Below are 144,179 nucleotides of genomic sequence, written 5' to 3'. Positions count from 1 at the left end.
GGCTTACATATCTGCTGCCCCTCCCAGAGTAGGATATTTTTTATTTTTTAAAAAAATAAAACCTACCCCAGAATTGGAGCTCTTGATTTTTTCAAGCTTATATTATAAATGTAAGATTTTTTTTTTTTACACGTTGCAGAATTTAAATGAAGTAATACATAGCAAGAAATTACTTGTCTTGGTGTTTTTGGTCAAAAAATGTATTTTCCTGCCAACTCATTTTCCTCTATAAGTTCTCAGTTTTTTTTTTTTTTTTAATACAAAATGCAGTAAAAACTCACTTTACTGTTTACATGAAATTAAACTGCTTCATTTCATGTTAAATGTATTTAGTCGTTGTAATAAGCCTAGCTGTAAATACATGTTATTTGCCAAAATAAGCCTTGCATGTACTCCCACTTTCCAGAGCGTGTGGCCAATGCTCCTGCAAATGATGAATTGATCAACAGCAGACCACCTAGCACGGAATCTTTCTTAACTGAACTTGAAAGCCGTAACTCAGACCCCTTTCTGCTCGTCGAGCTGCTCTAGAAATATCTCTGTGGAGGATGACATACATACCAAAGTTGCGACAGGTGAGTTTTTGACATGTTATTTTATAATACCCATGTAAGAAAATGCCGAGTAAGAAGAAAAGAAAGAAAGTAGTAATATTTTATTAGTACTTAACTAAAATAAAATAATTGTTGAACAAGGCAATACTTTTATGTAAACGAAATATTCAATTTAATGTTCCACGATCAGGCACTGAGGCTAAGGGAGTCGGTGATGATGGGAAGTGAATTAAATGGTGGAATGAAGAATGTGGGAAAAAAATTGGAGAACTCCAAGAAAAGCCGCTTGAAGTGAGCTGGGATCGAACCAGGGACCCCAGGCACCAGAGGTGAACGCTCTATCACCGAGCCACAGCTGCGCCAATTTTATTTAAATGTAACTGTTTCAGCAACTACCCTTGTCTTCTTCACATACACTCTATTTATTTATTTATTTATTATTTTAGATTTTTAAAGATTTCCTTGTTTATTAATTTTTATTCCTTCAGCAATTATTTTATTTGGCTTATTTATATATAAGCAAAGCTTTAATATGGAATGTATCACATGTTATAGTGTTCGCGCTTTTTTTTTTTTTTTTTGAATGGGTAAAAGTACTGCTCCCGAAAATATTTTTCTCAACAGAGGGGTAAAATATAATTTTCACCAAAGAGAAGTTTTATTATTATTATTATTATTATTATTATTAATAATAATAATAATAATAACTGCCGCAACTTCTAACCCTGGTCAGAACAAATAATGTGACGATTTTCACCCTACTGTTTGTGACAGAATTCTGGTTCTAGAAGTCTTATTTTTTTAAAATACTCCAGTAACAAGTGAGGGGGCGTTTGCTCACAATTTTTTATTTTTCGGAATACATAAGTTATACACCATTTTGTTTGTAATTTTCACTTTATTTTTTGTCATATTTTGAAATGCTAATATATGTTTCGTCTTGCATCATAAATTTAACTTACCAAATCGTATCCAATCAGGATAAAATTTCTTATCACAGTAGAAGGATACCTTTTCTGGTTAGTTCCACCTGTGTACAGCTTGTCAGATTGCTGCATCCGATAGCGCAGTTCTGTCACGATATGTAAATGCGGAATTTTGACTTCATTTTGGGGGTTACATAGCAGTAGTGAAAGATAATACATGTAATTTCTATCGTTGTCTAGTTGTGTTTGATAAATGAGTAGCTATATTATTTTATTATTAGAAAGTTATTTGTTTCATACCATAAAAACTATTCTTACTGCATGAGTCTGCATCAGTTATGATCCCAGTCCCAGCAAAGTGAACTTTGTGGTGGACAAACACAGTGTGCGTGGGTTTACTCGAGGTTCTCCCACTTTCTTCATTTCACCATTTCATTCAGTCTTCATCATCACCGTCTCCTTTAGCCTAGCTGACATAACTGTAGGACGTAAAACTCAAAGTTTTTTTTTTTTTTTTTTTTTTTTTTTTTGCATCAGTTGTAGTATCGTATCAATATACTTGATCGTCACTTTTAGTCACATCCTAAAGTTGGTCTTAGAGTGGCATTTTATATTATGAGATCATACGTAATGTAAGCTTCTATGAGTGTTTCAGAATTATTTGTCATGTATCTGTATATATAAAGTTTTATATCCCCCAACTTGTTTGATCCTCCTGAACAATCAGAGTTAACAGCTGCAATAAAATCAAAAGTTAAGCTATTACAGAATAACTAAAATTAATGGTAGCTTAATTTCGCTGTATGGAAGGCCGTTAAAAGTGGATTTTTGAGAATAAGTGACTTCATGCAAGCGAGTGCAGTAACTAATCGTTTTATTGCGTATTGATTGTAGTTGCACATGACGTATTGTAATTTTTTTTTAATTTTCTCCGCACCTAAAAAATTGCACTATGATTGTTCATGATTTTTTTTTTCTGTTTCAGTGTTCCTATTTGTCATCGTTGGGAGGAAAAGGGACCTTTCTCTGATGCTTGGTTTCCAAAGAGCTGGCGATGAAATTTAACTCCCGCGGAAACAAGAGCAAAGTTCACGTTGTGCAAACTAGCCTTAAAGACACTTATTATTCGTGAGTAAAAATAAAGATTTTCAAATGAACCATTGCCACAAATCTTCAAAACGTTAGTAGAAAGATATTCACTTCCATCTGCCTTGTTGTTTGAGGATGAAAAGGATTCGGCATGCTTGAAACATGTTGACCTGTTCCTCCTCGCTTTGTTGGAAATCAAGGTAAAGGCATCTCTTTCGAAAACTAAAAGATGGAAGAAACTGCTACTGATATAATAGACGAAGAAGTGGGATACTTACCGCAGTCCCCATTTTTAACCTACTTAAGCACGTGAGGCTTTTTTGATATGATGCTGTATTTCTGTACTTTCAATAACTATGAAAGGTGTTTTCCTTCATACGAAATTTATAGGAAAATTTAATTCTTTTTATTTTATATTATTAAAAGATCTCTGTAAGTTGTAGATTATAACCAACAGATATGCATTGTCTACATATTTCTTGTTTGTATTACAAATAATATAGAAAATCAGTGTTTCTTGTTGCATTACAAACAGTATGAATATTATTTTATACGACAAAACGTGCACATTGTACATATAACTAATAAATGTAGAATTCAAATTAATGGTTATGTGTTTTCGCTTTCATCCCTCAGAGATTAATTAATTTTAATATGTACTTTCTTTTTCGATTTTTCACCTCCAAAATAAAGGTGTCTTAAATTAGAGTTATAAAAGTTTAGTCCTAAATTTTGCACTGTCAATAAAACCCATTGTTCTTGTGTGTGTGTGAGTGTGTGTTGGATGTGGGCGGTTGTGCTTGTGTGTATGTGTGCGCATACTAGCGTAATAATGGATAGCTATAAAATTTAAGGAAGCACGTGTTGTACCGTAATTTCATTAAGAAGAAGGTACTAGTAAATGCACATGAATAAATTCCAGTGACGAAATGAGTGGATTCTTCTTAGTACTAAGGGCCGCGGTGGCTCAGTGGTAGAGCGTTCACCTCTTTTGCTTGGGGTTCCGGGCTCGATCCCAGCCCCCGCCAAGTGAACTTTGTAGTGGACAAACACCGTGTGCGGGGTTTTCTCGGGGTTCTCCCGTTTCCTCCCACTTTCTTCATTCCACCATATCATTCATTTCTCATTATCACCGTTTCCTTTAGCCTAACCGGTATAAGCGTGGGACGTAAAACTCAAAGATTTCATTTCATTTCATTTTCTTAGGACTGTAAGTACAATGTTCCTTTATTTTTCCATTTCATTCTTTGTTTTTACCATGTTTATTCGTCTTTTCTCATTCTTAATTTATGTACGGTTTTTTTCGCCAAGGGTGAGTCTTACATTCGAGGGTTTTTTTAATGTTTTTCAAGTCGATCCAATGCGTCTCGGTTTTCTTTTTAATGTATGGCTTTAAATTTATCCTTTCGTGGAGCAAGCGCTGCCGTTTCTTTCCTGTTGCATTAGGTATATAATTATTCCTCGACAGCTATTGTATATTCGTTTCTTAATGTGTAGGTAAATATACCACACATTAAGAGGCGAATATGTACTATTCAATAGGCTAGTACCCAAATACTAAAAAATAGAAATCAACAACACTAGAGGTGGTCAATTGGATATGGAAATCCCCAATCCATAGATAATACGAACCTTCGGAGAAGCGAAATTTACAAAATCATGGTACAGACCAATCAAATAGACCACAATACTTTGACGTTCCCCAATGTGTGCTTCCGAAAGAGGGTGGTGATGCATTTCGCTGTGGCAAGATCTAGGGTTCTTAGGGTCTATCCTGATCTGTTATTTATTACATAATCCAGTGGTCTTGCTTATCTGGTATAGGAGCTTGTAAATTATTATGCAAATTACAACACAATGGTGAAAAATCAAGCAGCAGCCACGAGGCTAAATTTATTTTCATTATTGTTTTTACTTATAATAAACGTTGTCCAGTTATTATTCGTAGACTTTTTATTTAACCCAAGAAAAGTGTTGCGGCCAGAGATCAGTTCAGAACTGTCAAAAAAAAAAAAACGCAGTTAAGAAGAAAGAAAAAGTATGATATTTTCTTTTTTATCATTTTTTTAAAAAATGTGTTGTAAGCTGTGTGTTTTAGAGTAGATATTATTATTATAATTATTATTATTATTATTATTATTATTATTATTATTATTATTATTATTATTATTATTATTATTATTATTATTCAGTTCCATATGTCCAAATAATCATAAATTGATGTGTATCCAGTGTTGACATTAGGAATCTCAATCTATGTATAGTAGAATCTCGATTATCCGACACAGTTTCAGGGTTATTTGTTTCAACCACTATTCAACCGATCTATTTCAAAATTTACGGGGCCAAAACTAGGTACCGTAGCCCTAGTAGCCTAACCTCTAACTTTGGTGCAAAACGGTTGAATAGGGGCTGATAAATAGCCTCAAAAGTGTGGCGAATAATCGAGGTAGTACATGGGATTGAAATTCCTAATGTCAAAACTGCGGATGCACATCAATTTCTAATGGTTTTGACATTTGGAACTGAACAATCCTGTCAGACTTCCATGACATTTGAGGCAGCGAGAAGCAAAGGGGTGTAAGTGACATTTTCAATAGAGTATGTATGTATCTAAAATGGATTCTGCACAGCAAAATATACAAACTGTATAATGAAGTTCGGCGTAGAGCATTCATGGGTAGACTTTCCATTGGACTGCGACGAGCTTCACCATCCAGTTTATATATTTAGCTGTGCAGAATCCATTTTTGAGACATCCATACTTTATTGCAAATGTCACTTACACCCCTTTGCTTCTCGCCGCCTCATTTTGAGAACGCCTCCCCCCCCAACTCACATGAAGGGTGTGAAAAAGACGTGATTTACACGTGAAAATCACGTAAAAAAGACGTGATTTACACGTCATTTCTATGACGTGTAAAAGACGTCATAGAAATCACGTCATATTATATGACGTGTAAAAGACGTCATAAAAACCACGCCATATTCCCGGACATTTCCACGTGGGAAAAGACGTGTAAATCACGTCATGTTCGGTGTATTTTACGGTGTTTTACACCAAAAAACCACGTCTTTTCGACGTCGGTGTGCCGCTTGGGAACTTCTATGACCAACAAATTCCTTCAAGTCGCATTGAAAATCATGAATCGGAATACGGTTTTCCGCGTTCATTATTTCTAGAGTTCTTAATTTCTTACTCGTATTATCGTAATTCCTGCCATCTAAACAGCGTTTCTTAAAAATCGTATTATTTTTGCTGTAATTAGATTGCTTTATGTTACTAGTCCGATTAGGTTCCGTTCTTCTCCGTTTCACTGGAGGTGAAATATGGTATCTCCTAATGGATCTGTATTTGTCCTTTATGTGACATCCACGTTAGTCTGTCCGGCCATGGTTTCTGTTTCTTCTGTAATTAAGGCTCGGTTACATTAGTTGTACATATGTATTTAACATAACCTTTTACATTGAGATCACACTTTAATCTCACATGGACACTTCGAACTCGGTTTCGATTAAGGTTAGTTTGATTCAAGCTAGTACTGTATTGAACCATTGATGGATTTTCAAAACTTTGCAATATCATACTTAGATTATTAAGGTCAATGCACTGCATCACGTTCTGTGAAAACATCATCGGATTGTTTACTAACTTCGTTTTTGTCTTTTCGTTGAAGTTAATGCACTGTATCACGTTCTGTGAAAACATCATCGGATTATTTACCAACGTCACTTTGGTCTTTTTGTTGAATGAACAATTCAACAGATTCAATTCAATCGACCAATCAACACAAGCACTAATAGGAACACACGTTTTCTTTCTACATTTCACGAATATTGGAATCAACTTACCTCTTGTTACATGAACCATAGAATTAATATCATGTTGAATATACGGCAGTATACTTTTGTGAAAACCCCGTGCATCTCACCAATGTACATTCAAAAGATTCGAAAGAAGAGGGATTTTGGTGGCATTTGTTCGGATATTCTTCTCTTTCGAAATGAAGACAAGAATAAAAGGAATACGCAAAGACAAAAGCTATTATCAATACTAAACATTACCAATAATAGTTGCTACGAAAGACTAAATACGACCTCTTTATTATCTCTCATGAGCTGTATGTATTATTAACAAAAATTTTTAAAAATGTTCTTGCCGAGGATTCGAACTAGCATCCTTTGCATTTGTAAGCCAGCACCTTAACCACTACAGCAAGATCATGGCGTGGTGAACGTTTAGTTGTCGGCGTATTTATTGTATTTGTGTTTTATATTCCCACTTCGACAATTTTTACTCTTTTTCTCCGTTTAGCAGCTGTTTCTGGCTTTCTCTTTCGGTGTCGTCCTTTATTTACACTATGCACTATTCGTATTCATAGTTTGTGCCCCTTTGCAATGTCTTATTCAGATTAGACTTTTCTTCTTGCTCCTCAGTAAACATTTGATTGATTTAATTCTCATACTCTTTACGGATGGAGCGCATGAATGCCAGACTTAAAAAATAGGCGTACATTTACTTTCCTGACAGACTATACAAGGGTATATATTGATGGGTTTTTATTTTCGGGTCCGTTTGCACCACATTATGTTTTAGCTTTCTTAATTCTTTTCATTCCTGTTTGCCTAAAATTCGGTCTGTTTATTTTAGGTTTTACATGATGTTTTGCCTTTCTAAATTTAAGGGATGGCCTCCCATATTCTCCAACCTTAGGGTTAATTCCCGAACAGTACTAAGTGCTCCTAATTTGAATATTTTTCTTCTTCTGCCGGCAAGCAGTCAAGGATTAAGCCTTACAGCTCCTCAGTAAGTACGCCAGAAATTTTTACTTAGGGGGGTGTTCAAAATAAAAGGGGGGTGTGCTCTTCGAATAGTGATATAATTTTTAAATAAACTCAAACAAGAAAACAGTATATTTTGTTACGCAACTATGGCAATACTATTATTATTATTATTATTATTATTATTATTATTATTATTAATAATAATAATAATAATAATAATAATAATAATAATAATAATAATATCAACTCTTTGCAGTGGTAGGTTCAATAAAGTAAGTTCACACATTTGAGCATTTATTATTATTATTAAACTAAGTAATACAGTGAAACCTCTCAAAACGGACATCGATGGAACCGATCATTTGTCCGTAAATGAGAGGTGTCCCTAAAAGGAAGGGTTCTCTCTCATAACACCACATCACACATATTTATGGCATGGAAAAATAAGAAAGTTTGTCCTCTTACGAAGATGTCCACTATTGAGAGATGCTCGTTAAGAGAGGTTTCACTGTATTAGGAATTAACCTCCACTATTTTACCTGGTAATTACATGTGAATTGATTACATACGAATTATTGTCGTCTAATTATTTCGCAAAATTCTGCCATTATTTCAATTTATTCACCCCACAAGTTTTAGTGGGTAATTTTTTTTTCAAAATATTATTTGGGAAAAAATCCTTCGTCCCACGCTGAAATCACATTCGTTTAGTAATTAATATTGTACATAGTTCCAATTTCATTTCATTTAATATTCTAACCCTGTTGTTAACGTTAATTGTTGTGATATTATTTGATCTCTTAATATTCCTTCCTGCCCCATCCTGGCTACGTTATTGGCTCTGAAAATCTTTCATAAGAAAATTATTCATTGATTTAGTTGTTTTCCAGAAATCCAGTTTTCCAATTTACAAATATGTTGTATCTTTCTGTTTTGTCTTCTTTAATATACCCTAATTTTAATAATCCCAGGGCTCATAGTGGTCTGATCTCTTGTTAATAGTAGAAAAGTGACCAAAAAATGGCCAAAAGCACACAAAAAAGTGACCAAAATCTCATCATGCCCCCTTTTTCCTTTGTCAATTTCTCCATCACCTCTTTGTTTGTTCTTTTGTTTCTTCTTTACTTCGTTTTGAGCTTCCTCTTTTCTTAGGTTTTCAAAGTATGCTTTGTAGTTACGGTAAACAGACTTAGCAGATGTAAACAGCTTCTGAGTAAGTGGAACCAGTTCTGGCCTATTTCCGATTTTTTTTATCCCACACATTATATTTAACTTCGCATTAAGAGTACTCAAAAACGTGAAATATTTAAATTCATCACCTACTCTTAAGGAGAACATACAAGAAGCATAACACAAGACAAACATGATGAACCACACAAACACACACGCGCACAACGTTGAGCGGAGCGTTAACTATTACGTGAGAAAACTAAAAGACTATTATGATAAAAGAAAGAATAGACACAGAAGGGTTCTCAACCCCACCTTAAGAGCTTAAGCATCCACCAACCGTCTACTGTGCTTTAGAAAGAATAAAAGCTGAAGTGAGAATAAAGCTGACTGTTTCACATGTAGGAGCAAGTTCTGAAGCTTTCAGAAGAGTAATGAGTAACAAATTTCTGCCTTTTTCCATTTGTTTTTGTATTTTTCTTAGAAAACTGCCAATGCAAAACATAAATCACACGAAAAAGTCACTTTACCTCTCAAAAAAGTAACTTTTAGTGACAAATTTGAAAAAAAGGTAACTTTTAGTGACCAACTTAAAAAAAAGAAAATTTTAGTTAAAAAAGTGACTCGCTATGAGCCCTGTTCCGCTCAATGAATTTACGTGAATAAAAATACACTTTACAAAAATTAAGCTAGCGCCAAATGCATTAGACTCAGTCTAAAAAACATATAATTCTTACTTCGACCGATCTCTTCATTTCTAAAAACGTCTTGACTACACCCTTGTAACATCCGTCCGTTGATACACCACTTGCAGAGCAGGCTCGAAGCCAGCCACAGAGCTTTGGGGTCCATGCATATATTAGGAGGGGTCAAGTTATTAAAAATTCTCTTATAAATATCTAAATTGTGCATTTTGTACTAAGCTCTGGACTGGACATGAAAAATTTAGGGAGGGCCAGGCCCTTCTTAGCCCCCTTCTGGTTGCGAGCCTGTTCTAGAGTAGCACTTACCAACTGAATATGGTGTAGACATTATTATATTGTCACACTTTTCCTTATTGAGGAGGAGGTAGGTGAATAACAGCTCAAGACGTTGCCAATTTCAGTAATCTGCATCTGTCCATCAATCTCTTTTCTCGGAAACGACCGCGGAGCCCAGGAGGGTAGGTATCAGCGGTCTGTTTTGTCAATTGTTTCGATCGAAACACTGCCCGAAACAATGAGGTCATGTGGTTTTCGAAGCCGTACATGAGAACGAGGTCGCTTCGTATTTTGAAGCGAAATAAATAAATAAGAATACTGCCTTCTTTCCTAAACGCTAAACCTTTTTTAACTTGATGTAATAAATAACCTATATGATACTGATTGATACAATTGGATTTGGGGGAGTATTCCTTTTCCATCTAGGGGTGTGTGTAAAGAAATTTGGAGGGGTGTTAGGGGGGTGTTGGGGGGTGTAGTTTACTCCCTGCAGCTCCTGGTCTGAAAGTGAACTCATTATGGAATGATAATTGCCAATAATGAGCCATACGAACTCCGAAAGAGATGTGAACTTAGATTTGTCATATGTCAGCGAGTAGAGGTGGCGTGTCTGAGCTCTCTCCACCTGCGGAGATATGTATTGTATCCTAAAGAGCTTTAGGAAATCTTTGAATGTGCTTATTTTAGATTCGACTCTTCGATACCCGGTTTTAGCGACCCGCTCCAAACACCAAGATAGTATATATTTCTTGTCTCTCCCACGAAGGCGGTGCATACTCATTGTTTTTAACAAGCCATCAAGACATATTCTAGCCGTTCCGGTTATTTTTCCATAAACTTTAGGAAAATGATGCAAGTTCCATAAATATTCGCCCGATCTTACAACCGACACAGTATCAGATGAATTACTCCCGTCCGGAATATCTTCTTCACTTCCACGGATGCAATTTCCATTAACCCTCGCACACTGATTCACTATTACTTCTCACTTCCGGTTAGACCTTCTACTTCGACCATCATGAATTGGAATTTTATCACAGTCAACTGTATTCCCATCCTATTTAGAACTTACTACCAACGTCTTAGTACTTCTTCCACTACTACTCTCATCATCCGTAAAATCTTTTAACTGAGTCTCTTATTCATTTTCCTTTACTTTCGTTTTTACCGGTGTACTATTTTTACACACAAGTTTAGAATTTACCTTTTGACTTTTCGGTGAGGCATGGAGATTATTATTCGATCCCTCATTTCGCTACTCCTGTCTATCCAACCGATATGAGTGATTATCAATTCTTTCACCTAACTAACTAATGACTCCCTTAATGAAATTTTCAAATTTCTCGTTTATCTCATGAAGCCTCTGGCTTACTAAATTATCCAATTTCATTTTTTCTTTTTTTCTACATCTTTCCGATCTTTTTTCGAAACGCAGCAGCTGTATCTCGTTCTAACGCTTTCACTTGACTCAACATTTTCTCATTTGAATCTTAACTTTTTACACTGCTCTTTCGTATAGTTCTGGCGCGGGAGACCCGGGTTCGATTCCCGGCAGGAGCTCATGTCGTTCGGATTCCACGTTAATCAGTAGGTCCATGTCCCATATAGCCTCGCTGCTGAACGGGACGTTAAATTCAAAATCAACTCATTCGTAAAGGCTAAATAATTTTACAATTTTCTTTAATACTATCTACTTCTACCCTTAGTTTCGAAAAATCCTCTCCTATCCTAGTTTTGATACTTTCGGTTATAGATAGAATACTCTTATAAAAGTTTCTTTCTACATTTACTATATTTTCCTTTATCTTCTCTACATCTGTTACAACAATATCTCCGAACATTTAGGTTTTACGTCGTTCAAATTTTCAGTCAATTGCGTTGTAACTAATTAGATTTCACAGAATTAATGTCCACCTTAACCAAGTTAATATCCATCGACAACTTTTGTTGAAACCCTTCCATTATATTTTTCAAACTCTCTAGTAGTGGCCCCTCTCCAATACCAATCCCCGGTATTAGTTTTCGTAAACTCATTTTAGAAATTTGAGCGATTCCAGTACCACTTCTTTCTCCTTCGGCAAAAGCAACCACTTCTGATTCATTTCGTCCGAAAACAATAACACCTTCTTGGGTCTTAGAACCTGTTCCGTTACTTCGCTCATTTTCACTTGGGTTGTCAACAACATCAATTTCCAATAAGCATGTTTGACACTTCCAAACATAAAGTCAAATTAATACATCCTACTTAGGAAGTATGTTCGTTTAAAATACATTAGAGATTTGATGAGGAAATCCATTTTGAAAAGGTTTATCTAAATAAGCAAATTGAAATTCCCGAATTAGACAATGTGAATTGCAAGTGCAACAGTTTGGATATAAATGAATTGTATGAGAGAATATTTTGAGAATTATAAACTGAGTGAAGCTTTACTTTGTCATGCCTGCACTTTGCGAAAGATAGATGAAAATATGCATCAATGTTTGTTAATTAACAATAATTGAAACAAACTGTGGGAATTTCTAATGAAGAAACAACTCTAACATAGTATTTGAACTCAGTGGCGGCTAATGTTAGTGTTGCAGCGTTGCGCAACGACCAAAGTATTTCAAGAAAAAAATATTATTATCAATAGTAGTAAAGAACAGAAAAAATACTTTTTAATACTTGCATATATACACTTTAAATAACATATTTTTTACTTCTGTAACTGTCTGTTCCGTTAATCCGTTTTAAAAGCGGATCCGTTTTAAAAAGCGAAAAATAATCCGTCACAGATCCTCTAATTTACATTGTGTTGCAGCGAGCATGCAACGACCAGATTCCTTCAGCGCGACAATTGGAGCAAATGTTAAGTCTCCTTTCCCCTATCTCAGAAGTTAAAGGGACTGGTCGCTGCAGTGCTTCTGCAACACAGCACGGTTTTCAGTGAACGAGAAGGTTTTTCACGCTAAATAAGATTTCTGAATTTTCTTTCACTAGCAATTAACAAATGGAATTTGTTTTTATGCATTCATATTTTTAAATTACAGGACCATACTGAAGCAAATCAATATAATGACAATTTTAAAAAAAAGTGATTGCAAAATTACAAAATAAGAAAGAAAATATCTAGTAGACGAGAAAACAAATGAAAGTAGACCCGCATTTACAAGTTAATTCTTAGCTTATATTGATAATGAAGGCTTCTTCTACAGTAATTTGTGAATAAAATATTAATAAGTCTGTATGTAGAATCACTCCCCTCCCCCCGCTGTGGATAGTATTTTAGTATAAACATATTTCTTTTATAAAATAAGTATATTTTATACTCTTGATAATTTCCACATAAAACTGTATGATGGGGAACGCCACATTGAATTTGGGACTAGTTAGCAATGCTCAGGTTCGTAGCTACGAGGGGGTCTACCGGGTCCGGATCTCCCAAAATTTTCGAAACTTGACCAACATTTGTAGACTTTCTTAGTATACTATACTTTTTAACACAGAAACGATTGATGTATGCTAAATAACTTATTATTTTATTTTACGCCTCATCATGTACTCTTCTTTTCTTATAAAAATAATCGTTCTGTCATTTCTTCTAAAAATATAGGTGACAGTAAGTAAGAATTAGTTATTGTCTTTTCGGGTGCAGTATAAGACAGGTTACATATTATGTAGACGTATTGGACCTCCCTCAAATACTTTGGACCCCTCCCAGTTAACATTTCCGGGTGTAGAACTGGCAGTGCTGTTTGTTTTGATGTTCTTTGATTTTTTGGGCTTCTGTTACATGCTGATCCTTCATCTGGCGTGTTTCGAGGTTTCCTTTTCAGAACATATCACATTGGTAAGCATTGTTTCGCCACATGTGGAAGTATATTGTGTTCATCGTGCATTGCGTAACAAGCAAGACGGATGATTTGGAATGTAGTTTTTTCTTTTACGCACATGTGTGTGTGTTGATGTATGACTATGTGACATTCGGAATTCATATACCAGTACCTATTTTGTATCAGCTGGTTTGGTTTTTAATTATTAGGTTTAATTTTATTGTGTGTGCTTTAATTCTGTAAATAACCTAAAAATTCTGAATGAATTGTATACCATGACTTCTGTAAATAACTTACAGAAAACATTGACCAGCTTTCAACTGAGAAAAAATTTGCAATTAAGGCTTAGACAAAACAAGCAAAGGGCAATTGAGGAGAGTGTTCGAAAATAAAAATTACAATTTAAGTTTACATGGTATCTTATGCAGTAGTGTTGTTTGCACCAGATACATTTCCTTAATTTAGTTTACATTTTTCTGGATAAACTGTGAATAAAGTGTGTTCAATGTACATTTTTTATAACACTAATCTCTGCTACGAACTCTCTTCAGTCAACGCTGAAGAAGAATTCGGATCACTGTCAAGGACTGAGTTTGCTAGAATGAATCGTTCGCAATAATCTAGAAGCTTTGAAATTAATATTAACAGTACCTATGGCGTCAGCAAAAGACGAAAAGTTTTTTTTCCACATGAGAAAGAATTGACACTTTCAAGGAATTGAATGTCCCAAGAAAGGTTATCACCATCGGTTATGCTTTGCATCGAAAAATATCTTACACTAAGAATACCAGAGTTCAACCAGCATGTAAGTTATTAGACAGATTGCTCCAATCAAAGAGAAGATAATGAACTTACTAATTAATTAAGGTAATTAATCGGATAAAATGTTCTGCATTTTTTATTTTTTAAAAACAGAATTTTATTTAATTTAACATGTCACATAGCATTTGCATCTAAAGTTATGTTGATTAGTCATATATATCAACTTTATATCTTCTGTCTCTTATCGTTCATACTGCAACACCTAGGGATGCGCTCGAGTCGAGACATGTCGCGAATCTCGACTCGAATTCGAGTCGAGACACACTTTGTAAAATTCGAGACGAGTCGAGACAAACGTATATGTCGACTCGAATTTTCGAGTCGAGACACGAGTCGAGTCGAGACGGCTCTTAAAAATCTCGTCTCGACTCGAATGTCTCGAAAATCTTTCTATAATTTTTAATATTATTTTGAAGAAAGTATTCACTGAGAAACAGCCTTGAAACCAATTCCAGCTTTTATTCCTTCAGAAAGGTACAGAACGCATAAAATTAATAGTTAATCTTTAAAGATCAAGATTTAATTTTCAGCTCAATTCAGTTAATTAGAACTAATAGTTAATGTCGTTGTATTTGGTTGTACTGCAAATATAATGATAATAATAATAATAATTGATTATCTAGTTTGTATAAAACTATTATCCGTAGTCTAAATCTAGTTTGTATAAAACTATTGCGATAAAGTGAACTTCATAAATTCTCTGAATGAGCAGTTGGTAATCTATAGTAATTTAGCATAGTTATAATTATTGTGTTTTCATTCCCATGAACGCAATAGGGTTACGTAACTTCTGGATTATTCGCTTGCCCAACTATTCTGAGGCTTTAATATGTTGCAGCATATCACGAGCTACGGATAATATATAATGTAACATTTGTTGTAAATCACATATTATGATACGAGACTATTTTATATAGTATATCTTATCTAATATAAATAAAATAAAGAGTTTGTTTGTGTGTTTGTCTGTCTGTTTTTGTGCGACCTGGGGAGCAGACGAGTGGACCGAGAGTTCCCAAAATTTGGTCACGGGTACCTTAGTCCAGGCCCCAGATCAAGACGAAGCGATTTTTTAAATTTCGAACCAGGGGGGTCTCGGGGGGGACGTTTACTGGGACCGACCTGGGGACCAGACAAGTTGACCGAGAGTTACCAAATCTTGGTCACGGATACCTTGGTCCAGGTCCCAGTCTAAGGCGAAGCGTTTTTGTCAAAATTGGAACCAGGGGGTCTCAGGGGGGCGTTTAGCGAGACATGTAGTAAAAGTAATCCAAATTGATCGACATTAGTGTCAAATCCATAGTTTTCACGGTCGCTGAGATCAATGGTGACACTTCCATCAGCGATGACTTGCAAATTCAGCTACTACTGTATGCGGGTCGGGTGTCAGCGGGGGGATACGGACAAAATTTCGCGGCCGAAACATCGCCGCCCAAAATCTCGCCGGCCAAAACCTCGCGGGACAAAATCTCGCCAGGCCAAAACCTCGCGTGGCCAAAACCTCGCCGCCCAAAACCTCGCGGGACAAAATCTAGCCGGGCCAAAACCTCGCGTGGCCAAAAACCTCGCCGCCCAAAACCTCGCGGGACAAAATCTCGCCGGGCCAAAACCTCGCGTTGCCAAAACCTCGCCGCCCAAAATCTCGCCGGGCCAAAACCTCGTCACCCAAAACATCGCGTGGCCAAAACCTCGCCGCGAATGAAACTTTTCTTTAAAATTTACCCAATGAGTTTCTTAATATGCAATTCCACATTACAAATAATAATAATAATAATAATAATAATAATAATAATAATAATAATAATAATAATAATAATAAGAAGAAGAAGAAGAAGAAGAAGATACAAAACATCGTGTGCGTGGGCTTTCTCGGGTTATTCCCGTTTCCTCCCACTTTCTTTATTCGATCATTTCCTTCATCCTGGTCATCTACGACTCCTTTAACCTACAGGACATAATCAAGGGACGTCGTAAAAACTCATATATTATTTCATACTTTCACAAATATTATTAGATTTTTGTTGAAATTTTAAGATTTGGATGTTCCAAAGTTCACGAAACTAACCCCGTTAGTTGCCATTACTTTCCTTATGCAGGCTTTCTTTCCCTATAACCAGTTTAAAAACACCCTGTCGCCCTACCTTCACATTAAAATCCTCTAATACAGAAATATAATTTTCATATGGTATCGCGGGACTTGGTCAAATACCCGTGATACTTTTTCTGAAGCAGCGTATTTTATACCGTCATCCTTATCATCTGTTGGAACATTTACATTTTGGTCAGGCGAGATTTTGGGTATGGCGATATTTTGGGACGCGAGGTTTTGGCAAGGCGAGGTTTTGGCCCGGCGAGATTTTGGCCCGCGAGGTTTTGGCCAGACGAGGTTTTGGTCCCGCGAGATTTTGGCCCGCGACGTTTTGGGCGGCGAGGTTTTGGCCAGGCGGGGTTTTGGCCCGGCGAGATTTTGTCCTGCGAGGTTTTGGCCAGGCGAGGTTTCGGCCCGGCGAGATTTTGGGCCGCGAGGTTTTGGGAGGCGAGGTTTCGGCCAGGCGAGGTTTTGGTCTGCGGGGTTGTCGCCGCGAGGTTCTGGCCGCGAGGTTTTGTACCCAAACCGTCAGCGGTTGAGGAATACCGAGACATGTATAAATAGCCCATATTGATTGATACTAGTGTCAAATCCATAGTTTTCGCGGTCACTGAAATGAATGGTGATACTTCCACAGGTGTTGACTTCCAAATACAGCCCCCATGCGAAGAATGGGTATATTAAGCTAGTATTACAATAAATGGACTGCTTGGATGCCAAGAACTAGTACAGATAAGTACCATTCACTTCTATGAATAGGTATTTTTTAAAAGGATTTTTGTAAACACTAAGTTATAAAAAATGAACTACACACAGTAGTTATGGTTTTGGTTCCCAACATAAAAGAAATATGGATTGTTCATGAGATATTGAACTTCAACTTTCACTCCTGGAAAATTTCAATTTTGGAGTTAGGCCACTTGGCATCAAAGCAGTTCACTGTAAGATAAATACATTCCGCACATTAGTAACATAGTTGTTCAGGGGCCTTCGATTTCCATCCTCTCAAATGAAAGCTGAACGATTGCTTGATACATGCTGACTATATAGGAGAAATAGTGTATTAAGTTTTCGAGCTTTGGTGCGTATCCGTATTTACACTCTGATATAACTTTAAGTTCACACTCAAATCGAGCTAATTGTTTAATGCATTTCGAAAGCTTTTGTTTTTGTGCAGCTCATTAAGGAAAATCTATTTCATAATCGTAACATTTATGTACTAAGAAACTATGAACGTAAAGTGGACTCGACCTAGCCCCATGGCCGCTGTGACTCAGTGGCACAGCTCTCACCCTTGGTGTGTGAGGACTCTGATTCTGTGTGTGTGTGTGAACTCCGCGGCTAGTGTACGCGTCTTTGCCGTGGAAGACTCGGGTTCAATTCCCGGCGCGAGCTCATGTAGTTCGGATTCCACGTTAATCAGTAGGTCTACATTTCATATATCCTCGCTGCTGAAAGAGACGGTAAAGTCAGAATCAACTCAACAATATATATATGTGTGTGTGCTTATGTGAATTTCCTCGTGGCTGTATGGTTAACACATACGCCTTGATCGCGGGAGACTCTGGTTCGATTTACGGTGGAAGCTCATGAAGTTGTTACCGGTATCCCACTTTAAACTCTAGATCCATGCCTCATATAACCATAGATATAATATATATGGCTTTGATACACTTATTTTCCGACTTGGAAGCCATCGAAAATTTCCGGACACAGAGTCCCGTAGACCGAAAATGAGAAACATGGGTACAGAGTAAAACAGCCATAGAAATTTAAGCTTTTTAGGCTAACTTAATCCTTACATATAATGCAACTAGCTTGGCTAAGTTATAATGGAGGAAATGCTATCATTGCAACACTCTGAGAATAGAAAATGTTCGTCAGGTATTACTATCCCTCCCTCTCCTGCAGAATGAAAACCCTGACTAAAACTCAATATTATATATATATAAAACTATTTTGTGTAATGTAACAAAAAGTGGCGGATAGTATTCATGTTTCCTTGCAGAGGTCCTTACGAGGGTTCGCTTCCATCTTCCTCTCCCCAAGAACTAAAATAAATTAAAAAATTGCTATTACTTGTTAATCTTGTACAAAGGACGCAATTAAAGTCCCAGTGTAACACCCCATCACATTTAAATTTTTCCCCTGGAAGAAAACCAGTTATTATTGTTTCTTGATTTCTCAGTCTCACCTACATAAACATACGAATAGAATTATAGGATAGGACATGTTTAGATTGCTTGCACGTGGCATCTAACTATGTCTCTCATCAAATGTGTCACAGATGAAAATTTCCGTTTGTACTGCCTCTATTTTCTGGTACATATGTTTCATTTATGTTGTGTTGCTAAAATTCGTTAGGAAACAAGTACAGACTGCGCCTGTGTGCCTGACAAAACATAAATGTACTGGATAACTATTTCTTCACTTTCTTCCAGAAAAAAAGTAACCCATCTCATGTCGGCTAACAAAAGGAGGTAGCGGATCAAAGATAGCCGTTGTTTACCTAAGGTCGTTACACAGCAGGGGTTTCATTCAGTCAGAGGGAAAAGAAAAAATAATTTAAGGTTTCTACATTTGTTTTGAACTGCAATATACTTCTTCCTTTTATTTTAGGAACCATTTCCTTCTCATTTGTCTGCATCAGAAAAAAATGCAAAAAATCACTAGAATGTGCCTATTTAACCAAAGTACGTACTAGATCACTAGTTCAATAGTAAAATCACTAAATCTAGTACGAAATCATAAATGTGGCATCCCTGGGTTGGAGCGAAAGTAATGGTTGGAGTAAAAACTATTCCGTATTTCTACTGCGTTCTGTTGTTGAATTCACAGAAATGTTCAAAAATAAATTCAAGAAGTAAAACACGATCCTACAAAAGACTGTTTACTTGCTCACTGGTTTTCGTATTGTGAACTGAAACTCAAGGCGCAGTCATGTTGAATACTTCTGTCCCTTTCTACTTTACAACTTGAGGTGGGATGAGGGTCAGGATAGATCTAGTGATATACCGCTAATGGAAGTGCTTCAGTACAGAGTCGGAAGCGGTATGTATTGTTTATACTACTTACAACGTTACCCCCACATAAAATATAAATTCACCCTTTCTCCCTTCCCTTTTTCGAATACAATGAACCGACTCTTTTGCTGAAGAAAGATGCTAAAAGAAAATTGAAACATCTGTGTCTAAACTTTCTTTGAAGCGCAGTCTTTTGTATTTGTAAGGTTTTGCGAGTGTTTTCGAGATAGCCAAATCTTTTACCATGGACTCCTGCTGCGAACTGACCGTGAGTAAACACCCGATCTCGCTGTGCTCAATTTCTCTCGCACACGTGAAATGGGTTTGTTGTTTCCAAAACAAATAGGAAGTTACCTTGTGCTTTTGCATTTCTGCACGCACACAGGTACCATTGTTGTTTTAATGATCAGAAGAAATATCAAAACCATCCGATATATATGATACGAAACAGCTAACAGAGGGAGGCAAAGATAAAAGTACGCCTATACCAAGTTTTCCGCGTGGTACCATTACGGAGAATAAATATTTGATAAAGTCACGTAGATGCGCTTAAACCTATTCCATCTGTCCTTATAACTTTTCTGGTCTCATCAATTTCTCAGGAGAATACGTACAACATATGTCCAAATTCCATATATACTCTTTCTAAACTAATGAGTAAACTCATTAAGAACACCAACTGATATCAATAAACAGGAAAGAAAACAATACTTTATACTTCTATCATTTGGTACACATCTCTATGAAGCACAGCTTGTTTCTTTTCGAAATAGCTCCTTCGTGTCACAGCTGTGGTTAGTTTTGTTTTGTGTTAGGATGAAAGAGAGAAATGCAACATTTGCTTCGCGGTGAAGTTATATATATTATTAAGATGAGCGGTGATAAGCGAGGTTTAACAAAGAGTGCCTTTCGGATGCACAATTTAACGGGTAGTTGCAGTCCGTGTTGAGAATCGAACCAAAGCTATGTAAGACATGTTATGACAAATCCAAAAGGTGTGTTGTATCGGTGCAGTACCAGTTTTTCACGTTTTTCAAAATGTTCCAAAACCCAAAGAATAATCTTTAATTTCTGATATTTTAGTCGTCACAAATTACAATTTTATAATGTAGTCAATGTTTATAATTACTGGGCAGTTGGGCGTTTAAACTAATGACATCATAATAAAGTCAAAACCATAATTTTGAGTTGAATTGATTCTGAGTTTAACGTCCCGTTCAGCAGCGAGGCTATGTGAGACGTGGACCTACTGATTAACGTGGAATCCGAACCACATGAACTCCCACCGGGAATCAAGCCCAGGTTTCCACGCCAAAGGCAAGTATGCTAACCGTTAGCCACGAAGGAGCTCCACCATAATTTTAGTGGGCGTTAAGAAATATCTCGCCAGTGCTTTTACAATAAATAAAATTTTATAAGTATTAAAGAATAGTGGTAAGAGATTTTATAATAGCTCTTTTATTTATGAGATATGAGTATTTTGAAAAAAAAACAACTAAAGAATAGGTTGGCGGAACCACAAAAGACTTTCTTATAAATACATACGCACCTTACTCACCTTTTATAATTGCCATGCTTACGTTCTCCATAAAACAGAAATTCTCTTTTAGTGATACTTTACACAAGATCATGAAGTGGGTTCAAATTTAATTAAAGGCAAAATACAATACAATAATCCACAAATATTGCCTCAAGTGAGTTTAAAGATTTCTAAACACTAGTGCGAAACCGGGCTCTGCCGTTGCGATCGATTTACAGGTCTTGAGACGAAAGTAAAAAGGGACTTACGCACACAGTAAGTAAAAACAATTAATATTAATATCTTAAAACTAACCTCACCATTATTTTTCTAAATAAATTCTAGCCCGAAATTATGTATCATATTACCCTATTCCCATTTTGAAAACTTGACCTTAATTCAAAATGGTGGATTTCAAGATGGCTGCCATCAAGGTCATATCTACCATACGACTTCCCCCCAGGACTTATGTGTATCCACATGGTTGTTCTTCACTTTTCTTCATTAACGCTCCGTTTAAAAAGGGTAGTAAGGGACTTCTGTAGTAATCTCTAATAACCACATCACAACTCTTAAAAGTTATTTTTTAAAAAATAGAAAACATGCACCATGGCAAAAATTTGTCATCACAAGTAATGATGCATACATGCCTTCTATCTGCAAAAAAAGTTTCATTGAAATTGGAGCCGGACATTTGAGTGATGTCCCTTGTGGAATGTGATTGAACGTGACGTCAGAGCACATCGCCCCCCTTCCCGGGATTTACGGGAATTAGGTGAGCTGAGTGAGCACATGTGGTGCCAGCTCTCTCCAGCGACCTATCAAGGATCATTGCGTGTGTGCCAAGACGTGTCGCCGTTTTTATCCATGCCAAAAGTCGACATACTGACAATTAGGTAGGTAGTCATGATGGTCTGGCTGATGTGTGCGTATATTTTAACTTGTACATTTTGTCTCGACTCGAATTTCGAGACGTCTCGACTCGAAGTCGAGTCGAGTCGAGACAGATATTGTCGAGTCGAGACAGAAACATATATTCGAGTCGAGACAACATTTTCTCGAGACGAGTCGAGACAGGCTTAAATCTCGACTCGACTCGACTCGAATGCATCCCTAGCAACACCCGAAACCATAATCCACCGGCCGCCACTGTTTGAACTTCATTTAAAGAATCATTTTAAATCATCGGACAATGTTTATAGAAAACAAAACTCTTTTAAACAGATTGTATTTATCATACGAATCACTCACATTTTCTGATACTTATATTTGCAGTTTAATTCGATTCATTTTGTACAAAGTTAAAAGTATTTATGCAAAACAACCAGTGTGTTCATCATTGTTCCTTATTTCATGTATATGAACAGTGTGTGTTAAACTGTGTTTTTAAGGTGGACACCAAATATCTTCTTTAATGTAATGCTTGTTTTTCAAATCCAAGTATTGCGAGTCAGCATGAGTGTATTGTTTTTGAATATGGCATATTTGTTCTACAATATATGGCGAATTATATACGAGCAGAAACGTTTGATGAACTGTACACTGACACAACATGATATTGAAATAGATCACTTTACATTTACATATACATTATATAATAATTCGCTAAAATGAAAAACATTAATTTTATTACCGAATACTTAGAAAAAGTCTTATAATTTTTAATTGTTGACATCAAGTAATTTCATTTGAATATAATGTATCACAAAAGATAAAACACTGTAAATAGTTATTGTATCATATAATGCTTGCTGGAAATCCACACATACAAAAATTTTATTTCGGTAAAATTCTACACATTAAAAGTTTCAACGGATAGATCTGCGTGGATTCTAATAAGCAGGTTACAATATTTCTTTAGATAGAATATAACATTGGATTTTCATAACATATAATTTTAAGTTTATTACAATACTATCGTTGATATATTTTGCTTTATATACTTATTAGTTTCGTTTAGTGATTGAACTTGTTTTCCTGTTATAATATGTAAAGTGAAAAGTTTGAGAGATATAAACTGTAAATACTGACTTAAGTATACAAGAATTTCTTAGTTATATTTATGCGAGAAAATTTTGTACAAATATTCGTATGAAAATGTTTGTTTTGTTATTATAATTTACTGAAACTTACTTTACGTATGAAAGTTTACAATTCATCATGAACATTAAAAATTTTATTCATTTACAATCATTTTTATTTTTATATCTACATAGTATTTATTTATCATTCTGCTTTTATTTATTACCATATTTCTTACATATTTATGATTATTATTTCTTGACTAGTAGCTATGTCTACTTATCATCTTCAATTTCCCATAATGATTTTAGTTTGCTGATATTCTTAGAGATTTTCTTTTGTTGTCATCAGTTGTCTTATCATTTTTCTTGTATTGCTTTCATTCATTAATATGGTTTGTTTTACTTATTATTTTCCTTTGTTGATATTAGTTATCAACTTTTTATTTTCATTCTGCTTTTATTTTCGTGATATAGTTTGTCTTATTTTTTTGCTGACATTAGTTGTTTTATCAACTTTTTTCTGCTGATATTGTTTATTTTTTCTACTTATTTCTTACCAACTAGTTTTGTATACTTATTATGCTTTGTTAACACGTAACTACCCAGGTGCAGTATGTGATACCGCTGCTACATTTTGAAGTGGCGCCTTTCAGTAACTAATTGTTTGTGGGTTTCGTCCGCCTTAGTACCTTTCATTCACCACCAACAATGCTCACAACCGCGCTTAGTGAGTGTGTACCTGCCGTGAGGAGAGCATTGTTTGAATAAGCGGTATCAGATACCGGACCTCATAGTTCACGTGACACTTTTTTCATAACTTCTGATTCCTATTTATATTGTTGTTATGACCTCGGTTACCAGTGTGAGTACTGCGGACCCGCAGTATGAGTCTGTTGTTAGTGAGTGGCTAGATGAAGATCTCAGTGACATTGAAGATCCAGAAATAAACGATTGGTTTGCTATTGAAAGTGAACACGACACAGAATCAGATCAGATTGAAGAGATTTCAGAAGAGGAAGTATCAGATAATGAAAGAAACAGTAGTGGTCAATTTTACTTCGTAAAAATGGATTTAGATGTTCAGTCAAGCCAATTCACAGTACAAACACTCGAACCCAACGACACAACATTATAGTTCAACTGCCAGATTTAACAAAGCGTGCTCGTGCTCTTGGTACAAAAGTAGAACCGATAGAGTGCTGCTGGGGACTACTATGTGATGATGACATCCTGAAACGAATTATTGAATTTATTAACCTTAAGCTACGAAGGGAAAGGGGGAGATACAAAAGCCCAGACTCAACCGACATGTGTGATGTTGATTTAATAGAAATGAAGGCTTTCATTGGTTTACTTACAGTATTTACTCATCCGTCTTCAAGTCCAACCACGAGGATACAAGAACAATATGGGCAACAGACGGAACAGGTTGCGACATTTTGCGTTGTGTCATGAATAGAAATCGTTTTGAAAATTTACTTTCCAATCTACGCTTTAATAACCGATCAGACCAACCTCAGCGTATTCACGAAAATCTAGCAGCAGCTATATCTGAAATTTTCGAAAAAATTGTAAGAAAAACTGTCAGGAAGTGTACACAATTGGTGGGCCAGCTACAGTGGATGAGATGATGGTGGGGTTCAGAGGCAGATGTAAATTTAAGGTTTACATGTCGAAGACGCCCTGCAAATACGGTCTGAAACTTCAGGCTCTTGTCGACTCGAAAACTCATTACTTATACGATGGATATATTTATGTTGGTAAAAGCAGTGATGGAGCCACACTTCCACCAGCTGAAAAACAATACTCTCTTGCAACCCAGTCTGTCATCCGTCTCACAAGGAAAATAGTGGACACAAACAGGAACATTACGACCGATATTTGGTATATTAAATTGAAGTTGCTGATGTCTTAGTTAACCGAGGACTTACGTTTGTTGGTACAATGCGTCAATCGAAGCGTGAAATTTCTTCACAGTTTAAACCTGATAGGCGACGTCCAGTAGGAAGCTCAATCTATGGGTTCACCCACGATAAGACTCTTGTATCATATGTGCATAAGAAAGGAAAGAGTGTTTTCCTAGTGTCGACAATTCTTAATACACCCAAGACCTGTGCTGTGGCAGGAAAACCTGAAATAAACATATTTTACAACAAAAACAAAGGGGGTGTTGATAGTCTAGATGAAAAATGTGCCAATTTCTGTAGCAGCAGAAGAACCCTACAGTTATCGCGACAATGAAGCATTAATAAGATCTACTTTCATGATGAAACTGGCGAAATCTCTCGTTAAACCTTATATGGAAAGACGAATTGAAGATTTTCACTTAACAACTGAACTACGAGCTTGCATATGAAGAGTCCTTCAGGTTAGAGCTCCTGTTGCTTCCGTAACAGATCTAGGAGAGAGACTCGAGCAGAAGACTTGCCATTTGTATGATCGAAAAAAGAAACGTAGGACATTCTATGTGTGTTTTCAGTTCAAGAAGCCAGTGTGTCTCGAATGCACGAAGAAAATTTGCAGCAAATGCATGCAGGAAAGAAATGACTGAGTCGTGTACGCCTACAGTAAAAAAGAAAAAGCTGCCCCTACGGCATATTAGTGATAAGAGATTGTGTTTTATATAGGCATATGTTTTGTTTTCTTACAATTGTCTCCTATTATTATTTTCGTTATTCGTGGAACCAAATTTCTTTCTTTATATGTATACTTCCCATCAAACGTAGACATTAAAAAAATTGTACTTTCATGAGCTCCTGGATCCTGTATTTTCGAAGCATCTTTTGTAAAATCATATAAATATATCATGTTACAATCGTACTCTTAAATAAAGGTCTAATAGAGAAGAAGAAAGTTGATTTTCCCTATTATTGTAATGATTAGATAAGTACATGTAAAATGTTACTATTTTACCGCCATTAATCTTAAATACTATTTAGAGGCCTTGAGTTATAAATTTCTGCTAATCTAGCTCCTACAGAAGTTCGGCAAGGCAGTATTTATGAAGTAAAAGGGTCCACATAAGAATTTAGTAAGAAAATAATGGAAATACAAACACAGAGGTATCACATATCGGACCTCGGGTAGTATGTCATATGTTTTGTACCTTGGTGGTTAAGGGCTAACATCAGTCATCTTATCACGTTAATTTTCATATTGCTTTTTTATTGGGATGGGTTGTCTTACTTTTGATGTTATTGTTTCTTTCGTACATATTACATTCTTTGGAGATATAGTTAGTTATGAACTTATTATTCGTTTCCTTGGTAACACCTCTTATTCATCACATTGCCTTTCTGTTTACTTATTATTTTTATTGCTATTACAATGTTTCTTATGTCTTGTCATACATGTTTAGTAACGAAAATAGGACAAATAGATGCTTTGCTACTAAGTACTATCATGTATGTTTCTATTTTATTTATTTACATTTGTTATTCTACTATTAGTATTAGCTTAGTATTTCTTAATTTTGTAAATGCAGTCAAAAACTTTTTAAATTTTTGTTCCTTGAATATTTTTATTTCAGACGATTTATCGAATACTGACTTGTGTTACACAGTCAAGGTTTTTGCTTACTTAAACTGACCGTGTACGTTATTCTAGATGAACACTACATTTATTTACATAAGCTATGTTACGTATGAAATTTATTTTCTTTGTACAAAATATAATACACATACTAGATCAATTTTCCTTTGTAAGCACCATACTTGAGTAAAGTTTGAGCATAGAGCTTTGAAGAGAAAGTGTAGATTCTCCCGCCCTAGTGTGCAATGAGTGGTAGTTTTATGTTTATATTTTTTAAGGGAAGTGAAGGGTTTAATTCTAAAGAAAATTGAAGATGCTGTGTTGAGTTGTTCCTAGGTGTAAATCAGGGTACAAGACTTCCAACGAGGCAAGACATTTATTTTTACTCCCGAAAAACAAAGACATTTTCTAGAAATGGTGCAGAGCTATTCCTAGAAAGGACATTCAACTCAGTGCTCGCTCCTATGTGTGTGACGCTGATTTTTCTAACAATCTTATTGTAAATGTAGACACATTTGTGATAAATGGCAAGAAAACCGAGTTACCGCGTTTGAACTGGCGATTGACAGCTGATGCGGTACCACACACTTTTCTCAACCTCCTACAGTTCCTCTCCAAAACTCCCAAGAAAACTAAATCTCCAACAAAAGAACACACAACCCCCATCTAGTGTTGTGACATCCCTTGTAACAAATGATATTTCCACGTATTCATCAATATCGGATTTAAATAGTGATCGTACGAACACGCGCGCTTGTGACAATTGTAATTTTAAACCAAATAAACTTGTGTTTTGACTCGTAAGTTAAGGCAAGCCAACACAAATCTAATGAGATTATAAAATAAATTTTCTGCGGCTAAGGCTAGGATCATCTTATTCGAAAAATCTGAGTGATATGAAAGTCGCAAGGGAGACCTCTTTGAATAAAGTTAAATTTTTAAGTAAAAAGCAGAAATTGATGATAGATGCAATGGTTAAGTGTAACGTAGAGGGACCAAGGGGGATGCGTTATAACAGTGAATTTCTTCTAGACAGTTTATTACTAAAAATAAAATCACCAAAGGGTAACAGCATTGTTTGAAACAATTTATTACCACTTCCCACAGAACCTCATTTACGGCGTCTCCTGAAAGGCGTGAAATATTGGTATGGAATTAATATGGAAGCAGTAAATGCTCTGATACATATCTTTGAATGAGATAGTGATGCGAACAAGCGAATGGGTATTCTGATATAGGATGAAGTAAAATTAAGGGAGGAGATAAGGTTCGATGGTATTTCTCTTAAAGTAAATGGCTTCGTGGATCTAGGAGATATGACACCTGAAAATCAGAAGAGGTGTTGGCAAATTACGCATTAGTTTTTTATGTTTGTGCCATTACTTCATAATTGGATACAGCCTGTTACGTTTTATGCCAGTAGTTCAACATCAGGTTAGGTTTTGGACAAACTTTTAATCCAAGCCATCGTACAATTAGAACAAGCAGGTGTAAATATTGTTGGACTTACATCTGATGAAAGTCAACCAAATAAAGCCGCGAAGAAACACTTAGGCATATCGGGAAAACTAGAAAAGCGAATTGCACTATCCCAATTATCTAAACAAAGAGAAAGATATGGGCTTTTTCTGATGCAGTTCATATTATAAAATGTATCAGAAACCATTTTCATAAACCATTGGCAGTCTTTCCAGATAAGGAATAAATTTCTAATTTCACAGAAAATTTTTCCACACAAAAACATCCATTGAACTTGCAGGAATTAGGTCATGTCCGAATATTACGTCCAGTCACATTGACACCACCTCCTTTCAGCGGATGAATTTCCATCTGGCTTTCCAACTTTTCACTCGGAGCGTGACTAGAGCCATAAATTATTTTAGAACCATAAACTTTAGGGTCTCTTTTATCACTTGACAGGTTACATAGTAAATCGTCAAAATTCACTATTGTACATGCTGTATAAGCACACTACGAAGAACATTTTCAAAAGAAAATAACGTTGCAGTCTTCACCCAATTAAAAGACATTGGAAATTCTTTTTTTAACGTACCGAACTCAAGAAGGGCTTAGTGTGCTATTAAAGGCAGAAAAAGTATTTACCGCTAACATTGCATCTAATAAAAGCATGTGCGGTGACTTGATACTTTGGACAGCTTGAATGAAAGTTGAGGCCACAGCGCTGGGATGTAGTTAAGAACATTTCATGGAACTAATTCTTAAATTGATTTTACATTATATCAAGTGTCGTTTCTATTTTCGCGCAAAGGAAATTCTAAATTTAGCGTCATCAAAAATCGCAAAATCATCACGCAAGTCTTCAGAAGTTGTTAGTGTCTAGTGTCTCAGGACTCAACGAAGAAATCTTTCAGAAATCAGAAACAGTTACAGGTAAGATTACATTTTCTAATTATAATATTATCTATGTTATCAAGTTATTTTTACAATGAAATTTGCGTAAAGCGCGAAAAGCAATGGCTCCGACATTTTCTTCCGTTTTGGACAGATTTCCGTTTTATGTAAGTTTGAAAAGCAATATAAAGAAACACTGGGACTTTGAAAAGTTTCCGTTACAGACAGATTTCAACTTTATTGAAGTTCTGGTTTATACATGTTTCATTACATTTTAAAATTTAACTTCGGTTTTGTCTCAATGTCAAGTACAAAGACTTTATTACGAGATGGAAAAATATTATAACGAAATTTCAGAGCTTGAAAATTGTGGATGAAGTAGTTGTTTATAACTAACTAACTAACTAACTAACTAACTCTATGGCCTATGGAACCCGGAGGTTCAGTGCCGCCTTCACAAAAGCTCTCCACTGACTCCTATCCTTAGCTAATTGCATCCAGTTCCTACTTTGTATTCCTATCTCTGCGAGATCCATCTTAATATTATCCTCCCATCTGCGCCTAGGTCTTCCTAATGGTCGTTTTCCTATGGGTCTTCCAGTCAAGACTTTGAAAGCGTTTCTACTTTCTTCCATTCTAGCTACATGACCTGCCCACCTAAGCCTCCTAGACTTGACGACCCTAACAATGTTGGGTAAACCGTATAAACTATGTAGTTCCTCGTTATGGAGTTTCCGCCATTCCCCATTCTCGTTCCTCTTGGGTCCGAATATTCGTCTCAGGATCCTATTCTCAAATACTTTCAGTCTATGTTCTTCCCTCAGAGTGAGAGACCATGTTTCGCAACCATACAGAACAACAGGCATGATTATCGTTTTATATATTTTAAGTAGTTCTTTATTTTTTAAAAAAATATATTTATCTACAAATTACTGCTACATATGAATTAAGTATACAATTTTATGCTGAAATGGATTGAGTACACGCTACATTTCTGTAGGTGAATTTGTGAACTATTAAAAAGTATGAAATTTACATTTGTTTCTGTAGCGTTTCATTCAATGTAGGATCGTAAAACTATGACAGCGCCTCTCTGTGGTGAACCACTCCAACTAACTGAGTGTTTTCGTTTCCTCTTCAATGCGCTCTGGTTTGAGTTAAAGAATGTTAAGACGGTAGTGGTAGAAATGAAAGAAATATAGCAACAATAAAAATAATTTCTCAGTATTGATAAAATAATGTTAATACAGTAGGAAAAGAAGCCAAAGAAATACCGCAAGAGTAAAAATAAGATGCCTATTTCATGAAACAAAACAATAGGACAGCACGGGAGGATTTCAAGGCGGTGCCCCAAGCAAAAGAATATCGCAAACAACGAACATTCATCTCAGCGTCAGTAAAAAGAATACTAAGATACTTTGCTGAAAAGATCAAAGGAATTCTGCAAAAACGAAAAATGTACCAATCCTTATTGAACGAATGCTAAAACAAATGCAAAATAAAACAAAGGAATACCCAAAAAAAAACAGCATTCCTCTCGGTGTAAGTGAAGAAAAATACTAAGGTACTTTCCTGGAAGACATCAAAGGCATACCGCAAAAGCAAAAAAAAAAAAAAAAAAAAAAAGACTGATCTTCATGAAACAAACACTAAGACTATGGGGAAACGATAAAATTTTAATTGTAGCGGGGAAGTTTGACATTTAGTTAACGGCTAAGGACAGCGATACTTGTCAAAATTTATACACTGAATTCCCGTTAAAGCATTACGACTTTGCTTTCATATGATGAAAAGATAAGTGTTTTGTAAGTACTGCTAGTAGTATTGCCTACTACATATGCATTCAATTATAACGGTATATCTTATATGCATTCGGATATATTTAGTCATAGCCCGAAAACATATACTTGTCGATGAATATAATCCGCCATATTTTTTATCAATAGTTAACAAATACGGTATAATCTTTTTATACTGCAAAAGATCTCGACAACAACTAATACATGCCGTGTATGTTAAGCAAAAATCATATCTTTTGGTTGTTTATACCAATAGCAGTTGTGGAAATCGCTATATTTGTAAATAACACTATCCACTGTATGTAATAACGTATGTGTGCTGCGAAATGTAACGAAAGTAATTCAGATAAATTGGAAATCGTCATATTTGTCATCCACTGTATATATGTATTATGTACGCACATTCACGTATTACATTACATAAATAAAATATCAAGTAATGGCTGCTAATATGTGTACTGCGTAACCACCCCGCGTAAAAGAAAAATGTACACGAACGCGTGCGGAAAATGGTGGTCGCTTCGCGCCTGTCCCGTGCTCCGCAACGAACCTCGCGACTAAACCTTCCGCTTACGCGGCGGCCATATTTTATTTTGAACACCTTACCTCACTGCATATTTGTGAAAACTACAATCTACTAACACTGATGCTAATTCACATCTATCGAGTTTATCGAATGCTGCGGATGTGTTTTGCAAATAGATAGGTATTATTCTATGCTATGTTGGAGGTAATATGCGTTAACTCTGATCCTAAGAATCAGTTGGCATTTCTCCTGTACATATACACTACGCACAAGAGGGGTACACTCCTGCGTTGATAATCGACATGTTTGTTTTCAATCCGCGCAATCATGTGCAATCTTTTAGGATTCGCGCTTGAGCAACAGTGTATTAAGCCGTAGATAGTTCCGTGTTTCCGGTGTTATTCTTACGCTTTAGTTGACATGTACACCGCAAAAATGTTTACGAGGGTTAGGCAACCGAAAAATATTTCACCTGAATTTTATTTATTTGTTCGTCAACTTTTTCCCGTAATAGTTTGAGGTGAGAACAATTCATGATGAAGGCCATCACGTTTTTCAGTACCAATTTATGCATGTATAGAAAAACCCATTGTGCATATTTCTTACCCATGTAAACTCGACGTCTAGGTCTTTTCCCGGAAGTGAACTTTTATTCGGAAACAGCTCTTATGCTCACCGTTGATAACAATGTGTTTTCCGATTAGGTACGTGAATTAGAGTGCCACACATATATGCTATATTAGATATTGTTAAACATAATCCTCGAGATTTACGAATCTTTATTACTTTCGTTTATTAATTATGTCAAGCAATGTTTACGTCATTCTTCTACTCGTTTTGAAAATTAAGTGTGTTTTGTAGTTATTGAATACAGTGGCGGCTAATGTTAGTGTTGCAGCGTTGCGCAACGACCAAAGTATTTCAAGAAAAAATATTATCATCAATAATAGTAAAGAACAGAAATAAGTACTTTTTAATACTCGCTTATATACACCTTAAGTAACATATTTTTTACTTCTGTAACTATCCGTTTCGTTAATCTGTTTTAAAAAGGGAAAAATAATCCGTCACAGAGTCTCTAATTTATATTGTGTTGCAGCGTGCATACAACGACCAGATTCCTTCAGCGCGGCAATTGGAGCGAATGTTAAATCTCCTTTTCCCTATCTCAGAGGTTAAAGGGACTGGTCGTTGCAGTGCTTCTGCAACACAGCACGGTTTCCAGTGAACGAGAAGGTTTTTCGTGCTAAATAAGATTTCTGAATTTTATTTCACTAGCAATCAACAAATGGAATTTGTTTTTATGCATTCGTATTTTTAAATTACAGGACCATACTGAAGCAAATCAATAAATTAAAAAAAGTGATGGCAGAATCACAAAATAAGAAAGAAAGTATCTAATAGAGCAGAAAACAAATCAAAGTAGACCTGCATTTACAAGTTAATTCTTAGCTTATATTGATAATGAAGGCTTCTTCTACAGTAGTTCATGAATCAAATATTAGTAAGTCAATATGTACAATCCCACCGCCCCCCTTGTTGATAGTATTTTAGTATATACATATTTCTTTTATAAAATAAGTATATTTTATACTCTCTATAATTTCCACATAAAACTGTATGATGGGGAATGTCACATTGAATTTGAGTCTAGTTAGCAATGCTCAGGGGCGTAGCCACGAGGGGAGGGCACCGGGTTCGGACTTCCCAAAAATTTTGAAACTCGGCTAACTTTTGTAGACTTTCCTAACGAACTAAACTTGTTTAACAGAGAAACGATTGATGTAGACTAAATATTTTATTTTACGCCTCATCATGTCCTCTCTTTCATAAAACAATCGTTCTATCATTTTTTTTTTTCTAAGAATATAGGTGACAGTAAGTAAGAATTACTTATCGTCTTTTCGGATGCAGAATAAGAAAGGTATATATTGCATAGACGTATCGAACCCCTCCCAACACACATTTCTGGGTGTAGAACTGGCAGTACTGTTTGTTTTCATGTTCTTTGACTTTTACCTTCTCTTATGTATACATGCTGATCCTACATCTGGCGAGTTCCGAGGTTTCCTTTCCAGAACATGACATTGATAAGCATTGTTTCGCCTCATGTGGAAGTATATTGTGTTCATCATGCATTGCGTAACAAGGCGGATGATTTGGAATGTGTTTTTTTCCTTTTACGCACATGTGTGTGTGTGTTGATGTATGAATATGTGACATTCGGAATTCATATACCAGTACCTCTTTTATATCAACTGTTTTGGTTTTTAATTATTAGATTTAATTTTGTTGTGTGTGCTTTAATTCTGTAAATAACCTACACATTCTGAATGAATTGTATACCGTGACTTTTGTAAATAACTTACAAAAAACATTGACTGGCTTTCAACTGAGGAAAACTTGCAATTAAGGCTTAGACGAAACAAGCAAAGAACAATTCAGGAGAGTATTCAAAAAAATCCAGTTTAAATTTACAGGATGTTTTATGGCAGTAATGTTGCTTGCACTAGATACATTTCGTCAATTTATTTTAAATTTTTCTGGATAAACTGTGAATAAAGTGTGTTCAATGGACATTTTTTATAACACTAATCTCCGTTACGAACTCTCTTCAGTCAACGCTGAAGAGGAATTCGGATCACTGTCAGGGACTGAGTTTGCTAGAATGAATCGTTTTCAATAATCTAGAAAAAAAATTTAGTGAATTTACAAAGCTTCTGAAATTAATATTAACTGTACCTATGCTGTCAGCAAAAGACAAAAAGTATTTCTCTACATGAAAAAGAATTGACACTTTCAAGGAATTGAATGTCCCAAGAAAGGTTATCAACGTTGGTTATGTTTTCCATCGAAAAAGACCTGACGATAAGAATACGAGTTCAACCAGCATGTATTAGACAGATTTGCTCCAATCAAAGAGAGGAGAATTGACTTGCTAATTAATTGGTTAATCGGATAAAATGTTCTGCATTTTTTATTTTTTTAAAAATAGAATTTTATTTAATTTCACGTAGCATTTGCATCTAAAGATATGCTGATTAGTCAATGAGTCCACTTTATATCTTCTGTCTCTTATCTTTCGTACTGCAACACCCGAAACCAGAATCCACCGGCCACCACTGATTGAATATACTTACTACTTTTGTGAACTATCTCTACTGAGATCAGCTTTTTATCTTACAGGCAATATGAAATGTATTACTGCTTCCTTTCAACCGATAGTTATATATATACTGTTTTCCTTCAAGTGCAGGAAGAGTCGCAAATTATTTAATTCTACTATTGTCCTGAATTAGTTTATGTTATGTGATCTGTGTTCGAATCTGCTAATACCATGAAGGATTCAGTATTGCAATCATGAACAGCGAACTTCAAAGTAAAACGGCTCATTGTGCGACAAGACATTACAGTTTTTGTAAATCAGCTATTAGCTAAGGTTGAATTTCGTTCACAAAAAAAAATGAAATAGCCATATTCATTCGTTGTTCGCTATCCTGTATAAAACAGAATCTACATTATTTTGATTGTTTCCCATCGAAACGCATAATCATATCCATATATGAAATACATTCATCATTAACTATATAATAACTTGACTTGGACTTCATTATTAACACAATTTCCCTGTATATCTTTGATTACTTTCGATACATTTCTTACACAAATGTATATCATCTAAATGATTATCTATGTACTTTATCTGAATATACACTCTGGCACATCTTCATTTTAACATTACGTTTTACCTTTAATGTCATTATTTCTTTTCTTTTCACCGAGCAGTACTAATTTACTGTTTTGCTAGAGAATCAACTTGCATTTTTCATGAAATCTTCCATTGCAAAAATATATCTCAAGAAGCGACACAATTGTAAGAAGATATATCATAAAATATTTTTTTTCATGAAGTTACACTTTACCTGCAATACAGCTGTTAGCTGAGCCTTGGCTTCCATAATGATCTGCTTTCATAGTAATCTACCGCTAAAGATTTTCAAGTTCCCTACTATTTTCTAATACTGATTCGCACCATTTGCCCTTAAATATTATTTAGCGATTCTTTCTGCTGACAATCTATATAAGTGTACCATGCATCTTATCCTGTTTACAGAAGTATAGCTTTATTCTTGTTGAATTTGTACTGTTCATGAGTGTATTTACATCTATACTCATTATATACAAATATTCTTCCCGTAAAATTCTTCTTTTTAAAGAGTCATAATACCTGCTTATCTTCTCAGATCCGTATATTACCAATGCTCTTGTAAATTACTGTTTTGATCATTCTGGATATGTTTTTTGCATCGACGTAAGACTCAATAAACTCTGTTTGTTGCCATGATTTTGAATTTTGATATTATTCTTATTCATGTAATTACTTGGTTCACAACAGTTTCGTGCAAATAACATTAGAAATAAATGTAATGTTATTTGCACGAGTAACACGATATCTTACTTTAGACATGATTCAGTTCTACCAAAGAAGTTATTTTCCAGCTTGAAGTACAATTCTTCATTATACGTATGGACAGCAATGGTTCAGTTACAAAATTTTATGCAAGAACAAAAATGACTTGAAATTCACAGATAATTTTGCTGGATAAACCGTGTTCGTGGGTTTTTTCTCAAGGTTACCTCTCACTTTATTCATTGCTACATCACCAGTGATTTGTCTTAAACAGTGAACTGCTAACCTATCCTCATAATCGTACGACATAAAACTTAGATTTAATTTTCTTGTTTAAGTAAGTAGTACTGATATATATTGATATTAGTTAGCTGATATCAACTGTTAGTTGATATCCAAACTATGTTATGTATGTAATATACCGTACATTTCTGAAATATTATAGACAGTCACATGATGACAAAATTATGAAGTCGCTCTAAGTACGGCGAGTAACACTTATCGTTCTACACTGAACTAATTTTCAGTTTTGTCATTAAAAATCACAGTTTGTTTTTAATGTTTGTATGAGAAATCTCCGTTCTTCTTCACACTCACAATTACTCAATTGGATAGATTCTACCATTCAAAGAATATTTTTTTTTCATAATTTTTAGTTAAATCATTTGAAGTAAAAATTCTTTTTCGTTTTCCCATTGCTCCCAATTAACAAAGTTTATGATTTACTTTGGATTATAATTCCAAGCAAATGATTTGTTCACCATACCGTTTGATGCTAGGCAATACTTTTGCAAGTATAGAATACTCTTAACTTCAAAAGGATATGTTATCGACAGATGAAACTATATATAGCGTACCGACAAACACATGGTCAGCACACTGTGTTAACCTACCTGTATGTAATTTTCTGACTCCCAGCTTACCTCACTACGCTAAGTAAAGGTCAAACCCAAATTCAATTCAACGGTCTTATTATTATTATTATTAAAGTTAATTCTTAAAGTGTAGTCTGTTTTCTTTTTCCTTTCGAAGGGCACGGATTTCAAAACTACAATGTGTTATCTATGGATTTTCTCCTTGCAATTTCAAGCAAAGTCGTACAAGGAATGAGCCGCAACCACAGAATACTTACTTTTATTGTTGGATTTACGAAAACTAATAACACAAAAAAACTGTTATATCGGAATCCACGATATTTTGCTTACTTACTAAAGAAAGAGAAAAAAGCTTGGCATCAGATATCCAAATGTCTGGGTCCATCTTGCGCTAAGCAAACTTTGTGTTGCACAAACACCGAGCGTTTGGGTTTTTCTTCGTGTTCCTTTCATCATTTACTTACCTCCGTTTCCCTTAACGTAAAAGATTCGTGAAACTTTAAACGAAAATATTTCATAAGGAAGTCATTTTAATAACGAAACAAGTGTGACCAGACACCCTAGAACTTTGAGTTGCACGTGTTTTATCTAGAACGTAATATTATACTTACAAGTAGCTATGTTTATCCAACATTTCAACTGAAAAATATGAATTTTCCATACTAGCTCAAAGTCAAAATTCGGTAAGCCCCTGACAGAATTTTTGCCAACATATTATTTTGTAAAAACAATATATCGGAAATCAAAGACGAAAACGTTTTTCTTTTAGCTTAAAGAACATATTTCTTGTATGTTATAAAACACGCTTCGAATTTTAAAAGAAGCAAATTTATTTCTGTATAAAATCTTTTTAATTCTACTAAGAACCCATGTCAGATATGTTTGAAAGATTTGACTTTCTCCCATACAATATTCTGAGTTATTATAAGAATATACGTAGTCGCAAGTATTTCAGAAAAAAAATAAAGTAAACGCTGTCTGATAATCAAATTCTTTTACTTTAAAAATTGCACTGAGATTTTCATATAGAGTCGCTGCTGAAAGGTATATTCAACTGAAGTCCAGTATTCCCTAGAATGATTGTAATACCCAATTTTAGTCAATTAGCCGACTAAAAAGAATAAACATTGCTTGAAAATTACAAATATTCTCCGAAAGTTTTTCACTCAGGTTACGTCCTCCTCCTCCAGAAAAGAACAAGACAATAGTGTAGGTGCTGGAAATGCGAAGTCTTATAATTCTGTTCCCTAAAGCACAACCAACAGTGAGAAAGGAATCAAAGATGCTTAAAAATGACCACTCTTTGTACTACAGCTCGCAATGACACTCTCAACCTGAAAAACAAACATTCAAAAACTTTTACCCTTCAGGTTAAAAATTAGAAACGATTGTCAAACATAACAAAAATTTTCACTATCTCCACTTCTGGGAAAACCAGAAGCCATCACTTTTTTCTTTTTCCCTCCTACAAATACTAATAGAAAACACAGTGAATGTTCATGGAATAAAACAAGCAATTTCTGTAACTAATTAACTAATTCCCTATTATAATCCTTTATTTATTTATTAATATATACATTTCTTCTCTTACACCATCTTTTACATCCATACAACATCAGCTGCTGGTAAATGAAAGTGTGAATAATCATAAAATCTATTTGTCGCATCTACAAATATTCTTAATAACGTGCTTTCGGCTTCTATACCAGTCAAATAAATATCTAAAGTATTCATTAAAAAGTTCTGTACCTAGCGTAATATCAAGTTAAAGTAATGATTTCTCCTATCTCATTCTTGTTTTTCTTCTTCTATGAGTGAAATTTCTCTTTGCTCCCACATGACGCTTAAATAAAAATTAGGAAACTAAGTTTCCAACTGCAAAAATACATTCTAAGAGACCAATTCCATTAATAACAAATTAAGAGTAATAGAGCAAGCGTAAGATGTAAACCTTCATTTCCTCTATATAGAAGAAGCTACGAAAGAATTCTTTAATAAAGTTTTCATAGCATGGATGTCATCCAACAAATGAAGATGCAGGAAACACTTGAAACTTGAACGATCAATTGTAGAGAAAAAAAATGTAAAAATACAAACTGTAGGACAGTTACTGGAGCAAACATGTCTAGCGAGCACCCTTATTTAGGAAGTCCTCGAACGGAAAGTCCCAAAATAACGTAGGACATCATGCAATGTATCGTTCATAAACAATTTGTTAAGTCCCTAGTATGGATGATTGAGAAAACCATTTGAAATGGTTCAAAATGTTGCACATAACATGGTCCAACCAGATCATCGTACCGATAGAGGGAAACCCGGAAGGAAAAACAGGAAAAGAAAGACCGAAGGATAAAATATATAAACGTAGGTACCAAGACGAGAATTTTATCAAACAGTTCTCTCAAGAGTAATAAAGGTTTTCAAAATTTATATGATCCCTGACAGTGTTGAACAGAGAAGATTAGGGGAAACAACAATCGTTCTCCTGAAAAACCAATTCCAAACCATTGGCCCTGAAGAAATTATTGATACTATTCTTCATACACACATTTCCTTAAAGTTACTTTCCAGGTTACGACGCATTATGACTAGCGTGTAGCGTGTACATCAAATTCGCAATCAAGAAACCATATTCTTCCCTATACCAACATTTTTAATTAAGTTCTTATACTTGAAATTTTATATACATTATTTGATCTTCCTTACACACACACACACACACACACACACACACACACAAACCTTACACTTCAAGCAAATTTTAAGAGATGAACTAAACGAAAGGAATACAAGATGCATCCAACATTAACAAAGTATTTTAAATAAAAAGTAATATGACTGACAAATCACAGTCCGTCATAAATGAGTATACTTTTTGTTCACGATTAAAGCCAAACAGATTTTTTTTCTTTAAAGGCGAAACATTACTTTCTGTACCTTCTAGCTCTAAGTGAAAAATTACTGTTTCAGTCATAGAATTCTCTACTGTAAGTTGTCTCTCCTTCAATTCCAGTCAAGTAAATTTTTATCTTACATTCTCAATTCACAGAATTGGTCTTACAGTGCCGTAACAATGAGCGGTGCAAGCGGTGCGATTCACCGGGGCCACAGACCTAGGAGGCCCCGTCGAGCTCGTTAATTACTCAGTATGATATTGAATACTTATATTTTATTATTCACTTTTTATTTGCGAAAGAAAAACATCGTCAATTTTAAAATTGCCAGCAATTTTAGTAATATTTTTTTTCTGTTTATGGGGCCCCCAAGCCTAGAGGCCTCGCCGAAATCATTTATTACTCAGTACTGAATACTGATATTGTTATTCACTTCTGATGTGTGGGGGGGAAAATGATTGATAATGTTAAAATTACCAGCAATTTTAATACCTTTGTTTTTTGTTTTGGGGCCCCACGCCTATGGAGCTATTTGTTATGTATAAGAATAATTGTGTGGAAATTCTAGAATACTAGTAATTTTCGTAACTTTTTTTCGTTTTTGAGGGCCCCGCTAAACCTGTTTATTTCTCGGTACTGAATATGTGTGTTCTGTTACTTATTTCTTATGTAGAAAAAGTAATCTTCGTGAAATTTTAGATTATGAGTAATTTTGATAACATTTTTTGGCCCCCTAAGCCACCCGTTTATTACAGAGTATTGAATAGGTATGTATATTATGTGAGAAATAATCATTATGAAATTCTAGATTACCAGCAATTTTGGTAACTTTCTTTTCTGTTTTTGGGGTCCCCAAGTCCAATGGCCCTTGCTAACCCGTTTATTACTGAAAACTTATATTTTATTATTCATTTCCTATTGGAAGAAATAATCATTGTAAAATTTTAGATTACTATTGTAACTTTGACATAACAGTCTTTTTGCGTGGGGGGGGATTTCCTTTCTATGTCAGATTGCAAGTGAAACTGTTGGAAAGTAAAACTGATTTTGCTTATTTGCATTGTGTTCATGATAAAGTGGAAAAGAAAGTAACAGCAGATTGTAAACACTGACTGAAATCTCTTTTTCCTTCCACCCACCCCTTCTCCTTTTTCTTACAGGTTTGGATCTTACCTTTGAATAACCAAGAGATAGAGGGCACTTCAGAGAAACGTTTCCGACAGATTGAAGTGGTGAGTATTTTCTCATGGGCCCTTCGACAATACATTAACATTTCTGTCAATGAAATTACAAAATGTAAGTTTTCTGAAGATCATAACTTTCTACAAACAAAATCAGCGACTAAAATTCCTCGACTGTGGTGGAGTTATTCTCCCCTCATGGATAAAGTGTATTGGGGCCATCTTTCGCAGAAAAAATGTTCATGCATGATTCACAAGCATGCTATGAAGGCCAGAGTTAGTTGGATGATAAATGAAACAATTGATAAGGGTTTCGAGCATCAAATTTCATAAGGAAGTTCATTTTGGTGCGTGTCATTAAATACTTTCTTTAACGTTTGGAAACTGTTTTTAGAGGAAATGAAGGTTTAAAAAATGTGATGACGGTTTACAGAATGAAATTTTATACGAACAGTGAAGTTAGTCGCAGAGTTTGATCCGGTTTGCAATACGCTGCTTTAAAACATAGTAGAGTTAAATATCTGAGTCCCGCAATTCGAAACGAACTCATTAACATTCTGTTTAACAATTTGAGAAATATTATTTTTGAAGACGTTTGAATATCTGTTATTTTATAATCGTGGATTCAACATTAATCAGGTTAGTGTCATTTTTCGCTACGTTGTTGTGAACTATGAAGAAGCGACAGAAATCAAAGGAAGTTTCGTAGGACTTTATGCATGAAATTAGATAAGCATTGTGCCTAGAACTATGAACATCTCGTTCGTGAAATTTTACTCAGCAACCAAATCGACATACAGCGGCGCAGAGGGCAAGGATGTGTCGGAGCATCAGTATTAAGTGGAGTTTATAATGGTTTACAAGCAAGAATTAGCACTCCAAACGGTCCGTACGTTCATTGCTGTGCGCCTAATCTGAATATTATTATTGTCGATGCTGCAAAAGTTTCCACATACGTTTCCAACTTTTTTTTTTATCTACTTCAAGATAATTTCCTTCTCTTTCGTTCTAGTACTCCTAGATGGTAAGTTTTAGCTCTTGATGATGAAATAGCTTAAAAATAAAGAAGAAAACTTAAAAAATGTATAACTAGGTGGGAAACAAAACATACTGCTATTAGCTGCATGGAAGAGAGAATTGCTGTTGTTGAAAAGTTCCTTACTGGGATTTGTTTGACAAGTAAGAGACCAGATGAGTTGAGAGTAGCTGAGGCAATAAAGAAGGTAGAGACATTTGAATTTGTGTTGATATTAGTCATTTGTGAAAAGATACTAATGTCCATGTATGTAACTTCCAAACGTTTGCAGCCTTCTTATAATGATCTGCAAATAGCAGAGAAAAATTTGATGAAATCACTTCAGCAAATGAAAGGTCTTCGAGGAAAGTATGACGAGTTTGTAAAATCCACCCAAGACCTGTGCTCAAAATTGAGTATTACAAAAACATTTCAAAAGGAACGCAAAAGATTTGCAAAGAAATATTTTGATAAACTGGCTACGGATAGTAAACTAGGTGTATCGGACGATATCTTTCATGTTATTATATTTTATCCTGTTCTGAATTGTAATGCGTCACAACTAAGCACCTGTTTCCACGGAATGACTGAAGTGCTCAATAACTTTCTTTACCCCAGCAAGATTGTTGTTTGCATCTGAAGAAAACGTTCAGAAATCTGGATATGATTTTGTTACAAAGTACAGTAGTGATGTAAGCTGAGATTTTCCACTGCACATATTAGTATTCAGAGATTATAATAGGCCTGAAATAGGTAACCTTCGACCAATTCTGGAAATAGCTTTGTTCTTAGTGGAAAATGGGTATTCTACGCCTTCTCGAAATTAAAGCTCGTAAAGAACTACTTGAGAAGTAGCACCTCACAACAGAGGTTAAGAAACAATGCTATATTAAACGTAGAACGAAAACATACTTCAAGAAATTAAAGACAGACAAAATTATCTCAGATTTTGCTGATGTTAAAGCTAGGATGAAAAGCTTTTTGAAACGAATTTAAATTTTTGTTACATTGTATGGTACTTTGCTTATTTGAATATTTGAATCCACTACAATAACTTTATTTTGAAACTGTTTCAGTAGTTGTGCAACATCCATGATATTTTTCTATTCTTTTTTATTTCTTAGTCGTGATGATATTATCTGAAAATAACACGTGTATAGATATGGTACACTATCAGTAACATAATTTCTTATATTTTTGTTTTCTGTTTAAATATGTATGTGATTAATACTTTTTTTATTTTGATTAATACTGAAATGAGATTTTACAATGCGTGTGATACTGTACTTTATAAAAGCTCTGTAAAATTATTGTAAATTGTGAAACGCTGTAGTATGCAAATATATCCTGTGTTATTCAATTACTTAAGATTATTTTGGAGGAAAAGTATATATATATATATATATATATATATATATGTGTGTGTGTGTGTGTGTGTGTCAAATGAGTTTGCTCCTTTTACTATTATTACGTTCCCTTGAATCCCCCAAATGTCCTCTTGCACCGTGGCCCCGAAGAGTTTTGATACGGCACTTGGTTCTTGTATGTTCTCTTCTATACAACATATTGAACAAATACACGGTATAACTTGGGACAAGTCAGTAACCTTCTGACGTAAGAGGCTTTACCACTTACAGGGCAAATTAATATAAAAATTTAATGTACTAACACTTTCGTCTTCGGTGCAAGCATTTCCGTGTTCAATTCCCGGTCGTTAAAGTGTAACAGATTTTGCAGTCCAGCCATCCTGTGTGAAATTTTTCAACGTTCATACCACTCAAGTGTCGCGATGATACTTAACATGTACCTTTCCCACTTCCTTTCTTCATTTCCCATACCTTTGGACACTGAAATCAATGTCGGAATACCTGATGCGATAAATGATCGTTGATGGGCAAAGCTCACAAACCTAAATCCTGTAATACTCAGTCCTCAACATTAAATTTCATCGGTCCCTTCCATCAATACGATTTAGGTAAAAGAGGTTAACAACTAATTTATATAACAGAAGAGTCCATGCTTCTATCCTAGCCTGCGTCACAAGGAATTATAGTAGCACAACATCGTAGGAACGGGTCGTATTTACTTCTGTTCTCTAACATTTGTAGTCTCTTTGTAGAATATCGGAGTCAATATTGTTTCAATATATGCGCTTTAGGTCTTCATACTGGTCATTTTCGATTAAAATTTTTAAAAAGCGGGTTTCCGTGTATTCTAAACCGGTTCCAACATACACAAACTTCTACCACCCCATAAACTTTAAAAATGAAAACCAGATATTTCTAACTTAACAAGTGTTGGAAGACTGTTGAGCATGCATTTCCTTCAGATTTAAAAAACGAAACTTATTTCAAACTATATTGGAGAGAAATATATATTGTCTGAATATTTTCTATGTACAGAAAATAATCTTAAGTATTTTCTGTAATGCACAGAAAGTATTTTTTAAATATTATCTGTGATGCACAGAAAATGTTCTCTAAATATTTTTTTGTGATGCACAGAAAATATTTCTAATTATTTTTTCTCATATACAGAAAATATTTTGTCATATACAGGAAACTATTGTTTAAAAACTATTGTTTAAAAACAATGTATAAGTATGTCGTTCCTTAAATCGCTTTTAGCAATAAATGTTTTCCTACAGTGAAACCTAGAATACGATCTGTGCCAATAGACGTGAGACTTATACTATTCTGAACTACTTTAGGGTATTTGGAACATGAGATATTTAAACAGTAAATTTATAAAAGAAAATATTTAAAAATATGTATTTTATATTCTTACTTCAGTTTGCTTAGTATACTGAAAACAAAATATTGTTTGGTCTTATATAGAAAAAGTTCTTTAACAATGGGTTCGTTAAAGAACTCCCATGGTTACAAATTATATGTTTCTTCTATACAAACGAGCAAAATTATTATTTACATAACAGTAGATTTCGGATTGCTAATGTACATCACAATTATTTCATTAGTAACATAATAAAGAAAGTCTGAGTGTAGTAAGATAAAATGTCCTCAGGAATTACCCTGAATTATTGGTGACGTTCTTTCTTCACCGACAGTTTGAAATAAAAAAATGTAATTTTTTGAATTGATTGTAATTTTGGGAAAGAAAGTGGATAGTTTCGAAGGGATACAGAACGTTATTTCAAACAAGATTTACAAGATGACATTTGTAGTAAAACCTTAGACATATTATGCGCAACTGTTTCATCTTCTCCTATATGAAAAAAACTAAGTTCCTTTATATCACTTCTCTGTTACCTCTTCGCTAAACTTGAAAGCATGGTGACTTTTACATGCTTGAGCAAGGTGTTCCATTAAATAAGCATTTTGCCACAATTAGTGTAAGCATGTCACCAATCACCTGTATGAATAAGCAGGTGAACTTTAAGTTTCTTTTTTAAGCAATCGCCTTCTAAGAATAAACAGAGCAACGTGTCTTTTCCGAATAATAGCCATGCCGGAATAACTAAAAAGATGGAAAATTTTAACTGTATGAGTAACAATGCAGACTATCACATTACCTTTGTAATTGAAAGGCATGCCACAATAAGGGTTAGATTTGGACTTCACCTATATCAATGAACATCTTAAACTTTAAGCAAGTTTTGGTTGAAATCCATTTTCTGCTTACAGTGCAGCTAATGGTCATTCAATTAATTGTAGAAGTATTTATAACACGTTTTACAGTGAACAACATGCTGTACTCGGTGCTAGCGTTTGCTTTTCACGCCCATTAGTACGCATTCGGACACCTTAACAACCTTTCTGATTTCAGACCTAGTCTCATTGTGTTACAATGTGGTTTTTAATCCTATGAGTAAACATGTGAATCTTCAAACGAGTTTTCGTTGAAATCCGTTTGCCACATTGCGTACAAGTAAATGGAACTACACCTGTATGAGTAATGACATGATCCTTCAAATCATATTTTCTAGTAAATGCTTGTCGCAATGAGGGCAAACATGTGGTTGTGCGCCTGTATAAGTAATAGTGTGTTTCTTTAAAGCCGACATTCTAGAATTTTTTTTGAAACACAGAGTGCAAGCATGCGTTCTTTCCCCTGTATGAGTAAGCAAGTGACATTTCAAATTACCTTTTTTTTACTAAAACCCTCGCCACAATAGCTGGAGGTATGCGGTCTTTCTCCTGTATGAGTAAGCAAGTGACATTTTAAAGTATATTTCCTACCAAAAGCCTTGTCACAATAGGTGCAGGCATGTGATCTTTCCCCTGTATGAGTAATAATGTGTTTCTTTAAAAAAGATTTTGTAGTACTTCTTTTTCCACACACAGTGCAAGCATGTGGTTTCTCAGCTGTATGAGTAAATGTGTGACATTTCAAATTACCTTTCGTACTAAAACCCTTTCCACAATAGGTGCAGGTATACGATCGTTTCCCTGTGTGAGTAAGTAAGTGACATTTCAAGCTACCTTTCGCACTAAAACCCTTTCCACAATAGGTGCAGCTATGCGTTCCTTCCCCTGTATGAGTAAGCAAGTGACATTTCGAATTACTTTTTTTTTTCTACTAAAACCCTCGCCACAATAGCTGGAGGTATGCAGTCTTTCTTCTGTATGAGTAAGCAAGTGACATTTTAAAGCATAATTCCTACCAAAAGCCTTGTCACAATAGGTGCAGGCATGTGATTTCCCCTGTATGAGTAATAATGTGTTTCTTTAAATTAGATTTTGTAGTACTTCTTTTTCCACACACAGTGCAAGCATGTGCTTTCTCACCTGTATGAGTAAATATGTGACATTTCAAATTACCTTTCGTAATAAAACCCTTTCCACAATAGGTGCAGATATACGATCGTTTCCCTGTGTGAGTAAGTAAGTGACATATCAAGCTACCTTTCGCACTAAAACCCTTTCCACAATATGCGCAGATATGCGGTCTTTCCCCTGTATGAATAAGCATGTGGGTCTTCAAGTAAGTTTTAGAAATAAACGTTTTGGAACACTGTGGGCAACTAGTTGGACTTGTACCTTTATGTGTAACACTATGGTTCTTTAATACACGTTTTCTAGTACACGTCTTTCCACATATAATAGAAGTTCCGGTTGTTTCGACTGTTTGTGTTACGCCTTTATTTAAAAATATAGATTCTACAGTGTGCTCTGTCCTATCAATAGGATATTCGCGTAAGGAACATCTGGTACCATTTCGCATCTGAATTAATGAAGGGGACCATTGGCTATCAACTTCTACATTCATATGATTTACTGAAGTATGTAATGTCAATTCGAAATTTTTCTCAAGAGATTGTGTATTTTTGTACCCATTCGAAGCCGCGCTATGCGATCTGAAAAATTTAAATATACTTTTACGTGACAGAGAAATCAATTACTGAGTAGGAGACAACGACTGGACACCATTCTTCGTAACAAAAAACGAAAAAAGAATGGTGTTACAGCGATGGTAAGGAAATTAGACTCACTGCTTGTTAATAAATTGAGTAATAACAATTACACGCTGATATCGAAATAATATACTGTGCCGTAATTACTAAGGTGATCAGGGGAAATTAACTATGAAAGGAAACCAAACTATCACTGTGAGATTATTAGTTCGATACGTGCGGTAAAAGTACCTTTTCGCTTTATCATGCTACCCTTACGAAACAGTATATCAATTTCAGTAATGACAATAAATGAACGTAACGATTTTCATTCTATCATTATTACCCTGATTTCTGATGTAATCAAATGGTGTGAGAGTTTTTTTTCCTTGACCGATTACAATTTGCTAGATAAACCTTTCCAGCAGCAAACTGCGTTTAGTTTCCAAACTCTCTGAACTAAGAATGTGGAAGACACTTAACAGTACCACTGCTTATAAGGCTAAAATTTGCAAGTACGATAGTACTCAACAGATAACTGGCTTCATTAAGGAAATGCTGAAGTTAATTTTTAACGACGACGCAATTTCTCATTGGTAAATATTTCAAGAACATAAAGATGTTCATCCTCGTAATGAAACCACCACGAGTAATCATGCATCTATTTTTGAGAGAATTGATATAGATGCTGCCTGTTGTTCCACCTCAGAATATGGTGGAGCCTGTAAAAGACAGCTAATCACTGGATCTCGTGTTGTTTCCAATTATCACCTTCACGGTCTTTGCTGTGTTCTGATCACGTTTGTCGGGAGATAAAGGTCCGAATTATTAATTGATTTCCGAATGAGAGAGCAAAATTGCAATAAATGTTAGAAGGCGTAAAGCTAGAAATAACTGTTACTTTCAAAGAGTCTGACAATTGCAACTGACATTTGACATCTGCGTCATTAATTGACCAATGCTGAAATGACATGTCCATTTTTAAAAAATAAACGGAGGTCTTGCTGAGTAATTGATCCGGAAGAAGCCTATAATTGTAGCAGACACAATTATAATACTTTTGATACTCTTTCATGAGTATGTCCATTTTCGTTACATTACTGTGTCTAGTTTGACGTGAATGATAGAGTATTAATCACATTGCAGAACTTCTCTCGTGATGGTAAGCTTGGACTACTGCAACCCCTTAATCCTAGATGGGCAAAAACTTTTTAACCTTAATGAATTTAGGCTCGGATCGTTCCAATCCAAAAGTCACAAGTCGTACTACGAGCCACACATCCATTGAGGCAAGAATTGTGGCTAAGTAATTTAAAATGAATGAAATCTAAAGTTTTACGTCCCACTGAAACGCCCGCTATGTTAAAGGAGATGCTGATTTTGAAAAACGAATGTTTGTGTGTGTGTGTGTGTGTGTGTGTAATATGAGTATAGATATTTAAGAACAACTGGATGTGAAACTAGCAACAAGTGAAATCATACTTTCTATACATTATTATGTTTCGAAACATCACAAACTATTGCAGCAATTTTTTTTACGACCTATATCACTTAACAGTTTGTGTTTTCTGTGATGATTGTCTTCGTATTTTGGGTTACTCACCAGTTTCCCACCTTGATTCTTTTTAGAATATGTTGTCTGATTTCCTGTGCTCCATGTTTTACATTCTCATTTTACATCGTAGAATCTCAAATATGAATGAAAACGAAAATGAAAAAATACATACATACGTACTTATATGGCTATTTATTCAAAATCAAACTCAATCCTTGTTGCTCGCAGGTGTGCCTTCAGGAGAGAAAAGACTTCCCGGCGATGCTTTTCTGCTTCGTTCAGACATGGCCTGTCGGAAGGTGGAAGTTAGGGGACCAGGTATCACAAACAGTCCGAACATATCATTTTCCATTGCCTCTTCTTTGGAGCACTTACGTGGGTAATTCTCGCGGTACTGTTTAATGTGCTCTTGGTACTGCTGTGTTACCGGGCCTCTTCGAACACTTATCCTATTGAAAGCAAAGCATGGACGGCGATAGATTGGTCATGAGAGAGAATCTTCTGAACTGATTATGCATTCAGAAAAACGGGTTATTTGCAACATACAATTCCGGGATATCATTTGCACAATTTTTAAATGGGTCTCCCTCGATATCCAGTCCTGAAGATAACGCTTGCAGTAACACAGAGTACTTTTCGATGAATTTCGTGTGGAGCCCTATTATCGTAGCTACTATTTCCGCATTGCGAAAAAAACCTTCAAGCCATGTTTCGTTCTTTTCATGTGCCGCTGCCGCCCGGCTTTGGCTAATCAAGTATAAGACCTAACTTAGCTTTCAATTTCTTTTATATGTCTGACTTCCTTTCCTTCATGCTATCTGATTTTCTTTCCCAACTAGCCATTTCTTTATATCTAGTCTTCAGGCCACATGAAGAAGCCACCCCAGAAACGTAATAAATACATATAATGTAAAACGACTAAATCTAAAGGAGTCGGGATTTTTAGGCTTGCTGATGGAGGCCTTCTAACTGTCCATATCTTTAGGTTTTGTGCCGCATAGATAAGAAGTTTGTGTAGTGGTAATACCGTTGCTGATTTGCCACCTAGCACCGTCAAATGGATCCGTGTTGGAGTTGAATCGCCATATCTTCAACGTCAGACTTTTACCTGAATCGTACGACGTTGCAGTGTGTCTTTCAGATTGTGTCCAGAACTTACTAATCTCGTTCACTGAAGTTGAAATTGCTAGATTTCTTGTAGTAGATTTCTTCGCTCTACTGCTCTGCATTTACTGTGAACTTTCTGTGGTTATATTTTTTTGTGGACTTTCTGAACTTTAATACAAGTTCTTGTGAATACTTCGTGTGTGTCTCAGTAGAAACTGGAACCTCAGTTTGCACGTTAAGTGCTTAAATTGTGATTTATTTCCATGTATTTGCAAGTGCATAACATTTGTGTGTTTACACTTTTCTTTATTAAGTTATATTCTACTCTTGAACTGGCGATCGATTAATATATTTTCATTGAGTGCGACATTACTTAGAAAGGAGTTTATAAATGTTTCGTTTATTTATTTGATCAGAATTCATTTTCAAACACTTACAGTCAGTGGCGTATTTAAGGGGGGGCTTCCGGGCTTAAGCCCCCCAGAAATCTTACTTACTATAGTAAAGTATATGAAATATCTTGCAGAATTTTCACATTTTCAGGCAAAGCCCCCCCGAAAGTTAACAAAGCCCTCCCCGAAACAAAATCGTAAATACGCCACTGCTTACAGTAAATATTCTATTATAATCATGGCCATCTTGCTAACCTCATGGAGATTTGTACGGGGTCTACACACGGAGTACAAAACTCAGGGTTGGAAACTCATTTCTCAAAGAGTGTTCGTATTGTAATTGATCAATCAAAAGTTTTGCCAGGTTTAATCCCGAAACTTATTGATGTTACTTGTATTTGTGATTTGTTTACATTATATGGTAAATATGAAGTCATTTAAATCTCTTTCTGACTACAATTATGACTTTCACAATTCTTACTGCAATATTGGCTTACGTACTTTGTATTAATACGCTGCTACGCTGGAAAATACTCGCATATGAAAATCGCTTCAACGAGAGACAAACTTACAGTGATTCTGAGATTGTTTTTTGTCCATTTCCTGTTTCGTCAGGCGCTTGTACTTCAGTCTTCAGGTTTGTAACCTACATCTCAGAAGAGACCTGTGTTCGAAAAAGTGCTAGTAAAAATATACATTTCTTAATACTAACAACTTCACTGTGGGGTGATATTCAGTTAAATCCTGGTCCAACTTGCAATGAGCATCCAAACGATATTACTTTTAAATGCTACTACCAAAATGTGCAATCTCTTAAGAATAAACTGTTCGACTGTGCACTTGATATACCAGAATTTCTGACCTACGATTGTGTTATTCTCAGTGAAACGTGGTTAAGCGAAAATGTATCGAGTGCTGAAATTCCTCTATTTCAATACTTTAATATCTATAGGAGCGATCGAGGAACACATGCAGGTGGATTGTCCGTGTGTGTTCATTCTAAGTGGCCCAGTAGACTGAGGGAAGATTTTAAAACGACATGTGAAATAGTATGGGCTGAGGTGCGTATTAATCCACGTAAAAAAAACTGCTAATTGGCTGCTTTTAACGTCCGCACAAAGGTAGTCCTATGGCCCTTCTGGAAGCCTGCCAGGAGTCTACACTAGCTCCACTTTCGGAAGGAGATGTTTTACTTTTTGGTGACTTCAACATGCACATCATGTGCTCCGATGAACGAGCAGCTATTCCCACTGACCTACAAGAGACTTGGTTCCTGGAAAATTTTATTCATGGACTGAGACTCGCCGCAACACAATATGTACAATACAAGATGAAATAGGATACTAGACTATATGTTATCTTCGCTCGATAAATGTGATATCACTCCATCACTTAATCTGTTCTCTTCTGGTCATGAAAGCTTGGAGGCCTATTCCACATAAAAAAAAAGCTCACGGAATAAAGAAATCTTACTCATCCAGTAACCATCGAGCTTCCCTGTGGAGGAAAGCCCCTTGGGTTGACATTAATCGTGCCCTATCTCTTATTCCATGGAACATTCTTGAAGTGGATTCTGTCAACGAAGGCCTGGATTTTCTCAATGATATTCTACATGAAGCATGTAAAGACTTTGATCCTAAAAAGCAATGTTAGTCTAGTAGGTACCCTCCATGGTTTGATTCGGAGGCGCGATCTGTTATAAAAAATAAAAAACTGTCATGGTCTCTGTGAAAGCAACATCCAAATGAGAATACGTATAAGAAATTTTCTGAGATAAGGCGTTACTCAAAACAGTTGCTTAAAATAAAATATAAAAACTATATTCCCAGTCTAACATCTGATATTTCTACAAATCCAAATAGATTTTGTTCCCTCATACATTCAAGAAGAAGTGCTCCCCGCATTCCTGAAGAAATTTTTCTCGACTCGATAGCAGCAACTGATGAAAATAGAGTTCATATTTTAAGTGATAATTTCTACAAGTATATTTGTATTCAAACTACTCCTACGCCGCTTCCTCCTGTTCAGCAAGTTTGTTCACCCTCGTTGTCTTCACTCACTACTTCTCCTGACGAGGTAATGCATCTTCTTTCTTCTTTACCTTTGAATCGTTCTCAAGTCCTGACAATATCAGTTCAATCTTCTTACGTAATACTGCAGAATCACTGGCCAACCTTTTATCACCATTTTTAAATAGATGCTTTAGTGAAGGGGTTTTCCCTAGATTGTGGAAACAGGCTAATATTGTTCCTATTTTGAAATCTGGCAGCGCGAACAATGTTTCATCATACAGACCCATTTCTCTCTTGCCCATCCTTTCTGTGGTGTGCGAGAAAATAATCAAAGATAGATTGCATAAATTTGTTTTACCCTACTAAGATCCTGGTCAACATGGCTTTCTTCCTGGCAGTTCTACTCTCACAAATTTATCTTTATTACTTTCGGAAGCAATTCAATCTCTGTCCAATAGTACATAACTTGATGTGATCTATCTAGACCTAACTAAAGCTTTTGATCACATTGACACTAAGCTTCTTTTTCATAAACTAGCACACAGATTTAATATTAACGGCAACTTCTTCTCATTGTTACGAGACTGTATCACTGAACGTGAACAACGTGTTGTTCTCTCTGGATCTCCTCCGACTTTTGTTACTGTTCTCTCTGGTGTTCTCTAGGGTAGTGTTCCGGGCCCACTTCTTTTTCTTCTCTTCATAGATGATCTTCCGTCTTATCTCAAGTTACCTGACACCAAAATTCTTCTTTTTGCTGACGACTGCAAATTATTTCGAGAAATTAGGACAACCCAGGATGTGATTGAAATGCAAAGAAACCTCTCAGATCTTCCGGACTGGTGTAGCACGTGGAATCTAAAAGTAAATCCCTTAAAATCTTCTATTATTACATTTTGATTAAAGAAAAACTAAATCTCTTCTACCAACTTCATTGGAGATGATCTTATTGCTAATGTCTCATCTCAGACGGATCTCGGAGTTGTATTCGACGAAAGACTTCTCTTTGCTGATCACATTGCTGCCATGACAAAGAGTGCTATGCGATTATTAGGTCTGCTGTACAGGTTTAGAGATTAGGGATATTACAGCCTTAGGTATATTCTAAAAAACGTTTATTTCAACCAAAATAGAGTACTGTTTCACCATTTGGAGTATGGCTAGCGTATCAAATCTCTCTCGCATTAACTCAGTTCTAAACTTCTTTCTTGCCATTGTCAGGAAAAGAATAACTTCTGTACACTGTTTAAGTAAACCTGAATTGATGACTGTTCTTGGCATCCGTACACCTTCAACTCGTCGCATGCTACTTGATATGATGTTTCTTCATAGAATTCTAAATGGAAAACTTAGAACTGAAGAACTAATCTCTAAATTTAATATTCGGGTACCTGCAAGAAGAACTAGAAATAGTGAACTACTTCATTGCAACAAGCCTCGATTATCAATTATTCAACGTTCTTTGTTCCATAGACTGGCTTCTGAATTTAACTCCATTGCTACTGAATTTGACTTCATTGTAAATATTTTTAAAACTGAGAATGTATTAGGATGTGAAATTATTGCTACACTTATAGAACCTTAGTTTTCTTTTAATTTGTTGTTGCTACACTTATGTGCCTTTATATAGATTTTTCTTTACACTTGTTATTGTTAATTTTATATTCTATGTTACATAGTTTCAGTGTAAAATTGCTACCTTGCTGTATCTGGAACTTTGGTAAATAGATAAATAAATAAAAATAAATAGTACTTTTGACTTGCCAAATTCTCTTTGCACTCTGCACTTTATCGCGGCTGTGTAAACAAGAGTGTTTTCACTCTTGGCTTACTGAATTGCCAGTCCTTCTCTGTAATCTTTCACTTTTTTCTACTAAGTCTGCTTTGGGAGTCTGACTTTTGCCGAAGTAGATGGCTATGGTTCACAGTCACCCAGATGAATACCAGTACTCAGACAGTTTGCATAATTTCTCTACCTTATCCTACTCGCGATTCCATTTGTCGAAGTTATGGAACATCGGATAGGAAAACGTGGCTACTGCTGTTTGGTCATCACTACATTACATCCCTCTACCTAATATTTAATCTCCCACGAAGCTCAGAAGCTCCTGTTTCTTGGCTTCTCTGTTCTCTTCTGCATTCCTCAAAAAGTCAAATTGCTTTCCATTCGTTTTTGTATGTAGTGTTGCTTTGAAAAGAGATCAAACTTGGTATTAATATGGTGTATTTTGGTTACAAAATTTCACACACCATCCACAGTAAGTATGCGCTTACAATCTAAACAGACAAAAACAGGCAGAAACGGGTCGTTGCTTCTGAAACACAAATAATTACTCTGCCAAATTCCCCATCTTCTATCCGCTTTTCCCGGATTAAAGACCTACGAAACCATAAAAATTGTATTTTTCTTCGTGACTGACAACCTTCTTCTCCATAAGCATCCATATAATCGACAAATTACATATAATATCAAAACTAGATATGTATCATTGAATTAAAATATACACATATGGATAAACAATAGTTACTGATCCGTGGATATGACGCTAATGTCAGTAAAAATATCGCGAAATTAACCTTTTCTAACATAGAAAATACATACAACGTTTACAAATTTTCGTTTTGGCTTTCTCTCCTGACCAAAACAGTGAACATATGTCAGTAACACTGACACCTGTATACGTTTGAGAACTTCTGGATGGTATGCGTTAGGTGATAGACCATTTGGCGAACTTTCATTTTTGAGGTTTTCATCATGTTTTCGGGGTTCTTGGCCTACTGTGCAGTGCCAGCGAAACTTCAATGTGAAAAACATGCCTATTAGACGTTTCTTTCGGATAAACCTGATATATAGATCAGTGTCTGGAAAAATAAAAATTTATTAAGTTTTATATAGAAGAAATAAATGTTAATACTTTACAATATATATATATATATATATATATATATATATATATATATATATATATATAATATTTTCAGGATTTTCAAATTCTATATATTACAAAATTACCTTTGACTATAAGGTTCCCCTTTTCCATCTTCAATTCTTTCAACTGGTGATGAATCAGCTGATTTTACAGATGAGACAAACCTATCAACTTTTGATTTGTCAACGAAATCCTTTAAATATGCGTTATCATCATTAGTTTCTGGCTCAGGCTTCACTTTGGGTAGTAATCCCGAAGTTGGAGATGTAACGTTCTGATGTGTTATCGGACTTTCATTTCGGACTACTGTCACCTTGGCTTCTTTGTTATCCGTGAATTGCACACAATTTTCATCAACTGAATTTCCATTGAAGCGTTTGCTTTTTTCAGCCACGTGCACAATTTCCGATAGCATAGAAATTAATTCACATGTAGGTTTATGTTCATCTTCCATCGTGAAAATACCAACATTTACTTGCTAACAATCACCTAAAGGAAATGAACTAATTATAAGGTGATTGTGAATTAAACGGTGTTTTCACGTAAGAGTTACTCATTTCCTACAAAAATAATACAGAAAATATTTATCAAAGAGACTGGAAAGATCAAAAATAATAAGGAATCAAGAGTTATATATACAATCAAAGACAAAATAAAATTTTTATCTCATATCTGCCAAACTACATCAAATTGGCATTAGTACGTAAGAATGAATGTGTAGTAGTAATAGAGGTATATTCACCGCAATGCATCTAAGTGCGTAGCAGTTTGAGTACGAATGACGCAGACAACAAATCTATTTACATCTCAGAAGACTTGTAATATTTATAGAAAATGCCCAAACTCTTCTTTACTTTCTGCAGGTTTGTACTCCTTTCGCGTATATACTCTGCTTTAGATCTTACTATCTTTACGCGCGGATTTTCTACGATTTTTCGTGGTAATTCATGTTAACAAATACAATACTGATCTTGTATGGTTCATGTACAAGTTCTTGTACAATCACGCCTGAAACGAATAAGGTGTAGATACTGATAGACGGTATTAGTTAATTGCAGAATACTTTTTGTTATTAGAGAAATAACACACGGATTTGTTCAGCTGATAATGTCTTAAGATCATATCTTTAATTTAGAAGTTATAAAAATTGCACACTTCTTCCTGAAACGAAAATGTTAATAGATAGATTGATTGATTGATATATTAATAGATCGCTAAATCTATGCAGAAATCAAAAGCTGCAGTGGATCTCTATCACTTCTGGTTTTAATAGATAATAAATGATACAGAAAATGTATTTCTGGAACCTTTATTTCATCTAAAAAAATACTATACGATATAAGTTATATTTTTTTCTTCTACAGTGATGAACAAGAGTTAGTAATGGTTGGTTTCTATCACTTACATTTTGAATACTGCCTCCGTACCCAAACTTCATGTTCTATCTTTTAACCCCTTGCGTCCTTGGTAAATGTGATGATACAAGTACTTCCAAGTAGTCCTTGAGATTTATTTCGTCTTTCGTTTTTTATATCACTAACGTTAAATTCTAAATTCAAGGGTTGTGTCCTTTATGTTAAAGGACAGGCGATTGTGAATTATCATTAATGGTAGATTACAGAAATGGAAGAAATGCTACTGGGGCTAGTCCTTACGTGACCAATTGATTGGAAAATGTAAAAGCAAAACAAACAAAAAGAAACGGTGGATGTTATCAAAATTTATGCCGAATTGTCTCTTCTACTCATATATAAAACTCATCTTGCCCCATCGTTCCTTAAAGTATCAGCAAATACACGTTTTCCCACTTTGACATCTGTTTCACCGCTTCAGACTTTTAGGGATGTCAACGGACTTAGTGGATTCTTTATTCTTTTATTTTTCAGATACAACTCCCCTCAGGCCATAAGCGTCGGCGGACCAGCGATATACAACTTGCAATTTCTAGCAAGAAATTGTCGGCGCCGCACAGTGGGAGATCTAAGGGAACTTTATTCAATTTTGCGACCAAGCAATATAGCAAAGAATACCAGCGATGTAGGTAGCTAAATATGCCGTTGGTATGAAATTGACATGAATTCGGGCAATGGTCGCCTGCAATGGTAGCAAATATGGCCTGAAAGGAGGCAACCAAGTGCACGCGCGTAGAGCCTGCGACAGATACCCTTTGTACTAGCAGTTCATTTGGCTTGTGTCCTGCTGTGCTTACACAGAGTGGTCAGTGCAGTGCTGTAATAGTATTATGGGTCTCCGAAGGAAAGATCGAGCACCTGAACTTTGCATTGCATTTTAGTGTTCCTAGGGGATAGCGTGGGAAAAGTGTGTGTTTGAATATGTGGAAAAAATGTTATTTGTGAATTACAAACAAGGTTTCAAGTAGGTGTTCTGTGGTGTTCAGCCTGCGGATTAAGTTCACCTGAAAGCTTATTGAGGTTAGAAGTGAAACAAATCGAGAAACATTGCGCAAGTTTGCGCAAAAACGTAAGGACGTGGTGTAAAAATGGCTTCCATGTTTACATGGCAGGTTATATTAGATGTGTGGGAACGACATTCGTCAACAAAGCGGTTGAAGTTTTAACAAATTACATAACCGAACAAACCGGGGTAGTAGAACTGACCACTAGTTCGCGAGCAAGAATAAGAAAATGTATTAATAATATACGTACTGGTTAAACGGGACAAAACCAATCGGCACCAGCAGAGGTTGATAGAAGACAATGCAACATGGTTGGAAAATGAAGTGGACTTCAACTTAGCGCCTATTCTGCCAACGGATACTTCTGTTGAAAATAAATGCGGTAGACCGAAAATGTACCTCAAAAGTGCAATGTAGGAAAGCTAATGAAATTATAGAATCAACCAGCATCGAGGAATTGGCGATGGTGACTGAATTAAAACTGCGGAGGAAAACGCGACTCGACAGCGATCGTCAAGGAGTTTTGTTGTTTTTTTCCTAGACGGTATACGAAAAATCAAGAAATCTGGAAGCCCTGCTTTTCCCGTTCTGGCGAAATTATCAGAAGATGAAGCTTTGGCGTTACTAGTTGATGCGAATCTTTGGAAAAAACAGTAAAATGACATGCGTGATGAGCCAAAGTAAGCAGGCTGTAAAATGTATCCATCCTATGATAAGATTAAAGATGCTCAGCAACGTTGTTATCCAGATCACAGAGACATCGGTTGACATACCGCTGCAATCCCTTCTTTATGTTACTATAAGAAGACTCAGTAAAACACAATAAGATGTGTTTCGAACTTTGTCTGATGTTCGCAACTTTAATATTGGTGTTAAGGGGGATTGTGGTGGTGCGCAACAAAGTGTGTATCGCAAATTAAGGTGAGCTGTGGTGGTGCGCAACAAAGTATGTATCGCCAACCTTTTTAGATGAGTATTCAACTGACGAGAGTTTGCTTGGTGTATCTATAGTCCCTATTCAACTGTACAGTGTCACTAACAATCGTAACTGCGTTATTTGGCAAAATCCCGCTCCATCATCTACCAGATTGTCATCCCATAAGTTTTGTGTGAGCAAAAGAAACGGTTGAGGTTCTACAAAACCAAGTCCAGAAAGTAGAAGACCATATTGAGAAACCCACCTTAATCATAATAACTATAGGTGACAAGGAATTTATCCTTCGGTCTAAGATTATTTTTTGTATGATTGACAGAAGTGTAATTTTGTATCCTCATGTGCGTCTACGTAGACATATTATTTTATGTGAAGCAAAACCGAGAGAGATGAATAATCTTGGTATTCTTTCTCATAAAACTGTAGATCTGAACTTTTTGACTTTTGGACTCTGTCCGGTATATTCTTGGATGCGTCTTATGTAATGTATTCTTCACATTGCCTACTCCTAGATATTAAAGCACGGCATGTACGAGGCAAAGAAAATCGGATGATAATGGAATAAGAAAAATAAAGGGTCATAACAAAATTTTCGTAGTGACCTTAACAACAAACAGGAAACACCAATGATGGCAATACAGCCCGCAAGTTTTTTCGGAATACTGAAAAATGAAAACGCTGGTAAAATGCCCACTTAATTAAGCAACGTCACGTTATTTTAGAATACTTAAATTGTGTTTTTCCGATTGATACAAACAAATTTAGTGAGTGCGCTTGTTGCACTTTGGAACTGTATTTGCAAAAGTATACTTGGTATCATATGCCCGTAAGCGTTCTCCAAGTCCTATTTCTACCAATAGGCCAGCTTTCCGAAGAAGCACAAGAGGCTCGAAATAAGGCCAATAAGAAATATAGGGAACTCTTCACAAGAAAATTATCCAGAGTGAATACCAACACGGATTTAATTCATAGATTCCTGATCACCTCTGATTCATATATTGCTAGTAAACGTGATCCTGCCAAAACCAAACGTTCAGACATAATGTCCGAGGTACTACGATTGCTAAAAGTGATTGTTAATGATTTCTCCGATCATTCCGAACAGAGCAGTGACTTGTTTTTCCCATCAGTTTTGCGTGCTCACTGACTGTTGTTTATTGCCCTGACTATCTAATACAATGTACTCATTATCACTAAACGTTTCTTAAGATATAAGCTGATCACATCAATCCTACTGTTGTCCTTTCACCAATTGTGTAATCGTGTTCACTTTCTTACACATGTGTTACTTTTTTGGTAAATAATACACAAACAACATTCTTTATCAAAGAAATCGCATATTTCAATCGAATAGAACGTTAAAACTTGCCATAGGCAAATGTGCATCACACACTGAATAAAGTTCCCCTAGATCATGAAATCTCCCAATGTGCACCGCTGCAACGAACCGCGCTGCCTAAATCAAGTTTTGAAAATTATACCACCAGCGACAGAAAAGCGACGAAACACCAACGAACAACAAAATTACTCCCACGAAATATGTTAAATCAAATATATACGTGATTTTTTTTGCATTCAGATGTGTCTTACACTAAAAAAGTACCTCGGGTTGGGCGCGAACCAGCGTCCTAATAATTACTAATTTCATATACTTCCAACTTCGCCACCGAAACGATGGACGAAACCTCGTTTGTAAAAGGATAAATCATTGAGGTGTTAATTTAACCAATCACAGAATCCCTATATTCCGAGTTCTATTAGAAGGTGCAATGAACCATTTCAGATTTATTGCTTCCTGGTATTGTGTAAAACTCCGACCTGCACCTTCCGAGCCTCTGCTCTTTAGTACAATTTTAAACTGATGTATCGTGGGCAATCAAAACTTGATCCACGACATACTGGCACACCAATCACAGTGACCCATTGACCCGCTGAGACAAATTTTGATCCATTACCCATTATGAATCACTCTGCCCTTGTGTGACCAATTCCGACCCAATAAAACTTACCGCCAACTGTGACCCATTATGCCCGCCTTCCTCGCTACTGACTAAAGATGGTACACTTGTAATAAAAAAATTATACTTCCAGTAGATAGCTCCTTTCAACACGTACAGGCTGCAACACAAATGCCAAGTTGTAAGTTCTATCGCTATTATTATAATTGCAAATATCAAAATCCTAAAGGGCCTGAATTTCTTTTCTCATTAGAATCAAATAAAAAAAATAGAGGTGTTGGTTGTAAAACGTGGACACATTCACCAGTGTTCAGATGAAGTTGCCAACAATGCAGTGAGCAGAAGGGGTCGATAGGTCGTAATAGTGCGGTGAGTCAGTGTCACGGTGATTGGTGTTTTGCATTGGGTCACGTGCTGTTGACTCACGATCCACTGACCCATTTAAAAATCCTGATCCATTTGACCCACCGAGCCACTTCATCTCATTTTAACATGCCTTACTTCTTAAAAATACATCAACGCAAGTTTTCTCGATTGCGAATATTTGCAATTGACTCTCGAAGCAAGAAAAATTAACGCGCATATTTTATTGAATTTATAATTCACTTTTGGTGATAAACTTAGCAGTTGGCAACTATGCGAGTGCTTTTACAGTGCATAACATCTCTTCGACGCCAAAAACTGACTTTTCTTGTGAATGTGTGTGTGTGCAGAACAATAGTCCTTTGTCTCGAAGATGTTGGAATTTCTTTCTGCGTAGTTTGCTAGAACATTCGAGAAGGTGCTATATCATGCCACGTTTCCGGTTATTTCTAAGTCCAGTCGTGATTGGAAAATTTTCCAATTATCAGCCAATAAGGAAGAGTGTTAAGTCAAGTGCATACTTACTCATCACGTGCAAGGTGGTGACAAGAAAAGTGCGCCAGGTAATCGGGTACTGACAACCGGCGAGAGGACCACGCGTCCCAGCGCGAGGATCGGCGTTCTTGTAGAACTATGAGTTAGTTAAGAGTTTTGTGTTTGTTAAGTAAAAGAAATTAAAGTATTTAGCACTATGCCCGATATTAACTGAGATCTCAACCAAGAAGTTTTGTTATACAAGAAGTTTTCTTACACTTGTATCCAGGAATCGTAGGACGACACTAAAGGGAGGATCCCGCCTCAGAAGAAGTGTATCTGTAAGTAGCTTCAAAACGTATATTTGAGGAAATCGCAAGGAATTTATATTAGAACTATCCCGAAAACATCTTTTGACAGGAGCAAATCGTTCGACCAAAATTGAAGTGATTATTTCTTTTTACTTCTGATTAGTACGCTAGTTTCATCGACATTTAGCAGCAGTGAAAAAAAAGGAATAAAAATCAGCCACTATTAATGATCACGTGCACGTATAAATGGTTTTATGTGAATAGTTACGTATTTGTCTAATTATTTAGCTAGATAGGGAATTATTGAGAAAAGAGTACTCTACAAGCATGTGTATATGTGAATCTTGCTCTTATTATGTGTTTAATGCGAATGGTACAGATTTCATTTCTTATTGCTAGCTTGTAATATTTGTTTTTGTCTCAATCCGTACGTACGTTAACATTAAAATTCAATGTGATACTCATTTCATGTAAGATACACTATTTTGCTTTATAGCTAAATATGAGTAGTTGAAAGCAAACTCCCGGTGCTTTAATTATCTGATTTTTTTTATAAGTGTTAAATTTAGATGTTAACGCGAGAGTAGGTTGCGGTACGTACTTCATTTTAATATATGAGTAGTGAACTATCTCTCGCGGTATACAGTTGACTAGTACAGAAAAAAAAACGTAAAATTAAAATTTCTTCTGTTTTGATTTTTGCAATAGGATAGTTCGTACGCGACCAAACACGTTGCGACCGATCTCATCATTCGAGTATTTCCCAAGCTTGGATGAAGGTCGGCAAAGCATGTTTATGTATCCGAGTGAAGGAGAGGATTGGGAAAAATTTTAATTGGTAATTGGTCTAAATTGAGAGTGCAAGGCGAATCCGCGTGACCTCCTTCACCAAGCGATAGCATAATTAATTGGTGCCGAAACCCGGGACCCCTTTACAATAGCGCGACCAAGTTTGCATTCATTTTTGTACCTGTAACAAGAAAAGAATAAGGAGTGGTCTACGCAGTAAATTTGTGCATTACTAATAGCAAGTGTGTCTTATCTTTAATAGTCATGTGTGCATTGGTTGTGTATTCATTATGTTTATGTCCTTTGCATTATTTGAGAAACAGTCGGAACAATTTAATGATACGATTGAGGGTTTGAATAAAGAACAGATGGAAAGCGTTGTTAGTTTAAAGGAAAATATTGCGAGTTTGAAGGAAGAACAAATGGAAAGTGTCGTTAGTTTAAAGGAAGATATTGTTAGTTTGAAGCAAGAACAGGTAGAAAGCGTTGCCAGTTTGAGGGAAAATTTAGAGAGTAAGGAAGTGAAGGATAGGCAGATGTTATTAGAATATAACACCAATAGACATCATTCTCAGGTAGAAGATCAAATGTCGGAATTTCGGGTAAAGATCAACACCCATAGTGCATTTGTGCGAGAAGCGATGACCGGTTTACGAGAACAGAGCGGTGAGGTAAATGAAATACGGGATGACCTGGTAGAAATTAAGAAAGTAGTCGCTGAAAATAAAGATGATATCGCACAAGTTGTGACGCGGGTAGATAGATTAGAGTCTCACAACATCCAGTCTATTCAGCACGTTATCCAACAAGTACAAAGTATCAGGCGGTCCGGGTACAATACAGTAGGTCGACTAGAGAGAGGCCCAACCACGATAATAATAATAATCAGAATAGTAGGAATTATGAACAAGCCAACTTTGGGAGAAACAATCGGGAGAATAGGCGCGGACAGCATTTTACAAATGATGGATGTGTAAGTAATGAACGGTCGAACAGTGACCCTAGACGACAAAACAATAACAACAACCGTAATTTTGGGAATCGTTCCAACTGGTGAAGGGGAAATAGCCGCAATAACAATAACAGCAGATGTGGTTTCAATTTTCAGGCAAATAATGAACGGCAGAATTGGCGAGAGCGCACACCCGAGCGAGACGGTGGGCACACGTCCGATTATAGCCAGCAGGGAAACTAAGATCCGATGGGCTCGAAGGGGTCGCGTCCATCGAGAATAGCTCGTTCATAAATTCCCCGAATGTTATACGAGTTAGGAATTATACGCTGGCTACCGATGATGTTTTAGACAGTGATGGAAGGAGCGACGTGGAGGAAGATAGCGATGAGAGGGATCTTGTTACATCCTACGACTGGAATTGTTCCGCGTACATAAAAATAAAAGTTAATGACGTTTCAGTTAAAAACCTCCTCGATACTGGGGCAAATGCCTCGTTGATTTCATACGAATTTTGGAAAGAAATAAGTAAAGATATTTCCGCGCCCAGGTTGCAATCAGCTGACGACGTCCTTTTGGTTGATTACAGTGACCGTTTCAAAAGAAAGTGCAAGGGTAAAACTACGATGCCAGTCCAAATTGATGTATTGATCTTTTTGCTCGAGTTGTATGTGGTTCAAGATTTAAACGAACGTTTTATTCTGGGTGTCAATGCTCTTTCGCAATTACAGAGTATTGTTGATTTTAGTCAGGGAACGTTTTCGCTGGAATATGAAAATATTAGCGTCGTCATATCTTTGCTTCCCGTTCCGGTGCAATCCGCGTTGGAGGATAACGATGAGGAACCAAATGATGGCATCGACGTTAGAGAGCATCAATATATTAATCGCGTTGCGACTAGCGAGGAAGAAATTTTTCAAAAACAGGGTGCCACGCATGAACAAATTATTAATGCAGTTCAGAAATCAGATGGGTTAAATCAGCCCCAGAGAAATCAGCTGTTCGATTTTTTATTCAAATATAGAGAAATATTCACTAATTACCCCGGGAAGTGTAAAGGATTTGTATACAAAGCAGAAATTAATACTACGGAAGCGTTAGTGAGAAAACAATACCCCATACCCTACAAGGCCATTCCATTTGTTAGAAACGAGCTTCAAAAATTATTGCAGTTGCAAATCATAAAACCAAGTCAGAGTATACACAGTAACCCAATTTTAGTAGTACCCAAAAAGAATAATCAGTTTCGTTTATGTATCGATTTACGTATGGTCAATAGGCACTCCGTATTACGACAAGTAAGGCCTGAGCGAATCGAAGACTTACTCGTGAAATTGCAAGGAAAGAAATTTACCACAGTCATTGATTTACAACAGAGTTATCTGCAAACCGAACTACATCCAGATTCTCAAACATATTTTGCTTTTAATTTCGAAGGCTTATGTTATTAATATCAAAGAGTGGCGTTCGGATATCGAAATGGATCATCTGCCTTGAACGCGATGGTGGCATATGTTTTGGGGCCCGAATTGCATGGTAAAATCTGATTCGTCGACGACAATTTAGTAATGACCAATAGTTTTGAAGAATATTTATAATTATTAGCAGAAATATTTCAGAAATTTAAAGAACACGGAATCACTTTAAACATTGACAAATGTTTGTTTTGCGCCAAGGAAGTTCCATTTTTAGGATATGTAGTTAGCAAGGAAGGAATACGAAAAGATGAACGTAGTATAACAGCCGTTCGAGATGTACCAAAACTAACCAACATTAAAACTTTGCGTTTAGTGTTAGGGTTGTTCTCTTGGTCCGTTCGTTTGTTCCCAATTTTGCTATGAAAGCCGCCCCGTTATACGATTTGTTGAAAGAAAAGAAGAAATGGCTATGGAGCGAACAATGTGAAGTGGCATTCAATCAAATTAAACAGGATATTTGCAATAAAATTATGTTAGCTCATCCGGAGTTCAGAAAAGACTTTTACGTGCAATCCGATGCCGAATAGGATGTGGAATAGGAAGCATCCTCTGGCAGAAACATGGTGATGAAAAACGTATAATACAGTGCATTAGTAGGACGTTAACACCTACAGAACAGAGATATTCTACCACGGAAGCTGAATGTCTTGGGGTTATTTTTGCAATCAGAAAGTGGAAGTCAATGTTCTTAGGTAACCACGTAATTATTGTAACTGATCATCGTGCTTTATCGTATCTAGATCGGGTTAAACCGTGGAAAAATCGTTTACTTAGATGGGCCGTTGAATTACAGGAATTAAATTACGACGTACAATACATCCTAGGCTCTGAAAATACTATAAGTGACACGTTTAGCAGGCTCTTCCCCACCCATGAACACCGCCTACTGAAAGTTCATACCTTCCAAGTTTTGCAGGAAGAAGTCATGAATATAACACCGGAAAGGTTAGCTGCACTCCAACGTGAATGTTCCGATTACGCTAATGTCATTCCTGTTTTAGAGGGTAACGCAGACGAAAGAGAATTTAAGAATGGTAGGTCGTGGAAAAAAGTTTTACAAGCTGGACAATCATATTTTGTTAGTTCGAGATTTTCACCAACCTGATCAGCGGAAAATTTGTCCCTCCAACACTCACACAAAATATCTTAGTTGCGTACCATACCGACATTCATCACTCAGGCGTTTAAAGAACTTTTTCAATAATTTCGAAAGCATTCCATTGGAAAGGGTTGCGAACAGCCGTCAAAAACTTCATTCGCGATTGTATTACTTGTCAGCGTATGAAGCCTGACCAACATCCACCCGCGAAATTGATGAATACAATACCCGTAAATGCAACGAGAGACGCAATTAGCAGAGATTTTCTCGGAAGTTACTCTACAGGTCAAACTCAGAAAAGATTTGATTTGGTAATAATGGATCTTTACGCTCGTTACTGTACTGCATTTGCGTTACGTACGTCAACGGCAAAGGCTGTAGTAAGGTGCCTGGAAGAATTCTACTTCCCTATGTTAGGATTAGTCCGAGTAATCTTTACTGACAATGCACCTGTATTTCATTCGAAGCAGTTTTTAAAGGCCATGAAAAAGTACAATGTAGTTGTTCGTCATACACTCCGTATCATCCTATGGAATCATTAGTGGAAAACGTTAATAAAAATTTAGTACAAACTCTTAGAACGTTGTGTTTGTCATCTCATAAAGAATGGGCTGAATACTAAACCCAAGCAGTATTGTTGTATAATTACTCCATTTCCCAAACTCTTGGTGTTTCACCTGCTAGCTTACATTTAAATATCAATTCGTCAAGACCCATTTTCGCCCATTTTGGGATAAACGTCCAGGAAGCAATCACAGCTGAGGATTCGATTAATTGGAGTAATAAGCTTGTCATGGCTGATTTACGTAGAAAACGAAAAGTTGCCGCACGCAATGAAAAGTGGAATCAAACCCAGCAGGGAAAAAGATTTGTTGTTAAGGGAGACCTAGTGTTTGTTCTAACCATTGCCACCTGTAGAGTTAAGTATTTGTTCTTACTAACCACTAAATCTATTTCTGGACCCAAAATTAACAGCCGAAGATGGGAATTCCAACCTGGCCGGTCATATGTTGATAGGTGTTTTAAAGAGAGAGCAGACTTTTTGTAAGTGCATGTAAGAGCTCGGCACTGAGGATTTAGCGAATGTGAAATCTTCCGCAAAATTATAGAACATGGCCTCTATCAAGTATTATTTAAAAAGATCGTTGTGTTGCCATTCGACAAGTCAGGTGTTATTTCCTGAGCTCCACAAGAGTGGGTATTAACTAGAGTTGTTGAAATTTTTCCAAGCGAAAGATGCCACTGGGTACTTGTGGGTAAAACGTATAAAAATTAACAAAGAATAATTATAAAAAAACAGCAATAACATCCAAAAATCCACCTCAAAAATTCAGTCCATAGCTTGTATTTAAATTCTGATTCATAATATTATTTTTAATCGTGTTTTTCAGTACATGCCTGGATTCAGAATTGGCTTAACTCGAAATGTATTTATTTAGAGATCTCCAGAATGGAATAATATTCCATAGTGAATTATAGATAATGAATTTGCTTTGCGCTGATCAAATCCATTGTAAAAGAGTTCAACTGTAGTCGGAAAAAAGAACAATTCGACTACATTCTTCTTGATTTCAAATATGCAATTTTTGAGAGTTTTTCGAAACAAAGCATTTCAAGAAAGGCCGATTTCTATTTTCACAAAATTTTGTTCCTTCGTATTTGAAATAAGTAAAATAATGACGGTAGTATTTAACATTAAGGTACATCCGATATGATTTTCCGGTTCGTCTCACGTTATTACTATTGTAGGATCCGTCAAAGTTTGGTGCTTTTTCAATGTTTGTGATACTGTAGCGTCTGTAGTCTGCAAAATGGACAGTAAGTGTTGTAATACGTCTTTTATTAATGTAATTTGAAATTTGTAAGAAACTGATGTGGTGCAATTTAAAAAAAACTTTGTATATATTTGGTTGGCAATATTGTTCACTGGCTGTTCATGCCTAATACATGTGTCCTCTCCCTGCTCCCTACAAAGTTTCATTTCTCTCTCTTTTTGGATTTTCCGTTATGATCGTTGGATATTATATATATATATATGAGAGAGAGAGAGAGAGGTGTGTCATTTATAATATCAGATCATGATAACCGATAAAAAAGAGGAAGGGAAGCGAAACTGCACGAAAGAACTAGAAGACGGGAACACCATACTGGCAACACCACCAAGTTGACAGTGTTGAAAACTTAATATAAAATTTGGTTTTTTCGAATGGCATTACGTCAGTTTATTAAAAATATCAAATTTACATTTAAACGAAAACAAACTATACCACACTTACTGTTTATGTTGCAAATATACGACGTTGTAGTGTTAATTAAAAAATAACACCATTTTTGAAAGCTACAATATTAATAACGCAAGTAGGAGGGATGTTCAAGGCATATCGAATTATTTTAGCTTCAAATATTATGACCATTTGACGTATTACCAATAAGTAGCAACAAAATAAGAAATTGAAAATTTACTTGTTTCGAAAGGACGTATTTTGAAAATTGCATAAATTACTAACACGTCAAATTACGCAGATTGTTTTTCAGAAACACGAAGACCGTAATGTTTATACACTTCCAGAGATATGATAAACTTGGGAATACTGCTTAAAATTACGCATTTGGGAAAATTGTTAAACATGATTGTTGCTCCTTTTCTTTTTTATAAAAGACAACAACTTTTGGTAGTTATGATTCCAACAAGTTATTACAATTACATTATTTTAAGCAATGTTGCTACTTTATCATTAGCTATCAAATCCCTGGGGCGGTTTAAGATATCGAAGTACTGTAAATACCATTATGAGTTTTGTTTTTCAAAAAATAATTTACGTAATTAGATGTGGTAGTTATCTATGTACTTTTTTTTAAATAAGGCCCTTTAGAAAAGTCACTCTCGCATTGACCTATAAATTTGTTCTTTTTACTCGAAATGCGTCAAATGACGATCATAGCATTTGACTTTAAATGTAGATTTGAAATTTGTAATAACTTGACGTAGCGTTTGAAAAACCATAACTTCATATTGGGTTGGCAACACTGTTGAAATGGTGTTGTTGCCTATTACGTGCAAGCGTGTCCTGTATCTTCTAGTTGCTTTGTCCAAAATTTGACTTCGCTTCCTCTTGTTTTTTTTTTTCGTTATCAGGGCTTGACATAAATTACGCACCCTATATTATCAATACGTCACGTACTTACCGAGATATTCGGAATTTTGTAAAAGCTGAGAATTTTGCGCTGTAGAAGTTTGTAACGCTGTCAGCTTTTACAAAATTCCGAATATTTCGGTAAGTACTTGACTTATCGACTTCAAATAAACGTGAGAATGGTTCTTGTGACGTACCAAATTGCCATATAAATTTTAAACCGTAATGTACTTATGGCCTTTTTCGAGTTATTGCACCATATCCAAACTCGACTTTTGTCTTTTCTGTTATGTTAACACTGTTTTTCGGACCCATCTAAGCTTGATGTCAATTTGAACCGTTCTAGCCAATATTTAAATTATTGTGCAAAACTAGTGTGTAGCTCACTCCCTTTGTGTGCAAAAGTTGTTTATATGTGACACATATTTAACGTTGTTTCTCGAGAAGTTTGCAACACTGACCTGCGTGTATGATATCTTTCGTCTTCCTTTTTAGTGTTGAATTCAATTATGAAATACAATTTAGGTCGTCCTATTTTTAAAAAATCAACTTTATATTGGGTTGGCAACACTGTCTATCCGGTGATGTGAAATAATACGTCTACCAATGTGCCCTTTTGTATAGTTGCTTCGTGCAAAGTTTCGCTTCTCTCTTTCTTTTGGTTTCTCCGTAATCAAGGTTTAACATTATGAATGACGCACCCGGTACATATATATCGGGTGTAAAAAATCAATAGGCTCTCGAAACCTAAGAAAACGCACTTTAAAGATTAATAGCTCTACTATTATGCGATCGATCGAAGTCGGATCAAGACATTATTTAGAATGTACTATGTCCCATATTCAGATTCAGACGTTACGAGCTACGACCTAATCTCTTCACTTGAGGCCGGTTTAAGAAAGTTTTTGAATTCTAGAAATTCGATTCCTTGGAAGCATTGGGAGGAACTCTTCAAGCTTGTTTACATAGATTGTAGAGGAAACTGATGTCTGAAAAGAAGAACGTTACCCTATGCATCTCAAGAGACGGAACAATTTTCAAGATTTTGAGTTAAGGTATCGTTATATATTAAATTTTTATCTTATTTACATAAATATTTTTCTTTCTTTTGTAGTGCTGGAATTATAATGAGATTTCAGCCTGAGTTGGTTTAACACTTTTAACAATCATGACTCAAACGTTGCGTCATGCAGAAATAGAGTCGATTATTAGTGCTCATCACCTATCTAGTACACACAAACTTTTTTCTAATATATTGTCTAAAGGAATACTGTACAAAAATAAATAAACACAGTTTTGAGACGTGTCCACCTATCTGGGATTGTTATGTCATACTGAAAACAGTTTTACCAACTCACTAATTTGAGTGCATGGTGTATGATTATATTTTGGCATCTGGATAATGTCTAAGAAAGCCATAGTTGCTTGGCGAAACGTTACACTTTTTTAGTTGTTTATAATAAAATGTATTGCTTTGCTCAGCGAGTAATTTGATTATAATTCAACTTTTGTTTTAATCCATTAAGACAACATTAACTGCGTGTGAAAGACGACTGCTGTAAGTGAATATCACTGTAAAAATTCTTTTTGGTCCATTCTGTGGATTATCTGCGATTACCGTGCAACCCAATTTTGTGGTTAATAGGGAGTTTACTTTATTAAAAATAACTTCAAGTAAGGATTTGAGATGTAAGTGAACGCAAGTCTAAATACCAGTCGGCGCTCCAGTCCGTTCCTTGTTGCCCTTTTGCATTTGAATAAATAATTATTTCTGTCAATATTAAGCCTAATTACATAATCCTCTTTCTCAGGTCAAAAACAAGTAGTCCATCCAGCAATAAGGGCATTGTCCCGCAACATGATGACTCTCAACCAGAAGCGTCTGAGAAAGGCATGACATTGGGGGCGGTAAAATAGTAAATCTTGTGTTCCAGTTTGATACGAGCCGTTTTGCTCAATCTGTGATATTGTTCGCTTGTATCTTGTACTCAACGCTGAATGCTCCCTATTGCGAAGTTTACTTTTTGTTTCCTGTTTTCATTATTGTAGCTGAAGGTTATTTCGGTGTAGGTTATATATTGTGTTAGATTGGTAGGTCGTGTTGTCTTAAATATTACCAAACTGTTAATTTTACCAAATATTAAATATTACAAATATTACATTAGTCACACGTGATGGAAAGTAAATTGTGTATACATACCTGGTATATCAGGTATCAAAAAGATCAACCGGTAAACTTCGACAGGTGATTCTCATATCAAAATTAGAAAAAAGTATTTATATCAATTTCTGGTCAAACATCCATAGTTCCGGTGCTATTTAATGCCGAAACGTGAAAAACTGATATTTAAGGGTTTATCGCCCCCTACTATTGGAACAAATCATAGTCAGGTGAAGACATTATTAGGAACTATTATCCACCCTATTTAAATATCCATGTTTCAGGATCATCCGGCCAAGGCGCTACGAATTGCACAGAGGAACTAGAGGTATTTCATGACTTCTCTTTGAAGCTACAATATGTTTTCTATAGTTGCATAACTTCGAAAAATATTTGTTGCTACATGAAAGTAAAAAAAAAAGGTGATTTTCGATTACTAATAGTAAAATGAAATGATTTTTAATTGGCATTCACATGAATATTGCCATTAGTACTTAAAAGTATCTCCTCGTACTCCAACTTCCTCAATAGAATTCGTTGCGCAAGTGCTGCAGGATATTTGAATAGGGTGCATACTGTTTGGTAAGTGGTCACCCGACTACGATCGTCTCATAATAATCCGAGAGCTATGTGCCCTTAAAAGATCATTTTTTCAAGATCTCGGCAGCCGATAGCTCCGAAACTATGGACTTTTGACCACAAGTTCATATTTCTCTTCACGTATCTTGATGTGAGGAACCACTTCTGTAAGATTGCGCATTGAATTTTTTGACACCCGAAATATTATCGAGATAAACTACCCCCTGTGAATAAAGTTCTAATCCTGGTATAAACCAGGTCAAATCATTTAATATGATTTTTTAATTTATAACATCATATTACTTACCTCAGTTCCGGTCCATTTTAATTCCGATGAAAAATTTTAGGTGACAGCATTTGTTTTATAAGACGTATGATAACAGTTACCATCAAGTCGTTCGTGGAAGGAAAAGGATCACTCAGATTACTCAGGGGGGCTCATATACAAAGCCAAGGTTACAATCATGCGCTTCGGAATATAATAATTTACTGGAGATTGATATAAAAACCCGGGAAGTGTAGATAAAATTAAAATATAGAAATTGGGGACATAAATCTTCCAGATATAATATTTAAGGTGAGTGATACGGAAATTGAGATTTTTTTTTTTTTTGTTTGTTTTGAAATATATATTTCTACATTGGTTGAGAGTATTTTTTTAGTTTGTGCTGTTTCGATCGATCGATCGTTTTTAAATTAAATGTTTTATTCGAAAGGGGTTCCGGTCTTGTTGAGGCAGGGATCTGCACTACTTGGCAAATGGATTTATATGGTCATGATAATGAGAATCGGATTAAAAACTAATTTCTTTATACTCTCCTTACATTACTTTATTTTACAATATTCCATTAATTTTTGCTTATCTTAACTGAGTCATCGTGTCCTTTTTGGAATTAAGGTTCTGGGTAGTATAGCTGTACATCTCCATTGACTAAATTCTAAAAAATAAAAGAAATACATTTTTTTCTTAAATTCAATTCTAGCTATTATTATTATAGAATATACATATATATATTGCAGACAATATTTTTTAACAAACGCGTCTCAAAAAGTACGAATTATGTCAAATTAATTTCAGGTATGATTTTATGCACAGAAAATATGTGATTCATTTCTGAAACAGTAGTTGATATGCTTATAATTAGTTATTGTAAGTAAACTCAGAACACACATGAAATACCCGCTAAGATTTTTGAACGCTTTAAAAGGGAAATATTTTAAATACTGCATATTTTTATTTCCTTTGGTATTATTTGTTCGTCACCATAATAATAAACCTACACGGTTTGAAATGTTAGCTTCCTCAAAACTGAAGCAGATGATTACTAAAGATATTTTCCAGTTTATAACTAGCAGAATGTATTTCCACAAATTTCTGTGATGATAGAAGTTTCCGTGTATTCTAAATCGGTTCCAACATCCGGTTCCACCCCATCAATTTGTAAGAATGGAATCCAAATATTTTTAACTTACAAGTGTTGGAAAACTGTTCAGCATGCATTTCCTTCAGTTTTAAAGAAAGAAATTTCAAACTATATTAGGCAGAAATGTATATTGTCTGAATATTTTCTATCTACAGAAAATATTCTCTAAGTATTTTCTGTAATGTACAGAAAGTATTTTTTAAATATTTTCTCTGATGCACAGAAAATATTCTTTTGTGATGTACAGAAATAATCTCTGTATATTTTCTAAGGTACAGAAAATATTCACTAAATATTTTTGTCATATAAAGGAAGTATGTTATCATAAAAAGGAAAATATTGTCTAAACACTTTTTGTCATGTACAGAAAATATTCACTATTTTTTTCTTGTACAGAAAACATTTTCTATTATTTATCGGAATTATTTTAACAGATATTTTACAGAACATTAATCTTTGATAAAAATCAATTAAAAATCTTCAGAAAACATTTTAACTTGCCTACTCAATACATTGTAAAATTATTTAGAAAAATTTTTCTTCATCCTTGATTATTTTCTGTTTTCTGCAAGCCATTTTAAAATATCCCATGCGAAACATTTTAAAAACCATTCCGTTAGCATTGTATAAAACGTTTCAAAATCGTACTGAAAAAAATTATTGGAAACTTTTTTAACGGTGTATAAAATATTTCTACGTTTCTTAGTGTATTACAGGCATATTTTAAGTATTACTTGGAAAATGTTATCAAAAACATATGGAATGTATGTGCTTAAGGGAAGTAGGATACATTTTCTGAAGGAAAATATCACGTTTTAGAAACGTTGTAAAAGATGTAATTGCTGTGTGGGTATCGGCCAACATAAGTACACTTTTGAGACTTCAAATTATTTCCCTTGGTAAAAGTTAGCTACACTTGATGCAAAAATAAATTTTTCCACAGTACAGGTTGATATGCTAATGTGAAGTGCCTTTGTTACTAACCACTTTGATACACAGAGCAAACATGGGTAACATTTTTATAAGTAACCATTTCTATTTGAAATTTTTTTTCGCCCAAAGGTGCTTGCCTGAAGTAGTGCAATTTAAACTGCTTTCACACCAAAACTTAAGAGTGATTTCTGAAAACCTCTATAAAATAAATGGTTTCCTACATTCGATTTGATAGTTTAATTTTATTTATGGGAGAAAGCATTGTCTCATGATTGGACTTGCAGCTGCATGGAACTTGCATCTTCATTTATTTTTTGACACACAAATTTTCAACTTTACTTTAACTTTAGCCTCGTTAGAAGCACTACCCTTAATAAATTTACTCTGCAGTAACAGACAAAAATTTTCCTGTTTGTGTTGACTAATTCATTTTGGAAGTTTTTCATCTTCCTGACAAGAAGATGAGTATAAGTACCCTTAGTGACGCATAACAAAGAACTTAGAACCCCAGAAAGAGACATCACGCCATCCTTGTTTATGGATTTTATGGACCTAAGTTAGTGTTGTACACGTTTTCGATTAAACACAATGATTTTTAAGATAAACAATAAAAATTTCGCTTTTTGTCTTTATTCGCATTAATCGGGTGTAACGCCGAATTTCGCGAAAACTCGTGATAATATAAATGTGACTTCTGGTTCTGAAACGAAAAGTTTGATGTTTCCTAAATCATATACGCATTTTTATAACGTTTCGCACATATATCATTAGCAAAAATATTACGTCTCTACACATGGGAATTTAAATAATCTTTTTCCCGGAGAGCTTTTCCATATTCATTGCAAGTATATGAGTCGTCCTTATGATTATGCATATGGGACCTCAAAAGACTCCTGTGCTCAAAAGCTTTGTCACACGAATACCAGCGGCGCGATTTCACCTCTTTATGACTAAGCGTATTGTACTACAATCTAGCTTTTTGAGTTATCCATTTTCCTCCTTCAATACAAATAAATGACTTCTTTCCGGTATGAGTTTGCATATGGTACCTTAAATGTCCCCTTAATTTAAAACCTTTGCCACGCTCAGTGTTATTACGTTCTTCCACTCCTGTATGGGTAAAATGTTAAGATTTGATGTAAGGCTTCATCGTAAATGCTTTGGCACATTCAGCGAATTTATGTTGCATCTCTTGTATAAGAAGTATATACAAGCTTAAGCAATCTTCTTGGCAAAAACCTTGCATCACTCAGCGCACCAATGTGATCTATCTCCTCTTTGAGTAAACATGTGATACTTTTAACAATTCTTGTTGCTAAAACCTTTCTGGTAGTCAGTGCATGGATGTAATTACTGTCGTGCAAGTTTATGCACATGGAGCTTGAAATGAGTTTTGTGCTCAAAAGCATTGCCGCATTGAGCGAAGAAATGTTTTTTTCTCCTGGATGACCATACGGGACGTTAAAAATCTGCGCTTATAAAAGGGTCGCCACAGTCACTGCAAATGATTGACCCTTCATGTTATGACTTACGATCTGTACTTTCAAGGCATGCTCACTAGTCAATCCCTTAACACACTGAGCACAGATATGTGGTCTTTCAGCTGCTTAATAAGATTTTATTTTCCAATACATTCCTAATTGTGTTCTTTCCTATTACTAGGATAGGCGTGTGAGGAATATGTTCTATTAGTAGGCACCTCAAACAGAACACTGACTGAAACTATTTGTTTTTTAAGCTTTATGAATAAGCATTTATATTTTAAAACTACTCCTTCAATCAACTATTTTGCCACACTTAGTGAAAATATGTCTGCTTTCTGCTTTCCTATGATTAACCATGTGAACTGCATCCCAGTTTTTCAAGTAAGTCTTTCAACAATGAATGCAGCGATTTCGGTGTATGCCAGTATGAAGACACACTAGATTTTTTAAAAGATTTCGTAATAAACGCTGTACTATAATTAATGAAACGTCCTTTCGCTTGCACTACTAAGAATGAGTTTTTTAACAAACTGTCGTACAGAACGCTTCGACAAAGAGAACACATGTCTATCAATGTATAAATATGTTTCTTCGGAGTATCTTAATGAGTAAAGGTCTTCCCAGAGTAAGTGCTACGATGTAGTTTTTCACTAGAATGTATAAGTGTCTCGTTCCTCAAATTGCCTTTAGCAATAAATGTTTTCCTACAGTGAAACCCAGAATATGATCTGTCCGAATAGACGTAAAACTTCAATCCTTCTGAACTACTCTACAGTACTTGGAACCGGAGATATTTGTACAGTAAATTTTTCAAAGCAAGTATTTAAAAATGTTTTTTATATTCTCACTTTTGTTTGCTTACTATACTGAAAACAAAATATTCTTTGCTCTTATGTAGATAAAGTTTTTAACAATTGGTGCCTAAAAGGACTTCCAGGCTTACAAGTTATGTGTTTCTTCTATCCAAATGAGCAAAATTACTCTTTACATAACACATAGTAGATTTCGGATTACTAATGTTCATCACAATTACTTGATTAGTAACATAATAAAGTAAGTCCGGGTGTAGTAAGATAAAATGTCCTCTTGAATTACTCTGCATTATTGTGACGTTCTCTTTCTTCATCGACAATTTGAAATAAAAATATATTTTCACAACTGAATAATTTTGAGAAAATTGTGGGTACGAAAGTGGATAGTTTTGAAAGGCAGGTTCTACAGCCCGTTTTTTCAAACCAGAATTACAACATGACATTTGTAGCAAAACCTTAGACATATTGTCCGCAACTGCTTCATCTTCTCGTATATGAAAAAGACTGAGCTCCTTTTTGACTTCTCTGTTACCTCTTCGCTAAACTTGGAAGCATGGTGACTTTTACATGCATGAGCAAAATGTTCCAATAAATAAGTATTTTGCCACAATTAATCTAAGCATGGCATCAATTATCAGTATGAATAAGCACGAGAAACTTTTAGTTTCTTTTTTAAGCAATCGCCTTCTAAGAATAAGCACAGCGACGTGTCTTTTTTTAATAATAGCCTTGATGCAATAACTAACATGATGTAAAATCTTAAATGTATGAGTAAGAATGCAGACTATCAAATTGCTTGTGTAATTGAAGGGCATGCCACTAAAAGGGATTAGATTTGGATTTCACATATATCAATGATCATCTGGATTTTTAAGGAAGTTTTGGTTGAAATTCTTTTGCTGCTTACAGTGCAAATAATCGACATTCAATTCTATAAGTATTTATAACACGTAGTATAGTGAACATATACTGAACTAAGTGCTAGCGTTTGGTCTTTCACATCCATTAGTACGTATTCGGACCCATAAACTACCTTTCTGAATTGAGACATTGTCCCATTATGTGTTGCAATGTGGCTTTTAACCCTCGGATGCATGTGTGGGGTCATTTTGACCCCAACATGCTTTTATTTCCTAGTATTACAAGGAAATCTCACTGAAAAATCCTGATGTTCTGTGACATCTAAGCAGGATGCTTCAACTACAAAAGAATGTAAACACATTTGTTTTGCAAGTTATTATTATTTATTTTTTTTACCATTTTTTATCATTACCCATCTATTACATATGTGGGGTCAATTTGACCCCAGTTTCAAAATAGTTTAGAAACGTTCAAAATAAAAAGTTTGGCCTGGATATAATGTTCAGCTATACCCAAAGTAGAGAAAATCTTTTAAAATCAGTATTCCCCGGTGGATAAGTGGTTACTCTCACCGCCTTGTAATCAAGGGGTCCCGGGTTCGATTCCCGGTGGGGACACATATGATTCGGATCCCACGTTAAACTGTAGGTCCCGTCCTTAGGACGTCATCATCATCCCATGGAAGGCAATGAAAAACCACCATGGGCTCATCTTGCCCAGGGACCTTCGGGTCAAAGACCTGCCTTAGGGCAGAACAACAATCATCATCATTCGAATTATCGAGGGATGATGATGAATCTTTTTGTAAAACTGGATATTTTTTATAAGTTTTGATTTCGAGATCTTATTTTCTCTGGGAATAAACTTATGCTCTTGTAAAATTTCCATAAATTCGCATATTGCTGCAAGTATAGTAAAAATTTGTCGCGAATAAAAGGTTGTTTTATCTTATTTGAAAATATTTTTTTCCACTGTAACCTGACAACACTGCAATCAGTTGTTGTTGACAGACCGCGTGTATAGTCGGACGACATTTCTACAGTGCTCCGCTCTCATGTTTGTTTGTGTTGCAGAAACAATTGCACACCGTGTGTGAAAGAACGCCGCATTTTAGGTTTGAACAAGTGCATGCTTATTGCTTTTACGTGATTTTATAAAATCCTGTTTATTAGACTGAAAGTGCCATAGACAGTAATGACAAAAAGAGGATTGTCTCTAAATGAAATAAACGAACTGCTTACGGAGGAGGATGATAATGGTGTTGCCAGCAACTTGGACAGTTTTGACGAAGATGATGGAGTTTCAGAGGAGGAAAACATTCCGAGGGAAGACAGTGATTTTGAAATGGATAATGGTGGTGATGATGATGAAGAAGAAGAAGAAGATGCAAGGGATGAGCAAGCGTCTTTCGGTATGATTTCGAAGAATGGAATTGAGTGGAAAAGCAAACCACCCGGTGTTCACCAGACTGCTAGGCACAACATCGTAAGGAATGTACAAGGTCACCCGCGGGGCTTTGTCTTGACGTCACCCAAAGATGCCTTTGATTTGTTCATTTCCCGTAACATTTTGGAGGAAATTGTGCAGTGCACGAATTTAGAAGGAAGAAGAGTGGCAGTGAAATCAGTGAAAAAGTGGACTGACCTAACATTAGAAGAGCTTCAGGCTTTTATTGGCATCCTTCTTATCGCAGGTACTGAGAGAAGTTGGGATGTTCCTATTCGCGAACTTTTTCTCAACAAATTCGCTAATCCGAAATACAAAGCAACTTTTGGCGTGAATCGTTTCGAAGATATCAGAAGACTGCTCCGGTTCGATGACAAGCGAACCCGCGCTTTGCGTCTGGAAACTGATCACATGGCTGCATTTCGATATATCTGGACACTTTTCATAGAAAATTGTCGAAAAGTTATGGTTCCCGGAGTTTTCCTCACGATTGATGAACAGTTAGTGCCTTTCCGTGGGAGATGCAAGTTTGTGCAGTATATGCCAAGTAAACCAGGTAAATACGGCATTAAGATCTTCTGGTTGTGTGATGCTGAGAACTTTTAAGCAAAAGACGGTTTAGTGTACTTGGGACGACAGCCAGGGGAACCAGTTCAAACTAACCTCGCCAGCAACGTCGTGAAGACATTGTGCTACACGCTGCGGAACTCCGGCAGTAATATCACAACTGATCAGTTTTTCACAAGTTATGATTTAGCTAAGGAACTGTTGGTACAAAATGTAACTATTGTTGGTAGAATAAAGAAAAACAGACGTGAAATTCCACCTGCGCTGGTCAATGTTAAGTCAAGACAGCCTAGCACATCACAATTCGTCTTCAATAAAGATGTTACCCTAGTAAGCTACGTACCGAAAAAGAATAAGAACGTCATTCTACTCAGCACCATGCATCATGACACAGGCGTGGATGAGGAAGATTCCAAGAAGAAGCCAGAAATCATAAAATTTTACAACCAAACAAAGAGTGGAGTTGACGCCATGGACAAATTGGTTCAAACATACACCTGTAGGAGACAGACGCGTCGCTGGCCAATGGCCCTCTTTTATAATGTAATCAACGTAGGCGCTCTCAATGCATACACATGCTACTTATCACAACATCCGGATTATCATTCAGGGATCAGTCACAAGCGCCGTGTCTTTCTAACTGAGTTGGCGAACGAACTGATTCTTCCTCACATCAGGCTGAGGTGCCACAGTTTGAACCTAAAGAAACCAGTGATTGATGAGATGAAACTCTGCGGTGTAGAGAGGGAAACAAAGGCATTGGCTCCTACATCTTCGAACAAGAGAGTAAGATGTCAGATCTGTACAAGGGAAGAGGACAGGAAGACATCACAGCGTTGCAGCAGATGTGAGAAGTATGTGTGCAAATTTCACAGTAGTGTGTTAGTAGTGTGTTCTGAATGTCAGTGATGTGTATTGATGTGACAAAGCCAAAACATGGGTACTTTCTTCATATTTAGTGTTGTTTTCCTTGCTCAAGAAATCTTTTGTTTCAAGTAAGATTATGGTGCTGAATTGCAGCTCGGATAAGTGTAAGTGAACTGTTACTCATATTAATATGAAGAAGAGTGAACTATTTTTAACTATTCGGAAAGCGAGGAAGAGGAAAACAGTTAAAATATCTGAACAATATTTGTAATTGGTTTATTCCTTATATTAATGAATAAAACGCGATAACCTGAACTATATACCTTGCCTAATGTAACCTAATCTAAACAAACTTAACATACCTCCGCATTACCTAACTTAACCAAACCTAACGTAATCTAATTAACCTAACATGCATACTATGTTATATTATTATCAACCAAATATTGCGTGGGGTCAAATTGACCCCACATATGTAAAAGTGTAGAAAAAAAGCGACATGCATCCGAGGGTTAATCCTATGAGTAAGCATGTGAGTCTTCAAACGAGTTTTCGTTGAAATCCCTTTGCCACATTGCGTACAAGTAAATGGACGTACACCTGTATGAGTAATGGCATGTTCCTTCAAATCATATTAACTACTAAACGCTTTTCACAATGAGGGTAAGCATGTGGTTCTGCACCTGTATGAGTAAGAATGTTTTCTTTAAAGCAGACTTTCCAGAAACTTTTTTGCAACACAGGGTGCAAGCATGTGATCTTGCACCTATATCAGTAAGCAAGTGACATTTCAAAGTATCTCCCTTCTAAAAGCCTTTACACAAAACGTTCAAGTATGCCATCTAAACCCTGTATGAGTAAGGAAATGACATTTCAAATTACCTTTCCTATTAAAAGCTCCTATACACTAGGTGGACCTATGCCTTAATTTCCGTGTATGAGCAAGCAAGAGACGTTTCAAAATACCTTTTGTACTAAAAGCCTTTGCACAATAAGTGCAGGTATGCTATCTTCACTCTCTATGAATAGATACATGAGCCTTTAAATGAAATATTGTACGAAATGAAACGCCACAATGAGGACAAGCATGTGGTGTTTCACGTGTATGAGTAATAGTGTGTTTCTTTAAATGAGACTTACTGGAAAATGTTTTTCCACACACAGTGCAAGCATGCGGTTTCGCACCTGTATGAGTAAAAGTGTGTCTCTTTAATTTAGACTTAAAAGGAAATGTTTTGCCACACACAGTGCAAGCATGCGTTTTCTCAGGAGTATGAGTAAGCGAGTGACATTTCAATTTTTCTTTCTGCCTAAAAGCCTTTCCACAATAGGTGATAGTATGTGGTCTTTCCCCTGTATAACTATGCAAGTGGCGTTTCAAATTAGTTTTGTGACTAAAAGACTTTCCACAATAGATGCAGGTATGCGATCTTTCCCCTGTATGATTAAGCAAGTGACATTTCAAATTACCTTTCCGACTAAAACCCTTTCCACAAAAGGTGCAGGTATGCGGTCTTTCCCCTGTATGAGTAAGCAAGTGATATTTCAAAGTACCTTTCTGATTAAAAGCCTTTCCACAATAGGTGCAGGTATACGGTCTTTCCCCTGTATGAATAAACATGTGGGTCTTTAAATTAGCTTTACAGGTAAAAGTTTTGGAACACTGTAGACAAGTAGTTGGACTTGTACCTTTATGTATAACGCTATGAGTCTTTAACACACCTTTTGTAGTACACGTATCTCCACATATAACAGAAGTTTCGGTTGTTTCGTCTGTAGGTGATACAGTTTCGTTTACACATATAGATTCTACCGTGTGCTCTGTTCCATCAATAGGACATCCGCGTAAGGAACATCTGGTATCATTTGGCACCTGAATTAATGAAGCGGACCTTGGGCTATCGATTTCCACACTCGTATGATTTACAGAAGTATGTAATCTCAATTCGAAATTTTGGTCAAGTGTTTGTGTATTTTTGTACCCACTCCAAGCAGCGCTATGCGATCTGAAAAATGTAAAATATACTTTTTACGTGTGACAGAATAGGAGACACCGACTGGATGCCATTCTTCGTAACAAAAGAAGAAAAAAAATGGTGTTACAACTATGGTAAAAAAAAATTAGACTCATTGTTGGTTAATAAATTATTTGAGTAATATAACAATTACACGCTGATAACCAAATAATATACTGTGCCTTAATTACTAAGGTGATAAGAGGAAATTAACTATGAAAGGAAACAAAACTATCACTGTGAGATTTAGTTGGATACGTGCGGTAAAAGTACCTTTTCGCTTTATCAACACGTCACTCCTACGTAACAGTATCTCAATTTCAGTAATGATAGAATAAATGCATATGACGATTTTCATTCTATCAATATTACCCCGATTTTTGATGTAATCAATGTGTGATATCACATTGGGAGAGAGTGCTTCATGGTGGGTGGTGGGTCAGAGTGGGTCTCAGCGGGTCATGTGTCACGATGAGTGGTGAGTCAATTGATCGCACGTAAAGTTTTCATTGTCCAACTCCCTCTCTGAATTACAGTGGTGAAAATTAATCCGTGAAAATAAATTGCAATTACTGAATTCAATTGCAATTACTTTCAATCAATTGATTAACTGCAATTGATTCCCATTATTAATGGCCAACTGCAATTAACAATTAACCATTACTTACTTCAATTGTTAATTGCAATTAACAATTAAATTTACAGATTAATTGTTAAATGTTAATTCAATTGAAATTTGCCCAACACTGATAGGGACGTATATGGCTATTTATTCAAAATCAAAGTTAATCCTTGTTGCACGCACGTGTGGCTTCACGAGAGAAAGGACTTCCCAACGGTGCTTTCTTCTGTTTCGTTGAGACATGGCCTATCGGAAGGTGGAAGTTAGGGAATCAGGTGTCACAAATTGTCGGAACATAACATTTTCCACTGCCTTTCTTTGGAGCACTTAAGCGAGTAATGCTCTTGGAACTGCTTAATGTGCTCTCAGTACTGCTGATGTACAACTGGGCCTCTTCGAACATTTGTCCTATTGGAAGCAAAGCATGAACGGTGATATACTGGCCATAACGGAGAATCTTCTCAACTGATTATGGCGTGTAGAATAACGGGTAATTTGCAATATACAATTCCAGGATATCATTTGCACAGTTTTTAAATCTGTCGCTTGTAGTAACACAGAGCACTTTTCGTTGAATTTCGTATGGAGTCATATTATCGTACCTACTGTTTCCGCATTGTGAAGAAACATTCAAGCCATGTTGCGTTCTTTCCATGTGCAGCTGCCGCCCGGCTTTGGCTAATCAAGTAAGAGACCTAACTTAAGCTTTCAATCTTTTTATGTCTGACTTCCTTTCCTTTGTGCTTTTCAGATTTTCTTTCCCAACTTGCCATTTCTTTATATCTAGTCTTCAGGCCACACGAAGAAGCCACCCCAGAAGCATAATAAATACATATAATGTAAAAAGACTAAAACTGAAGGAGTAGGGATTTTTCGGCTTGCTGATGGAGGTCTTCTAACTGTCCATAACTTACGGTTTTGTGACGCATAAGCAACAAGTTTGTGTAGACTTTTGCGTGGTTATACCGTTGCTGATTTGCCGCCTAGCAACGCCAATGGATCCTTTGTTGAACTTGAAACGCCATATATTCAACGTTAGACTCTTATCTGAATCGTACGACGTTGCACTGTGTCTTACACATTGTGTCCAGAACTTACTAATCTTGTTCGCTGAAGTTGGACTTCTAGATTTCTTGTAGTACTTTTAACTTGTCAAGTTCTCTTTGTTCTCTGCACTTTATCGTGGCTGTGCAAACAGGAGTGTTTTCTCTCTTGGCTGACTGAATTGCCTGTCTTTCTTCTCTTTAGTCATTCACTGCTTTTACAACGATATACAACTGGTTCCTTTTCGTAATCTAAACTTGAGCCATCAAGTAATAACACACTTCGTCTCTTTTATATTGATTCCATCTTTATTTCTGTATATATGTATGTTTATCTGGTTGCCTGCCAACTAGATATTGTCAATTTCATTATCTTAACATATGAATATCTGAATATCTTTCTCTTCTTCAGATAATAAACATCAGCCAGCCTAGTACAAATTTGAAATATCTTATGGCCCAAAACCATAAACAAATGCATATTTACAATACTAATATACAACGTACCGTTGTACTTTCTAGTAAGTCTGCTTTGGGAGTTTCACATTTGCTGAGGTGGATGGCAATGGTTCACTGTCATCCAGATTCGCCCGACGGACTTTTCTTTTTATTCATTAACTTCATAAAAAGAAAAAGAATTCTCGACCGTTTACATATATGTACATGGGAATCATTCGAGTTTTCAAATGCACCTCGTAAATTTAAAAATTACAATTCATATAATTATACATACATATATATCATATTTAATTCTATAGCAATATCATTATCATATTTCTTTATCATATTTATTTTAAACTTTATTATCCTCTTCATATATTTATACGTTTCATCGACGATGAGGCGCATTCGAAATTACATTTACAAGTTATTTGATTTTTAAGTTCTTTTTCGGGTCTATAAAAATGCTGGTTATAAGCTATTTGATTCCTTTTCGGGGCCTACAAGCTATTAATTCATTACTTAGGCTTCATGAAGAATATTTCGAGAAAGATGCATGTGATATTTATGTAGTTGTTCTTTGAACACCAAAATGATCAAATATAACATATAATTAAACAAAATATAAATTGAGATTGAATTATCGATAATAATCAAGACATAACATAAGAATTAATATCTTATTGACATCATAACATGAATAATGAGATTGATGTTATATGTTGGCAATCAGAAGAAAAACACATAAATAGTATGGAACATAATTATTAAGTAATACACATAACATCAAAGCACATGAACTCAAGATTAAATAGCATAAAATAAAAATACATTAAATCAACTTACATATTTCCATTCTGTTAAGTGTTCTTTACATTAGCTTTCGTTATGACTTCAGGAGGAACTAAAGTTTTGACTAAATCCATCCATCGTTTTCTAGTGTTTTCAGTAGGCTGCCATAACTTAATTTCATCAATATTTCGTAATTCTAAAATTTTCCCAGTCTTTCCCTGCCTTCAACTCAAGATTAAATAGCATAAAATAAAAATACATTAAATCAACTTACATATTTCCATTCTGTTAAGTGTTCTTTACATTAGCTTTCGTTATGACTTCAGGAGGAACTAAAGTTTTGACTAAATCCATCCATCGTTTTCTAGTGTTTTCAGTAAGCTGCCATAACTTAATTTCATCAATATTTCGTAATCCTAAAATTTTCCCAGTCTTTATATCCATAAGTTCAAATACCTTAGGACTGATTTGTTTAGAACATAAATAAGGTCCAGCGTACACATCACAAAATTTGTATATCCTTTTTAATGTAGCGTCACTCTGAGGGTGTAAGCGTACAAATACTAAATCTTTAGGTTGAATTTTAACTTTTCCCAATTGTTGTTTTTCAATTTTCAAATTTCGAGATTTAAATTTCTGTACTCGTCGTAAATGAATCATGCTCACTAGGTGGGAATGATCTACTTCGTTGTTATTATCGAGTCGAATCTCAAAATATTGTTCAATTGGCGTTACGTAATACGAACCTTTGTGAATATTGGCAGGCGCCACTCCAAGTGTATCAGACACTGAATAGTTCAGAAAATACGTGATTTCACTCACATATTTAATCCAATTCTTATGATTATTACGACAACAATGTCGGAACAACATTCCTAGATGACGATGAACATTCTCTACAACAGAACTGCTGGGATAATACGGTGTTACGAAATGTACTTTGATACCTGCATTATTCATGCCACGTAAAAACACGACTCCTAAATTGTCCTCCATTATCACATAATACATGCTCAACAGGACCGCAATGTGGAATGTGTACATTTAAAATACGGTTAATTATCGCTGATGCGGTTGCTCTTCGCAAAGGATACGCTACTATGTACCTGGTGAAAATATCCATCACAGTGAGCAAAAAGGTTTCGCCGGTGGAAGCTCCTAGAAGTGAACCATACAAATCTATGGAGATGAATGAATGTGGTCGTTCAGGTATTATGGACATCATAGGTTTATACATAGAACGATACTTGTGCTTGATTCTCATACATTCTTCACAATCATTAATATAATTTTTAATCTGAGATCTAAATGATTTCCAATAAAATGATTTATTTATAAGAGAATACACCTTCAGATAACCGAAATGTCCAAAGTCCTCGTGATAAGCTTTCAATATGTGGCGCACCAATTTAGGTGGAACAAAAATTTTGTTTCGATGTTCAAATTTAAAATCTTTAATTACCAACACATTGTTCGACATACTATACAGGGCGTTCCAAGAACGAGGACAATCACATTTATCTGGACATGAAGTCAGATGTTGAATAATGTTTGCATAAGGCTCATATTCTCTTTGAGATTTTTGCAATTCATCAACAGAAATATTTGAAATTTCTTCTTGTAAAATTTGGAAGACATTTATTGACAATACATGATGGTTTTCACTTGGAAATAACCGGGATAATGTATCTACAGGTACGTTATCTACTCCCTTTATATGCTTAAGTTCGAAATCAAAGGATTGCATCTCTAAGGACCATCTTAACAAACGGCTATTGTATCCCTGTATTTTCTTCAAATGGCATAGTGAGTTATGGTCAGTAATAACGGTAAAGTGACATCCGCTTAAGTAGGGAGCAAATTTTTGCAAAGAAAATCGCACCGCCAATAATTCAATTTCTGTTATGGTATATGCCTTCTCCGCATTTTTCAGAGTCCGACTTACACAATGTATTACTGACGGTTCATTAGTGTTAATCCCAGGTTGCCAGAGTATACCAGAAATGCCTGTAAGTGCTCCATCGCACTGAACAAAAAAGGACGACTATAGTCTGGATGGTTCAAACGGATGTTTCTCATTATACAGGTTTTTAAACATTGGAAGCTTCGTTCTTGTGGCTCCCCCCATTGCCATGGTACTCCTTTCTTCGTAATCGAAAACAATGGTTCAGCCATCTCAGCAAACTTAGGAATGGATCTTCTAAACCAATTAAAAAGTCCTAACACCTGCCTAGTTTCTTTTAAATTCGTGGGAATTGGTAGATCTCTAATTCCTTGCACTTTGGAATCACTGTAACACATTCCCTTTGCATCGATTGAGTACCCCAAAAAGTCAATAGACCTTTGAAAGAATTTAGATTTTTCAATATTTACAGTTAAGCCGAATTTTTCTAATCGCTGAAGAACTAAGTCTAAATTCTTCAAATAATCCTCGGGTGTTTTTCCCATAATCAAAATATCATCGGCATAATATACGACATTACTACGTAAATCTTGCCTTAGCACTTGATTCAAACAAGTTGCCAATTCTGCACTACAATTTATCAATCCAAACACCACTCGATTATATTCATATAACTGACCTTCAAACAAAAAGGCAGTGAAGGGTTTCGAACTTTCATCCAGCATAATTTGGTTATATGCCATGACCAAATCTAAATTCCCAAATACGGTATTACCCTGTAATAAACTGAGGATTTCATCTACAGGAGTATATCTTACTTGTTGTAACTTAACATGTGAGTTTAATTTTCTGAGATCCATCACTATTCTCAGTTTTCCGTCTTTCTTTGGTACTACATGCAACGGGTTTAAATGTATACTTTGAGAAGGTTTTATTATTCCTTGCTCTAACATCTCTGATATCTGTTTACGCACATTTTCTCTAAATCGATATGGGATAATATAAGGTTTCGTCACAATGGGATCTTTAGTATCTACTTCAATAATATATACAAAATCCTTACAACAACCTGGGTTACGTGAAAACACTCTATTATGTTTATAGATTATATCTTTAAACGATGAAATAATTCGGTTATCTACAGAACCCAATGAATTTAGAATATCATCTACACATTTACGGAAAGAAAGATCCCCATTTTCTATCATCCTTTTACTAGCGTTGGCTTTCTCCAACTCATTAGCTTTAATATCCAAATTATTTATGAAAGGTTGACATTGAGATGCGATGTTATCTTTAGCAGGGATTAATTTCTGAATTACTACGTCATCTAATGTACGTATAGTAAACGTCTTGTTTTCAAAATCTAAAACGGTACGTAATTGCGTTAAAAAGTCTAATCCAATTAGTATATTTTCGTTCAATTCACTAAAAACTAGAATAGGGATCGTGATTTTATAATTTCGTATTTCAATTTCTATTTGTGTTTTGCCTAGTATTCTTTTTTAATGCATGCCTGTGTAATCAACCAATATCAAATTGTCTACCTTTTGTAATGTAGGATTTGAATAATTTTTGGTAATTTCACGTTAAAGAGCATATGACAAAAGGGATACGGTAGCTCCTGTATCAACTAAAGCATGAATGGGAATATCATTAACTTTTATATTCACTCTCGCTGTACAAAAGGTTTTTAAAAAGACAAAATCCTTTTCAGTGGTATCTATATTTACTTCCATATCATCATCAAATCTCCAAAAACAATTAACAATTGGTAAGTATTGATAAACGACGTTTGTATCTAGGGTTTTTAAATCAGTCTCACAATGAGAAAGGTGATTGGAAGTATCTAACGCTGACGTGGGTACAACCTCTTCCACATCAGCACAATCTAGTTTAAATTACTTTGATTCATAACTTCGGCTAAATTACATTGTACTCCACATTCTTGGGTACTTCCTTGGCGATTATGCATTGTTACAGCACTCGGATTTCTACATGTGTAATTACAGCCATCTGTAATTCTTCTATCAAAGTAATTTCTACCATTTGCACTTCTATTTTGCACGAAAGAGCGACAGTTGTTGTTACTGTTAAAATTACGGTTGTTACGGTAGTTATTTCTATAGTTCATGTTTACGTTTCCACGGTTTGTTTGCACCGGGTTACCGGTGGCATTGTTTGTTCTGCCATCAACTGTGTTTTCAGAATGTATACTTAAATTGCGCACTGGGGCATATTGTATATGACCCCAACTAGAATTGCTTTGCCCCCTGTCCTGTCCTCTATTACAATTTTGTGCTACAAATTGGCTTTCATACCCCTGAACAAGCATTATTAAATGACTAAAATGAACACATTGCGCAAACATTAAAAGCTGTTGTAATCTAAAGGGCAGTAGTACACGGATAGAGGCGATAATTCTTGATTCTGGATGACCCGGATTTAACGCTCTCAACTCATTAAATGTAGAAATTACAAATTCTGTAATATTCTTATGCAGCTTTGGATTGAAGGGTTTCGATCTTAACAACGCGTCTCTATTTGCTATTATGAAGTCGTTTTCATAATTAGAAAGTAATGCATTTTTAAAGTCAGCATACGTATGGAGATTATTTCTAATTGCCTTAAACCACGTTAAACATGGTGGCAACAATACATGAGGCAGTAATTTCAAATATTGAGATTCATCTATATCCATCAATTCACATTCATCTTCGAACTTTTCGAGAAATCCCCTCGCAGTTATATCTTCTGGTACACCACTAAATTTTGTGATTGACTTCACTTCACTAACACGCAAAGATTTATTTGTTTTAACCCTTAAATACCTGTGATGTGCCCGCTTCTGCTGAGATGATCGCCTCGCTCTTCTTTCTTCTTCTGAACTATCTTCATTATCCGAAGATTGATTATCTTCAAGCGTTGTTCGGTGATGGCGTGCAGATGCCCAATCATTGGAAGTGGGATGTGCAGGATTCATGTGCCCACCATCTTGCACTGCGCCTTCTGACATACGATTTTCTTTTATAAAATTCAATTTCTCCTGCAGTTGCTTAATCCGGTTGTCATGTTCTTCTACAACCGCCTCGACAACATTCACAGAATCTTGAATGTCAGTACACCTTTGAACTATTTTGCCCATTTCATCCTCATGATGTTCAAATTTAGCTTTGATCTGTTGATTACTTTGTTGCAACTGCTGTTGCAGACCGTCATTCCGTTGTTGTAATTGTTTCAGGCGCTCATCAACATGTTGGGCTTGGTGATTAGCCTTTTGATCTAGCTTTTCTAACTGCTGGTTCACCCTAGCAAACTGTTCAGCTTGGTCCCGAGCCATTTCCTTTAAAATTTCCAACATATTATTGGATGAATTTACTGTTTGGTTGTCTATTGTTTTACTATCTGTGTCATTCATTTTGTTCCGATATATAATTCGGCCACTTCTTAGACAAATATAATTAATGTCTGGCTCAATTTTGCTCGTTTTTTACTATGCTTCAAAAACGGTTTTTCAGTTTCTTCTCAACTCCCGGGTTTCTTGCACCATTTACAACGATGAACACTGGTTCCTTATTACTGAGCCACATTAAATAATAACACACTTCGTCTCTTTTATATTGATTCCATCTTTATTTCTGTATATATGTATGTTTATCTGGTTGCCTGCCAACTAGATATTGTCAATTTCATTATTTTAACATATGAATATCTGAATATCTTTTTCTTCTACAGATAGTAAACATCAGCCAGCCTAGTACAAATTTGAAATATCTTATGGCCCAAAACCATAAACAAATGCATATTCACAATACTAATATACAAAGTACCGTTGTACTTTCTAGTAAGTCTGCTTTGGGAGTTTCACATTTGCCGAGGTGGATGGCAATGGTTCTCTGTCATCCAGATTAATATTAGTATTCAGCCAGTTTGCATAATTTATCTCTGCCTTATCGTACACGAGATTGCATTTGTCGAGGCTGTGCAACATTCGATAGGAAAAGGTAGCTACTGCTTTTTGGTACTCACTACATAACATCCCTCCATCTAATATTTCATCTTCCACGAAGCTCAGAAGCTGCTGCTTCTTCGCTTCCCTCTTCTCTTCAGCATTTCTCAGAAAGTCAAATAGCTTTCTATTAGTTATTTTATGTGGTGTTTCTTTGAAAAAAGATCAAACTAGGTATAAACATGGTGTATTTTGGTTACAAAATTTACACACCATCCACAGTAAATACGCGCTTACAATCTAAACAGGCAAAAACGGGCAAAAATGGTTCATTGCTCTGAAAAAAATAATTCAAGAATCACACTCCGAAAACCCCATCTTCTATCCGCTTTTCCCGGATTAAAAACCTACGAAACCATAAAAAATGCATTTTTTTCGTGACTGACAACCTACTTCTCCATAAGCATCCATATAGTCAACAAATTACATATAATGTCAAAACTAGATATGTATCATTGAATAATATATACACATATAGACAAACAACAGTTACTTATCAGTGGGTATGATGCTAATGTCCATAAAAATATCGCGAAATTAACATTTTCTAACATAGAAAATACCTCGAAAGTTTACAAAGTTTTGCTTTGGCCTTTCACTGCTGATCAAAACAGTGAACACATGTCAGTAACACTGACACCAGCATACGATTGGGAACTTTCTGGATGATACGCGTTAGGTGATAGACCCTTTGACGAATTTTAATTTTTCAGGTTTTCGTCATGTTTTCGGGGTTCTTGGCCTACTGTGCAGTGCCAGTGGAACTTTAATGTGAAAAACATGCATATTAGACTTTTTTCTAATAATTCTGATATATAAATCAGTCTCTGAAAAAATGAAAGAATATTAAATTTTACATTCAATAAATAAATGTTAATACTTTACAAAGAAATACCATATATATATATATATATAATATTTTCAGGATTTTCAAATTTAATAAATTACCTTTGACTATAAGGTTCCCCTTTTCCATCTTCAATTCCATCCTCAAGTGGCGATGAATCAGCTGATTTTACACATGAGGCAAACTTATCAATTCCTAATTCGTCAACGAAATCGGTTAAATATGTGTTATCATCATTGGTTTCTGGCTCAGGCTTCACTACGGGTAGTAATCCCGAAGTTCGAGATGTAACGTTCTGATGTGTTATCGGACTCTCATTTTGGACTACTGTCACCTTGGCTTCTTTGTCATCCGTGAATTGCACGCAATTTTCATCAACTGGATTTCCATTAAAACATTTGCTTTCTTCAGCCACGTGCACAATTTCCGATAGCATAGAAATTAATTCACATGTAAGTTTATGCTCGTCTTCCATCGTGACAATTCCAACATCTACTTGCTAACAATCACCTAAAGGACATGAACTAATTAGAAGGTGATTGTGAATTAAACACTGTTTCCAGGTAAAAGTTTATCGTTTCCTACAAAAATAATACAGAAAATATTTATCAAAGAGACTGGAAAGATAAAAAAAAAATAATATGGAATCAAGAGTTGTATATACAATCAACAACAAAAGAAAATTTTTATCTCATCTCTGCCAAACTACATCATATTGGCATTAGTACTTAAGAATGAATGTGTAGTATTAAAAGAGGTATATTCACGCGCAGTGTATCTAAATGCGTAGTAGTTTGAGTACGAATGACCCAAACAACAAATCAATGTATATCTCAGAAGACTTGTAATATATATGGAAAAGCACACATTCTTCTTTACTCTCTGCAGGTTTGTACTCCCTTCAGGTATTATATTCTTTTTTAGATCTCACTATCTTTACGCACAGTTATTCTACGATTTTTCGTGGTAATTCATGTTAACAGATACAGATACTGATCTTGCATGGTCAATATACAAGTTCTTGTACAATCACGCCTGAAACGAATAATGTGTAGATACTGAAAGACGGTATTAGTTTAACTGCAGAATACGTTTTGTTATTAGAAAAATAACACACCGATTTGTTCAGCTGATAGTGTCTTAAGAACATATCTGTAATTTAGAAGTTATAAAAATGTTACACTTCTAAATGAAACGAAAATGTTAATAGATAGATAGATACATTATTAGATCGCTAAATCAATACTGAAATCAAAAGCTGCAGTGGACTTCTATCATTTCTAGTTTTAATAAATAATAAAGGGCACAGAAAATGTACTCCTGGAACGTTTATTTCATTAAAAACATTACTTTACGATATCTGTTGAATTTTTTCTTCTACAGTGATGAACAACAGTTAGTAATGGTCAGATTCTATTACTTATATTTTGAATACTGCCTCCGTATCCAAACTTCTATCTTTTAACCCTTTGCGTCGTTCGTAAATGTGATGATACAAGTACTCCTTGATATTTATTTCGTCTCTTGGACGGATGGACACAGATAAAGTAAATGAGTAAGGGAGTTTCACTAAAAAAATCTACTGAACAAGATTTCTTCATAATTATAGTACTTTTGTGAGCAGAATAAAAGTTAGGACCAGTATCTGTAATGAACACTCAAAATAAAATCTATATGGTGAAAGTTATACCTCTTCATGAGGATATACGTTTTTGGAGACGGTAAACACTGGCATCTCACGTTAATGTACATAGTAGGAAAAGTAAGAGATTTAACAAATTTTAAATAACAATTATGTCAAACTTATAAAACAAAAAAAAAATGCTAAGATTATTGGTTTACTTAGTGCTTGGGAAATCCTTGGATACAAACGGTGATCAGTTAACTACATTCTGAACTGTGACTTGTAATGAAGAAGGAAAGAAATGAATTATAATATCAAACTGTAAATTGAGATCTGCGGAAAAGCACAAAAATAAACAAATACAAGCATCAAGTGGGATTCGAATACGGTTCAAAAGTTTTGAATAACAAGTGGAGAAAGGAGCTTAACATATACAGTTACCAAAACAACTGTACACCTATATTTCAGTTATACTGATAGCTAAGGAACACCTTACGATACTAAACATTACAACCTTAAGCAAATTTGGTTTGCCTTTGTTCAAAAAGGGTGTACGTTTCTGGTTTCAAGAGGGACCCGCAGAAGCTCAGTGGTAGAGTTCACTTATATTGCCTGGAATATTTGATTCCATCGCGCGAAGTTAACTTTGTGGTGGACAAATATCGTGTGTGTTTGGGTTTCTCGGGGTCCTTCCGTTTCCTTTGACATTCTTCAATCCACTATTTCATTTATTCCACATCATCACCGTTCCCTTTAGCCTAGCCGACTAAACCATGGAACGTAAAACATCAAGATTTAATTTCATTTAACTACAAGAATGATATCTCCATTTTCTAAGGTACTATCTTGTTTTAAAACTAACATTTCATTAAACAATAAAAAAGGAGCTGAATATTTTAAACACCAAACATCAAGGAGTGAAGGAAGTTCTTCGATACTACCAGGTACTCTCTGAGTCTGTTCTTGCCAACTGACAAGTTTAAGGGACTTGGAAAAAGATCACGTACGCAATTATACTTTGTTGAACTATATAAGAGAACACATAGAAAGGGCGAAGAAAGCAATTGCTTCACTTTCATTGTTCAAATAACGATTAATAACACTCACAGCTTCACACATACAAGAAAAAGAATGTTTCCATACACAAGTTACACACTCCATAAACTAACATTAGTTTTACACACTTTGTAAATTACGGAGAAATAAACGACGTGTTACTAAGAACAAAAGACAAGCAAGTGCAGTAGCAAAGAGGAGAGGCTTCGAAAGTGCACGTCGGCGAATTAGCTGAAATTTTGCACATAGATAATAAATCACAAGAAAGCATTTAATCTGAAACGGTTCACGGTAACACTTAATAGAGTTCGAGATATAGAGAGTTATCTAACTAACTAACTAACTAACTCTATGGCCTACGGAATCCGCAGGTTCAGTGCCGCCTTCACAAAAGCTCTCCACTGACTTCTATCTTTAGCTAATTGCATCCAGTTTCTACTTTGTATTCCTATCTCTGCGAGATCCATCTTAATATTATCCTCCCATCTGCGCCTAGGTCTTCCTAATGGTCGTTTTCCTATGGGTTTTCCAGTCAAGACTTTGAAAGCGTTTCTACTTTCTTCCATTCTAGCTACATGACCTGCCCACCTAAGCCTCCTAGACTTGACGACCCTAACAATGTTGGATAAACCGTATAAACTATGTAGTTCCTCGTTATGAAGTTTCCGCCGTTCCCCATTCTCGTTCCTCTTGAGTTCGAATATTCTTCTCAGGATCCTGTTCTCAAATACTTTCAGTCTATGTTCTTCCCTCAGAGTAAGCGACCATGTTTCGCAACCATACAGAACAAGAGGCATGATTATCGTTTTATATATTTTAAGCTTCAAATTCTTCGACAGAATTCGCGACGACGAGATTTTGAACCGAATAGTAACACGAATTCCCTGCTTTTAGTCGACATTTAATTTCTTCGTGAATATGATTTTCGTCTCTTAATATTGATCCTAGATATTTGAAAGTATCCACTTTATCAAAAGTATTATTTAATATTTTAACGCCTCCACAATTTGCCGTATTACGGACATTAGAGAGTTATCTGATTGCCTGAATTAAGACCTCAATGACTTATTACGCTGCAAGCGAGGTTTTCTTCACCGTATCCATGGCGATGTCAGAAGAACAAGCGCCTAGAACTCATCAGATCGATGGTTCGCGCCTAACACGGGGTACTTCTTTAGTGTGTGTAAGACTCTCCTGAATATAAACAAATCAAGCATGGTACCTTCCATTTCAATTCAGGCAAAGCATGTAGCATCACCATCTCAGATCTCGTTAGAACATTTTTATAGCACCTAAACATGTTTTTAACGGACCCATATTTTTGTTTTGTCAAAAAAATTCCTGCCAAGTAATGGGCTACCAAAGATGAGAAGTACAATTTATGAATTGTACAAGATATGGATAATGGTCAAACTTGGAAACACACCATTCAGCTACGGAGACAGGCAGAGGTATAATTATTGTTGTTGTATGTACATAGGGATATAAACAAACTATATTTTATTATAGTTTGATTTGCGCATGCGTATCTTTTTGTACATAACTTAACAAATAAACGTCAGTTTATCTGAAAAGTCTAAGTTTGCGAATTTTTTTCGAGCACTTCCGGTTCGAATTTTAAAATTCTGTTTTCACGGCTGATAACACCTTGTTACCCACTTTCTGAGAAAAACAATTGTATCGCTTCAGTGTGCAACGGTTTCGTCGCAATAAATTCCAGAATTGTTAAATTTTCCAAATTGACCTTTTTGGGCGCCATTTTCTAGAAAACACCATACTTTAAAATTCCAAAATTTTGCCAGATGGTTCACTTTATATCAATAACAAACTAACGAAATACCATTCTCGAAGAATGTTTCATGAATAAACTACACCCTTTTCAAATTAGCGAAGTTCAATTAACTTTGAAGACACAGTTGGCAATACTGGAAACAATAAAATTTTAACGATTTGATTATGTTTGTGGTTCACATTCATTAAATGAAGAACAAAAGTTTTTACTGACATTTTTTTATTTTGATCAAAAAGGCTCTCTGAAATAATAAAATGACCCTCTCCCTATTTCTCTGTTTTCTTTAACCGAAGTAATCTGAGGTGGAAATACGATTACGAAACTCACAAATTTTAAGTTTACTTGAAACGGCCATCCAATAAATTCTGATGATCTATAAGAAGCCTGAACTATTACCTCAGTGATGATTTGGGATGCTCCAGATAAAGTACTATTATGTGTGTTGGCATTGCAGTGATCCAAAATGGACAAAAAGTTAAATCAGAAAGTTTTTTTCGTACGCGTTCCATTAAAAAAATTTGACTCCGTTAACAATCGAAAAATATGTACTGTACTTGACAAGTTTATGACAGAAATCCACTTTTATATCGTTCTTCTGACGCGGTATGCCCGCTAAGGAAGTAAAGTCTTACCATGTATGCAATCGCTTTCAAATATTCAATTCATTAAAAAACTACATCTTTTTACCTATTCAGATGTTTCCTTGGCAACCGAAATCTTTTAATTTTATGCACAATTGATGTGCACAGATGGATGTCGAAGAGAAAGGGAAACTAAACATAAAATTTAAAAAAAAAATGTCGTATTTAGTATTGGTAATATAGCATTAAAAGCAATATAAAGATGTGAATAAAACGTATATTTCAGATAAATAACTATGTAGAAACGAAACTAAACACTCATACATTACAAACTCACACACTAAAAGAAAGATTGTTTCTTTCAAAAATCGGCACGAGTGTACTTTCTGCCCACCAGTGACTGAAACCAATTCATCTGACCTAACCTAACCCTCGCAAAATATCACTGATAAGCTCAAAAGGAATTCTTATCCAAAAATATTCCAGGCTACAAGAACCATTAAAAAAGAATGTTCTTTATAATTCCAGAAATACAAGAATATATTTCAACAACGTAAATGAAATTCTGTAATGAGAATGATGAGAAGAAACCTCAATATGACAAATAGCTGCAAATAAATAAACTACCTAACTTATTGCTATTTCACGATTTTCATAATTTGTTTGACATTCCCATCTATAATACCGACGATCTTTGAACAAAAATCGTCGGTATTTATTTACAATCACACTGAAAATTACATTCTATTACTATATTATAATTCCAAAATTAATTTTATTGTTATATCACACTATATTATTACTTTTTTTCCCAGATGACTCTTCAAAATGTATATTCTGAACGATGTTATGTTATTTTATTATATTTAGAAAGCACGTACAAATGGATACTTATTTACAATATGTTCTATGAAAGTAAATATGTTTCAGAAAAGATATACTAAGTCCACATACTTTTAAACCGCTAAAAAGTTTAAATTTATATGTAAGTGGATTTTCTAAATTTTACTCTACTATTGATATTATAAACATATTAAATTTTTAAATATTATATACAAATTAGGTTGGGTAACTGCCAGAAAACACATATCCTACCATTTTGACAACATTTGCGCATAAATATGTATAGTCACAATATTTGCAAGATACTTTCCTATTTTTATAATTTTGCATGTAATATTGCCACACATCACCTTTGTTCGTACCCATTTCTCGAAATGTCTTGTGATAAATCACATGTAAAGAAGAGTCAGAGAGAGGAGACAGACCGACATCTATTACTAAGGTGGTTCAGCGTTTCTTAATAGTAACTCATCTCTATTTCTACATAATTCTACATTACTTTTCAAAATAGATCCTTTTTCATCCTTTGTAAATTCGCACTTCGCTACTTTTGGCTATTGTTTAGCTTTCGGGGGCCAGATTTTGCACCTATTTTTTTGCGATATTCTATTCCCATGAGGTTGTTTTATGGTTTCATACATTAAATTACGTTACCAATATTAAATTTAGACAGCATTGCCGAGAGAGCGTAAGCGGGTGAAGGCGGGTTAGAGCTCCTCAGGACACGTTGTTTTAAATCTTCGTTTCCAACAATTCACTTTTTTTCTAATATATATCACTTTCTCTTACCTTTACGGTTTGTACAAATTTCCAACTGCTCTAAAAAAAATGTGCTCGATACTTTTTTGACTACTTAAACACCATTATCAACTCATTTCTTCCGCAAATGATCCTACTTTCTCTAGATTTGGCCACAATACTAAACGGTTACCCTGCTTTTAGTGCAAATGGAAACGTAACTTAAAAGATCATATTATTATTTATATAAAGTAGTCAAAGAATTTCATATTTTTTAACCTCCAAATTTTTCAAAACCTACATACAAGTTAATCATAATGGTAAGTCTTTACTTTGACTCCAACTGTGACTTTAATCGGTTCTTATAGGTTCAGTTACTTCCTGGAACTGTTTGTGCGTAAGTCACTTGTTAGAACTGTTCGTGCCTTTGGTGTGACGTCTTAGTTCATATTTTTCCCACTAGGTGTTTGTGTAGTCATATGGTAGTTGGTTAGTAGTCACATGTTCTGTGTGCATGTATGTGTGTGCTGCTGTTTGTGGCATGCGGGAAGCGCGTAATTGAATTGGTTGAATTGAGTTAGAGAAAACCTATCATAGTTGTGGTCTAAAGTGAAGATATTTTCGACGTATTGTAAAAGTGGACGTTTATTGGTTTCTTGTTTGTAATAATAGCAAGTGTGCTCGGTTTAATAAAACGACGTATGTGCGGAAAGTAACATTTTTCAGTAATGTTGAGTATTGTGCATGTGTTCTTGGTATCTTATTTTTTCGTGTGTGGAATCAGCAGTTATGAGTTCATTATTCATGAGTGTTCTGCTATGGCGAAATGGTGAGTGTCAGTAGCGTACCCAGGAATTTATTTCGGGGGGGTTCAAACTAAATATGAAGCTATTTTATATTAAAATTGCTAAAATTGCCCCTAAAATTAGGCTAAATTTTTAAAAAGTCGAAATTTCGGGGGGGTCCGGACCCCCGTGTCCCCCCCTTCCGTACGTCCCTGGTGAGTGTTTTCTTTTTTTAATTCATATTATTTTTATTCTTGATTTGTTTTGCATTTGAGTATCAGGCAAAGTATTTGGTTTGCTGCTGCTTGTCCTATTGTCTTGTTGAGATGTAATTTTTTTTTCTTTATCATGCACTGATTTATGATTAGAGACGAGTGTTTTTTTAAATTTTTCCCTTCTTATCTTAGCTTTATAGTAGTGGTGTGATTATTTATTATTATTTTGGATGTTTTTATGGTACTTGAGCGGGGGGTTTGGGGGGCGGTAGCCCCCCATTTAGATCACAAAATTCATAGTCACCGCTTCACCTGAATTGATGTTTAGTAACATTGTGGCCCTTGTACTTATAGTATAATTCTTAACTTCGTATAGTAACATTGTGGCCCTTGTACTTATAGTATAATTCTTAACATCGTACATTACTTTCACTGTGTTAGTAATTGTAATCGATTCATGTGATCCGGTACCGGGAGCAGTTTAGGAATGATTCCTAAACTGCTACGGGAACCGGATCACATGAATCGGTTGAAGTCACAGTTGGAGTCAAAGTAAAAATTTGCCATCATAATATATTAAAATAAAGCAATTAGTGATATATTTCCTATAATTTGGAAGAAAAAGTAAAGAAATGGAAATAAATTCCTTCCTGGGAATTTATGAGCCAGGGAAAAAACCCGGAAATATTCCCATTTTTTAAATTTCTTCTCACCAGGAATATTCCTACTGCCCACACGGGGCGAGCTAAGGTCGAACAAAGGATTCCAATCACCGGAGGTAAACACTCTACCACTGAGATACCGCGACCCCGTCCTTCGCATAAAATTCGTGGCTAACACCACTGATTTCCATCAGCGTAAACTGTAATTAGCGACTATAATTACTTGACCGCGTTAACAATCGAAAAATATATGGATTGTACTCTAGTGTGCTGTACTTGACACGTTAATGACACAAATCCACTTTTATATCGTCCTTCTTTCGAGGTATGCCAGCTAAGGAAGCAAAGCATTTCCACTTGTGTAATTCATTAAATCCAATCCATTAAAATATCCAATTCATTAAAAAAAAATCATCTTATACCTATTCAGACTTTTCCTTGGCAACCGAAATCTTTTAATTTAATGCACAGTTGATGTGCACAGATCGATGTAGAACAGAAAAATACAATTTGAAAAAAAAAAGCCGTATTTAGTATTGTTAATATAGATTTAAAAACAATATAAAGATATGAAAAAAATGTGTATTTCAGATAAATAACTCTGTAGAAACGAAACTAAAAACACACACATTACGAACACACTTTTATTTCAAAAACCGGCAAGAGATTACTTTCTGCCTACCAGTGACTGGACCCGATTCGTCTGACTTAACCTAACGCACGCAAAATGTCACTGATAAGGACAAAAGGAATTCTTATCCAAAAATGTTCCGGGATACAAGAACCATTAAAAAAAGAATATCCAAAACGTACGGTAGCTAATACCACATTTTTATTTTTTCTTTAATAATCCTCCTTCTTTACTTTTCCTTTTAAAAAATTAGTATATTTATATTCCCAGTAAATTCTAACTTAAGGAAAGCATCTTTTCAAACAATGTATAAAGAAATAATGGAACCGAACGTAGGTGCTTTATTCTGAAGTATGTGTTTCTCTTTCTCGCAAATGTAACATTAAAATTCCGTTCTTATGTTCTACATTGTTAAATATAAGTCGCACTCTGTAGAACGAAATGAATCAACGAAAAATTTGAGGAATTACCTGGAAGGTGTATAAGTATATAGCGTTATATCACATGATATTTACCGTTGTGAAATAAAAAAAACAAGGTCACTTCTCTTCATAAGATTATTATCAGTAAAAAACAGAGCGCGGTGCACCAGCTAATTAGTCATCTGTGCTACTAATGCTAAATGGTCAAATGTGTACCTCTAACAAAGGATTTATAATTGAAAAACAAAACCGATCAATTATTATTGAGCCCATTTTGAATAAGCAATCAGTGCTTTTGAATGGGAAACCCATTGATAGCTGACTCAACAGGGAAACAAATAAATAAGTTAGTTAATTGTGGACTTATAGTTCAGTAAAAAATTTTCTCGATTATTGTAAGAGTAGAACAACGACGTTTGTGATAATAAAATTAAAAATAAATTATTGGAAGGCAAATTGGTATTTTGTGAAGGTAAAATCTGTGTAAAATTCCTGAAAGAATCAGCAGTTCTGTTGAAGTCAAGACTAAATTTCTATGTAAAATTTCAATTTTTTATAGAGTTCTGTTGTTTGGCACTATAGATCAGTTATTAAATGGAGACTTTATTAATGAATTATTATCCTTAACCTCGAAAGTTATTTAAATTGTTGGAAATATTTGTATGATGAATATTAAAACCGTTTGAATAGTTGTTTCTTTAATGTTGAAATTTGTAATAAATTGTTGAATCGAAAATTGATTTTAATTGTTTGTGCTATTTTCAAGTATTCCAGGAAAAATAATAATCAGAAGGTTTGAAGGAAAATTAATAAAAATCTTATCCAAGTATTAAAAGTAGTGACCATATTACATGGTAAGTGGTGTTGCTTCATATATTTTTTAAAGCCTTTGAGCAACCGTCCGTATTCTATTTGCTTTTGGAGGCCTGTTAAGAGTATAGATTCTTTGGCTAATTCCCTTTTGGAAACGAAACAGGAGTGGAAGCGTCACAAAATAGGAACTCAAACACAACTCCAGCACAAAATTCACTACTTTTGCTTTTGTCTCCATTTTCAAAAAAAATATATTGTTATTTAGTATAATTCGGAAGAATAATTTGAAATTTTATAGTAAGATTTTGATGTTCGGAATTAAAGTTGTAGGATTTTGTTGCTGTAAATTATCTCCTATAACAAAAAATCCGTTGTGATTCGGTTTAAGAATCTAGTATTTGGCTAAATGATATTTAGTATGCGAATGCTTTCAAGTCTAAACGGTTTGCTGTGACTCGTGATTGTTCTGTTTCCCTATTAGTTGTTTGTTGTTGTGTAGTGGTAGTGTTAGATTTAGTAATTAGGAATTTTGTAATTTTTTGGATTTATTTGTTAATGTATTGGAAAGTGTTTATCATATTTATTGTTATAATCGAAAGTTTTCAATACGCTGCATTAAATAAATTTAAAAATGACTGAGCGAGGAGATATAGTCAGAATTAATATTGAAGATGAAGATGATAGTATGAATTTGATAATTTTAGACCAGACCGGGTTCCCTTCTGATAGTACTTTTAGCAGTCAGTATGAGTTTGACCCCTCCGCAAAATAGTTTTTTTTTTTCAGATTGCTAATGGTACTTGAAATTGCTCAGCTGAATTTAATAATTCTTTGACAAGTATGGGCAGGTATAGTTTGGAGGAACCAAATATAATTAAATTAGTCGTGTTGTACAACCTCCAACTCCAGTAACCTTAGGACATGAATTGGATAGGATAGACAGAATGAATGTTCGTTGTAGCAATCAAGATTTTCTCGGATTCCTAATACGAGGCAAGTCGGTTTTCAAATTTCAGAAGACAGTTCAGAATTAGGAAATAGAAGCAGATTAAATAGTAGGGGAAGGTGCTCTCCTTAGGGACAGTATGCACCTGGGGACATTGCTTCTACACTAGTGTGTACACAAACTGTGTTGTTGAATTTGTATCAGGTAGGAAATAAAAAATCCTAAGGATGTGGCAACATTGTAACAATTGCACACCGTGTAAGCAGTCGTGCGCGGGAAGGTGTTTTGAGTTTTTTGTGTCGGAAAGTAAATTTTTGTGATGATAGTTCGTTCTCATTTGTGAAGTTCAGACGTATGAGAGGGAGTCTGAATTTTGCAGAGATAAATCTACATAGATTACTCCATAAAATAGCGCAAGTAAGTAAGTTAATGGGTAATAACAAATCTAGTTATTAACGTTACGCTAAAAATTGGCACAATGATGTACCAAGGGACACATTACCGTACGTACCTAGGGACACAAAAAGTATCTGTCCCCAGGTACAACGAGAGTACTTTTGCATCGGGAATGTAAATTTTCTTTTAATGCAGAAGAAAAGTATTTACTAAATATTCTTTCTCGTCTCGTTACAGATTGTGCAATGCCTCGCAGTAAGTGTGGGAAGAAAGAAATGCACCCAGAAAAGAAGACGTCGAAGCAGCTGTACGTGAAGTTTTGTCGTAAAAGTCTTCAATCAGAAGTGCGGCAAAGAAATATTCTGTATCAAAATCTGTTCTTTTGCTTAGAAGTGGTTGTGTCCAGATACTATACGCTCTGCCACTACTGCTTCCTCTTAACTTCTGGAATTCTGGAACACTGGAACTATCGCACTGCTGGTCACCAAAAAGTTTCGTTTGTACTGTAGCGCCCCGAGCGGCTTGGGCAGCGTACCTTCGGTTGGCGTCGGCAGATGATCACTAGTTCCACTCCCGCTTGGAGTACGGCAGTGTCCAGAGAAATGAAACGTAGATTTCAAACTATTGATAGATGACAATTTATTGGTTGAAGATGTTTACAGTTCCAATTGGAGATTCACAGGAAAATTGCAAAGAACTTATAAACGTCGAATTGTACAATGAAGACTTATTAAACGTAGACTCTCACTAAGAGGATTTACGAAAGTGATATAACGTATGGCAAACTAAGTCCAAATAGACAAGACAAGACGAGTTGTGCGACACAACCGCAGGTGACAGATCGGACCTCTTCAAGTAAAATTACGAAAACGACGAGCCGAGACTCCGGTGAAGAGAAGGGTGACTAAAGGAGCCCCTTCTGAAGGTTTTATACTTTTCAAAGCGGATATGATTGACGTAAACCTCATGTGAGAGTCCAGCATTTGTACATCACATGATTTTGATACAAGTCTTTACCTTCGTTTTTGTATTACTTCAACAAAGAAATTAAAGAACATTGTACCTTTATCTTGAGTCCTTCACCATGTTTTTGCATGCGACGGTCAATAATCCTAACCATACGCACATCTAATGTCGTTGCTTTTTCATAGTCCGGTTGTTGCTCTGAGATTCGACCTTTCATTATCTTTTATGAGGTTATTACATTTTCCAATATCTCTATCATTGACATTAGTGGACTCATTGACATGTAATATACATACCATTTATCAACAGAAAAGAAAAGAAAACAAAGAAAACAAAATGAAAGAAGAAAAATGATACACCAAAAAGGTACACCAAAAGGTAGGTAAAGGTGCCAAGGTACGACAGTAGGACTAGAGTACTAGAGTACTAGACGGCACAATTAAAAAAATAATTAAGTTTTTCCTTTATTCAAGCTGAATGCTAACAAGACGCTAACAACGCGAACACTATCTTGTCGCAGAAAGTTAAGAGGTCAGCGTCACGTGGTTTTTGAGAACAACTGAAAATCGAACACGCGCTGGCTTTTTACTTCAATCTAAAGAAAAGTGTCTCGCAAGTGAAGCGTGGGTTGCCCGCACTACAGCTTGCGCTAAGCACAAATAAGCTTTTATGTATAAGCCAAAGCGAAATAAAATCAAATAAAAGTGACAGGCAAGCTTGCGGTAAGCAAACATCTGTCTGGGATGAAAGGAAATGGACCCGTGTACACTCCCATATAACCATACAAGGTAATAATACCTCATGAAAGGGGATAAATTAGGTCAAAACCCACCGAAATTTGAATTTTTGGTATATTTTAACCCATGAAAGCGAACGAGGTGTACCCCCAATACTAATATAGGTGCGTACTATGGTCCTAGGCTACCATATCAAATTTTTAGATTTGGCAACTTCCAAAATTAAAGGGGGGTGGTCCAATGTACCCCTGGGAAAATTTAGGGGTGGGCCAAGGTACCCCTGCCAAAATCTAGAGGGGTAGTCCTAAGACCCCTAGGTCGTTGACACCGGGCTAAGAGCATTGGCCTTTGAGAGGTGAGTATTAGCACCAAGATGGATGCCTACTACTCCCCTACAAACGTAAGCAATACGTTATAAAACGTGTTTGGTTTTTTACCCATTTTATCCCCTTTGTTGATGTCCTATTACTTTATATGGTTATATGGTCATCTATAGGGGTCCATTCCCTATCATAAAATGGGTAAACAAGATTTTGAAAAAAAAATCGAAACAAAATTTTTTTAGAAATAAAAATTTCAAACGAAAAGTTTTCAAACAAAATTCTGAAACGAAAAATTTTCCGTTTCAAATTTTTGTTTTAAAATTTTGTTTGAAAATTTTTCGTTTTAATTTTTTGAAACTAAAAATTCTTTGTTTCAGAATTTTTGAAAATTTTTCGTTTGAAATTTTTGTAAACTTTTCTGTTTTAAAATTTTTCGTTTCAAAATCTTGTTTGAAACTTTTGTTTAAAAATTCTATTTTGAATTTTTTAGTTTGAAATTTTTTGTTTAAAAGTTTTCGTTCCAATTTTTTTGTTTTGAAAATTTTGGTTTGAATTTTTAGTGTAAAAGTTGAAAACATTTTTAAATGCCATGAATCTTGTTGAAAATTTCCACGTAACTCACAGAGAATATTGACCAGGGACCCGTCGTCGTATCAAAGACTCACGCATCGAAACCAAATCATCGATCATGTGACCGTATTTGCATTTGACACCCTAAGGGTCCTACAAAATTAAAAGGGGATACCCTTCCATACACTCTAAATACAGTACCCACTAATTTAGCAGGTACATTGTACCCAAGAGTTAGCAAGTACAATGTGCCTGTGATTTCTTAGGTACAAATAATTTCATGGGTACAAAACCTCCTAATTTCATGGGTACAAAACCTAATTTCATGGGTACATATATAGTCAGAAATAATATTAAGTATAGGTTAGAGCTATCATTTCATATACCTCCAACCTATACTTAATATTGTTTCTGACTATACCTATTATATGAAGCCGCGGTGACTCAGTGGTAGAGCGTTCACCTCTGGTGCATGGGGTCCCTAGTTTGACCCTAGCTCTTGCCAAGTGAACTTTGTGGTGAACAAACACCGTGTGCATGGGTTTCCTCGGGGATTTCCCGTTTCCTCCCACTTTCTTTTTTCCACCATTGCATTCATTTCTCATCATCACCGTCTTCTTTAGCCTAACCGGCATAACCGAGGAACGTAAAACTCAAAGATTTCATTTCATTTTCTACCTGTGTCATTGAGAAACACAAGGTGACTCAGTCAATGCCAGTACATATCTAGATTACAACACTTAACAACATTTGCTATTATAGCTCGTAATCTAAGCATTTCCCAGTCAACATTAAAAGTCACAACCATTCTGATTAACGTAAATGTGGTAAAAATGTGACGGTTCTGTATAAAACTTAGGTGGGCTCGGGAAAACTTTCTGGTGAGATAACGTGTTGTCCATTACACAAGTAGAAATATTGGTTTAATCTATTTTTAAAAAACTCTTAAATGGAAACAAGGGTCATCTGACGAATCATCTTAAGACGAGATTCCAATATAAATTCAAAGGCGAAGTCAGTTTCTCAGTATTTGTACCCTGTTACTTTTTAGCAATGACTTTATAAATGATACTAAAATTAAGAATAACATGCAATTGGTTACATAAACAGTAATACTGAAACACTCACTTTTTCAATGAACTTCTCACGAAATACTAGAACAAAATGAGATGGGCTCCTTTTTCCATCTAAGATTAGTTTTAAACAAATCTAACATGGCTGCCTCCAAAATAGCTTACAGAACACACTGCTAGAAATTTCCCGCATCCGACTAAACCCATTTACAATTATACCTCTTTTACTTCAGAGTATACAGTAATCAGGGTGGCTCTAACTTTGACTTACCTTGCACCGTATCATATATGAATATGCCTTGTACTTTGAACATTAGTAACGATAATTGTCATACCTCTAATGATAATAATTGATGTTAAGGGCTACACTCATTCCGACATCAATGTACTGTGTAATCATATTTTAAATAATACCTACCCCATAATTAAACACAGAGATTGGAAGCCATGCTTTGCACAATAGTGTACAAAAGGATAACTTTTAAAAAAAAACTTTCAAATAGATCAACCCTATATTTCTCCTTATTTTAAACACAGATATTTATTTGATTTGAAATACTTGAATACATTTTATATTAATTATAAAAGTACGACCATTCGTCCTACTTGAAAGACGCGCCTCCTGATTTAAAAAAAAAACGGAGAATTTGTCCTTCCAGAAGAATGTGAACCTCCCATAAGAGTGAATATGGGTATGATCTTATCCATGAAACATTACCTTTGGAAAGCATCTCACCTTTAGTCAACGAACAATCGGTCTTTTTTTTTTTAAGATTGGATGCCATACAGAACTTAGTCTTCCTTTCTTCTTAGTGTTGCTTTCTATGTTGCCACAAATATGCGAAGTCCTTATAACTGTGGGCAAATATTGTAGGACCTTTCGGACATTCAGCCTCCCCTGAAGGATGTTTAAGTTACAAGTTTTCTTATTAAAATAATGAAAATACATAAAAATACCATCGATGATATTTTCCATATCAAAGCTTTGCTTTTATCAACCCAAATAAAACAACATAATAGCTGAGCAATGCAAATACCTTTCATTAAAATCTAAGCTTTTAGTTTTTAATAATAAGTTTTCTTTGCTCAGCTATTATTTTAATTTACGTGGGGCAAAATGTCACATATTCTTCTTCAAGCTGTGCAATGGGAATGAAGAAAAATACTTGAGTTTGCGCGTGAGGACTCACACCGAATAAAATATAACAAATTGAATAAAGCAAATCTTGAAGCTAAGCGAAAAATTTCAAAAAGAACCTCGGACCAAACAGGTTTGTTGGGGGGGGGGAGCTGATAATGCAAATTTGATGTTTTAACATATTATTGTTCACAATTTTTCTCTGCTACATTATATAATCTTATTAAATAATAAATAAACATCATTATTTTAAAATGAAGTGCTAAAATACGTGATATACAGGAACATAATTCGAGTGAAACAAAGTTAAGTTTATTGCTATTGTTTAATTGCTATTCTTACAATTGTTTTCGTTATAATTTATAGTATTTTATATGGTGTCTACAGTACGCTGCGTTTGATGTTTCGTTGTCACGTGTCAAAATACAGGAACAATCCAAACCAAGTTGGGTATATTAAATTTTTAACGCAATAAATACATAAGAGCAGCAAGCAGGCCTCTTCGGTATCTCAGCTGTTTATCCATTTCCTGTCCACAGAAGTTTGGACTCGGCAGTATAGAACAGGGTTGGTCCTTGAGATTTCAAAGTTTCTTGAAACGATTCCTGTAATATACATATCCAAAAGGAATGAGTTCAGATATATTTAATAAAATATAAGGAATACAGTATTTACATAAAGAAATAAAATCACGAAATAACAGTGCTATGTAAAATATACAATAATTATCTTATCAAGTGTAGCTACATCAAAATTGAAAAGTTGTTTACATACTATCATTATGTAGACGACACGTTAATTCTCTTTAAAGACGACAAACAAATAGAGGTACTCCTTAGAATGCTAAACAATATTAATTTAAAAAAAAACGAAATATATTTTTTATAAATATGTTATACTTTGGTACGCTTTATAGTGATAACATGGTACAAAAACTGATAATTTTATTTGGGATGCGCTTGTTCTTGTTAAAACTCTGTATTTTCGGCAGGGTTTGCACAAGTGGGCGCAGCCCAGCCAAAAAAACTGGTGGTTTTTTTCGGGTTTTACTCACCTGCAAAACCCCACCTGGGTTTTAAGCTTCTGGTGAGTGTATTAGTCATACAATTAAGCTGATCACATTGAAAGTTTTTTTTTTTTAACGAAATTTAGACCTTTAGGTATTCTACAACATTCAATATATACTAATTAATTCTTTTCTAGGACCTTTGTAAAGTACTGAATGAATTAAAAAACTCAGTTTGAGATAATTATATAATTAATTGAGATAATTATCCAAATTAATGTATAAATTATACTTATATTTGAAATAAATGAAATGAAGTTTTTGAGTTTTACGTCCCAGGGTTATAGGTTGTGGGCTAAATTAGGTGGTGATGAGAAACGAACGAAATAGTGGAATGAAGAGAGTGAAACGAAACGGAAACACCCCGATGAAACCCATGCACACGGTATTTGTCCTCCACAAAGCCCACTTGGAGAGAGCTGGGATCGAATTAGGAACCTCACGCACCAGAGGTGAACGTTCTACCACTGAGCAACCGCGGCATTATTTGAAGTAAAATATGCAATTTTATATTAAAAGTTTCGATGTATACTAAATAAAGTTGCGACTGGTCCCGGGCTCAATTCCCGGTGGGGGACACTTGATCGAAAAAGTGTAAAAGCTTTTCCAGGCCAGCCATCTTGAGTGAGGTTTCCTGGGTTTTTCTCATTCACACCAGGCCAATCCCGGGATGGTACTTGACATAGAGGTCATAGGCCGCTTCCTTCCTTTCCTTTCCTTGGATAGTGTGATCCCGAGAAACGTCGTCCCTCATGTTCATATGTGCCCACAGCCAAGAACTCTAAATCCTAACCTAACTTAAATAAAGTTGCATTATCGGAAATGAACCGTCTTGAAATAAGTGCTCGGGAAGTTCCCGTAATTGAATGTACAAATCATCGGAAGTGAATACTTCAACAATAAAATTATTTATTTTACATTGGAAGATATTTAATTTCATTTAAGACATTTTTAAACATTTAATTTAAAACAAAGATATAATTCATATTGTATAAATTAATATATTTCGTATTAATATTATTAGATACTCCTGTACACTTCCCCCTCAATCTTTTTTTTTTTTTTAGATTGTACTTTCTATTGAGAAACTGGGATTTTTTTAAAAAAAATCTTCTAAATGTTAAGCGATTGGATACAATTTCCAGGATTTGGTACTTTATTGAATGCTTAATTCATTTTGGTTACCAGGTAGCATCAAAGTTAAAGTTGAACTCCCCGCTGGTCTAGTGGCTAGCATGGGCACTTTCGGTGTAGCGGGTTCCGGGTCCAATTCGCGGCGGGAAGTCTGGAAAAATTTGAACGATTCTGGTGGTTCAGATTTCACCTTAAACTGTAGGTCTACGTCCCATACAGGCCCGCTGCTGAATAGGGACACTAAACTTCAATAACCAACCAACCAAATTTAATGTTAACAGATAGATTTCAAAGTTAACAGATAGATAAAGAATAGTAATATTAAGGAGACGACGGGGACTTTAGCTTCTTATTGCAGCATCTTCAAGAAAACATCTTTCATCGTTGGGACCAAAACTACGAACAGTATGTACTATTAGCTTCATAATACTTATTTCAACATAGGCCTAAATAATATTGGATTAGATTACAAGTTCGCAATGGTGGTTTCACAATATTTCGCCCGAGACACTTTAAAAACACGAGAGGTGAAAAGAAATATTGCGAAAATATTGGTAACACATTGAGTACGAGCGGATTTATGACCCCAGGGAATTTTTTCCGAGTCGCCTCCTGAAACCATTACTGCAAGTTCGACTTAAGTTGGTTGGGTGTATTAAAAAAGGGGGTTCCATTGCCTTCCCCTCTCCTCTGCGTCGTCACTGTTCCTATTTTGAACGTGAGAGAAGCACGAAATTCAGTATCTAGAAAACAAAAATAGAAAATCTTGAAGAGATCTTTATGTAGCAGTAAGTAGAAAATTGTTGCAAATTGTGACAATGACACTCTTGAAATATAAATCACATTTTAACACTTTTACCCCACAGACATTTAGGTATTTCGAAAAAAAATAAAACAAATTAAATCCGAGAAAACCCATATGAGCCCAGGTAGATTGGGTTTTTTCGAACCCTGAAATTTGGGCCGATTTTAGTAGCTCTTGACTTTGGCCGGGCACGGTACTCTTAGCTGTTAAGTTTCTAAAATCCACAAAAAAAAAAAAAAAAAACATGCCCCAGTCAGAAGTCGAACTTGGAAGATTGAAGTCGGCGCCTGACGCTTCAAAGTGTACGGCTACTGCGGTCTTACTGCGATACAAAACTTCTTTCAGAACTGCAAAAATGGTTTCAAAGTACTTTTAAATTTTCATCTGCAACAGATGTAATCTGTTGGTGGTAGAAGGATGTCAGAAGAAAAAGAAAAAATACACCATAAAATAAAAATATATCTATTATTAAAACTGCAGCAATTCCGTAGTAAAGCGCGGCAGATCTATGCAACTTTAGATGCGTATGGTTTAATGTGTTAAATTTAGCATTTCAATCAAAATACAATAAATTGTATGTTGAGCATTTACTGACATAGTAATTAGAGCAATTTCTTCAAAAGTGTTGAGTGATTGGAAAACGAAACTGGTACATGTGATTAAGGGTATTGATACAGTAATTAACTAGTTGGAAGTTTGCTAAATGTAATAAATATATACACATACCTTTAATTATTATTGCTATTTAAAGATAGCAATATTTTCTCATTTTAATGGTAAGAGAACATTTACTTGATCTTCAAATATCAAAGCGAATATTTATTAAAACAGGGCATTTTGCTACTATCTATGGCTCATAAAGTATGGGATTATTTATTGAAATCACAATGCAAAAGCAAAGAAACGAAATTAATCAAATTGCGTTGTCCCAAGTCCTTTTATTCCAACGAAAAATAAAGAATTCCCTTCTGTGCCCTACTGCCATATAACCAGATTTTACTAAAATACACGAATATTGCATAAACACGTTATTAAAAATTCCTTCCACAATTTACTATAATTACTGATGATGATCTTAGAAACATCCGAAACATTGATGTTCCGATTTCTAATAAATGTATTTTCGAAATAATAAAATTTGCGGGGCCGCGGTGGCTCAGTGGTAGAGCGCTCACCTCTGGTGCATGAGGTATCGGGTTCAAACCCTGCTCCCGCTAAGTGAACTTTGTGGTGGACAAACACCGTGTGCGTGGGTTTTCTCGGGGCTCTCCTGTTTCCTCCCACTATCTTTATTCCAGCATTTAATTCATTTCCCCTCTTCACCGTATCCTTTAGCCTAGCCGGCATAATCGTAGGACGTAAAACTAAAAGTTTTCATTTCATTTTTTTAATTTGCAAAAGATAAAAATAAGAATAAATAGTTCAAGTATCGTACATTACCTATGTTAAACGAGTTTAAAAAAAGTCGACACTGGCCTTATTCAAGGCACCATTAGAGCATTTGCCTAGTATGACTGAGAGAAACCAGGGAAAGACTTCAGTCAGGATAGCGGTTGCTGAGCGCAATCCAGGACCTTCCCAATACGAAGCCAACGCTCTACTAACTGAGCTGCGGTTACTCGGTAATATAAAACAATACTTTAATATAATTACTTCTAACTCGAATAAATAGTCAGATACATTTTCTGTTGAATTTGCAGAGTTCTCATTAGTAACCGGCCAAGGGTTCATTTGGTACGACACAGGTTTGTTGTTTCTCTTTTGATTTCAGTTTTTGCCTTTTTCTTCGCTGTGCTAATCTTACGAAAATATCCTTCAAAGAAGCAGAGGAGAGAATTGTTACTTTTATTTTACCAATAATAAGCTAATTCATGATTATAAATCAAAATAAAAGTTATTGTGCTTTAAAGTTGAAGTAACACATTTGTATTATACTGGCCCTATTTATTTTTATTGCATCAGACAGCTACACATTTTCCTTGTAATCGATGTCTACTTTCGAAAAAAGGTATATTTTCTTATCACTACGTGGCATAAGGACGTTAAGGCCAAATAAAATTATTTATATCCATATGTAATTTAAATAAATAAATAAATTTATTTAAACAAAAAGTCGGTTCAAATAAAAAACTGGTTTAAACCAAAAAATAGTTTTTAAAAAAAGAAAGAAAGAAAAACCTTCTTACCAACCCTGTGTAGCAGACAGACACTGGTACCCAACAAAATATTTTCCACCAGTTGTATCGGGTAATATTAAATGTTATTAGCGTAAGTTATTTTGGGGTTCCTATAAGCATAAATTACACACGGGTAGAATCACAGTACTTACAGACAAATTGTTGAACGGATCAGGAAAGCTTAATGAAGTGATATTTGCCTGTTTGTTTGTTTAGTTTGAGATATTGTATTTTCTATTTGAGTTTGCGATACTGAGCAAGGAACACTGAAATTTCGAAGCTACCGTATATTTTACTTATATATATATATATATATATATATATATATATATATATATATATATACCAATTTTAAGCTAGCACCGTTCACGAAAAGAAAAGAGAGCTGTTCCTAAATCTTTCTTTCGATCGTTTTTACGTTTTTTTTTTTTACTTTGTACAAACTCTTGTGGAATATCAGTTAGGGCCAGGTTATAAGTTAGGTGTAAGTCCTTTTAGTTTTCGTCGTTACTTTTCGTGATGTAAGAATATGTGGTGGGGTATGATGGAGGGAGAACCCCTCCCCCATTACATTGCGAGTGTTATTGGCGCATTTTTATAAAAGTAGGCCTTTTCTGTGTGCACATTGGGAATGTTCTCTTTGTCATGTACTTGTATACGGACTTTGAGACATCCGTAAAAGGTAGAGAGAGGGGCGCAACGTTATGATTCGTGTCTGAGGAAGAAGGGGGCATTTGTGCTGTATCGAGGACCACACGAAATCGAAAAAGTACCAAAGTGTACTACTTCTTGGTTAGATTACATTACGTTACCTTACGCTAGGCTAGGTTATGTTCAGTTACCTTCAAAACAGAGGCATGTAAACTTTTACAATTTAGCATAGAAAACTACTATGTTGGGCGTGATAAATTGTACCGAAATCATGGCGATCCGTCCTTTCATGGTTCGCCCTTTTAAAACTGAAACATGGCGTAAACTATGAGTGCTAGTTTACTGTACTTGATTTTTCATTGACCGTAATTTTATTTTTTATATCGGACTTCCGAAGAATAAATAAAATATCACGCCTTCAGTTTTTAAAATAAAGGAAGAAGAAAGAAGAAGAAGAAAGGAAAAATGAAAGAGGAGAAGAGGAAAAAAGAAAAGAAATAGGGAAGGAAAATGAAAAGAGAGAAATACGGAATGATTACGGAAAAAAACGATAAAAGGTTATATTAATTGTTGAAGAATAACCCAATTTAATGAACTACTGACAGAGAATCCAATTTGAAGTGATTTAGAGTAGACACATGTTCCCACATACAACCCAGACCTGGATCCAGGTAACTACACAAGAGAGTTATCCGGACCCAGCCCCGGTGATGAGAAAATTTAATTAAATTAGTTGTTAATTATTTTGTAATGCCAAAAATCCAACTAATATTTAGCATTTGTTGATCCCAGTGGAGATAGCTAGCACATTTGAGCTATTCAGGAAATAAATATATATCAATATTTATTTAATTTAATAACTGTCTTTTCTTTTACAGATTAAATTCTGGACATTTGATGAGATCGTCGTTTATTTTAGTATGTCGTATCAATTTGGTTTAAAACTTAATTTAAAACTAAAGCCCGGCTCACACGGAACTGAACTAAGACCTCAACCCAGGCTACAACTTAACAGTGTTGCCTAACTCAAACTTCTATGCAATTTCTTTTATCCTGAGGTGTTGTAGGGGTCTCAGACGATTCTTAAAACTAGGTAGGTTTTATCAGCAGAGCCTCTCGTGGTCGCTTCATTAAAACAGACGAAAAACGCGTTACGCACAAAGAAATCAACTGTCCTAATCGTAAATATTATTGTTTTTCTATTTCACAATATGAGTTCATCCGATGAGGATGAAATAGCCATAGCAGCGATATCTGCTCTGTTGCTGACACAAAATCCGCCCTCCCCTCCCCCCAAGAGAAACGTGAGAGAGAGAAAGAGTAAAAAAGGGCTGGTGGAACAGGGAGTGAATTCTTCGCCGCAATAATGCACAGGAAAGCACCGTATTTTCAATGGCGAATAATTAACTACTTACAGCAGATCCTCGTTCCTACAAAAAAAAAAATCCACAGAATGGATTATTCAGAATTCCATACGCTATTGAAATTAGTAACTCCGAAAATTCATCAGCAAGATACGAACATGGGGGAGTTTGTTTCAGCTGAAAAATGGTCTGTAGATCCTTGGATCCACCAGATTGTAGAACTGAAAATCAAATGACTTGTCCAAATATGTAAATGAGGGCAGTTATCAGACGCGAAAAGCTAAAATAAAGAAGAAAAAGCAATTTTCTAGTATAGGTACTGAGTGCATCCGCTCAGCTCAGTACCCACAAAAAATGCCCACATAGCCCCTAAAGTAAACTTATACCGCACCGGGAACCTATCTCATACACTACACCCGGAATTCTTGTATTGTGCCAGCATTGTGGAACTGTTCCCTAAAATTTCAAGAAAGCCACATAACAGTGATGCCAATTAACGCTCATTGTTTCTGTTTTTGGCGCTGGTTTACTTTTGGCGCATCACATCTGAATTTTATGTTTAGAAGTGTAGGATTACTACTCTAAACTTATTACAAGTGCTTTACGACGGATAAAATAAGCGAGTTGGTATGAAAGATGCCTGTATAGAAACTATTTTCCACCGGCGGTGAATTTTTGCAGTTTACAGAAGTGGTAATTTGTTTACAAGTGGAACGCTACTAGTATAAAACCATGACAAATGCTATTGAAACTCGTATCATTGTTGAAACCCACTCGTTTTCACTACCCTCGCTTATGCGGATACCCACCTTTGCTGACGCGCCTGTTCCCTTCAGACGCGCCCCTTCACAGCTTTGCTCTGCTACGACTCGGTTAGATAGCATTCGTGCTTTTTAGTTGCGACCTAGCGCAGGTGTTTTGTGTTTTGGGGCTGTAGTTTTTATGCATGCATCCGCACGCTGTATTTACACGCAAATCGTAAAAGAATTATAATTTTGCAACAATTGCTTATGATACCCCCTTGAATTTTAACTATGCCATGTGGATATTTTCGTGTCGCCCAGCTTAAATCATTTAGAAAACAATAAGAAAGTAATTAGTGAAAGGATTCTAATTTTTGAACAATTATTTCGAGTGGTGCGCCAAAAGTAAACCTGCACGCTTTTTTTAACATGTTACATTTTTTAGAGTACAAATTGCACAGCATACTTAAATCACCTATTTTTATTCTTTTAAAGGATGTAATTACATTTGTTCACACCAGCAGCGTTCGAGCGGATACCTTCACTGCATACCTCCTCTAAGGTCTTTTATAAATATTTTTATAAATAATATAAATCGTGCTACAAAAGATCATATTTTTCGTATGATTCTAATGTTTCCCTTGTCCAGGCAGCATTGTTTTGAAATTACAGCGATAAATAAAGTTGAATGTCGTCAGACGCTACTCTTTCCTGATTGGTAGTTGTATGCAAGTCCAGATGAAAATAGAAACTGTTTCTATTTCTTCCAAGTTAGGATCCAAATAAGGACAGCAGAAAATTTCAACCTGAACTAGGGGCAAGTTAGCTCTCACACGATCGTTAAGTAAGGTCGTGCATTTTAGATCGTGAATCGCAGCCTTACTTCAGTCCCGTCTGAGACAAAAAAAAAGAAATGAAATCTTTGAGTTTTACGTCCCACGGAGTAGTAATCGCCCCACTTGAGGCAAATTTTTCCGCCCCCTGGAGCGTGGCGCCCGCCGCCGCCGCCAAAATTTTGCGCCCCGGGCGCCCGGCGCCCAATTTTTGGGGTTACATGTTATGACGTCATAGGGTCACGTGATGTTAGGCCATGCCTTTTTTGGGTTACGTGATGTTAGGCCCTGGAGCATGGAGCCCGCCGCCAAAATTTTGCGCCCCGGGCGCCCGGCGCCCATTTTTGGGGTTACATGTTATGACGTCATAGGGTCACGTGATGTTAGGCCATGCCTTTTTTGGGTTACGTGATGTTAGGCCACGCCTTTATGGGTTACGTGGTGTTAGGCCACGTCTTTATGGGGTAGTTTTACCGAGGGGGGTTGATTTTGTTTTCTTTTACGGCATAAAATTTTTGGAGATCGTTACTTTTTAATGGAATATAGGTGTATGTATAGTTTACTTTGCGGTATATAATTTCAATTTAGCGCCCATAGGCCACACCCCCGTTCGCCTTTATGGGGTAGGTTGTTGATTTTGTTCCCTTTACGGTATAAAAATTTGGAGATTGTTACCTTATGATGCAGTACAGGTGTATGTATAGCTTATTTTGTGTTACTTGATTTTAATTTTTGCGCCCCTGGAGTGTGACGCCGCTGAAATTTTGCGCCCCGGCCCCTTTAGTTTACATAGTTTACGATCCGCCTTTATGGGGCAGTTTCACGTATGAGTTTATTTGTTTCTTTTTATGGTTATAAATTTGAAGAATGTTATTTCCTTTTTTACCTTATAGGATGTATATATATATATATAGCTTACCTTATTTTTGTTCCCTTTGATACACCCATGCGCACACCTTAGCATTACGTCATGGGGTCACGTGGTGTTAGGCTTTATGGGTAGACCTACCGAAGGGGTGCAGGGGTACATAGGACCCCCCCCTTAAATTTTGGAAATTGCCAAATCTAAAAATTTGGTATGGTAGCCTAGGACCACATTATGTACCTCTACTAGTATTGGGTGTCTATGTCGTTCCCTTTCATGGGTAAAAAATTGCCAAAAAATTCAAATTTCGGGTTTTTTTTTACCTAATTTATCCTCTTGGATGAGGTGTTATTATCCCCCCTTTGATGAGGTGTTATTACCCTATATGGATATATGTGCATATACAGGGTCAATTACTTTTCATAAAACATGGGTATATTTGTGCACCCCTTTAAAATTTTGGGAGGAGTACCTTGGCCCACCCCTTAAATTTTGGAAATCGTCCAATTTAAACATTTGGTATAATAGTATAAAACCCTAATATAGATCACTATAAATTTGGGTGGTCTACCTCGTTCCCTTTTAGGGGTATAAAATTGCCAAAATATAAACGTAAGCAATACGTTGTATCACGTGTTTGGTTTTTTGACCTAATTTATTCCAATGGATGAGGTCCTATTACCTTATATGGTTATGTGGTCATGTATAGGGGTCCATCCCCTATTATGAAACATAGGTACATTTGTGAACCCCTTGATTTTTTTTTGGGAATGATACTTTGGCCCACCCCTTAAGTTTTAGAAATTGCCAAATTTAAACATTTGGTATCATAGTACTGGACCCTAATATATATTACTATAAATTTGGGTGGTCCACCTCGTTCCCTTTTAGGGGCCATTTTGTTCCGCTTTAGGGGTGAACATGGATACAGTGGTCCACTTCGTTCCCTTTTAGGGGGCATTTTTGTTCCGCTTTAGGGGTGAACATGGATACCTTGGAATCGTCCCGAGTTTGATTCTTGGAAATGTTGAATTTAACGTCCCCGCGAAAACGATGAGAAATGATAGGACGAAACATGAACTTACTTGACTGAGGATTGAAGCAGGGACCTCATACAGTAGAGGCAAACGCTGAGCCATCGTACACGTGTGTTGATTACTATGCAATGGTCCCGAGTTTGATTCTTGGTTCTAGTGTTAGAAAAATTTAACGTCCCACTTGAAACGATGATGAGAAATGAGAAAACATCATAAACTTACTTGCTTGCGGATTGAAGCTGAGACCTCACACATCAGAAAAAAAACGCTGAGCCACCATGCCAACTTCAGTGCGAGCAGTTTTGCGTATGAAAAAGAACATGATCAGATTATGTTACATTACACATTTCTGCTCGTTGTTAAGCATAGAAGTTTGTTATTGTGAAATTGCAGCATGTGCTTTTACGAAGAGTACTACATCAGCATTTTTCTCAGCTGACGGACTTTTAAAGCTCAACTTTACATTTATGTCAAAGACAGTTTCGTAACATATCGATGAGTGTTACATTTTTTCAATCAAGTTTAAGCAAAATGAATCACATTTTAGATGTGGTAATTTGAATGTCGTATTAAACTAACGAGTCAACGGTATGATGTCATGATCAAAATTGCGATACTAGATGTCGTAACGATTGATGTGTAAGGAGAAAAACGTGAATAATGTCACAACCAATCAGATTGTTTCTTACATCACGTTTCGGCTCATGATACATGATGAAAGCTGTGTTTTCATTGGTTCTCCGTGATGTCATTGATTCATTTCCTCGTTTCTGATTGGCTGATAGTGTTGTCACTTTATAGTTGAACACGTTTCAGATCTAAATAAAATTCTTAATTTCATTTTCAAATCCTACTTCCACGAAGATCTTGAATGAACGTAGGTGTACCTCTAGTGACAGCGTGACTTTACTCCGTTCCTTGAATTTGAGGTAAGTATCAACCGCGTTTTCTTAATATCAATGGAGTGTTTTTGCATGAGGATAACATTGTTATCACTGTTTTTATTTAACATGAAATATTTAGCAAATGGAAGAATAACCCTCACTTACTTGACCGGGGATCGAATTAGGAATCCCACACATTAGAAGTAAGCACGAGAAATGATATGATTTATTGATTTTGGTTTAGCGTCCCTTCAGTAGTGAGGCTAGGAATACAGCTTAATGTTGAATTTGAGCGCATACTGGGTGTTGAACCCGGGCCACATCCCACACATTAGAAGTAAGCACGAGAAATTTGTTGATTTTGGTTTAGCGTCCCTTCAGTAGTGGGGGCTAGGAATACAGCTTAATGTTGAATCTGAGCGCATACTGGGTGTTGAACCCGGGCCAGAGGTGCGTAACGCTAACCACTTGGCTCAGTTTCTGAAAGTTACGATTAACGTAAACAAAGAAACTACGCACGATTTTGTTCCCTACAACGTGAGACGTGGACCTACAATTTAATGTGGGATCTGATCTCCCGCCGAGAAACGAATTCGAGTCTTTCTTGCCTTAGCTCGAGAAAACCAAGCGCATGAGATTTTGTTTTCGTTTCATGTTCGTCATACGTTTTAAAGTTCAGTGTCAGAGGAAAAAATGCTTACTACAATGATTCTCTTAGCACGCTTAGAAAAACAATTTCATTCATTCTTTTTATCACCACAGAAAGTTAGGTCAGTTACATGTTGGTCCCGGGTTTGATTTCCAGTATGACGACAATAAAAATTTTTAACAGTAAAACTATTTGAGATATGATAATTCTTTTAGGATTGATCGTGTAGTCATTTTGATACAGTTAAACATGTTAGCGATTTTCTGAATTCAATTTTAATTCGTGCTTTTTTTCGTTTTAGATATTTGTTTTCTTTGCCTATTCCTTTTTTGCTTACCTTACCTTTTTCCTATTTGAATATGGCTACTTCTGGCTTTACTGTCTTGCGAGAAATCAATAGACATTATCGGCGTTTTAATCTCGAAGGACGAATGCTGGAAATTCAAATTAATGCTCCGACTAGTGACACAGATATTGTTGAATGGGTTCAGACTTCTTTTCAACAGATGTTGGATTACTTATTGGAAAATGTCGACGAATTATCGATGGTTGGATTATCGATTTTATCTCACGATGAGAAGAACAAACCGTTTTATTTATCTTTTCGGCGTGCAAGTAATCTGACACTGGAGACTTTATGGGCTTCCTTTGATCGCATTCTTCAAAGTAACGATAGTTTTCTCATGAACGAACCGTTCATTGTACATTTTCATCATGTGGATGTGCCCCGTGGATTTGGATTGGTGCGTCGAGGTCTTTTATCAAACGACGAATTATTAAAATGCAAGAAAGGCATTCTACGAGTAAAAAACACCGACAAGAATTGCTTGGCTTATGCAATTGTGATTGCTATTGGCCTAAAGAAATATAAGGATACAAATTAGAAACTGTACAATCAATATCGCAAACAGCTCAAGTTTGTTGTTATTCCAGACGTACTTGAACTTTTGTCTCGATCCTCAATGAATTTAGAGCATGGGGGATCTGTGGAAGAATTGCGACAATTGCAACGCTACTTGACAAATTATAAACTTACCGTATACACCAGCTTTTCCGGAGAAGATATTCTGTATGAAGGGCCTGGTGGCGAAGACAAAATTCCAATCAATTTAATGTGCATCAATTCTCATTATGACATCATCACGTCATTAACGTCGGTTTTTTCTACTAAGTACTATTGTGCTGCATGCCATAAAAAATATGATCATCGTATTGCACACGTCAAGAACTGTTCGGCCATGTGTGAGAAATGTTTGCAGAAACCGCCATGCACTAAGACCAATACGGAGAAGCAGTGCCCAGAATGTAATCGTGAATTTTATGGTGAAACATGCTATACAAATCATCTGACTGTACCATATCATAAGGGCCAACCAATATGCAAGATGGTGAAACAGTGCTCCAAATGTCTACGCATTTATTCGTTTGTCCATACAGGGGAAAGACAACATCATTGTACTGATTATTTTTGTAATGTGTGCCATAAACATGTTACGTCTACCCATCAATGCTACATGAAGCCTGATACGACTCAATTAAAACCTGGAGTTCCATCAGTGTTACATGCCAAGAAAGCTATGATTGTCTTCTATGATATCGAAGCCACACAGGATACTTTCTTCGATGAAGACACGTTCATTCATAACCCCAATTTACGGGTGGCCCAACAAGTATGTTACAACTGTGTTCAAGATGAGGATATACATCATCCGTGTGAAGTTTGTGGACAGCGGGAACATATTTTTCAAGATGATCCGATCAATGCCTTTCTTGCGTATTTACGTCAACCACGACCCAACATCAAACTTATTGTATCTTTGGCACAAAACTGTAAGGGATATGATGGTCATTTTATTCTTAAATCTTTAGTGGAAGAACATGAATTGAAACCTACTTTGATCTTGAACGGAGCAAAAATTTTAAGCATGAAAGTGAAGCACTTATCGTTTATTGACTCCTTAAATTTCATGCCAATGGCTTTAAGTAAATTATCCAAGGCATTTCATTTACCAGCGACCAAAGGATATTTTACACACTTTTTTAATACTGCTGCAAATCAAGCGTAGGTGGGAAAATTACCGGACATCCATTATTATGGTGCAGATGAAATGAAAGTGGATGAACGAGAAAAATTCATGACATGGTACAACGAACACCAGAACGATACGTTTATTTTCCAAGAAGAATTGGTGAACTATTGTGTCCAGGACGTCAACGTACTTCGGTTGGCTTGTATATCTTTCATGACCACTTTTGAACAAGAAACTCACGTCAATCCTTTCCTGGAGGCTATCACTTTGGCGAGTGCGTGCAATTTAGTATTTCGGCGAAATTTCTTAAAACCCAATACTATTAGCATTCTTCCTGCACGAGGATACCGTCACAGAAACAATCAGTCACGGATTGCTTTGCAGTGGCTTGCCTACATGGAAGAAAAAGAGGGTCATTCAATTCTGCACGCTGCGAGAGGAAAAGAAGTTTATGTTGCTGGTTTTCATCTGGACGGTTACTACAAAGATCCCGACACTAAAGAGGAACACGTGTATGAATTTGAAGGCTGTAGATTCCATGGATGTCCTCTATGTGTCCCTACAGGCCGTGATCAGCCCATTTATGAGAACTCCGAAGAAACGATGAACTATCGCTACGAGAGAACACAGCGTAAAATGAAATTATTACGATCCATGGGATATAAAGTACATGAAATGTGGGAATGTGAATTTCGTCAAGTGTTAAAATCCAATCCAGCATTGGCCTCTTCTTTAAGCACACATCCTTATATTAATAAGACACCATTAAATCCAAGAGACAGTTTCTATGGTGGTCGTGTTAATGCCATTAAATTGTATCACGTCGCAAATGAAAATGAAGACGAAGAAATAAAATTCTTGGATATCGTCTCCCTGTATCCTTATGTAAATAAATGTGGACGGTATCCAATAGGGCATCCACGAATATATCTACAGGGAGATCCAGAAATGCCCGACATTCAAGATGTCAACGGATTAGTCAAGTTGAAGATTTTGCCTAGCAGAAATGTGTTTCATCCAGTGCTGCCATTTCGTTCAAATAAGTTGTTGTTTCCACTTTGTGCTGCCTGTGCCACAGCATTAAATCAAGATTCTGAATGTACACATTCGGACAGTGAACGAAGTCTAACAGGAACGTGGGTGTCCTATGAAATTCAAAAAGCCATTGAACTTGGGTATCAAGTCATTGAAATTTACGAAATTTGGGATTACGACATCACCGTATATGATCCAGAAACCAAGACTGGCGGATTATTCAGCGAATACATTAACACATTTTTGAAATCGAAGCTGGAAGCTTCTGGTTGGCCTGCCAATTGCGTCACCGAAGAAGAAAAGCAGCAGTATATTCAAGTGGTACAACAACGTGAAGGCATAACTTTGGATGCAGCAAATATAATGACAAATTCAGCACGTCGTAGTCTTGCAAAACTCTGTTTGAATGCCTTCTGGGGACGACTCGCTATAAGAGACAATTTCAGGCAAACGACCATCATTAACGACCCCAAAGAACTGTATCAGAAATTAACTGCTCCAGATATAAAAGTCAACCAAATTTTACCTGTTAACGATTCGTTGTTATACCTTTATTGGCAGTATGAAGATGATGTTCCAGTACAAAATCACAATGCTAATGTTGTCCTTGGAGCATTTACAACGTGTCAAGCTCGTCTGGAACTCTACAAATATTTAGAACTGCTGCAAGAAAGAGTACTATATTTCGATACAGATTCCGTAATATTCACGCAGCGACCATCACAGCCCACAATAGAACCAGAAGTATTTCTTGGTTCAATGTCAAATGAACTGGAATCAATTGGACCAAAAGCATACATTAAAAAATTCGTGTCTGGTGGCCCAAAACAGTACGCCTTGGAAATCTACAACCCCGACACGAAATCAACCAGTTATGTATGCAAAATTCGTGGATTCACACTCAATTATACTGCAAGTCAAAAGTTAAATTTTAACAGTCTGGAGCAAATGATCATAAATCAATCGAGTGAAAAAATCTCCATTAGCACGCCGCACAAAATTTACAGAACCCACGATCATCATCTTGTCACAAAACCTGAAGAAAAGAAGTACAGTTTCAACTATAAAAAACGCCGATTAATACCAGACACATACGAGACATTGCCCTATGGGTATAAAAAAGCCAGAACAGAATAACAGCCATATTTTTCCCTAATCCCACCAACATCACTTCCCAAAGATGGCAAAGAATCAAGACGGTGCACGGGACATGCTTCAACGATGCACGAGCGAAGACGAAACTCAGATGACATCACCTTGCAGAAACCAGTGGAGAAAAAAAAGGAATTCAGGTACGTCACATTTGCGTTTCTTTTCTCACTTCACTCTCTCTCTTGATCATTTAGTTCGATGTTAATAATCTGTTTTTCTTCTTTCACAGGAAACAAAATAAATATTACCATGCATATTCATATGTTTTATTTTCTCTTTACAGAATTTGTACCCGTCACGGACACGTCTTCCTTTGAAGAAAAAGAAATTCTGTATTCTATTTCACATGCTAAAAATAAATGTACAAAAACATGATTCTGTGTTTTATTTCACATCCTAAAATCAAATTCTTTTCCTGTACTGCGATTTCAATTTCTTTTTTCTAAATCAGTTTACCGATAAATAAAAAATGTTTTATGAAAAAAAAATCAAACTAAATTTTTGTTTCAGAACTTTTTTTTTTCGTGTAGGAAATATAAAATTTTTGTGTACAAAATAAAATTCTATTTCAGAAATTTTTTGTGTACGAAAGAAAAAAACTGATTCAGAAAATTTTTGTGTACGAAAAAAAATGTTTTCAGAAAAATTTTTTGTGTACGAAAACAAAATTCTGTTTCAGAAATTTTTTTTGTGTACAAAACAAAAAGTTTCAGAAAATTTTTTTTATGTACAAACAAAATCCTGTTTCAGAAAAAATTTTTGTGTACAAAACGAAAATCAGTTTTCGTCACGAAACGGCTCCGACTAAATGAATCGATTCATTCTGATAGTGTTGGCAACACTGGAAAATCTCGCTAAGTATCGCCCAGGCACTGAGTTACAGCGAACACAACTAGATTCGAACCAACAACCTTACATGTCTGATTCATCTCTAAATACAGCCAACTAAACAATAAGATTATGTGTATACGTCAATGCTTAGCACTGAGTCAGCAATGTTTTCTTCAAGGTCAAAGTTGGACACGAAGTAAAAAGATGACAACACAGATCTTCTATCTTTCTATATGAAACATAAGCCTAGTGTAAACTGCTCGCACTGAAATGTGTAATGTAACATAATCTGTTTAAATCTGCTCGTCTTCTTTTCATACGCGAAACTGTTCGCACTGAATGGAGTACGGCGGCTCAGCGCTTCAATCCACAACGAAGTAAGTTCATGTTTCCTCCTATCATTTTTCATCATCGTTTCAAGGGGACGTTAAACTCAACATTTCCAAGAATCGAACTCGGGACGATTCCAAGGTATCCATGTTCACTCCTAAAGCGGAACAAAATGCCCCCTAAAAGGGAACGAGGTGGACCACTGTATCCATCTTCACCCCTAAAGCGGAACAAAATGGCCCCTAAAAGAACGAGGTGGACCACCCAAATTTGTAGTAATATATATTAGGGTCCAGTATTATGATACCAAATGTTTTAAATTTGGCAATTTCTAAAACTTAAGGGGCGGGCCAAGGTACCATTCCCAAAAATTTCAAGGGTGTGCACATATGTACTTATGTTTCATAATAGGGAATGGACTCCCATACATGGCCATATAACCATATAAGGTAATAGGACCTCATCCAAGGAAATGAATTAGGTCAAAAACCAAACACGTGGTACAACGTATTGCTTACGTTTATATTTTAGCAATTTTATACACCTAAAAGGGAACGAGGTAGACCACCGAAATTTATAGTGATCTATATTAGGGTTCTATACTATTATACCAAATGTTTAAATTGGGCAATTTCCAAAATTTAAGGGGTGGGCCAAGGCACTCCTGCCAAATTTTTAAAGGGGTGCACAAATGTACCTATGTCTTACAATAAGAAATAAACACCTGTATACACCCATATAACTATATAAGGTAATAGGACCTCATCCAAGGGAATAAAATGAGCCAAAAAACCAAACATGTGGTTGTACTAAAATTTGGCAATTTTGTACCCCTAAAAGGGAACGAAGTGGACCACCCAAATTTATAGTAATACATACTAGGGTTCTATACTATTATACCAAAATGTTTAAATTGGGCAATTTCCAAAATTTAAGGGATGGTCCAAGGCACCCCTGCCAAATTTTTAAAGGGGTGCACAAATGTACCTATGTCTTACAATAGGAAATAAACACCTGTATACACCCATATAACTATATAAGGTAATAGGACTTCATCCAAGGGAATAAAATGAGCCAAAAACCAAACATGTGGTTGTACTAAAATTTGGCAATTTTGTACCCCTAAAAGGGAACGAAGTGGACCACCCAAATTTATAGTAATACATACTAGGGTTCTATACTATTGTACCAAAATGTTTAAATTGGGCAATTTCCAAAATTGAAGGGGTGGGCCAAGGTACACCTCCCAAAAATTTGAAGGGGTGCACCAATATACCCATGTCTTATGAAAGGTAATGAACCCCTGTATATGCACATATAACCATATAGGATAATAATACCCCATCAAAGGGGATAAATTAGGTCAAAAACCTCCGAAATTTAAATTTTTGGCAATTTTTTACCCATGAAAGGAAACGACATAGACCCCCAATACTAATAGAGGTACATACTATGGTCCTAGGCTACCATACCAAATTTTTAGATTTGACAATTTCCAAAATTTAAGAGGGGAGGTCCTATGTACCCCTGCCAAAATCTAGAGGGGTGGTCCTAAGTACCCCTAGGTCATTGACCCGGGCCAGGGACCATGGGTCCTGGGGGGTGGTCCTATGTACCCCTGCCAAATTTTAGGGGCTGGGCCATGGTACCCCTAGGTCATTGACCCCGGGCCAGGGACCATGGGTCCTGAGGCAGGGACCCAGGGGCCAAAAAGTGTCCTGAAGTGCAGCCAATACTACTCACGGTTATGCCGGTTAGGCTAAAGGAGACAGTGATGATGAGAGATGAATGAAATGGTGAAATGAAGAAAGTGGGAGAACCCCGGGAAAACCCACGCATACAGTGTTTGTCCACCACAAAGTTCACTTGGCGGGGGCGGGGATCGAACCCGGGACCCCTAGCACCAGAGGTGAACGCTCTACCCGTCTGAGACAGGCTTAAAAGAGAATGAAAATGTGTGGCGGGGGAAAATTGACACCTGGGTACGGTATATCGAAAGTCTACTGTCTATTTTTATCTAATTTCTTGTTACCACCCAAATTATTTCCGCTTTGAGCAATATAAACAATAGTAAAATAGGCTTGTTGAGTGACGCGAAAAAAAATCTAAATTACAGAGTTACACTGAACCAAAATGCAGGGAGTTCATCAAACTATGTTTTCAGCTGGTCAATAAATTCCATGAATATTCTAAAAATGTTTTGTAATTCAACCATATAATACTATTTACAATGTCAGACCAAATTTTCAATGTTAATGTAAACAAATCTTCCCCCAAACTATGAAGTAGAAAGGTAGCCTTCTGTATTTGCACAAACCTCTTCATACAGGACTCGGGTGTAAAAATCAATACCTGAAATAATCATAAGAATACTAATAATCCCACATTACATCACATATATTTCTCGAAGTGCCTTCTTATTCATAAATATTTACTTCACTATAATCAATAATCATATTTATCATTCATATTCATATGTACTCATAACTAATATGTCGTCAATTTACTAATAGGCACCCTATACTTCATATTACTGACTGTTCGAGGCAGTCACATTCATTTAATATACTTATATTCAACTAAAATTCAATAAAATCGTAGTATTGATTAACACACAGAAACCATGTATGAACGCAAGACCATTTAACTTCAATACCTAATACATTTCCCCTCACAGCCAGGAAAATTACATGTTTACACAGTTAAGAGAGAGAAATTATCAAAACTGATTCTTTATTTAATGCAATTTGCTTAAACTACAACAATGAACTTTTATTCTGCGGTTACGAATCAAAATAAAATTAATGTTATGGTCTGACTCGAAACACGAGTTTATATGGCTGAAATACTATTTAAGGAAATAAGTGAAGTTTATTAACGTTAATGTTTCAGTTGTTTGATTAGATAGAACGTCAAGATTTTCAGTAATGTTGTATCAAGGATCAATATAGCCACCAAATGGTTTATCTAAGCCAGGAACGGTATAGAACTTTAAATAATAACTAATTTACCACGCATGTCGACGAACCTATTTCACTAATGAAGTACGAAATTTGGTCACAACGGCGCTGTACTCGCATGGGAATTCTCCTTGTACTCAGTCTATTAATTCGCTGCTAAAATTACTGAAATGCTTTGACATTCATATCCACGAACTATAATGGAAACTTTGGTAATGAACAACACACTGTCCAGTCCTGCACACTCATATCCCATACTCATCAACATACTACAATTAACTACCATTCACATCAGTACACAATTACACCTACTAATACATACAACTCGACACATACTAGTCAAAATTAAATGCACACCAAAACCACAAATAAATCATCACTAAACCGGCTCCGAATTCAAAGAGGTAAAAAGTGCGTTCCCTCCCAACAAAAATTCTGCACTATCAATGCTGTGACAGTATGTCATAACTATTTGTTTATAAACACGGCGTCCGGATGTATACTACAGTGCAAAAAATCAAACCAACCTATGCTAGGTAGCTGCTAAAATTTAGGAATCCTATCTCACTGAGTCAGGGCAAGGCGAAGGTATTGAGCCCGTGCGGGGTGCATCCGATGGAAGCAGGCATGTCAGTGATGATGGGTATGCGAGTGAGTACTGAAAACAGGTGGTTACTAGTTTCAATAGCACCACTTCATATTAGTAATCACTTAGTTTTAATAGCTCCACTTAAAAAAACATTATACCGTACCTTTCATACAATTTCAACAACTGACGTTCGTTATTTTCGCATAATTCTATAAAACGCAAACACGATATGTTACAACCTTGACATACACACGTTATTTCCACACTGCCTTTTCCGACACTAAATCATAAGTGCGCTTCTCGGCCAAATAGTCTCTTTCGCCTTCACATACAGTGTCCCTTGCATCAAACACAGCCTACAGCAATTACTTTCTTAACTTCAACTATTCCCCTCACCTCACTTTCACTCACTCTTCTTCACAAACCAAAATAAATGATTCAATTCACCCGGTAAATTAAAAGAAATGGTCCGGCGATACAACACTTACTCCTCTCACACCTTCGCTTATTTGCTCTTCAATCTACCTTCTATTGAATTCTCGAAGTCCTTGCACAAGTACAAGGTACAGGGATTTAGTAAACGTTCCCTTGAACATAAGCACCAGAAGCCATATACACAATCTATGCAAACAAATGAAGTGCAAAGTGTACGTAAGCATGTGTGAAATCCAATTTGTAATACCCTTGCACTCTGTATTCCATAAATGATTCTTGATTTTTCTACGTACGTGAATGAACCACGGAAAAGTCGCAATACTATTCAGATAAAGTCACGAAAATTAGCATGTACTGCTTGTTAAAAAAAAAAAGAAAGAAAAGAAAAAGATATATTAAAATTTAAATTTCACAATCGGCTTAAGAATCGAATTGTTAATCGGCTTAAATTACTGTTTAACTATGAAATAATATAGTATACATTTTAGACAAGTTAATTCATTTACAATATCCAAATACAACTATAAATACAGAATATTTCACTTACTCTTATATATGAACCGTTTGATTGATTACTCGAATCTTCCCGATCTTCATTGAAATAATGCACACACAACACATCAACCGATAACACACAATATGGCGTATGTTTATGTTGGTATCATGTATCTTCTACTATTGTCATAGGTACATTCTTCGGTACGAATTTACTGTACCCATAAATCTTCCCTGTACCCACTAATTCATGGGTAAAAGGCTGGAATGCGGTGTTTACCCACTAAAGTCTTCGGTACATTGAATTTTCATAGGTACATCAGCGAAGTACCTTTTATTTCATGGGTACTTGTGCAAAATCATGGGTACTGTTTTTAGAGTGTACCTATAACCCTGTATGATCTCATCAAAGAGGATAAATTGAGTGAATAACCGAACACGTGGTTTACTAAGATTTGGCAATTTTGTACCTATGAAAGGAACGAGATGGACCACCGAAATTTCGAAATTTATAATGACACATATTGAGGTCCTGAACTATGGTACCAAATGCTTAAATTGGACAATTTCCAAAATTGGAGGGGTGGGTCAATGTACCCCTCCTAAAATTTAAAGGGTTGCACCGATGTACCTATGTCTGATGATAGGGTATGGACCCCTATACATGACCATATAACCATATAGGGTAATAGGACCTCATCAAAGGGGACCAAAATCCAAACACATAGTATAACGTGTTGCTTACGTTTATAATTGGCAATTTTGTACCCATGAAAGGGAACGAGATGGACCACCCATATTTATGGTAATCTATGTTAGGGTTCTATACTATGACACCAAATGTTTAAATTGGGCATTTTCCAAAATTAAAAGTGGTGGGACAATGTACTCCTCCCAAATTTTTAAAGGGGTGCATCAATATACCCATGTCTTATGAAAGAAAATGAACCCCTGTATACGTCTATATCACCATATAGGGTAATTAAACCTCATCAAAGGGGGGTAATTTAGGTCAAAACCCCCAAAACTTAACTTTTTGACAATTTTCTAGTCATGAAAGGGAACAAGGTGGACCACCCAAATTTATAGTGATACATACTAGGGTTCTATACTATTATACCAAATGTTTAAATTGGGCAATTTCCAAAATTTAAGGGGTGGGCCAAGGTATCCCTCCCAAAAATTTAAAGAGGTGCATTGAGATTCCCATGTTCTATGAAAGGAAATGAACCCCTGTATACTTCCATGTAACCATATAAGGTAATAACACCTCATGAAAGGGGATAAATTAGGTCAAAACCCCCGAAACATAAATTTTTGGCATTTTTTTTATCTATGAAAGGGAACGAGGTGAACCCTCAATACTAATATAGGTACATGCTATGGTCCTAGAGTATCATACCAAATTTTAGATTTGGCAATTTCCAAAATTTAAGGGGGTGGTCCAATGTACCCCTGCCAAAATTTACGGGGTGGGCCAAGGTCCCCCTGCCAAAATCTAGACTGGTGATCCTAAGCACACCTAGGTCGTTGACCCCGGGGCAAGAGCATTGACCTTTGAAAGATGAGTCATTCGCGCGAAGAGGGACCGCTACTACTACATCGTTAGTTTATCGTTAGTTTACGTTAGTTTTGTTAAAACTATCGTTATTTTTGCAAAACAAACGTTACTTTTAGCAAAACTAACGCAAGCTAACAATAAACTAACGATGTGATAGGAATAACTTTTGAAATTCGTTTGTGGGTGGGGAACCGTGAAGCTGGCTGCCCATTTATTTTATGAATGAAAATTTTATTTTTTCGAAACTAACGATAATTTTAGTAGAACTAACGTAAACTAACAAAGTAGATAAGAAAAAGAAAAATTCGTTAGTTGGGCTAGACAACTTCACAGGCACCACGCCAACAAAATCCTCTACAAGCGAAAACAATTATACATACTGGGCTTTATGCAGAGTCGTTTTGACACATGATTAGTGCATTACTAAACAGTTCGACTAACATTTGTTCTTTGTAGTAGTCAAGTCTTTAGTACGACGCTAAACATACGTCAAACGACTCCGTATAAGGTGGACTGTCTAAAATAATTGTGTCAATGTTCTCAACTTTTATTCCGAAATCTTTCTTTCTAATCGGTAAAATCCATGCTAGTGAATAGTGACGTTATCATATGTGACTTTCAAAAATCAGGTACCAAGAAACGAAATTTTTGTTCTCATATTTCAATAAGCAACAAAACAGAACAAGGAACGAATGAAGGAAACAACGTATATGTCTGGAGGACAAAACTATTCTAGTTACAATCGGCTCAGTATAAGGTGAAAGAGAAAGGTGCACTGGATTCACTACATTTCTGACAGCAACAAAATACACATGTTTCCTATTAAATACAATAGTTGCGGGCAGCAATGTCCCAATGATAGATCGTTCAATCCTAGGGATGGGCACAAGTCGAGTCAAAGGTAAATTTGTTGAGTCGAGTTCCGAGTCGAGTCACTATTTATGAGGTCGAGTTCTTGTCGAATCAAGTTTGATAAATGGCTCGCTCGTTTAGTTCGTTTTAACTCGTTTTGAAATCATGGCCTGATTAAACTGGAAAGCGAAAGCCATGAGAAATGCAAGCAGTAACGTCAGTGTGGTAATTGAATAGTAAAAGGGGGGAAATTCCCAGGCACCTCTGAATACTTCCCCTAAATTTCGCTCCCTTTGTGCTTTCTAGGGGAGAACTTGGTAATGACCCCAACCTTCATGTGTAATTACAAACATGAAATTTATATACAAATAAAAATAATCAGTTTTTCAAATTACTAATAAGAAGTCTGTGTCGAAATAGAATCTTCTCCGAGAAATTTTCCTACAGTGCAGTGGTGTTTTTAGAGGAGGGTTATCGGGCCAAAGCTACTCCGGAAATAAATTTGATGGTTTTTCGCATTCCACGTAGGGCTACAACATTAATCCTTCTCACCATTTCTAAGAATTTCATTGACTTTCCATTTTCTTATGCTCTTTGTTAACAAATAATACTTTATTTGTCCAATTTCATTCCATGTAAGAACTGGGTTCTTTTTTCTATCTTCCGTCCATTCTACTCTTCTGTTTCTTTTTCTTGGTTGTTACTTTCTTTCGTTTCTCCTATCATAGTTTCGACCGTTGTTGGTTGTGATTTGAGTCGGCCGTCGTTAGTAACACCAAAACTAATAGAAGCTGATAAACCAAACCGATGTTCCACACCAACTTGCACGGATATCAACATAACGGAACTTTAGTTATTATAGCAGAAGAATATTTACACCGTTTAGTTAGAAAGAAAAGTAAATGTTTGAATTAACGAAAATCAAGACAGGGAAAATACGTAGCCCGGGAAATTAGATACGTCAAGAAGATGCTTCCTCTTTCTTCTATGAATAGAATAAAGGTTAGATTGTTAATTTTTGTGTGTATTATATCACATAAGATTCATCAGTCTACAATTCTTGCCATTAAAACTGTTATTAGTATATTTCAGCTTCAACTTGTCTGAACATTTTCCTTCAGGTAAAAACTTACACAGATAAAACTGAATATTTCCATTTTTTCTAAATTGAAATCAGTTAAGTTGAAATGAGATTACACATGTTTAACGTGTGTTTATAGGAGTGTCGTTTCGGATTTGCATGGGAGGTAAGATCCTCCACCGACATACGAGTTTCACGTTTTTTCCTAGTAAAGAATTAGTAGACAATTGATTAAAATATTAATTTTCAAACTCAGGTGGACAAATGCCCCCTACTTCCCTGTATTGTGCATAGCCCTCCCTGAAACAAAATCGTAAATACGCTACTGGGACAATGAGTTATCCGAAACGCTGAAAACTAACATCTCTTGAACAGTGAACAGATTGAGGTGTGTTTCAGTCTCTCAGGTTTAGTTTTATGTTTCGTTGGAAGCTATTTTACTGTGAACAATGGATATAAGACAGTGTTTAAGAAATATCTGTTCTACCCTTTTGTATAATACACCTCTTGTAAACTAGAAGGTTAACTACTTTGAATGAATATTCATAATAATTGCGGTTATGCATATTTGTAAGTTAAATTTAACGTGGTGTTCTACTAATTATACAAATTACAATTATGAGCACACTATGAAGACACTCTCACAGAGGATACCCAAGATCTTTTATACACTATGTACATTAGAAAAACTGATTTTTCAAGTCTTTTGTGAGAAAAATATTGTGAACTGAGAAATTATAACCTATTCCATATTGTACAGAGTTATTTTCCTGCGAGTACAAGTTTCATTTGGAATGTTTCGAGAAATTAACACAGTCTGCAAGACAGTGGCGTATTTTGTGGACTACCGGGTCTAATGGCAGTAGCCAAAGAATATTACAAAATAAAGTTATAATATGAACTAAGTTATATAAATAATTTTATTTTCTAGTATCTTCTTTCAGTGATATAAGTTTCTGAGAATTGTATGTATTTAGGAAGATCCACTGAATTCTTTGTATGCAGCCTGTCTCACGAACTTCAATTTGACAACGCAGCAGAAATCACTCACTAGATACTACAGTAAGGCTAGTTTTAGACGGAAGCACTTATCGTAGCATTTCTCGAAGCAAAAATCGTATCATCGATATCCTACCGTGTAAAGTAGCAAATGCTATAGCATTTCCCATGCCATGGCATATCCTATGGCATTTCTTGTCGATAAAACCTGTTCTATTTCGTAGTATTTTCCCCAGCATTTCTGCTCAGATTGCAGCGCCGAGGTGTGTTAAAAGGAAGCGAAAGATTTTGTGTCAAATATCCATGCTCTTTGTTTTGTGTGGGAAATTGGATTGTAGTAAAGAAAAATGAGTTGGAGTAGGCATACTATTATTATGTTGATTGAAAAATATAAGGAACATCCTTGTTTTTACAAAGTTAAAAGCGTGCAGTTTCACTATACGGATCCACACAGAAAATCATTTTTTTTTTTTTAACTTTGTCGTTTCCTTTATTGTACCTTCAGCAATCATTTTTAAGGCGTGCTCTTGCATTCTCCGGTGCAGGTTCATTTTTACAAGTCTTCTGCAAGACAGCTGACAACGTGTAATTTTTTCTATACCTATCCTTAATATAAGTAGTAGTAGTAGGAGTAGGGATGGGCACAAGTCGAGCTAAAACTCAACTCGAGTTTCGAGTCGAGTCAAAGGTAATTCTCTCGAGTCGAGTTCCGAGTCGAGTCACTGTTTTTAAGATTGAGTTTCGAGTCGAGTCGAGTTTGATATATGGCTCCCTCGTTCAGCTCATTTTAGCTCGTTTTGAAATCATGGTCTGATTACACTGGAAAGCGAAAGCCATGAGAAACGTAAGCAGTAGTGTGGAATAATTTTAGTGTTGCTCACGACAGAGAACAATACTGGCATCTCGCTTCGTCTCGATAACGAGAATACAACAGATTTTTACAACGAGAAAGCCTCAAATGTCGTGAAGACCAATATAAATATATCATTACTGTAATTCTTACCATCTAGGCTGAGACCGGCACGGTCGAATTTTTGAGTTGATTTTGAGTTTAATGTCCCTTTCAGCAGCGAGGCTATATGAGACGGGACCTACTGATTACCTTGGAATCCGAACCACATGAGTTCCCGCCGAGAATCAAACCCGTCTCCCACGCCAAAGGTGCGTGCGCTAACCGCTTAGCCACGAATGAGCTCTGGTTGAATTTTTAAGCCAAATTAGAAGAAGAACCCGGACAGTGATGTCAACCGGTTCGGCTCGGTTCAAGTGAGTGAACAACTCAAGCCGGCTCGGTTAGGATTAGCACTGGCTCGGTAGAAGCGAGTCAATCGACTCGGTTCTACCCGGCTCAACTCAGCAACCGATAGCTCGAGCCGGCTCTGTTCAAATGTGATATCTTAACATGATCAAATGTTCGAGTTGGTTCGCTAGAGGTCAGATGTGACTTTTATGGAAGTGACTGTATATCCGGCTCAAAGGGTCTTCTTGTATCTGGGGCCTAGTTTAAAGAAATCCTTGGTTCGGTTGTGAAGAAGTCTATTACGAATCTAAGTTCTTGTACAGTCAGGTGTAAATTTCTAACTGGATAAATTTCCTGTATATATATCTTGATGAATTAATGGATTGAAGCTGTATTTAGTAGTTTCCATTGGTTTAGGTGGGTGGGACCATAGGTCCCTTGCCCCTCCTTTGGGTATGACACTGGTGCTCTAAATGGTCTCTTTCTGCGCACACAGAAATTTAACTTTAAAAAATAATAAGTTTGCTCCTACCGCTTGTTGGAACCAAGGCAACAAACTTGCTGAGAATCGACAAACTTGATGCAAGGTAATGCGTTGCAATTTAAAAGTAACTTAACCAATATTGAACTCTCTCTAGACAAGACATTTCATATTTCTGTCAGATTATCTTTTAATATCAATAAAATATTTTATTATTTTCCTTTTAATGTGCTCATATTATTCAAACTTATTCTATTTCTAGTCCAAAGATTGGCCTACCTTTTAATAAAATTCATTTCTGATAATTTATAAATCTTCGCGCTTACACTTTGAAGGGTGAAAGAACCTCAGTATGTGGCTGGTGCCCAAATTGATACTGAATAAACACTTTTACTGATATCTTCAACATCAAAATCCAATAATGATAATAAAGAAAATGTGAGTTGAGTTGACTTTAATGTCCCGTTCAGCAGCGAGACTATATGAGACGTGGATCTACTGATTAACGTGGAATCCGAACTACAGCAGCCTCCACCGACATCGAACCCAGTTCTCCCACGCCAAAGACGCGTATGCTAACTGCTTATAAAGAAAATGTGGGTAAATTGTCATTGGAACACCTTATCTATACTCAAAATATTAACAAATCGAGGCACTCTCTAAGAATTTAACGACTAGAATTATAAAACAATTATTTTGCCTGTAGTGCTGTATGGGTGAGAAACATTGTCTCTGACGTTACTATATGAAAGCACATTAAAAGCTTTTGAGAGAACTTTTGAGATCAACTTTTGAGGGCTCGGGTCCGGTCGGATGAGTGAGTTGTTCGCTCAGCTCACTTCTCTGTTCGGCTCGATAGTGAATGAGCCGTGAGTCGAGCCGCTCGAGCCGTTGATAACCCTAAGCCCGTGCCGAGCAGTTTTGAACATATTTAGTCCACGACCTATGGCTTTTAACAATTTTTGGCTCGATCCCGAATACTTGCTCGTCCGGAACTCAAACCATAACCTCGTGAACGATGTCCTTGCCTCTTGAAGACTTCTAGACGACCGAGGTCGACAGTCAATCAATAAACAAATTGTGTAATTTTTAGTATTCAGATATGTTTATACATGTTGTTCTATTATTATTATTATTATTATTATTATTATTATTATTATTATTATTATTATTTGTATCATTGATAATAATGACATTATGTAACTAAAAAAACGTTTCATATAACAAGATGTGCGGTATCATATGGTCATGTGTGCACAACACGATGGACAATATTTAGTGTTGCCATGTTGAGGAATACCGCGGTGTAAGGATTCTTGACGTGGTGAGGGATTGTGGGAAGATTCTGGTAAAGCGTCTGAAATATAGCTTGAGTTAAGTTGATTTTGAGTTTAACGTCCCGTTCAGCCGCGAGGCTATATGCGACGTGGACTTACTGATTAACGTGGAATCCGAACTACATGAGCTCCCGCCGGAAATCGAATCCGGGTCCTCCATGTCAAAGGCGCGTACGCTAGCTGCTTAGCAACGAAGGAGCTCTCTGAAATATAGTGATTTTCTGGTTACCTTACGCTTGAAGCATGTATTTTACTTCAAGGAATTCTTAAATCGAGTTCATTTTTGCTTTCGGTTTCTCAATGGATGTGTTTTCACAATTTCCTCTTCATGGTCGTTTGTGAAGCCTGTGCACCTCCCATTGGAGTCACTTGCCCTCCTCCCCACAACAAAAAAGGAGCGGTCGGTAGTCGTGTGTAATAAACCAGCATCCCCAAAGACCATTGACCTTGCCAAACCCGACCATTCCCACCTTCCATTGAAATAAACTAAACTATCTTTCCTTCCACCACTTCCGTTAGAATAATTCAAACAGAAATATAAATAAATGAAAGCATATGGGGCCAAGGCAAGAGAAAAAAGAAAGAAATGACGTATTTATTTCCTATTTTGGCGGGACAGGTAGGCCTGCCAATTCCCCTCAGAACGATTAATTTTCTTCTTTTCTTAAACATATTTTCATTTGCTTGTTTGTTTTGTTATCAATAGCATATTCACGATGATTTATATTGATTTCTGAAGGAGGAGATAAGGAAGCTGTGCGGTAGAGCGCTCACTTCTAATGCGCAATGACCCTGGTTTGATCCCAGGCATGCGAATTTGTGGCGGACAACACCATGTTTCTTGGGTTTACTCGGGGCTAGGGATGCGCACGAGACGAGTCGAGACAGGATTTTCCTGACAAAATTCGAGTCGAGACACGGCTCTTCCAATAGAGAAATATACATTTTTCGAGTCGAGACATCACTTTTATAGCACATTTTCCAGTCGAGACAACTACAAATCTTGTCTCGTGCGCATCCCTACTCGGGGCGCTCCCACACTCTGTTCCCAGTAACTCTTCAAAATCATTCATTTTCTTCATTCAGTCGTTCCCTTTAGTCTAAAGGGCATAATCATGAGACGTAAACCTAGAAAATTATTATTTATTTATTTCTACCTTTAAAACTCTGAGTTCATCGTTTCATCAGTCAATACACAATGTTGATAGTAACAACATTTTACAAATGTTAGTATTCTTGGTATATTCCACTATGCTATAGAACAATTGCTTATGTATCAAAAATTTTGTCAGCATTTTTAAATTGGGAATTTGTCATTTTTAACAGAAATTAGAAGTTTATTATAAAATTTTAATCCTATGTGGAGTGTATCGAATTTTTATTTTATTTATTTATTTATTTATTTATTTATTTTTTTGGTTAACCTAATATTTTGTATATAAATATGACATTGATGTTTTCTGGGAGGAGGGGAGAGAAATTAATTTCACATTAATTTAAAATGACGTTGTTTTCATTTTTATATTAATACGTAGTACGTATATGATTGAATTAACGCTGTATTTACAATAACTTCTAAAATAAATTATAACATAACCCACTTTCCCGTTTGTCAATTATTTGCCTATTTCTAATTACTTGCGTGATAGACTCTGTACCCTAAATATACTTTCCCAAGTCTAGAGAGAGATTACATTCCTTACGCTCAACAGAATACAGGGAAAGAATTGGATACAATCGTTTGACCTGCTGTAAATGTACCAAGTCTCCTAGACTTGACGACTTGACAAACGTGGCCTTATATGATGTAATAAGTTAATGCTCATTAAGCACAAACTTCGGAAACCCCTTTACCCGGCGGTCCGAGGGAGGGCTGGGAGCTCTTGAATCCCCGCACTTCAAGTAATATGCTTATAGCCTTCACAAATATTCCTATTGTATGTATATTACTTTAATATAGCTTTCAATAGTTTTACTTCCGATGCTATCGCACGCTTACATTTGATTCTTTAGGTGAACGGACAAAACATGTATTAAACGACATTTTTATTTGTGCTTCAAACACAAAGGTCTATTATAAAATTGTTAAAAATTGCACTATCAACATTAATGTACTTTATTGCCACAACGGATCATTGAAGTCATGCCCTATATTTTTCTTTTAAGCGAATTGTTGATATATCTGAGAGAAAGGACCGGCGAGTAAAACATGAGCTAGTTTATGGGATCGAGTCCTGTTTAGAGCATGGTTTATGATTTTACTGTCTCATGTTTGCACTATTTTTACTTTACACGGCAAGACCGCGGAGTTTAAAAAGATCAAATTTAATCCTCCTGTTCTTCAGGTCAATATGTTGTTGCGTATGGTAACATACAACTAGGCACCCGCCATTTTTTTCTTGAAAGGATTCAAAGTCAAGACGTTTGAGTTGATCCATACCGGTTGGACCCCCGTGAATGCATCCCTGGTGCAGACAAAATACAAGTATACCTATATCATTCAAAAATAGTTGCGAACTTTTGATGTGGAGGGTCCGGACACAGTAACCCCCCGCCGTGGATGCCCTGTATGTAATATCTTTCCATACAAAGTGTAGGGATATTTTTCCAATATGAGGAATATTTGACATTAGTTAGAAGTTTTTTTTTTTTAACATCATCAGTGAGACCCCGACAACACACATGGAACATATACTACAATCGCCGCATTTACGGAATGTTTCAATTAGTAGGTGACTTGTACTGCACTTACAAGATTCGGTTTGGTTCGGCATCTGTTTGTGAGCGTTGCATACTTTATCCTGATACCATTCATTTGACATAGGAAAAAAGATGGTACACTGCTTTCATCTACGAGACGATGTCGGGATGGTATCTGTATTAAAATAGCTCTGATCAGTCTTCTTCTATCTTTTTCCAACAGCATAAGTCAAAATGTCAGTTTGCTGTAATTAAATTTAATTCCTTTTTCTATCTATCCCCTTGTCCTTAATGATGACGTCAGCTCTGTGGAGAGTGAACTTTGAATTTGCATGTGTTCCTTAATCTTCATTTGTTCGTTCCTTCCATTCTTCTTGGCTCAGAGTACTTAAAACTACATACACACAGGATTTACCTCGTTTCTGATATATGACGTAAAGTAATAATGAAAACAAAATTCATGATTTAATTAAATTCTTAAACACAGATTATCACAACTCACAGTTCCAGGGATGTCAATTAACCTTGAGGGAGGGATCACTCCCCTGATCCCGTCTGGCAACGGCCTGATGCTCCTCCGGAATATAAACCCGGAACCTCGTGAATGATCTCCTTGTCTTCTAGAGTTCACGACAACCGAGGTCGTCAGCCAAGCAGTTTTTAGTATTCAGATACAAAGCGCCTATTTTTTGTGTTTACACACGATGTTATAATAATAATAATAATAATAATAATAATAATAATAATAATAATAATATAAACAATAATAGTAGTAGTAGTAGTATTGGTATCATTGATAATAATTATATTGTCTATGTAGGATACTTGAAGAGAATACTTGAAACTATACACAGGATTTGGTTCGATTTGAGTCGAGTCGACTCGAAACTCGAACCAAATTCGAGCCGAGTTTCGAGTCGAGTTGGAGGAAATTTTTCGAGCCGAGTTCTCGAGTCGAGCTCAAAGATATATGTTTCGAGTCGAGTCCAGTTTCAAAGAAAACTCGCTTGAACTCGCTCGTGCTCATCCCTAAGGAGGAGTAAGTAGTAATAGGTGTATTAGTAGTAGGAGGAGTAATTAGTAGTAGGAGTAGTAATAGTAGTAGAAGTAGTAGTAGTAGTAAGAGTAATAGTAGTAGAAGTAAGTAGTAGTAGGAGTAGGAGGTGTAAGTAGTAGTAAGAGTAGAAGTAGGAGCAATTAGTAATTGTAACAGTAGGAGTAGGTATAGTAATAGTAAGAGTAGTACTAGTAGTAGGAATAGGAGTAGAAGGAGGAGTAGGAACGGGTAGTAGTGGTAGTTGAAATAGGAGTAGTAGTAGTAGCGGGAACAGCTTAGAAGCTCCGAAGAGGTTGGTTGGGTTCTGTTCTCGATACAAAATGGGGAAATTACAGACTTGCCAAAATTTTATGGCAGCTTATTGAAGATTATGTGTATTTCAGGTTCGATTTTAATTTCTATATTTCCACGTAAATATGCATCTCAGATGTAAGTGCACCCATATTTCCATTACTTATACACTACTCTCTTAAATTATTAGAAATTTCTTTTGTAGAGATTAAAATCTATGGATCTGTATAGTATAACTGCACCGTTAAAAGTCCTTTGTATCATAATAAGCATATGCGAAAAAGGGCTCTAGAAGAAACAATATACTTTTGATGCCATATAATATTATACGAGATTTCTGGCAGCACATCTGCTACGAGAAATGCTACGATAAATTCTTTCGTCTAAAACTAGCCTAAGAATCGTATCAGAGCATTCCCCTTCGCTCCACCTCAGCCCACAGCGTACAAACGGGCTGCCAGGTAAAAGCAGTTGCCTCTAGAGAAATCGGTTTCTTAGACGTGAGTGAAGAGTAAAACGAAATTATACGAGTAATGACAGTGCATTTTGGGGGTCTCTGTGAATTGTTTTTCACATCACGAGCCTCCTTCCATAGCGATTTGCGTTAACGCAACGAACATTTTGTGTTTTACAGTAGTTTGCGCATCTCTCACAGACTGAGGCTCCTTCTTTCCTAATAGCCTATTTCAGCGTTCATTATTACTCGGACAGCTTCCATTTGCTCTGGTGAGTATGGTTACCATCTATCCAATGCGAAATGTAGTGCTACTTCATGCAACTAATGAAGGTAGAAATGTACGATCGTTTTATTTTTTCTTATTTGAAGATTGTATAATAAAGTGGAAAAAATACAATAATAATAATAATAATAATAATAATAATAATAATAATAATAATAATAATAATAATAATAATAATATACATGAATTATAAAGATTAGTGGTAGCCCAAGCCATCAAAACCATATACGCCACTGCTGTAAGAGTACACTCTTAGTACAAGTATATTTTTGGCCCACACTAACCCCCCCCCCCCTAGAAGTGCTTCAATTTACACACTGAGTAATGTGGAATATTTTTAGTGTTGCTCATGAGAGGGGGCACTACTCGCATCTCGTGTCGTCTCGATAACGAGACAACAACAGATTTTTATAATGAGACAGCCTCAAATGTCGTGAGCAAATTACTTTTAAAATGTAACGTTTACTTTGTCTTCAACTTTTCCTTATATACAGTATATGACACAAATTACACAAGTTGATAGTTGTTACTAATATCATTCACACTCAAGTAATGCTGTTTCTTCGCTGCCAAATGGCGAATATACTTGCCTTCTATACGTGCGGTCCTGGGTCTATTCTCGGCAAGTTTGCTTGCCTCAGTTTTAACAAGCAGTAGGATCAAATTTATTACTCTTTTAGTCGATTCTCTGTATGTATAAAAAGCTTTTAAAATGAAGGAGACGATTTAGAGTACCAGGGTCATACCCAAAGGAGCGGCAAGGGACCCATCGCCTCACCCACCTGAACCAATGAAAACTGCTAAACACTGGTTCAATCCGTTTATTTTTCAAGATAATTACACAAGGCGTATTATACGATACTTTTATTTGTGTTTCAAACATAAAAGTCTATTATAAAATCACACTATCAACATTAATGTATTTTGTTGTCACAAGTGACCGTTGAAGTCATGCCCCATATTATTTCTTTTAAGCAAATTGTTGAAAAATATATAGACGGACAGTAAAATATGAGTTTGTTATCTTTTTCTGAGCATTGCAGTACTTTCTCCTGGCACTATTCATTTGACATAGGAAAATGACGGTACAGTGTTTTCATCTACGAGGCGATATCGGGAAGATACGTATATTAAAATAGCCCTGACCTGGCAGCTAACTTCCCTCATCTCTTTCCAACAGCATAAGCCAAGATGCCAGTTTGGTGTAATTAAATCTAATTCAATTTCGTTTTGTACCTGTCACCTCGCTCTTGAAGATGACGTCAGCTCTGTGGAGGGTGGGCATTGAATTTGCGTGTGATCCTTATTTCTTTATATGTTCTTTCTACTATTCTCTGTATAGTAATTAAACCTACGTACAAATTTGCTTCAGAGCTCCTTCGTGGCTAAGTGGTTAGCTTATGCGTCTTTGGCGTGGGAGACGCGGGTTCGATTTCCGGCGGGAGTCCATGTGGTTCGGATTCCACGTTAATCAGTATCTCATATAGCATCGCCGCTGAAAAAGACGTTAAAATTAAAAGCAACTCAAGGATTTGCTTAGTTTTGGATATAAGACGTAAAGCAATCCTGAAAGCAAAATTATTGTCTATAGCAAATTCATGTTTTAATTAAATTCTCAAACACAGGTCATCACCAGTCACAGTTCCGGGAGGTCAATTAACCTTGATTGAAGGTTGGCCACGTCCGGCAACAGGTCTGATGCCCCTCCGAAATATAAATCCGGAATCTCCTGAACGATGTCCATGCCTCCTTGTCTTCACGACTACCGAGGTCGGTAATAATAATAATAATTATTATTATTATTATTATTATTATTAGTAGTAGTAGTAGTAGTAGTAGTAGTAGTAGTAGTAGTAGTAGTAATAATAGTATCTTTGATAATAATTATATTGTCTATGTAGGACACTTGAAGAGAGTATTTGAAACTGCACACAGGGTATCGCTCGATTTGGCTCGTTTCGGCTCGACTCGACTCGAAACTCGAACCAAATTCGAGTCGAGTTGGATGAAATTTTTCGAGCCG

The 144,179-nt window shown here is 35.8% G+C and overlaps 1 protein-coding gene across 6 annotated transcripts; it reads right to left on the bottom strand.

The window, feature by feature from the left end:
• Window positions 1–37,170: 37,170 nt before the first annotated feature.
• On the bottom strand, window positions 37,171–100,941 carry LOC145675968 (uncharacterized). 6 transcript variants are annotated; one of them, XM_081746789.1, is made up of 3 exons: window positions 100,839–100,922; window positions 91,543–92,022; window positions 37,171–37,622 (listed from the first exon to the last, which is right to left on the bottom strand). In XM_081746789.1, the coding sequence occupies exons 2-3, from the start codon at window positions 91,914–91,916 to the stop codon at window positions 37,565–37,567; spliced, it is 432 nt and encodes a 143-aa protein (XP_081602915.1). In that variant the 5' UTR covers window positions 91,917–92,022; window positions 100,839–100,922; the 3' UTR covers window positions 37,171–37,564. The 6 variants fall into 6 exon arrangements, with proteins under 6 accessions (XP_081602915.1, XP_081602917.1, XP_081602913.1 ...); XM_081746791.1 differs by lacking the exon at window positions 37,171–37,622 and adding an exon at window positions 72,179–72,313; XM_081746787.1 differs by lacking the exons at window positions 37,171–37,622; window positions 100,839–100,922 and adding exons at window positions 80,099–81,775; window positions 100,420–100,465 and having other exon boundaries at window positions 91,543–91,951.
• Window positions 100,942–144,179: the final 43,238 nt, after the last annotated feature.

This window comes from Thermobia domestica, chromosome 18, assembly GCF_964235325.1.
Source record: "Thermobia domestica chromosome 18, izTheDome1.hap1.1, whole genome shotgun sequence".
NCBI lineage: Eukaryota > Metazoa > Arthropoda > Insecta > Zygentoma > Lepismatidae > Thermobia > Thermobia domestica.
Note: the sequence above shows the minus strand (reverse complement) of the source record. Positions and strands in the feature narration are given on the sequence as shown.

What these genes read in the sequence shown, in the direction of transcription:
- LOC145675968 (XM_081746786.1), bottom strand. Translation starts at nt 91,916, where the DNA reads ATGGAAGACGAGCATAAACTTACATGTGAATTAATTTCTATGCTATCG. An exon ending in GGGGAACCTTATAGTCAAAG is followed by an intron (nt 81,776 to 91,542) that starts GTAATTTATTAA and finishes TACATTTTTCAG; the next exon opens with ATCGCATAGCGCTGCTTGGA.